The sequence below is a fragment of the Haliotis cracherodii genome, unplaced genomic scaffold (assembly GCF_022045235.1).
Source record: "Haliotis cracherodii isolate W230 unplaced genomic scaffold, xgHalCrac1.p SCAF_8, whole genome shotgun sequence".
NCBI classification, from domain to species: domain Eukaryota; kingdom Metazoa; phylum Mollusca; class Gastropoda; order Lepetellida; family Haliotidae; genus Haliotis; species Haliotis cracherodii.
Genome location: NW_027266341.1, coordinates 56,031,689 through 56,175,867, shown reverse-complemented (window position 1 = coordinate 56,175,867; position 144,179 = coordinate 56,031,689). Strand labels below are relative to the sequence as shown.

General features: G+C 39.6%; 1 protein-coding gene across 2 annotated transcripts; it reads left to right on the top strand.

Moving 5' to 3' along the window:
* The first annotated feature begins 50,236 nt into the window (after positions 1 to 50,236).
* On the top strand, positions 50,237 to 136,974 carry LOC139450492 (transmembrane protein 272-like). Of its 2 annotated transcripts, none has more exons than XM_071232207.1 (4): positions 50,237 to 50,439; positions 125,351 to 125,531; positions 129,654 to 129,713; positions 131,391 to 136,974. In XM_071232207.1, exons 1-4 carry the CDS (start codon positions 50,275 to 50,277, stop codon positions 131,837 to 131,839), a joined length of 855 nt encoding a protein of 284 aa, XP_071088308.1. In that variant the 5' UTR covers positions 50,237 to 50,274; the 3' UTR covers positions 131,840 to 136,974. The 2 variants fall into 2 exon arrangements, with proteins under 2 accessions (XP_071088308.1, XP_071088309.1); XM_071232208.1 differs by lacking the exon at positions 50,237 to 50,439 and adding an exon at positions 113,749 to 114,058.
* The last annotated feature ends 7,205 nt before the right edge of the window (positions 136,975 to 144,179 follow it).

Below are 144,179 nucleotides of genomic sequence, written 5' to 3'. Positions count from 1 at the left end.
TGTAATATACAAATTATGCCTGATGACCAGGTATCTTAAATCTGAGGTATCTGAAGTTTGAAATGAAAAACAGACTGAGACTATGATTGTCTACTGCTCAATCACTCTGAAAAATGAAATCTGAAATATAATATCTGTAGGTATATGCCTGAAAGCTGCTTTGGTAATGTTAAATGTCACGTATTGGAACTTTACGGTATAGGGTGACATGACCGGTAGAGATATAGCTATTTCTGTGATGCTGTATGAAGTTTTGTGGAACCAATGTTGGCTTTAGTCGTCAAACTGTCCGCCTTCTACCAGCCACCAGCGTTCTTATGATTGACTCATTAACGGAATTAATTTAATACGGGAGACGATATCCACTTATATACAGCGCACTGAATGAGTGGGTTGAGTTGGTAGGATGATGTCATCTGTAGTATTCATGGTGACCTATTGCCAGATGTACGTGTTGGTTTCGGTCCGACCATTTAACGTTATCGATGTGTGTGTGTGTGTGTGTGTGTGTGTGTGTGTGTGTGTGTGTGTGTGTGTGTGTGTGTGTGTGTGTGTGTGTGTCGTGTGTGTGTGTGCGTGTATGTCGTGTGTGTACCGTGTGTGTCTGTTTGTGTGCGTGTTTGTGTGTGTGTGTATGCGTGTGTGTGTGTGTATGCGTGTGTGTGTGCGTGCGTGCGTGCGTGTGTGTGTGTGTGTATGCGTGTGTGTGCGCTTGCGCGTACGTGCATTGTTAGTCTATTATGAATACTTGTTTGTGAGACCGGCAATCTGATGCAAACTACTGTAAGAACCTTGGAGGTCTTTAGTATTCAGTTCTTGCAGAGCCTGTCGGTATGCAGACTTGGCACCACCTACTGTGCAATCCAGATTTGTAACAGGGAGAACAGCACTGAAAATACTTGCATGATATGTCAATAACGTGACAATCGCATCTGTGCGTAGTGACGATACTGTATTACTTAATCTTGTATTGATTAAAGGGGCTGTATGTCAAATACCTGGTGTCACCACTATTGGATAGTGATTCACGAACGCATGCCGAGGTATGCATGCGACGAGAAAAGAGTTGTTAAATAGGGACTGCACATACCGTTGAAGATGTAGCCATGTGGTGTCTTCCTCTCATGGCGACATATTTTGCTCGTACATATAAGATAAGGTTTCTCCAAATGCTATGTATGTTCTGTCTGTGTACAAGTATGAGTGAGTGCGTGTGTGCGTGCGTGTTCGTGTGTGTGCGCGCGCGTGTGTGTGTGTGTGTGTGTGTGTTATGAGACGTTTCTGAATATTTGTTTCTGGCACCTGAATTCAAATGTATAGCCACATGTGGCCGACGAGGTCAGTCAACGTAAACGATCGTGGTTCAAACTTGAAATAGCCACAAGAGACACAAAAGAGCATCATAATCAGGATGTATTTCGGATTCGAACCCTATTTGTATCACACGATAGATATTTCAACCTAAACATTCGTTTTAAGGATGTAAACCAACATCTGCGCAACACACTGATGATACAAATCAATGTGATGGTCTTGCCATACAGAAACATCTTAACGTTTTCATTGCTCTCTTGAATTTGAGATGTTTCTTCTTATTGTGGAAATGTTGTCGCTTTTATTTAAAGAAACTTTAAATAGCATTGTAGATATGCACTGTTTATCCCCTACTCTAAAGTTAGGCGTTTGACCAAATGTCTATGTCTGGCTTGAGCAGGCAAACTGTAGAAAGACAAATTGCATGAGCATGTGTGTGTGTGTTTATTTTTGTTTTTTGCGTGCGTGTGTGTGTGCGTGCGTGTGTGTGTGTGTGTGTGTGTGTGTGTGTGTGTGTGTGTGTGTGTGTGTTGGGTGTGAGTGTGGGGGGGGGGGGGGGGGAGGGAGGGGGGCTGGAGTTGTTTAATATACATCTTAGACAAGGCGTCCAAGAATGTTGCGTTGTCGCAATGTTTCCCTTTAATTGGGATAAACGTATTATCGTGAGTTCGAATCCCAGATTCGCTTGATAATGTTTCTATTTTTGTATTTGTTGTTTAACGCCGCACTGTAAAACTATCGAATCTGGACCAAACAATCCAGTGAATGACATCATGAGCAACGATTTTCGCAAATGGGATTCGATGACATGCATCGAACAAACCACAGGATCCCGTTATTCGCCTTTTCCGACAAGCATAGACGCCTTTTACGGCAAGCAAGGGTTGCTGAAAACCTTTTCTAACCCGGATCTTCACGGGTCGGAAAATATATATGAATTGGTTGCTGAAAATCAGTGATGACATCAAGTGTTCGCAAAAAAGCATGTCCTGTCCAACCAGTGGCTATCGTCACAAAGAAATCTCATATTTTGTATTTCATATACCAACATGCCCTGGTATAATGTGAATGCTGGTGAACATTTTTAACGCAACGGTACTTTGGATACATTTTCACTGATATCTGGGTTTATGCATTATACTGATGCACACCTGGCCACATGGGTAAATTTCTTGAAAATGGGTAAAAAACCATTCATTGTTTACGATGTAATGTAAATAACACAAGGTTTTATTGTTGTTTTACGACAACGTCAGTAATGTTCAGTTTTCACTAAGTCTTTACCAAGACGGCCTGTTTTAAAAGTAATCCCATATATGATATACAACGGACAAATGTATCAGAGAAGATAATTTTTAATCATTAATGTCCAAAGAAGGATTTTAATTAACGGTGGTAACCATAATTTGTTCCAAGCACTTACGGTATTCGGTAATAACATCAACAGTTTAAATCATAAGTCCCAAGCACGAGAATATGATGGCACAAAAGTTCAGTAGCATGTATGGCCACATACAACTGCCACACAACGCCTCTGCTTGGGCCTTGTGTTGCTTGTGAACACATGATTGGGAAGACGACGCCATTGTTGCTGCAAAAATGGTGCCAAGATCTTGCAAATTCTGTGGTTGGTTCTGGAGAGTGTGTAGACTTCTGCCAAGAGCATCCCAGACGTGTTCGATGGGATTGAGGTCGGGAGACCTTGACGGCCAGTCCATGACGTTGACTCCCGGAAATTCCTTGTCAAAATTGCTGTGTGGGGGTCTGGCATTGTCGTGTTGGAAGATCAAACCGGGTCCATGTGCTGCCATAAAAGGCAGAAGTTCTGATGCCAGTACCTGGTCGCGGTAAGTAGCAGCGTTGAGGTTTGCCACGGATGACAAGAAGCCTGGAACGTGTATTGCCACAGATCAAGAGAGCACCCCACACCATGACACTTCCGCCTCGAAATCTGTCAACTTCCTGTACACAACACTGGGCGTAACGTTCATGACGCCGCCTCCACACCCTCGACCTACCATCAGCAACTCGAAGATTAAATCGGGATTCATCACTGAAGACGAGCCCATTTCTGGTGTCCCCCGCCGTGATATTGCTGGAATATTGCTTAAAGCGGCGTAAAACCATACTCACTCACTCACTCACTGAAGACGACGAGATTCCAATTCCTCGGAGTCCATCGTAAGTGTCGCTATGCCCACAATTGACGTTGACGTCTGTGTAATTGAATCAGAATCGGCCCGCAGTATGGCCGTCGTGCTTGAAGGTGAGCAGTTCTCAGACGGTTTCGAACAGTTTGCGCACTCAGTCTACCCCTAAACAGTTCATTTCTGGTTGATGTAGCCCGTCAAAAATCGGTTACGGAGGTGACGTAAGGCAATCTGACGATCCTCTGCATGTCACGTCACACGTGGTCGACCTGGCCGAGGGCGATCAGCGGTTGGTAGCCGTTTGCTGTAGACGCGTCTGTAAATCATAAACAGTCCGTCGACTACAACCCATCGTCCTTGCGACTTCAGCTACGGACGTTCCCATCTGCAACATGCCGATGGTACATTCATGTTGCACATTTGAAAGGCATGGCATGACAAATGGCCGTAAAAACTGTTGTTTTCTCGTGTTTTTCTTGTTTTGTTAATGACTGCTAACAAGTATGGCTGAAAACACGTGCGGTATTATGGCCACGTGATCAGTTGCACGTGAAAAAACACTTTTGCCACTATAGTGCTGTGCACATGATTTTGATCGATTCACCTGCACAAAAACGGGTGTTATCTGAAGACAATACGTGGTCATTACTGTTGAAATACACAATAAGGGCCCACAATGATAACTGGTCAAAATGTTAAAATTTTAGGATTGTGAGGTTTTTAATTTGGTTCAGTATACATAAGCGACAAAACGTTTCACCAAATCAAAATAATAAATAAAAGCGACAAAATCTCTCCATACTATCAAGAGTCAATAGTATGATCCCGACTATATAATAAGCACGTGTTGCATGAATCCCTATCAAATGGAGAGGATACCATGGCCAGATGTTCGCGATACGATATAAAGCATGACAGTGCATAAGTATGGATTCAAGCCGCTTTTAGCTATATTCATAGGATATAAATGGACTTCGCAGTATACCACTGTGGGGTATCGAACACAATCCTTCGGGATAACGAGCGAACGCTTTAACCCCTTAACTAGCGCTGAGCCCAAAACCATCAATAGAGAAAATGACACGAGGATATGTTACGATAGTAAACAATAGGTAGAATGGAACGCACTGTCTGTGAAATAAGCTTAGACTGAGCATCCATCTAGCGAAATATGTGACCGAGCGTACCTACAATGGATCAGGGTAGAACACGATTTTGTAATGAGCTTCTGTCTCAAGTGAAACAAAGAGCCTGTCTGAGGTTAAGGCCGGGTCCGTCTCTTCATAACTGGTCCTGTCGAAACCTCCGAGATCCACTGAAAATTACTCTACCTACAGGGGATACCAGAGAACAGTACTAATTATCTAATTCCTATTTCTTCACTTGAATTTGATTTTGTTGAAAGAAATGTAATTAGTCATTCTGTGATGGCAAGAAAGAACCACTCAGTAGCAAGCAAAGTGACGAGAAATATGCGTGTGAATCTTCTTCTTTGAATGAAAAAATAATGCAGTCTATAACAGCAAGAAATATAAACATAACATGTTCAAAATTGCTATCGAAACTGCACGCCTTGCCCATAATTTTCAAGAAATAAATTAAAGCTCGCAATGAAAAGAAAAACAGTTTCAATTCAGATCAATTCTACAATGGATTTTAATTATTTATCCGACTTAGGAGGTTAATGGGCATCCTACAGAGACCATGTGATACTGAGCTGGGGTTATGAGCATGATGACGATGAGTGAGTGAGTGAGTTGTGTTTAAAGCTGCATTTAACTGTATTACAGTTATATCACGGCGTGTGATGCAGGTTCAGACGTTTACCACTTCGGTGAAACCCACGAGCACGGGTATGATGCTGACAAACCTAGAAACATAATCGGGGCGAATCGAACCCACAATCATAGGTTTCTAGCTCGCCCAAGGGACGCAACCGCAAAGTGAATCGCGGCACCTGAAACAAAAATGTTTTGAGGCTTGCCTTGAAAAAACCCAGTGATGGGGCGGTTCTGATGGCAGTTGGAAGAGAATTCCATTTCATTGCGATTATAATTGTACATTAATGCATTTTCAACTGAATCATTTGCAGAGCTTGTATATCATATTTTAAATGTAGTTCTTTGTCAAAAAATCAAATACCTGTTCGACTGGTGTTAAATCATTGCCTAGTATGGATTTTGTTGTTAAGTCGTGCAGCCAAGCCCCGTGTGGATTCGGGTTTCGAACAGACCCCCTGCAAATTGTGCTTGTAAATGAACCGGTGGTAAGGTCGCTGCCAATGATGCTGAGTGTGGCGGATAATACAAAACTACTTGCTGCGCACGTTATAGCCGCAGTGGTCGGACACAAAACGAACCTACGACCATAGCATCCTTGTGGTGCTTAGAAGATGAAAAGGTCACATTACTTTGCTTCTCTGTCCATAGTTCGAGCGTTATAAAGATTCAAAATGTCCTCCCTTTGTATAGAGGTTGAACAGAGGAGGCTATTGTGTATACACCTTCATTCATTTAATATGCATTTTACCCTTGTTAAATGTGACTGATTTGTCTCCTTAATGTCATTTTCTAACCAAAAGCCTTGATACACCACCCCTTTCTTAAATTATTTAGATAAACGTCTAACAAACAGTTCTTAAATTACATCCCAAACTGTACATATTGTATGCTCCAAATACTTCCCATCAACAATGATTGTCCATGAATAAGGACAATGAACCAGACTACTTATGTGTAAATAGGGAGCATTAATTAATTGTAGGAGAAAATAATTAACACTCACTTTCTTACAATCGAGCATGCTCTCAATACGAAGATTTCAAAGAGCTTCAGGATACTTTTTTCAAGGCATTCAAGGTTTTAGTAAGCTTTTCAAAAACAGTTATGCAGACTTGTCGAGGACTTTGTCAAAGGTGTTTGTTCAGGTTAACAGTCCATATCTTGCATGTGGTATTGCCAGTGCCCCCAGCGGAGAAGGAAACACGCACCTTTTCACGAAAATCTGATATCATCACTACTTGACTTCATACACGCATGATATTGTCGGAATCGTACAAAGGTCTCTGCATTGAGCAGAGATTTCTTATTATCATGGAGGATTCTTTTCGCCCATTTACCCATTTACATCAACTTATTAGCACGCGTTCATTGGAGATGCCATTCAATTTCAGAGAAAAAACTATGACGACTCGATACACCGTACGGTTTCATGGAAAGAAAACTTTTAGAATGTTAACCCCCAGGTACATTTTTAAAATTAAAAATAAAATAAAAATTAAAGATTTTTATCCGTCATCGAATATTCGAACTGTTTCCTTAGTCCAATTTGTTTCAGGCTGTTTTACTTAATCCAATTATTTTTGTTTTAGGTTGTGATTTAGTGCTCCGTTTGTCATGTAGTGGGTGCATTGGTTTCCTCGAAAGTTGCTAAGGACATGCTGTAATTACATCTTTTCTAAGGAAATGGTTGTATCTGGGACTGACACGTCTCATACACCACTCAGCGCGTGTGAATATGTGATGAATGGTATTGTGTTGAAACGAGGCTTTTGCAACAGATATATGCTCTTCACTTCGCGGAATGTATTTCATTCACTCTTTGACATTTTCGAAAGAAACTCCACTGTCAGTATAAATGAAGACAAATTGATTGACAAATAATCTCATGCTGTCTGTGAATGGTACTGAACAGGTGGAAATAAACATCATGTTGATTGTAACAAATGTTATATTTGGGATAACACTTTCTTATTAAAGTACAGATTCTCGTTTTGTTTGGGTTGAGGCACCTAATCGCCAAGGGTCAGCGATCTAACCCACTCAGCCACCGAGGCGTCCACAAAAATGAAAGTCCGACATCTGGTAGTCTGGCAGTGTGGATTCGAATCCCTGACGGGACTCAACCCCAAACGTCGGAGAATCGGTACTTTACTGAGAAAGGCTTATCCAAATATGACATTTCTCGTATCACCACTTTCCAAATGGCATTGTGTTCATAGTTTTTGGCCATGGGAGCCTTGCAAATTTACTCTTGTCAGAGGGGTACACAAAGTACGTGATATAGACTACCAATCGTCGGACTTTCATTTTTTGAAGCATCAGTGACTGATTTTGGGATGTCAGCAGCATAAAAAAAATTAAAATTAAAAAATAATGTAAGGTTAAAAATGTATGAAAGGTCGCAGTGCTCCCAGAAACGAGTTGGTCAAACCAATGATATACTAAAAGGGAGAACAAATAACATTAAACTTTCTTTTTGAAAGGGTCGTATTTTTCTAGCTGTAGGAATATTAAACTGCCTTTTGGTATCTGATGTCATGTACACCTTGAACATTTTCAAAATTATCAGAATTATCTACTAAAAGTCCATTTTACATTTCCGACTATGTCATAAACATATGTTAAGGAATCACTATTATGACGATGTCAGGTGTTCGCAAAAAGGTAGGCGTATCCTCAGCCTCCCCGGTGGCATCCGTGACAAACACATGCAAAGGCAAGTCTATTGTTCACTTGAAAACTAAAGACAACCACAGGAATATATGGTACGTCAAAACAGGGAATTGCATTGGAGATCAGTTTTGTCACAGTGACTGGTGCGTTAAATTTGGAAATGTCCTCTAATGTCTACCACAAAGTTTGTTGAAAGCTTTACTGAGGCCTTGACTGTAACCCTGATCAAACAACTTTTAAGCAAGAGTCGTGTGAGTATGTTCCATTGTACCTCTTTGGTGTGCAATGTGGACATCAATGTCTGCAGCGCTGGAATATTGCTTGACATAAAAGAAAAGTTGAGGAATGAAAATGTGAAGTCATTCCTCTCCTCATACATCTGGAGAATATTTTGTCATTCCTAATCTTTTGACATAATGCGGTATCACTGGTCTTCTTATTATCTTGTTCCGGTAGGTAAATCAGTGGAAAGCTACTGGCTATTTGACCATTTTGGAACGATAGAGGATCACCAATAACCTTTAGCTAAAGTTAAACTCAGGCATGCCCAATTCCTGCCTAAATGGCTTCACTAGTAACATCATAAAGGAATAGAATGTAACCTTTTGTAATTGTATTTATGATACTATGCAAATATTAGAATTAATATGTTTTTGTTTCACCCATGGACCTGTAAAGAGTCTTACACGACAGCTCTTCCTTTATTGACGCAATCAACATGGAACTTCTTAGATCAGTCAAAGAATTTATTGTCAAAAGCAAAAGATTCGAAAAGTAGTATATTATTATCAGCCAATCTCAGATAAAATATTGAATTTATGATTCTATTTTCCATTACTTCTGACACAAATACCTCCAGCTTTCGGTTACAGATGGATTTTATGTATACTTGTAAATATATATATATATATATATATATATATATATATATATATAGCACGCCCTTGACCATCAAATGACGTCTATTCCTTCTTGTCTCATCACGTATTGAACGTTATATATAAATAATTGTTTCGTCAATATATCCATTTGTGTCTAGAAGTTCTTTTGTTGTACATGTTTCGGGAGAATCAGCTTAAAATTATCAATATTACCCGACATTACAATTTTAGAAGAGAATGATACAACTGGTTTCTTAAGTTGCCCTTTGGTTTAAATGTTGGTATCCTGTTATTTTCCGTTAATATATCCTCGCAAGCAACACAAGGCATTAATGTTTGATACTGTTTAGTACATGCGGGGGATGTCTAAATCAATTCATTCGGTGATAACTTACTTCATAATGCAATAAAAGCGATTATTTTTTCTGAGGTTTAGACCTCGGGTGCCTCAAAATATGACCATTGTGTGTAGATGTACTTTGGGGATAGATTGACAACGAATTTATCTCACCGACATTCATTTATTCAGACCTGAAATATAAATTTCACATAAGTAAAACGCTTTGACTCATCCACTTTAACAGATAGCAGACGATGCAAACGAACCGGGTTACTTCCCTTTACCCATACGGATTAACATCGGTTAATTTCAGCTCAACGATACTCATGCCAGGTTAGCAAGTCACCTAAGGTGTGTTCCGATCGAGTTCTCAGAATCTAGTAGTTTAATGTAAGGTGAGATAAAATTATATGTTGTTACATATGGCTGTCATTTGTGGTTGTATATCTTTCATCCATTACATCCATGACAATATGATGATGGGTCAATTATTAATTAGGAGGTTATTAAATTGAATAAGTTTGATATAAAGCTGCTTTGAATAGTATGTGCGTTCGATTATTAAAATTTGAGTGACCTGAGTCAACCGAGTTCACTGCAAGGGTTGACAAGATTCAACCCGAGTTTAACAGTGTCAACTAGGGATAACTTATAGCAGTACACGAAATAACACGCATAAAATGCAACCTTACATCTTATACAAAATTACTGCCAAAAGAAACACAACAGTCTTGTGTATTACTATGACACACAGTTAGAATAGATGTTTCATTATTTGACAAAGCAGTCAGAGATTCAAAATCATCATCAAAAGTGCATTATTTATTCTAATGTATTTGTATCAACAATCGAAAGTTACATTTCTATAAGACATATCGGAATACAAATATACAATCAATACTCAGTTAATTACCTTCATGAAAATTCTTTTATTTATGACTGAATCAATAAATGGAACAAACAAGCTCTAACGATGACGTCACATGGAGTTCCCATGCTAACCACCGTTCGGCACCCCGGGCAACGGAGTCCAACCGAAATATGACGTTAATCAGCTAACATGTGCTAACAATGGTCAACCAAGGATAACTTGGGTTATACCATGTTCAACTCAAGTTCATCTGTGTCGTCCAGGGTTTTGAGCAGTATAACATTCATATCAAAACTTTCCTACTTATTATAATGTTAAAAGAGGACCATTTTGACACAGCTCTTAGACGTTTACCACCGGTGGTGAGAGCTTTAGTCTTTAAGATGCCGACAGTGTAGAATGTTCAATAGAATTCTACTGTGATTCAAATTCTAACTATGTCATAATGTTAGGTTTCAAATGCGCACTTCATATGTACAATATTGCTAACTGTATTTGATCTTGTTTAATTCTAAGAGGTATGTTAATGTGATTTTATGCATCTTATTGCCCACACAAAAGTAGTAGAATATAAAGGTATTGAAAATTATTCACGCAATGTCTAACCTTAAACCATCACATTTCTCAAATTTGTTTTGAACACATTTCATTTTTATATAATCTGCAAACAGAGCGCTTGGCGCTGAACCAACGTCTAGATGTCTTTCCATCAGTATGTTTACGGTAGACTCAGGATGTATGTAGAGTGGCTGAGTATGGTTAGGTAGCCTGGAGCTACGTGATTAGCTGCAATTACATATTAAGAGAAAGTTTGAAATACAAGACAATAAAGCTTCTTAAGCGTCCTAAGCTACCTTATCTGCAATCTACAACATCCGAGAAAATTACGTCAATTTCTTTTTCCATTAGTGGTGTGTAAATACCTCAAACTGGTACTTGTACGCATTCACAGTACCCACCCTAAAATTCCTTCCGCCAAAACATCTACCCTACAAAAGTTTTAAAATATATTTTCAAATATTCCATGCTCAGTAGATTCTAAACGTATAATGTCCTGAATTTTAAAACAGACTACATGTGACTCCTTCGTTCTATAAAAACTGGATAAGCACAAAATGGTAGAAAAATCAACGGAAAAGGTCTCGTCAATTTGAAAGAATAAATTGAGAAAATACACAAGTCCACCTACTCGTGCGGAAACGAATAGTCATTACTGATGTACATGCCTCCATGTCTGCAACCACGACACCTATCAAATCCAACTTCACGTTTAGCTTGTCACTAAATTGCTGTTATGATAGACAGCATGTCGTGGGAGAAAAGCCATATGTTCTCATTAGGGTTCACAAAACCAGGGAATGTCTCACCAGAACATACCACCTTATTAACCAGAACAGAGTTAGAATTAAATACAGACATACTTTTCATTGAGATCCTTGATGCCCAAATCGACCATTGGGTGAGAGAAATTTTTGACAGTTACCATATTGAGATCATAGATTGTTAACGACCGAAGAATGTCTGGAGACCATGACATATCCTTGCCGTCCTGCAATTAGAATGGTATTGACGAAGCTTCAATCATTATGACAAACATTGAAGGGTTTAAGAACACTAAATGGCTGATATGTCAAAGGATGTCAGACATTATTGACAAACCAAGATTGTTCTACCTTGCTTTGAACTCTTTATTTCAATTACTAATTTGAGTTTTTGTTTCATGTTTGACTCATGCAATTAGTCTTTTGCGTGCTCAAGCCAGACATAGACATTTGGTCAAACGCCTAACTTTAGGGTAGAGGATAAACAGTGTATATGTACAATGCTCTTAAAGGTTTCCTTAAATAAAAGCGACAAAACCATTTCCTCAATCAGAAGAAAAATATGCTTAAAGCAGAGTGCATTGTACGATTCCGATCAAAATCATTTTTATATGAATCTCTATCAAATGGTGATGATACCAGGTGTTCCGCGAGAGATGAGGGTATCCTGCCTCTCTGGTGTGTATTCAGTTTAATATCCATGAGGCTCATAATTCATTTTAGGTTCAATTTTAAGAGAACAGCGGAATGTTAAGATGCTTCTGTATGGCAAGAACCACATATTGATATATCATCAGTGTGTTGCGCGTGTCCTTAAAATGATATATGATCTCGTATGTTTGGGTTGAAATATGTATCAAACTAAAGTTTCGAGTGATACATATAGAGTCTTAATTCGAAATACATCCTGAATATGACACATGACTTGCTTTTTGTATCACTGGTGGCTATTTCCAATTTGGACCACGATCGGTTTATGTCACTAAACCTCGTCGGCCACATTCGGCTGTAATTGGGTCCTGTGTTGGAACTGTGATAGTCAACTTATATTATCAGATTTCTGGTGTCACAAACAAGTATTCAGAAAAGCCTAAAAATACGTGCATGAACGCACACACGCATTTTTAACGGTATGTTCAGCCCCTATTTCTAGCGACTCGTATCGCATGCTTACTTTGTCATGCGTCTGTGAATCACCATCAAGTAGTGATGATACCATGTATTTGACGTATATCCCCTTTCAACAATACAAGATTAAGTAATACAATAATCAATACTGCGCACAGATGGGACTGTCACATTATTGACCCATCATGGAGCAAGTATTTTCAGTGGTGTTCTTCCTGTTACAAATCTGGATTGTGCAGTAGGTGACGCCACGTCTGTATACCGACAGGCGCTGCAAGATACCAACCAAGAACTGAATACTAACGACCTCCAAGGTTTAGAAATGTAGTTTGAATTAGGCAGAGATACGAAACTAATTTAAACCTGACATTGTCTGTTCTAAAACGCAAAGTTTAGTGATGAAGCAACCCCTTTGGGGGTTCAGCAAATCCAATACAGCAGATAGAGAAAACTCTGTTTATTCTTAGTGTTTTCGCTATATCAGTAGGCGGTGGTTTAATTAGTTTCAGTGTATGATAGCAACTGAAGCTTGACGAACTCTCTATACAATGAAGCTGAACTACGAGCCTCTCAGATCCATTTAGAACAAACAGATTGTAGTGTCAAACGCTTCCTTACATTTACATTTAAGGTAGGACTAAGAAATAGATAATATCATAGAGGCCGGCTTCATATTAATTTTGATTACAACATTTGTCTTGGCAACAAGTCAGAAAGAATACATTTTCTTCATGCAAATATAGCATTTATTTCGTCATTTACAGACACAAATAAAATTAAAATTACAGAATGTGGACGTCGGTGTTCGGGTATCTGGTTTGAACATAGATACAGAACATATAATGCAAACCGTCAACGCCAGATTTTAATCTGATTATCTGGTGAAAGTGATGACAAATACACAATAACATATTTAATTTGAAAGAAAAATTTAGTTGTTAAGGACACTCAAAGTGTATATTTGTCATGCTGAGTGTCCATTAGGGTCAGGATGAAAGCATTTCATTCTAATCAGTTGTATGCATTGCATACATAGAATAAGGGTTTTAATCATCTTTCGTCTTCGCATTGAAGCGGAAGATGTATTGATCACATTTGTCCTTTTGTGATCAAAGTTGATTGTCATTTGAATGGTTTTAATTAAATTTATGCTGCTATGAATACATTGTTGTTTTTCTTTTAAATTTTCCTTTTCTTTGCAAGTTTCATTAAACAAGATTAATTTGGGCTCCTTTGGAATAATTCTCTCGAATAACATTGGGGAAGGAAGCATATTTATCACATTGACATTTGTACTTTTGTATTCAAAGGTCATCTTTATTTTAGATGTATTCCTTAACACTTGAACTAGAAATATAAGAAACCGGTCTTACCGATTCATCTATTTCATAGATCTTTGCATATGTATTCAAAGAAACAAAAACAAACAAGACTTTTTGACAGGAGGTATGACTTCCCAAAGTCATTTTTTTCCATCAAGTCGTGGAATATTCAGCTTCAGCCTTTGGTGTCTACGTTACCAGCTTTTGAGGTACAATCGAGAATGCTCTTTCTACGACGTTCGTCACACGTCAAAAGTTGTGTAATCAAGATAACTACATTCAATGCCGTAATTGTACGTTTAAAACGTTTTATGGTAGACACATGGAGGACATTTGCAAGGTTTGATTCCAAATTTGAACAATATGATATCTGATAAAATTCCCCATATTGACTATGATATTACTACACATTCCCATGATTTTCAGATGAGCAGTTGATTTACTTTACCATGTGTTTCTGATGTGGTGGCTCCGGTCGGGCAGGATACGCTCAGCTTGTCGCGATGACCTGGTATCATCACTGTTTGATAGTCTTTTAAAATCACATCCTTGTGCAGTGGCGTGGATTTTAGGTTGTTTGGAGTCATGTAGGAATCGTGTCATTAAGATCATTTCTTCTCTGTCATCACTCTCGGTGTGATTGATCGTGGAATTAACATTAACATGACCAGCTCCTTGAACTGCTGATCCCTCTCTTCCATGCCTGTAATATGATTGTTTCTGAAGATCAGCAAATCATGTGTCGTGACCATTGTTCTCGGACTGTGGAGTCGGTCATACTTCTGTCTCTTCTGATGCAGGTGATGTCCTGCACATTAAATGTCAAGGGAGCTTTTGAATGTTATACTGTGCAGAGACAGTGCTGGCCTCAGATCTACAATGAAATGACAATAATTAAAATCATTGACTTACCTACCTCTTATCATTTACATGTAAACAGCTAAATATCTGCTCAAGTCCAAATCTACATTTCGCAGTAGCAATTGTCAACAATGGTCACTGGAAGTATTAACCGAAACACACCCATTAGCCTTTGGGTCAAATCATGGGAAGCGGGAGTAAATATCATGTACTAAATGCGAATTAAGAATATTTCTTCACAAATGACAATGTTGAATAATTCATTGTCATGGTATCAAAAGTCACTCAAACAAATCAATCGCACATTGAACAAGTATTTCAAACAAGGCACCTTGGCCATTGTCTCAGGTTTTTCTTCCAGGTCATGGCCAAACCTAGGGGAGGTAACTGTGGTCTGAAGCCGACCGATATTACCGACATATGTTGTATCTCTTGCAACGTGCGCTATGAGCTCACACCGAATGTGTTGTTGTTTATCCGTAGACAAGAAATGGAATATGTCATTCTGTAATGTCAAGAAAGAACCACTCGGTAGTATGTAAAGTGACGAGAAATATTATAGTGTGAATCTTCTTCTTTTAAGAAAACATAAAGCAATTTATTACAGCAAGATATCAAAACATAAAAACAAACGAAACTGCACGCCTTGTCTATAACTGTCAAGAAATAATGAAAACTCGCAATGAAAAACCGTTTCCAACAAACATTGGTTATGACGTGTTACAAGATCGCTACAAGGGATAGAAGAGAACTGTACTAATTATCATATTCGTATTTCTCCACTCGAATTTGATTTTGTTAAAAGAAATGGAATCCGAGATCCAATGAAAATTACTCTGCCCACACGGGATTCCAGAGAACAGTGCTAATTATTAAATTCCTATTTCTTCACTTGAATTTGATTTTGTTGTTCTCTGTCATTCTGCAATGACAAAAAAAGAACCACTCGGTAGCAGGTAGTTACGAGAAATATTTTTGTTTGTTTTGTTTTTTTAAGAAAAAGCTAATGCAGTCAGAGAGTGAACACTCGATATTCGACAGTGATTCATGTACGCATGATTATGATATACAGTAAACTACGGTTATAACGAACTCAAAGGGACCACGAATTCTAGTTCGTAATTATCGTAGTTCGTTATAGGCATATATACAGCATTTATACAACAAATGGTCGGGACTAAAAATTTAGTTCGTTATATAGGGCAGCTCGTTATAAGCGTGTTCGTTATAAACGTACTTTACTGTAGTCAGAATTGTGCAGTGGACTCCACATGTGGGATGAGATTTCTTATTATCATGGAAAGAGTTTTTTCGCACTTTTACTCATTTACATCAACTCATAAGTGTACCTTCTTTAGAGACTCAACACACCACACAGTTTCATGGAAAGAAAACTGTTAACCCTTGTTATATGTTGTTCTGTTTGCTTGCACCGGGTGCACTGGTTTTCCTAGCTGCTCAGGACATGCGGTAATTACATCCTTTCTAGGGAAATGGAACACATCTGTGACCAAAGGTATATCTGACGCAATTCCGTCTTTTGCCTTGTACTATATCTTCCCGTGTTTGCATGTGTTATGGCGGGTGCCCCCGGGTTTGGGCAGGATATCGATACGAGCACATTTTCACGAAAACCTGATATCATCACTATTTGACAGTGATTCATATACACATGATCATGATATGGTCGGAATCGTACTATGGACTCTGCTTTGAGATTTCTTAATATCATGGAAAGAGTTTTTTCGCTCATTTACTCATTTACATCAACTCGTTCGTGCATCTTTATTGGAGATGCCATTTAATTTCAGGGGAAATGACCCCACACACCATACAGTTTCATGGAAAGAAAATAAGATTTTTTTATCCTCATTGAACTGCTTCCTTAAACTATTTGTTGTGAGGTTGTTTTACTTAATCCAATTATTTTTGTTTACGGTTGTGGTTTAATGAGTTCTGTTTGTTGGCTGTTGGTGCATTGGTTTTCCAAATTACATCCTTTCTAAGTAAATGGTTGTATCTGGGACTGACACGTCTCATACACCACTCAGTGTGTTATGTGTTACAAACAGCATTGTGTCGAAAAGAAGCCTTTGCAAGAGATATGTGCTCTTTACCTATCACAGAACAAATATGCGGAATGTATATCATTCACTCTGACATTTTCGAAGGAAACTCCGCTGTCAATCTGTCAATGTTATTGAAGTGGTGATTTTTTTAATGTTCCATCTCAAATGCTGTTTGGAGATAAATGATTATATATGTAAGTGTTCTTTGGTGTTCTTCGGTGGAATTCAACGCTGATCAAAGAAAAGGGTTCATGTTTTGTAAAAGTGAGTGAATAAGATTTAACATTTTTATGAGCTGTATTTCAGTATTTCAGTTCAATCACGGCGTGTTTATTAGTTTCAACAAAATCAGTACATACACTATCGTGTCAGTGGCTATTCTGATCCGTCGATCACTGGATTGTCTTTGTATACAGGTCGCATGACAGGGTTACTGGTGTGTGGCGTCAACAAGCAATATTTACTTTTTATGCAAATTGTGTGAATGGAGGATGCTACCGGTAGGGCCGGACATGCTTATATTTTGCGAACACCTGATGTCATCACTAATTTTCAGTGGTCCAGTCATATGGCTTTCACAGGTATTTTGCCTTTTGTGCCATATGTTTCGGCTGATAATCAAGACTGGTTATTCTCTTGCATTGACGTTTTATATTTATATGGGAGGAAAGCCAGGTGTTAGACGTTCGCCATTTTGGGGAGTTAAACCCATAAAATAAAACCCCGCTGGTCCACACCCCGTTAATCCTGAACCCTGAACCTCTGTCCTTTACATGTCTATAATCTGAAGAAATGCGATTCGTTAATCAGGACAATTTGTTATGTTTCCACTGGAAACCTGTCAGTAGGCGTTTGGAAGAATGAACATGTGGAGGTTAATGCTTCTTCTGCAATCACTTCGTATACGTATCAGGATGGAACGTATTAATCAATCTGTTCAGACCACGGATAAAGCCCTTCCCTGACTAGAAACTGACGTCTATTCTTTCTTGTCTCATCACGTACTGAACGCATCTAAATCAATGTATTCAGTGATAAAAGTGACTGTTTGAAAACTCGGATGCCTTATCATACGACCACTGGTTTAGATGAACTTTTGTTATACATGTCTCAGGAGAATCAGCTTAAAATTATTAATATTACCCTACATTACAATTTCCGAAGAGAATATGAACTGGTTTCTTAAGTTGCCCTTTGGTTTGAATGTAGGTATCCTGTTATTATTTAACCGTCGTTGAACATGCATATGATAACAGGGTATCAATGCGTGGAAGACAAGATTGAACCTGAGTTTAACAGTGTTAATCACACAGTACACGAAATAACACACATAAAATGCAACCTTACATATAATATAAAATGGTTGCCAAAAGAAACACAACAGTCTTATGTATTTCTCTAACACACAGTAAGGAAAGGTGTTTTATTGTTTAACAAAGCTGTCATTGTACCGCGTAAAACATCAAACATGGATGCAAAATCATCATCAAAGTTGCATTTTTGATTCAAAAGTATTTATATCAACAATCGAAAGTTAATATATGTGAGACATATAAGAATACATATAAAAAATCAATACTTAGTTAATTACCTTCATGAAAATGCTTTTATTTATGACTGAATCAATAAATAAAAACATACAAGCTCTAACGATGACGTCACATGGAGGTCACATGCTAACTAGCGTACCGCACCCGGAGCAACTGAGGTCAACAGAAATATAACGTAAATCATCGAACATGTGCTAACAATGGTCAACCGAGGTCAGTTTGTGTTATACCATGTTCAACTTTGAGTTCATCTGGGTCGTCCAGGGTTTTGAGCAGTATTTCATTCATATCATAACTGTCCTACTTATATACTAGCCACATAAAGTAACTGTGCACGGAGAAAATATAGATATAAGGGCACACCGTCCATATATGAAAGATAGGTTTGAACACAGCAATTATTGGAGACATTCAAACGCTCATGCACGTGCCATGCGATATGACGTCATTGATGGGGGCCTATGGACGTGCAATGTGTTAATGCACGTGCATCCTGTGCAGCTGTACACAGCATGTGCAACTCAAAATTCGCTGTCACTTTGGAAAGCATGATCTGTGGTCATTCAAAAATTCAAAACTTCTCAGGCGCAGACACAAACATATCACAAGCAAATCATGGCTGCACAGCGTCATGAAGCCACTGGAATGATCTGAGCGGGAATGAGGCAACAACAGGTGGCAACACATTTCCAATGCCATCGTAACACGATGTCGGCATTGGTGAGGCGTTATCAGAACACAAATGACGTTGCCGACCACCCACGTTCAGGACGTCCCCGAGTAACGACGCCAAGACAGGACAGATGGATTCGAGTTACACATCTCCGACACAGGTTCCAAACGGCAGTAACGACATCCCAGACAATTCCTGGACTGCGCCGTATCCATCCCAACACTGTCAGGAATCGTTTATGTCAGTACGGGATTCGACCACGACGCCCTGCCATACGTCCCACCCTGACACACCGTCATCGAGTCAACCGTCTAAGATGGTGTCGAAAGCATGTTCGCCAACCTCGAATATGGTGGAGAAATGTTGTCTTTACAGATGAATCGAGATTCAACATTTTCCACAGAGACGGGCGCCAACGTGTCTACCGGCGTATGGGAGAACGTTATGCACGCAACTGTATTGTGGAGAGGAATCGTTTTGGAGGTGTCTCTGTGATGATTTGGGGTGGGATAACAGCACGGTACCAAACCCCTTTGGTGGTTCTTCAGGGCAATCTCATCGGTGTTGGTTACAGAGATCAGATTCTGAGGCCTGTGGTCATTCCTTTCCTGCAACGTCATGGCCCGGGATTGACATTTCAACAGGACAACGCTCGTCCTCACACGGCTAGGGTCGCAATGGATTTCCTTCACCATAACAATGTCATGTTACTGCCATGGCCTGCAATTTCTCCAGATCTCTCCCCAATAGAGCATGTGTGGGATGAAATGGAGCGCCGTCTGCGTCGTCTTCCACATCCTCCAGATAACGTCCGTGACTTGGCACAGGATTTGAGGAGAATATGGCAGGCCATTCCCCAGGCCTTCAATGCCCATTTGGTGGACTCCATGGGTTGCCGATGCACTGCTGTGATTCACGCACAGGGTGGTCATACCCGTTATTGACTTTGTGACTTTGTCGTTTGACCCCCTACTCCATTTTGATCTTCTGACGTCATCGTAACAGATGTTGTTCAGGTCCCGTTGACATTTTCTTATGGTCCGATCATTCAGCTGCTACAGCGTCTGCATCATTTTCTTCTTGCTGTGTTGTATTTCAATCCAGAATTTATTTTCTCCGTGCACATTTTCTTTATGTGGCTAGTATATTATTATAATGCTGGAAGACGACCATTTTAACACAGGTGATAGACGTTTACCACCGGTGCTGTAAGCCTTAGTCTTTAAGATGCTGGCAAATGCACGCATCACATGTGCAAAATGGCTACCTGTTGTTGATCGTGTTTAATACTAAGAGGTATGTTAATGTGATTCGATGCATCTAATTGCCCACATACGAGTAGAAAAATATAAATCTAAAGGTATTGAAAATTATTCACGCCTCAAACCATTACATTTCTCAGATTTGTTTTGAACAGATTTTATTTTCATATACTCTTCAACCAGAGCTCTTGGCACTGAACCAACCTATAGATGTCCTTCCATCATTATGCTTCCAATAGGCTCAGGGTGTATATGGCTGAGCATGGTTAGGTCGCCTAGAGCCATGTGATTAGCTACAATTACATATTAAAAGGTTTGAAATCCAAACATCCATACCATCATCCTAAGCTTCCTTACCAATAATCTACAACATCCGAGCAAATTATGTCAATTTTTGGTCCATTAGTGTTGTGTACATACCTCACACTGGTATGTCTACACTTTCACGGTACCGACCCTAAAATTCCTTCCTGCAAAAACACTATCCGACAGTGGTTTTCAAACATTACATTCGTAGTAGATTCCAAACGTATAATGTCCTGAGTTTTGGTCACGTGACTCATTCATTCTACAATGATATGGATAAACACATAGTGGGAAATGTATCTACGGAAATGGTCTCGTTAATTTGAAAGTATAAATTGAGAAAATACACACGTCTACCTACTCGTGCGGAGTAGTCATTACTTATGTACATGCCTCCATGTCTGCAACCACGACACCTATCAAACCCACCTTCACATTTAGCTTGTCACCAAATTGCTGTTGTGATAGACAGTATGTCGTGACGGAAAAGCCCTATGTTCTCATTAGGGTTCACAAAACCAGGGGATGTTTCAACATAACATACGACCTTATCAACCAGAACACAAATTATCTGTATCCAATATAGGATTGATATCGACAAAGGGATTGATTTGTTCAGTGAAGATAAAGATATAGTGGCTTGTGGAGGAAAAACATACGACCTTATCAATCAGAACAGAGTTAGAATTTCATACAGACATACTTTTCAATGAGATCATTGATGCCCAGATTGACCATTGGGTGAGAGAATTTTTTTACAGTTACCATATTGAGATCATAGATTGTTAACGACCGAAGAATGTCTGGAGACCATGACATATCCATGGTATCCTGCAATTAGAATGGTATTGACGAAGCTTCAATCATTATGACAAAGCTTGAAGGGTTTAAGAACACTAAATTGCTGATATGTCAAAGGATGTCAGACATTATTGACAAACCAAGATTGTTCTACCTTGCTTTGAACTCTTCACTTCAATCACCTGTTTAAACTTTTGTTCATGTTTGACTCATGCAATTAGTCTTTCTGTTTTTGCGTGCTCAAGCCAGACATAGACATGGTCAAACGCCTAACTTTAGGGTAGAGGATAAACAGTGTGTATGTACAATGCTCTTAAAGGTTTCCTTGAATAAAAGCGACAAAACCATTTCCTCAATCATGAGACAAATCTGCTTAAAGGAGAGTGCATTGTACGATTCCGACTATAAGCATATTTGTCTATGAATCTCTATCAAATGGTGATGACACCAGGTGTTCGACGAAAGATGAGGGTATCCCGCCTCTTCATGTGTACATTTAGTTTAATCTCCATAAGGCCCATAATTGTTTTAGGTTCAAATTCAAGTGAAAAAATATTAAGATGCTCCTGTATGGCAAGAACCACATATTGACATATCATCAGTGTGCTGCGCAGTTGTTGGTCCTTTAAACGATCTATCATCTCGCATGTTTAGGTTGAAATATGTATCAAACTAACGTTTCGGGTGATACATATAGAGTTTGAATCCCATTTACGTCCTGAATATGACACCTGACTTGCTTTTTGTGTCACTTGTGACTATTTCTAGTTTGACCCACGATCAGTTTATGTCAGTTAACCTCGTCGGCCACATTCGGCTGTAAAATTGTCCTGTGTTGGTACTGTGATAGTCAACTAATTAACATCGGATTTCTGGTGTCACAAACAAGTATTCAGATTAGCCTAAAAATACACGCACGCACGCACGCACGCACGCACGCACGCACACATACATTGTTAACGTTTCTCATCGCATGCATACTTCGGCATGATTCCATGAATCACCATCAAGTAGTGATGATACCATGTATTTGACGTATAACCCCTTTCAGCAATACAAGATTATGTTATACGATAATCAGTACTGCGCACATATGGGACTGTCACATTATTGACCCATCATGGAGCAAGTATTTTCAGTGGTGTTCTTCCTGTTACAAATCTGGATTACGCAAGAACCTTAAATAAGAACTGAATACAAAAGACCTCCAAGGCTCAGACATGTCGTTTGCATCAGGCAAGGATACGACACTAATTTAAACCTGACATTGTCTGTTCTAAAACGCAAAGTTCAGTGATAAAGCAACCCCTGTGGGGTTTCAGAAAATCCAATACAGCAGATAGAGAAAGCTCTTGACTCTGAGTGTTTATTCATACTGTTTTCGCTATATCAGTAGGCGGTGGTTTAATTAGTTTCAGTGTATGATAGCAACTGAAACTTGACGAACTCTCCACACGATGAAGCTGAAACACGAACTTCTCAGATCCATTTAGAACAATCAGATTGTCGTGTCAAACGCTTCCTTACATTAACATTTAAGGTAGGACAGAAGGAATAGATAACATCATAGAGGTTGGCTTCATATTCACTTTGATTACAACATTTGTCTTGGCAACAAGTCAGAAAGATTACAATTTCGTCATGCAATTATAGCATATATTTCGTCATTTACAGACACAAATAAAATTGTAATTATAGAATGTTGACGTCGGTGTTCGGGTATCTAGTTGGAACATCGATACAGAACATATAAATAGAAACCGCCAACGCCAGACTATAATCAGTCTCGATTATCCGGTGAAAGTGATGACAGATTACAAAATTACATATTTTCTTTGAAAGAGAACTTTAGTTCTTATGGACACTCAAAGTGTATTTTTGTCATGCTGAATGTTCATAAGGGTCAGGATGAAAATATGTCATTATTCTAATCATTTTTATGCAGACTTAGGGTCAGGGTTTTCATCATTTTCTCGTCTTTGCATGGAGGCGGAAGATATATTCATCACACTGATTGTTATTTGAATGGTTTTAAACAAATGCATGTTGCTACCAATACCTCTTTGTATTTCTTTTGAATGCTCCTTTTCTTTGCTGTTTTTTCATTGAATAAGATTAATTTGGGCGCCTGTTACATAATTCTCTCGAATTATGTTAGGGTAGGAACTCAAGCATATTGATCACTTTGGCATCTGTACTCTTGTTATCAAAGGTTATTTTCATTTTATCTGTTTTCCTTAACACCTGAACCAGAAATATAAGAAACCTATTAGAACGCCTCATATGTTTCAAAGATCTATGCATGTATATTCAGTCACAAAACAACTGTCCACAAGACTGTATGACAGGGGGGATGACGTCAACTTCCCAATGTCATTTTTCCATTTATGTCGAGCAATATTACAGCAGCTCCCGGATTTGGTGTTTGCATTGCACAACTTTTGAGGTGCAATCGAGCATGCTCTTACCGCGAAGTTTGCAAAGATCGTCACTCGACGCTTGCTCAAAAGTTGTTAATTAAGATAACTACATTCAAGGCCTTAGTCAAACGTTTAAAATGTGGAAATGTCCAAATTTGATTCCCTATTTTAACTTATACTTTATATTCCCACGATTTTCAGATGAACAATTGACTTGCTTTATCAAGTGATTGGGACGGGTGTTTTCGGTGGGACAGGATGCGCTAAGGTTGTCGAGATAACTTGGTATCATCACTATTTGATAGTCTTTCATAAACATATGTGCTTGTGGTGTGGCGTGGATTTTAGGTTGTTTGGAGTCGTGTAGGTATCGTGCCATGAAGATCCTTTCTTCTTTGTCATCACAGTCGGTGTGATTGATCGAGGATTCCAATACGTTCAGCATCAACACGATCAGTTCCTTGAACTGCTGACCCCTATCTTCCATGCCTGTAATATGACTGTTTCTAGTGATCAGCAAATCATATGTCATGAGCATTGATCGGTCGGTCATTTAGTAAATGTCAAGGGAGCTTTTGAATGTGATACGGTGAAGAGACTGCTGGCCTCAGACCACAGATCTACAATGAAATGACAAAAATTAAAATCATTGACTAACCTGTCACTTATCATTTACATGTAAACAGCAAAATATCTGCCTAAGTCCACATCTACATTTCGCAGTAGCAATTGTCAACAATGTTCACTCGAAGTATTCACAGAAAGACACCCACAAGCCTTTGGGTCAAGTCATGGGAAGCAGGGCTTAATATGTACAAAATGTGAATTAAAAATATTTCTTCTCAAATGACAATGTTTCATAATTCATTGTCGTTGTATCAAAAGTCACTCAAACAAATCACTCACAGATTGAACAACTAATTCAAACAAGGCACTATTGCTATTGACTCAGATATTTCTTCCAGGTCATGGTCCAACTTCGTGGAGGTTACCGTGGTCTGAAGCCGATTGATATGACCGACATATGTCTATTGCAACGTGCGCTATGAGCTCCTAACAGAGGTAGTATAATTACTGTTCTCGGAATGATACAGCTTGACATGTTGTAATATTTGAATTTATAGACGATACCAACTCACTTCTTTCGTGGCATAGTTTTGCTCTCACCTTTCTTTAGTTGATGTCAAACACCCCCTTCCGAAAGGAGACATAAAACACATCGGCTGCAAACAGTACGGTCGAAAATGGCATGTGATATTGGTTACTCTGAATGATGTACAATGCTGTCGTTTTATTGATACTGCCTCTTGTGATGCTATTGCAGAAATTGCTGTACCATTACATTTATATCTGTAATTAATTGATTAGGGGAGCAAATATGTTCGCTTTTGCTTATGTTTTATGCAACTATTCGTTATTAAGTTGGTTATGTAAACTTCCTTTTATTTTTTTCAATGCATTCAGATTTCTACAAATGCGTGTTGTAAAATCGCCCGAGATATTTGTTTTATATTTATAAGAAATTTATAAGAAATATTGTTTGCTTGTTTGTTTGTTGTTTACCGCCGCACTTATTCCAGATATATTTCGGCGGTTTGTAAATAATCGAGTTAGGATCAAACAAACATGTGCTTGACATCATGAGCATCGAACTACGCAAGTGGGATACGATGACATGCATTTACCAAGACAGCGAACCAGACCGTCTGATCTTCTTAATCCCCTATTACCACAAGAATGGGTTTTAGCCAAACTGAAGAGATAACGTTAGAGCAAGAAAACAATTAATCGACTTTAGTAGTGGGTAGGGTTAACATAGTAAGATTGCCTCTAATGACATGTGCAATCTAACAAAAAACTTAATGGTCTTGGCAGGTATTCATTTACAGTAAGTGACATTGCAGATAAAACTGTGAGGGCGTTTTCAATATATCCAGATAAATGTTGGTACGGTATATCCGTGTTCTTTATACACGTTGCACTGCAGTGTTATCAGAGACACAACTATTAGTTTCATAGAACGGTGTTGTGCCTCATAATCAGGATACTCATATCAAATATATGTACTCATTTACGATAGACGCAATATAGAGTATATTGAGTCAAGATCGTATGTGAAATAATTCTCTAATTCCATACCATTTGGTAATAGCTCTTATTCTAAGAGTGTGCACGACAGAGAGATGGAATGGCCTTTCTGTCATGTCACATTATTTGACACAAATGCTTATTCTTTTTAGCATATGATCATATTGTTTACATCCTTGAACAGGTGTGTTGCATTGTTCTGTTTTAGTCAGCATTCCAGCTAAAATAACATGCAAGAATCAGGAGGTCCTAAACCTATACTGAGTACAATTATCAGCTGCCTCTTAAGGACCGATATCAGGCGACGCTTTTGCAACGTATGTGGTATTGGGGACTGGTATGCCGACAATCAGCAACTTAGTCGATTCATACTGTTTCACATCGTGCTATCGTGTCACACGGTTGATGAACTTGGGCATTCAGTTTCAATTAAGTAGTTGGAGAATCCAGATAACATAACATTCATCGTCTCTATCTCTATTCTCTGTGTTTGACAAGTTTGACTGGGCATGGCAGTTTGGTCAGATAACGTTTCATTGTGTCATTCATATCAATCCGTGATACATATCTTTGTTCAGTGGGAAATTAATATTGCATCAAACTTTCGTACTTTTCCAACTGCCATTCGAATCCCGAATAACGGTAATTCCATCCAAATCATTCTGAACTGGTTATTTAGAGGTGAGACCTAGTGATATTGTGCGTCGACACTCACTGTGCCAGGATCCGCTTAAGCTTGCAGTGGATTCAAAATCCTGATTTGCTAAGTTTATGAACCTTGGTCCATCAGCACGAAACCCTTGCTCATGAGGTTCTGCTGACAAACTCCTAGACAGTTCAGTTATTTTACAAATTGAATACAAAATGAATAAAAAATCTTAAATTTCAAACTGTCATTCTGTCAAACAGAATGGATAAATGAAATATTGAATTAAGGGAATTTTTTATTTGCCTAAATGAATCACATTTTACACATTGACTGTAACATATATACCGCACGTAACTGAAATAGTTTATGTATATTTGTTTTGACTTAATATTAGTATAATATGTCATGATGTTTGATGTACATCACATTCCTGAAAAGATAATAAAGTGTTACTATTTCTACAAGCGACGTAAAACAGTTCGCATTTACATTATTAGGAGCCGCCTTGATAAGCTCGAAGATTACTGACAAACGTAAAGATTCAGCACGAAGGGCTAAACAGAAATATTGTTCAGAGTGACGTTAATTCAACTCACTTATCATACTACAGGGGAGATGTGTTCCATTGAGAGACACTACGCTGTCTGCTTGTGTGGTAATAGTATGATCTATGTCCACTTCACCTGAGCAGATCATTGGCGAATGGAGTCACATAGTCTGTAGGTCATCCAGCGGATTTACTGACCCTTATACACAATTGGTAGCGAACGTCTGAACAACTTGCTTTGTCTTATAACACAATCTGGAAGTGTCGTGATCTCTTATTAGCCGTAAAGGTGATTGATAATGAGGCTATCGTCATAATCAGCCCTTTACTGCCTATTGTGTCAGTCAGAGGCATTAGTGCATGAGAATGTTTGTCGTACTGTGTGTCGTGTGTTCTCACGAATGTTCAAGTGTCTGTATTATCAATACTATCTAAAATGGAGCCGTAAAGAAGATGTTGTTTCTTGTTCATTGAAACCTTGACCTGAAGCTGATGAGGTCAACAATAATACGCGCTGCACGAAATATCATCACGTTTCTTTTGATGAAAATATATTCTTTCAACCAAATATTATAACGTAAAGACATGACACTGATGTTCTTCCGACTTCTAAATGACTATCAAAGACTTTTTCCATAACACTATGATATGATACAATAAATAATATTATTACATTTTCACAAATCACCAAACATGATCATGACCGTGGGAAAGTCATCGGAATAACTTTCTGATCAATCAGAGGTTGCAATAAACGCTTCCGATTAAAACAGTCAGACGCCTTATCAATGAGTGAGTGAGGTTTTACGTCACTTTTAGCAAATGTTCCAGGAATGTCACGATGACACATGTATTATTTTCTTTTGATAGATGCTTGTTTTATTTATTGCTTGTTCTTTGACGTCAGTCAGCAATGCTCCAATAACTATTCATGTCTGGACCTGACATTCCAGTGGTTCAAATTGTATCGGGTCCTAGTCGACGATGTAAAACTGTTGACGGAGGGGATGCGGATGATATAAAACGGTTTATTTTCTGTAACAGATATAGATGGGTCATCAATATGAATTGATGACCAGACGAGGGAGGAAGAACGTCTCTCCTCGAATGTGGTGTGACAGAAGTCATAACACAAATATTTACCATATAACACTGATATATGAATATATTGCCAAAATACAATATTTTAACATTGTTACTTACAATAGAATGGCTAAATACAATATTCAAACGTTGTTATCTAATGTAAATTGGCTGCACCAAAGAATACTTTTGGCGCCATGCATCAGGTATGACGTAACAGCATTAAAAACAACATTTTTATTATATTTCTTTTACAATGATAAAATAAATCCATGTCAGACATAGACTTAATATTTGAATATTGAATTTCGTGCAAAGACGCACGCCATCAGGTACGATGACACGCCTTCAGCCAAGCCATGGACACAAGATCCAATTAAGTCGTCTCTTTCGACAAGCTACAGAGGGGGGATATATTACTATCCCGAAACTCCACAGGTATTCTTCAGAGAGACCAATCCCGAGACCCCACGGGGATTCTTCAAAGGCACCAATCCCGGGACCCCACGAGTATTCTCCAGAGAGACCAATCCCGAGACCCCACGGGTTTTCTTCAGAGATACCAATCCCGGGACCCCACAGGTATTCTTCAGAGAGACCAATCCCGAGACCCCATGGTGATTCTTCGGGGAGACCCTTCTTTGGTATCATTTAGGGGATGAGCACATGGTACTGTATCAGACTAAACATCGTAATGAAAATGCTTATGCCTTCGTTTTCCAGAGCAATATGTCTCCAAACGCCGGTGTTATTTATACAACTTCGAAATCCCAAAGACCCTACCCATTTATTTAGGTACGACGTGTCTTTACATATAGGAAAAATGTCATTGTGACTGGTCCCGACTCACTCACCTTCTGAGAAACTAATGCACAAATAACCAATTCATCGAGTCTGATCATCCAAACCATTTGAGGCCCGTCGTACAACAGGCGTGTTGAACGGGTCCTTGATACGAACAGGCATTTAAAGACAATGTTGGGGATAAGACGCTTATTCCCAAACACAACTTAACCAAAAGACGTCATACGACAAGCATGTTGAACGGGTCCTTGATTGGAAAAGGCATATACAGACAATGTTGGGGATAACACGTTCATTCCCAAACACAACTCAACCTGAGGACATCTTACGACAAGCATGTTGAACGGTTCCTTGATTGGAAAAGGCATATACAGACAATGTTGGGGATAACACGTTCATTCCCAAACACAACTCAACATGAGGACATCTTACGACAAGCATGTTGAACGGGTTCTTGATTGGAAAAGGCATATACAGACAACGTTGTAGATAACACGCTCATTCCCAAACACAACTTAACCAAAGGACGTCATACGACAAGCATGTTGAAGGGGTCCTTCATTGGAAAAGGCATATACAGACAATGTTCGAGACAATTCTCAAACACAACTCAACCAAAGGACCTACGAGTTTCTTCTAGTGTTACCAGGACCGATTCGGTTCCGGAATTCCTACAGGGTTTGATCATGAGAAATAATTAGAATGCATGTTGGAGAAATTCATCTAAATCATCTGAAAAATTGGTCGATGCTTGGACTGTCATTGCTCATCAGTATCCCATGGCTACTGGATGCGGCTGCTCCTGAACTGCGATGCTAGAGCTTCACTATATGTAGACTATTCATTACTTATTTGCGTGTCCAATGACGTGCAAACAATTTCAACACTGTAAAATGTAATACATAATGGACTCTTTCTTTCCACCTGCTGAGTGAAATCGGCCACTTTCTTATCTGAAGACTGCGTGAGTTGCGTTTAACGCCTTTTTGAACAATGTAACAGTATTCCAGTTACATCACGGCGTGTCAACTTGATGTGGGAGAAAAGCCGAAAGAGAACACCTGATTTTCAGTAATCCATTAATATACTTTTTATCACTATTTTACCTTTCAAGCCCAATGAAATCGATTTCGGCGGATAATCGAGTCTTGTTATTCTTGGCTGTTGACGTTAAATTTTACATGTGAACAACTTTAGCGAAATCATAGAGCAGGGATGTGGTTCTGACAAACCTAGAAATATAATCAGGACGCGTCGGGATTTAAACATACGATCATGTATCATGCAACTCTCCACAGCGAATGTCGGCGCCTAAGACGACTGGGTTACTTGAATCCCCTCCTCTCGGGAGGTGGGGTCAAATGGGGTTTCTCGTCGCGTCCAAGATTATTGCACTTATATAGCGACGTGCATGCATGTGTGTGGCTGCTTGTACTGGTCCGGACGGATGCTGATTTATAGTGCTAGCCCACTGAGATACCATGCCGCAGTTGAATATGAATATCCCACTCAGACACAGAGTACTGACTCCGAGTCGACCAGTCCTACTTTGAGCCCCTTAATGCCGAGCGCCAGACAGGGTAACAACAAGTACCATCTTTTAACGTCTTTTGTATGACGCGGCCGGGTATAGAACCCAGGACCTTCCGCTCTCCCGCCTGGACGCTCTACCTCTGGACCAAGGAAGCGGTGTCTCCTTTCGGGAGAAAACACATTGCGACTTATGAGAAGAATGTATGATTTGTTTGATAAGCGTACATGAATATACATATACAGTAAACTACGGTTATAACGAACTCAAAGGGACTACTAATTTTAGTTCGTTATAACCGTAATTCGTTATAAGCATATATACAGCTTAACTACAGCATATAGTCTGGACTAAAAAGTTAGTTTGTTATATTCGTTAGTTCGTTATAAGCGTGTTCGTTATAACCGTAGTTTACTGTAACGTCTCAGCAGTTGGTATGATTTCAGGAATTGAACATCCTGCTTGTCATTAGTTACATACCAGTGTTCTTCAATGTGGTTCAAAGATAATAAAGTCACGCGTACGTAAGAGTAGTATTTAGTGTGAGATTGGATAACTTCGGACTGGTCAGTAGACCGAACTTGATCCTATTACGTGATGACCCGAGCTACCTTATTTAAAAGCGACAAAGATATTTCCAAAATCAAGAAATGTTCATTGACCATTGTACGATTACGACCATATTAAATGTATGTGTTTATGAATCACTGTCAAATAGCTATATTGTGATGATACCACACCTTACTGTAAAAGTTCCTGGTTAGGTGATTTGAATTAATTTATACATTGGTAAGTCGATTTCAACTTATTAACGTTTTATCATGTAAACATATCCAAAATGTAACTGAAACCCTCAGAAAAAAATTCTTTCTGTATTGAAATCTAGCAGAATAATTTATGTGCAGAAAAACATTTTTATTCCAATGTTATCAAATCGGCAAATATAGACACAAATTAGTTCACATTTCCTTATCAATCATATCTTATAAGATTCACCTTTTCGAGAACACCTGGGATCATCACTATTTGATCGTGATAAACGTATAAACACATGCTTATGATATAGTCGGAATCGTAGAATGGGCTCTGCTTTTAGTAGAGAACTTTATGGTCATGGCTTTTTCGTGGCTTTTAAAAAGATACTGTTTCAGTTGTCTTGTGTGGTCAAGTTCAGACTGCTGACCATTCAGAATTTGTTCCGCTCTGCCTTCCATGCCAAGTTAAAGATCAACCGAGTATGTCTGCAGGCACTTAATTAAATCTAACGTGAAATCCGAGAGGTCAAGCACCCTCTAAAAGAGCACCAGGACATGGATGACAACTGTTTTCTGGTCAGAGAACGACAGAATAAGATGACGAGTGGTTATCGGACGTGTTCCAGACAAAAACACATATGTACTGACTTGAGGCCATAGCACGAAGGTCTGAAATTGATTGTGTTTGGATGCTGTGAATTATTTATGAACTTGTGGATGTCACTGTGGAGTGACGCCAAGAACTTGACATCTTCACAGTTAGGACAAGATACGCGTGCTGAGATTGCACTCATTGCCTGTCAGGCAACATTAAATACAACGCAACCCGAGGCCAACAGTTGAGGCGTTGTAATTGGAGAATAATTAACGAGCCACAAGCCATTAACGATTATCCGTCATGGGTCAGGAAATGGCACAAGACATAAGTTTTGTCACTGCTGACAGATAGTCCGTTTGGAGTAGTGAGTGTTTTGGGTTTGTTTTGTTTTTTGTTGTTGTTTAACGTCGCACTCAGCATTATTCCAGCTATATGTGACGTCGGTGTGCCTGGACCAGACAGTCCAGTGCTCGACATTATGAGCATCGATCCACGCATTTGGGATACGATGACATGCATCAACCAAGTCAGCGAACCTGACCACCCGATACCGTCAGTCGCCTCTTACGACAAGCATGGGTTGCTGAAGAGCTATTCTACCCCGGATCTTCACGGGTCCCGCGAAAGAAGTAAGTTGATATCGTCTATAAACTCAAATATTACAACACGCCAAGCTGAATATCTGCAATCTCTAATCCGGATGTGCACGGTTGGGGTGGGGAGTGAAAATGGTTTAAACAGTATTTCGAGAGTTCCTCACCGACAATTCGAACCATCAAAAGTTGGTCTTCGGCAGGAGGTGCGAACGTTTTAAGCACAAGCATCCTCTCCGATATGTTTGAAATGAATTACGTAGCATTATCAGTATAATTACTGATATACATTCACTGTCATTTCTGTTTAGCGAACTACACACAAAATCCTTTGATTAAATTTTCAAAACGATTTTATTTGACACAATTTAGTGAGGTTAATGCCTATGCGTATGAAATCGTCCAAACAAGAAGGCAATGTTAAACATCATTTACAGCTGTATTTATCTGTATTAAACATTTCTCGAATTGGTTCACATGTTCAGCGATTTAAAGACGGAAGTTTTTGTGAAACAGAGACGTGTAGGATACCCCAGAGTCCCCGTTTGTAGTAAATATTAAACATCAACGACATAGCATAATCAATGACACGATAGCGCACTTACTGTCCCTAAATCAAGTTAAGATCCGCTGAGCCTGAATCAAATGCCAGATTCGCCTTTGGTTTGTCACGACCAAAGCGGAAAACGTCAACGGCCCGCATCACCAGGGGACTTCACATTAAGCTGGGGAGGGGTAGCCTAGAGGTAAGAGCATTCGCTCGTCACGGCCCGAGTTCGATTCCCCAAACGGGTACAATGTGTGAAGCCCATATCTGGTGTCCCCCACCGTGATATTGCTGGAATATTGCTAAAATCGGTAACTAACTTACATTTAGATTAACGCAGTTAAAGTTGAAATACTATCCTGTCCGAATCCCAGTTCGCCCACTCAACGTCACATTAAGAACATGCAAATCAATATCAGTCTATACTGTACCTGCCATTATACAGCAATAACGAATGGCCAGTCACTTTAATGTAATACACGTTATTTCCTCGCTATCTCTGAGTAGAATGAGCAACTGTCTGACAACGTCTTGTACACAATAACCCGATACGACGAAGAACAATTACAGACTTAATGATCGAATTTGATAAAGCGACTTGCTGCCACTGGGTGACGCGATACTGTTTCTTATGGCAATCAAAGTCGTTTTATATATCACCGCTATTCCGGGACATGAACGCATTTTAGGACATGAGATACTAGCTTTTAAAAAAACATTGATATATATTGAAATGATGCTTTCGTGAAGGAAGTTATATTTTCTTACTTCCAGATTCGTTAGTTTCATGTTCAAGTATGTGAGTGAGTGAGTTGTGTTTAACGCCGCTTTGAACAGTGTTCCAGTTATATCAAGGCGTGTCATCTTGGCCTGGGGGAAAACCCGACGCGATACAGGCCTTAGGCCTTTATCAGTTTGGTGAAAGCCATGAGCACCTATATAATGATAACAAACCTAGAAACACAATCGGGGTGAACAGGGAATCGTAGATGTAATGCGTGCCGCGACGCAACTCTACACAGAGAATTGCGCCGCCTTAGACGACTGGTCCACTCGTGACCCCTTTTGTTCAACTATGTGACAAATAGAGTGAAATCATGTCGGCTGAGACCATATTAAATGAATAAATACAGTGAGTAGTTGAGATTAATAGATTATTTTTCCCTTCCGTACTAAGGGAGCTTCCAGTTTCTTTTAATTGAAACCGATCGAAAAGAAACCAGGAAAAAAGTGTTATGCTTAAACTCATGATCAGAGGCCTGGTGCTGGTTTCACAACGTGATCTTAACCACTACGAGTGCCGTAAACTAAACTGTCGGACAAAAGAAAGTATGCACTTGAAAATTATATTTGACCTGTAAATTACAAACGTCATCAAACGTTACTAGGCGGAAAACAGTCGCCGAAACACTGCAAACTTGAGGCCAAAAACATAAATATGATGCCCGTATTAAATACATCACAATAACCATCTCTTGTTTTTATTTTTAGCCACGATCAAACATCGGTGAAAGCTTTCTTTTGCAAGGCATATTTATCTCAATTGGTGTTTGTGGTGTAACGCCGCACTCAGAAATATTCCAGCTTCATGTTGGCGACCTGAAAATAATCGAGTCTGGACCAGACCATCCAGTGATCCATATTAAAGGCAACGATCCACACCTTCGGGTTACTATCACAAGCATTGAGCCCAGTCATCGAGCCTGACCACCCGATTCATTAAATCACCTCTTAGGATCACCATACATATGGGTTGCTGGGGATAAATTCTATCCTTGAATCCTTGAATCCCCACGGGAGTATGATAGGTGTGTCATCTTTGTATGAGTGAGTGAGTTGAGTTTGCCGCTTCGAAAAGTAGTTCAGTTATATCAGATTGATGTTCATGCCTTACTCGTTTACTGCTTTGCTGAAACTCACGAGCGAGGGTGTGGTGCTGACAAACCTAGAATCATAATCGGAGCGAACCGGAATTCGAACCCACATGCTACTGAGACGCAGCTGTGCTCGGCAAATTGCGGCGCCTTAGACGACTGCGGCGCCTGTGCCCATACAAGAACGCCCCTTCTTATCTGATATGATCTATATCCTCCACATCATTTTCTGTTGTTTGTTATAAAAAATATCACTATTGTACATGTGACATATTGACATATATTGTATACATCTGTCATTGTAAAAAAAGTATTTTCAAAGCCAGATTCTAAGCTTCCGGCCTTCTGTGAGATATGGCGCTACCCTGTGCAAAAAAATCCCAGCCTTGCATAAACAAAACGTCAAGGTCTCCAATGGAATTAAGATATTCACATTACTGCATTGCTCATGATTTCTGGGTTTCGAGGAAATTCAGTGTGACAGGCGAATAGTTGTCAGGGGAATATTACGAGCCAAGAAGAGAGATTCATACATGTAGCGCTAGCGTTGTTTTAAAGATCAGTAAATGATGCAGTGATTGTAATTCCAGATGAAGTAGCGTCGCCTGACAAGAAGGTCGCTTGGTTACAGGACGATATGGAACACGTGTAACTGTTTTGAATAGTGAGTGATTTTTCGAGCAGTGTTTTCAGAACTATCACTGTATGCACGGTTAATGTGGAAGGGATATGTCGTCATTTTTCGTCAGTTAATTGCTTATTTATTGTTCGTTATTTATGGTTCATCGTTCCTCATTTATCTTCATCGTTCATCATTTATCTTCATCTTGCATTATTTATCTTTCAACTTTCAGTATTTGTCTTTCAACGTCCATTATTGATCTTCATCGTTCGTTATTGATCTTTCACCGCTCGTTATTTATCTTTTAACGTTCCTTATTGATCTTCATCGTTCATTATTTATCTTTCAACGTTCATTATTTTTCTTTCAACTTTCATTATTTATCTTTATCGTTCATTATTTATCTTTCAACGTTCATTATTTATCTTTCGACGTTCATCATTTATCTTTCAATGTACATTATTTATCTTTCAGCGTTCATTATTTATCTTCAACGGTCATTATTTATCTTTAAACTATCATTATTTATCTTTCAACCTTCATTATCTACCTTTCAACGTTCATTTTTTATCTTTCAACGATCATTATTTATCTTCAACCTTCATTATTTATCTTCAACGTTCATTATTTATCTTTCAACATTAATTATTTATCTTCAACGTTCATTATTTATCTTCATCGTTCATCATTTGTCTTTCATCCTTCACTATTTATTTTCATCATTCATTAATTAATGTTATCGGTCATCATTTATCATTCATCGTTTATCGTTCATCATTTATCGTTCATCGTTTATTATTCATTGTAAGCGTGCATCCTTTGTCGTTCATAGTTCAAAATCTATCGGCAATCGTTTACAAACGTCACTATCAAGGGCTACTGACGGACCCGTTAAAAACTTTAAAGTCTATCAGTGTTCGTGTAGTAGTTCCACTGCACTTCTACATTGCTGATTGACTGTAAAGTATTTCCAAAATCTATATATCTATCACTCACTTTAATTACTCTAAAGACACATAATTTTGTCATCAAAAATAAACTTCGAATCTGGTTTCGAGTTTGAAAACAAACTGGTAATAAATTGTGTAACCAAAAGGAAAAACAACGATTTTCGTTTTTGAACTGGAATCCATGTTCAAAGTTCATTTGCCATGAAATAAAGTGATTATGAAGCGGATATGGCCTGCCCTGCGATATAATCCGTTGTGTCAGAAGTTCAAGGTCACTAGTTTGCTTTGGAAGTCAGTTGAAAGCTCAAAACATTATTCTCCCAGGAATTTGTGGATCACAACATTTTACAAAGTGTGGTATCCTGCGAATTATATTGGCAGCAGCATACCTGCTACTGTGAGAATAAGGAATAACAACATAATTGGCGCACTGCAGGTATCAATACAAAGTGAGCAAAACAGATTGAGTATGCTCATCTGATGAATGGGGGGAATCAGCGTTAATGGAATAGGTCAACATTTCCCCATAAAACACATTCTTGTTGGAAAAGCAGAATTTGACTAAATGTCTCCAGTGTCAAATATAATCAAATATAATTCCATCCAGCAGTCAAATTTCCTTTTACAAGCCTGTCAATTCTGGTGGTTGTAAGTGGTTGTTTCTAGAAAACATGTTGAACCTTTAAATGTGACGTGCCCCATAACAGACCTTTGATTGAATTATGTTGTACAGAGCACTAGTAATGCCGTATCTAGATTAGATCACACTATCCGTGTGAGCCTGTACATCTTGATGGACATGAATGTGGATGCTTTTTAAGACTGCTTTCAAAGTGTCATTTAGAGCCATTTTGACACAAACCTGCCAGTTTCATTCTGACCTCATAATAGATAGTTGTGTCCCTTAGACCTACCAGGATCTTCTGGTCCAGGGATCGATCCAAAATTTGAATTTACCTAGACGATGATCCTTAGTCAGGGTCGGCTGGGTAGAGCCTTGTCCCTTAGACGTGCTAGGATCTTCTGGTCAAGGGTTCGGATCATCAAAACGTCATGTCATGTCCACTTTGTTAAAACCCTAATTGACATTTAGGGTTTTACTTTATAGTAAGCTGGCACGCTGTAATGTAACGAGAATGTATACTGTGAACGGCGTTAAACCCAACTCATTAAACATGTAGTTCAATTATATGTGGAATTGAGCAATTCCGCATTGGGTGGATGGAGCAACAGCGTTAAATGACTTCCTGTAATGATCCTACGCTATTCTCCCATGTTACATTTGTCGTTTATGAGAAATAATCAACGAATCGTAAACCAGTAAATTTCGTATTGTGGAAACAAGCATACGACTTACTCAACTGATGTACGCGGAGTAGATTCTAAGGTTACAGTTTAATTGAATCAAATTCCCTGTGGTACAATTGCTGCCGCGAGGTAAAGCCGCAGCTGCCAATTTCCGTATCATGTCTGTATTTAGTGCCTGAACGCTGTTAAAGTGGCAGGGAGTGGTCAACAATATCAAATATTAAGCATACGGGGTTATATGCCACACTGTTCTGTAGTCAAACAACATGATTTAATTCCAGAACCTCCTAGCTGTGACCATTCCCAAACACGCCCATAGGAACATTATTTGGTCTAAAAGTGTGCGTTCACAAAAACCAAGTCCATGTATCCTTCCTCAGTGAAAGCCTATAACAAAACAGCAAAGAGTGGAATTTAAAAAACATGAAAAAATATGTTCTTAAAACTATTGAAAAAAGAGTAATACTTCTTCGTGTTTACAAAAAGAATAAACCCTTTCCCTGATCATTTTGTGGGTCAAACAGAAAAAAGTCAATCTTTTGAAACGCTGACTGAAAAGAATATTCAGTCTCCAAAATCCCCAGCCCACCCAAAATATTAAGGAGTCTGTCCCTTACAACGGAACGTGTTAGAGAGTGAATTAGTGTCAATTTGGCCAGGGTTACAACAATCAGGCCTCTACAAAGCTTTCAAAACGCTTTATGGTAGGCATGTGGACATCATTTCCAAATTTGACGCTTAATTGACAAAATTCTTTATTTTGACTTGTACCATACATGTGTATGTGCTCGTGGTTTTTCACTTGAACAGTTGACTTGCCTTTTCATGTGTTTGTGACGGGTGCCACCGGTGGGACAGGATACGCTCACCATTTCGTGAACACCTGGTATCATCACAATTTGATAGTGATTTGATCAGAATCGTACCATCGACTGCTTTTAGCAGATATATCTTATGATTGTGGAAATGTTGTTTGTCGCTTTTATTTTTTCCAGGTCATCACTTATTTCTCACTGAACACTGAGCTGGTGAGTTAGTTGGTTGTAACGCTGCTTAAAACAACTTTTCAGAAATCCCACAATGTGTCAGAAGAATATTGGAGGAAAGCCAAACTTTACATACTTTTACCACGATGTGTGCGGTGCTGAAAAACCACAGAATGAGACGTGTCTTGTCTTGTCGAAACCACGCCAGTCGGATCCATGGGACTGGGGGAAAACAATTTGCGCATTGACCATTGGGCTGCCTGTTCCCCTTGTGTTTAGATTATAAAACACCCCAACCTGTGTGCTGCATTATTTGGATCAGATTACCATCATTTCAGCCATACCCACGTGCCAAATAGGTTTACATTTAACAATTACCCCCATTGAATGCACAATTGCATTTATCTGATGATATAAAAGGTGCGTTATTATTACCTTGAGTGATAATGTCGGCCTATATCGTCATACTGAATGCTTACAACGACAGTAAGAAGCTTGTTCGGTGATTGGGAAATAAATTCATGGATTTCTCCAGTGTATTATATCTCTATTTTGCTATAATACATTCTTATGAACGAGTACATTCTTCATAGAAGTTACAAGAGCGATGTGACGCTTTGATGCACGTGGATCATTAGGAATTTATCACACTGAAATGTAGATAGAAACACTGGCAATCGAGGATGTGAGCAATTCTACCATAGATTTCGAAAATACTCGATTTTAAGTGGTCTTTCAGAGGTTTCAAATCAAATACCCCACTCATACACAGTATACTAACTCCAAGGCGACAAGCCCTTGTTTTAGCCCCTTAATGCCGGCAGGGTAACAACAACTATTATCAGGTCTTTGAAAGGCATTTAGAAGTGATACACATAAGGATGAGAATATATATGAACATAACGTTTCGGAGTATGTGCTAACCCCTTCGTCAGGTGAATGAATACCTTACTTGCTTACTTACTTAAATTGAGAGTTTGTGTGTTTTTATAGGTATATAACTTTAGGGTTTATTGGCAGCTTGTTTGTTGTACTTTTTTTAAATGCGGCCAAGTAGGCCTGTTTTGATTAGATATATCTCTGGTGTTTTAAAGGTTCGAAAGTCATTTAGGGGGTTTAGTGCCGTTGCTAGTATCATTTGATTGTTGCGATTTAGTGTGGAAAATGAATGCCATGTGGCAGAGAGCATATATATGTACATGTAAGGACAACAAAACTAATAAGATAACAAAAGGTGGAAAATAACAAAGGGTACAAGCTAACAAAGGAAGGTTATTAACAATAGGTGAGGTGAAATGGGGTTTAACGTCGCGTCCAAGATTATTCCACTTATATGGCGACGTGCATGCACGTGTATGTGTGTGTGTGGCTGCTTGTACTAGTCCGGACTGATGCCGATTTATCATGCTAGCACACTGAGATATCATGCCGCAGTTAAACATGAATACCCTACTCAGACACAGTATACTGACTCCGAGCCGACCAGTCCTTGTTTTAGCCCCTTAATGCCGAGCGCCAGACAGGGTAACAACAAGTACCATCTTTTAACGTCTTTTGGTATGACGCGGTCGGGGATCGAACCCCGGACCTTCCGCTCTCCGGGCGGACGCTCTACCACTAGACTAGACTACTGAATGGACATAGCAAGGGGCAACTTGAAGCCAGCTAGGCCATTAGCCCCGACAAAGATCAAAGCAATAAGTCCCAAGCATGCTACATATGTATGTTCTCTGCCTCATGGCATTCATTCACCTGGTGAAGGAGTAAGCATATACACCCAAACGTTGTGCTCATAATAAGGAAGTTGACATCCATGTATTCTCTTTCTCAACAAATGTTATCTTTTAACGTCCTTTGGGCCGAGGATGGAACCCAGGACCTTTCCCTCTCTGTGTGGACGCTCTACCACTAGACCACGGAGGCGGTCAGTTTTCAATTACAAAAATATAGGGAGCATGGCAAAGTGGCTTTAACATTCGACAAGCCTTTAATAAGTTGGACCCGTGAAGATCCGGGGTAGCATAGGTCTTCCGCAGCCCATGCTTGCCGTAAAAGGCGACTATGCTTGTCGTAAGAGGCGACTAACGGGATCGGGTGATCATTGATCTCTGACTTTGTTGATGCATGTCGTCGTATCCCCATTGCTTAGATCGATGCGCATGATGTCAATCAACGGATTGTCTGGTCCAGACTCGATTATTTACAGATCGCCGTCATAAGCCGGAATACTGCTGAGTTCGGCGTAAAACAAAAACAAAATTATTTTTTTAATAAGTTGACTGTCCATAGACTAATATTAATTTCTGTTGCTGATGTTTAGTAAGCTTTCATGACAAACTGAAGGTACGGATGAAAATACAGAACAACCCGATATTCTGAACACCCTTAATCCGGTACCGGGCTAAATTCCTTAATGCGGACATTTGTTAAACTGTATCTAGATGGTTAAGTTAATTCATCCACTATCGTATTTCATGATTCGTGCCTACACTAGAGTGAGTGAGTGAGTGAGTGAGTGAGTGAGTGAGTGAGTGAGTGAGTGAGTGAGTGAGTGAGTGAGTGAGTGAGTGAGTGAGTGAGTGAGTGAGTGAATGAGTGAGTGAGTGAGTGAGTTTAACACCGCTTTGAACAGTATTCCAGTTATATCAAGCGTGATTACACAAGTACATGTCAGAATCCGAAGAAAGAACAAAGTGGGGTTTGCAAAATGAGTAAGATATTAATATAATTAAAACATGTACAAAGAATGAAGATTTACTTTTTTTAACAACCACAGCGTGTCTTATAAGTCAACACAGAGCAATGATAAAGGTGGATGGAATACACCAAGAAGTCAATTTAGATTGGTGTCATGGAGAGAAATCCATTATCACCATGACGAAATTACATAATAGCTAACAACAGGCCCTTAGCTTCAGGCAGATACCCGACCCCGTCTTTGCAGATATTAATCATAATTAGTCGAATATTCAATTATTGTGTCTAGACCAGCGACTGTAGAGTCAGATTTCCATTTCCCGATACCGGGGATTGCAGTGTTGGAGTTACCAGCTGGCGGTGTGCTGTCGAGAACATGAGGTTGACGCTTCGACTTTCTCTGCCCGGGTCTCGGGTAGTCTTGACCAGCTAACGTCGCCATGATGTTGTTATGGCCGCGGATCTTAGAGGCGCAACGCGAAAACCAAAGCGGCAAAGCCACGAAGGCACTCGTTGTCATGAAAATGCACATTATTTATTGACTCCGGATAAAGCCACATCATAATCGTCCTAACTTAAAAAATTACAGTCGAACCTCGTTGTGTCGAACTTGGATGTGTCGAATACCTGGTTGTCTCGAACTCACATTCTTGTCTAGTAGTAGGAGTATCCCTCCTTTCTTGGAATATTTATAATTATTATTTAATAACGATAACGATAAACATACTTAGGTACCTAGCTAGCCTCAGGTATAATTAATGAACACTGAAAAATATTGAAATGTCAATGCTGACAAAATGACAAATCACACAGGTATATCAATATACACACCGTGTCATTTAAGCCGTTAATAGTACATCATTCACAATTAAATGAGTATCCACTGATTTGATTATTATGGCATTTGAAATATTAGTACAACATGGAACTCCCTTAGTTCAAATTCCATACGATATTAGCAATGTAACGTTTTCTGTGTCATGGATGTGATGTTTTACATAGACATCAAAAAGCTCAGACGTTGATTTGACCAGGAAGTACGACACAAACCCACAGATTTGAGGTATTCCTAATTAAGATACTGATCTCATGCTCCAAATGTTTCTCAGATTTCAACATGATGTATTGCTAAGCTGCCTTATTGCTTATATATTGATTTTACCTATTGCTCGGATATCGACATGACGCTTCTTGCAAGAACTAGCTTTAACGCACCGTTTTATCGATAATTCTTAACGTGATGCTAATACCATACCAGTTCTTTTCTTGACGAGCGAAAAGTAACGTACCGTAAAACTGACGCTCATTAACCTTTAAACGTCATATTTTGACGTTGAGATGTACTTTACATAGGTGTATGTTATAATGTATGATACAAATTATATGAACACTGTCGTATCTGTATTCTGCAGAAGGTAAACAGGGCGTATTTTAGCAAGATTCACTGTGAAAAAAGATTGCTGTTTGTTTGGTTGCTGTTTAACGCCGCACTCAGCACTCAATGATGAATGTTACCTTAACACGATATCCATACCAGTAAACAATTCGAAGACCCGTGAAACATCGTTGATATACGTCGAACGCTTGCAACAGGACTCATCGGTTCGACAATTTAACGTCACGGCAGAATCCGTATGAACAGTTTAATATCGACTCTCCGCTTGTCCCGAACAATTGGACAAATTTCTCACGGTCCTACGACTTCGATATAATGAGATGTCATTGAACTGCATTAACATACGATCGACGTTTGTCTGACTAATGTCATAAACGACATCTAAGCGTAACTTGGTTGAAAGCAGTCGACGAAACACTGCAAACAGAAGGTGCAAACACGGGTGGTCAAGCTCGGTGTCAGGGCTGTTGAGTGTCTTCGTACACCATTGGCGTCGATCATAGGCAAAATAACAATGTTGTTTGGGTTCGAATCAACTTCAGACCACCGTGAGAATTTTACATCCAAGCTGCTTCACGCCATGACCAATGATGATATGACCATACATTCATACATGACGTACTATGCATCATGTCGGCTATTTTGACACCATAACGTAAAATATGCATGCCACATGCTTTGATTCATTTTTTAACGGTATTTATTCCAGATAAAACTGGAAACATAAGATCTCTCTTCAGGTTTTGTTCAAAATATTTAAAAAATGATCGTTGGACATACTGGTTGTCCTGAAAAATACAATAGGCCATCCTTTTACAGAAAACAGTTGCGCTGGCCTTTCTTCCAATGAACTCCACATTGAGAGTGAGTGAGAGAGAGGGTGAATATGGTTTGACGTCGCTTTTAGCAATACTCCAGCAATATCACAGCGGGGGACACCAGAAATTGGCTTCACTCTTTGTACCCGTGTCGGGAATCGAACCCGGGTCTTCGGCCTAACGGGCGAAGGCTTTAAATATAAGGTGACCCCAGTGCCACCATCGCTGTGACAATGGGGATGTCACAGTTGACATTGGCGATACTGTCAACATAAAGTATTTACCCTTTAACATTCGCCTGGATGTGGGTTAAAGCATGAAGTGTGGAGGTTGTTGACGTTGAGGCATATGTGAGGTATCCGGTGCCGGATACCCGGATTCCAGGTGGCATGCTCTCCAGCGAGGTGTCCGATGCCGACATTTTTGCTGTGATGGTTGTGTGGGTTGTAGATATGGTGGTTGTGTGGTTATGTTGGTTGTAGGTATAGTTTATGGTGGTTGTGTAGGTAGTAGGTATGCTGGATGTGTGGGTATGGTGGTTGTGTGGGTTGAAGGTATGGTGGTTGTGTGGGTAGTAGGTATGGTGGTTGTGTGGGTAGTAGGTATGGTGGTTGTGTGGGTAGTAGGTTTGGTGGTTGTGTGGGTATGGAGGTTGTGTGAGTATGGTGGTTGTGTGGGTTGAAGGTATGGTGGTTTTGTGGGTTGTAGGTATGGTGTATGGTGGTTGTGTGAGTTGAAGGTATGGTGGTTGTGTGGGTTGTAGGTATGGTGTATGGTTGTGTGGGTTGTAGGTATGGCGGTTGTGTGGGTATTGTGGTTGTGTGGGTTGTAGGTATGGTGTATGGTGGTTGTGTGGGTTGTAGGTATGGTGTATAGCGGTTGTGTGGATATGGTGGTTATGTTGGTTGTAGGTATGGTGTATGGTTGTTGTGTGGGTTGTAGGTATGGCGGTTGTGTGGGTATTGTGGTTTTGATGGTTGTAGGTATGGTGGTTGTGTGGGTTGTAGTATGGTGAGTGGTGGTTATTTTAGTTGTAGGTATGGTGTATGGTGGTTGGGTGGATATGGTGGTTATGTTAGTTGTAGGTATGGTGTATGATGGCTGTGTGGGTTGTAGGTATGGTGTATGGTGGTTGGGTGGATATGGTGGTTATGTTGGTTGTAGGTATGGTGTATGATGGTTGTGTGGGTTGTAGGTATGGTGTATGGTGGTTGTGTGGGTTGTAGGTATGGTGTATGGTGGTTGTGTGGATATGGTGGTTATGTTAAATTGTTTGATAGGCATAGAGTGTCATCTATGGGTACGTTGGTGAAGAGGTCTACTACATCGTAACTATCAAAGAGCATAAAACCTCCACCATCAAATCCGACAGCAAATCAGCCATCTCGGACCATATCATCAACTGTCCCAATCACATCATCAACTGGGACAACGTCCAAATCCTCGCCAACAACCTCCATGACTTCACCAAAAGAAAAATAACAGAATCAGTCCATATTCGCCGCCACAAGCCATCAATCAACAGAGATCAAGGCTATTTCATCCCATCCGCCTACTATGAACTCATCAACCAATAATCACCTGTTTATTGGCTTCATGCCCCCATTGGCTTCTAGCTATGTGTTTTCTGTCCATCGTGTTGTGATAGCATAATCCCTTTGTTGTCACACCTACCTATGTTAACCCACTCATGTATGCCCTTGTTGTTACTGTTAATCCTCTACTGTTAATCCTCCACTTGCTATATATATTCTGCACTATGTCCCTCATTCATATAGACCAATATCCCTAACTTCAAACTTATGTAAAGTAATGGAATCAATGGCTAAAAATAGATTACAACATTACCTAACCCAAAATAAAATCATAAACCCAGATCAAAGCGGTTTCACTCCTGGCCGCTCAACCCTAGATAACCTCGCCCGACTAGAACAAGATATTAAGACAGAACAACTAAATAAACAATATACCACAGGCATCTTCTTAGACTTCTCTAAAGCTTTCGACATGGTATGGCACGATGGGCTAATACAAAAACTTAAAGAAATAGGACTCAAAGGTCAGATAATAAACTACATCCAGGACTTCTTAAACAATCGTAAAATAACCGTGGGTATAGACCAAACTCTATCGGACCAATGTCCCCTAGAAAATGGCACTCCACAGGGCAGTATCCTCAGCCCCACCCTCTTCAATATAATGATAAACGATCTATTCGAGGGTCTATCCCCTAAAGTAAACACATCAAAATTCGCGGATGATGGAGCCATCTGGATCCGCACTAAAAGCATGAAAATGGCCAAAAATCTACTCCAAAAATCTCTTAATAAAATACAACAATGGGCTGACAAATGGGGCTTCTCCCTTAACACAGAAAAAACAACAGGAATAGTATTCAAACATAAAAACATGAAACCCGCCTCCCCAATCCTCCAGCTAAACAATCAAACAATCAAATTTCAAAAACAAACCAAATTCTTAGGACTTATTTTCGATGAACATCTCACCTGGGATGCTCACATCCAAAACCTAACAACTAAATGCAGTAAAGACCTAAACACCCTAAGATGCCTAACTGGCTCTAACTGGGGAGCCTCCAAAGATACTCTCCTCTCTCTCTACATATCCCTAATTAGATCAAAACTAGACTACGGCTGCGCCATATACAACACCCTAAACAACTCTCTATCTAAAAAACTTGACTCAATACAATATCAGGCTCTCAAACTCATTACACGCACCCAACATGGCACCTCCTACACCTCACTTCAGGCCTTAACAGGAGAAATGCCACTAAGTCTACGCAGGGAACAGCTAAGCTTAAATTTCTGGGCCGCGTCCCAATCAAACCCTCTCATCCAAAACTTAATAAACCAAAACATCAGCCCTAAAAACCAAGCTCTAGCTCGTAAACACCCCTTACTTACCCCAATATCCCAAAGAATAACAAACTACCTAAATGAACACCAAATTAAAAATCTTAAACAAAACTGCAAACAATCAAATATCTTCACCCCTAAACTTAAAATACCCAAAATAGACACAACACTAGCTAGCCAAATAAATAAACAAACCGACCCAAACATAGCTAAAACTACCACACTAGCATACATACACAAAAATTGGCCAAATTGGTGTCACATTTACACGGACGGATCCTCAGATCCGACCTCCAAACACACGGGTTTCGGAGTCCATACCACACAACCAACTAAAACCACACAATCCTTCCGACTCCCAAATAACCAATCAATATTCACGGCCGAACTAATGGGCATGGCCTCAGCCCTCCACAATCAAGAATCCAAAAACAACCAAAAAATCCTAATACTTACTGACTCCCTAAGTGGACTACAAGCCCTCCAAAACAAAAATACCAAAAACCGACCTAAATTAATAAATCAAATACTTAAAAGCTCCAACGACCTAACAAAAGCAGGCAAACAAATAACCTTCTTGTGGATACCCGCCCACGTAGGAATATACGGTAATGAAAACGCCGATAAAGCAGCTAAACTATCACTCAAAATCCCAGAAATAAGCTTAAACTTACCTATTTCAAAATCAGAAATTAAAAGTGTAAACAAACAAAAAATCACAAAAAAATGGCATAACCTATATCTAAACTCAAATAGCCAAATCAAAAGAGTGCTCAGCAAACCACTAACCAAACCAAAAATTCTCCATCCATCAAAAAAAATCGACAGAGTAATCACTAAACTCCAAACAGGACACACCAACCTAAATAACCACCTAAAAAAACTTAAAAAACACACTACAGGTAACTGCCCACACTGCAAACAACCAGAAACCCCAGAACACGCACTCATCCACTGCACACACTACCTAACACATCGAACCGCATTACAAACCACCCTCAATCTAAACAAGGCTCTCACTCTAGAAGCAATACTAAACCCACAAAATAAACTAGAAAACTTCAAGGCCTTAGGCGTATTCTTAATAAAAACGGAACTAATAAAACGCATCTAAAACCATAATAACCTACCAAATCAAAATCACATAAACAAACCATACCCAGCTCCCTTAGTTCTCCTCCCCAACCCCATCAGCATCTATTCCAAATCTCAAAATTCCCAAATTATATATAAGCAACCCCTAAAGCCCCCTCTTGGGTTGCACAGACCACCCTCGCCCCTCTCGGAAACACATTAAATGGCCTGGCCGGGCCCGTGTGCGAAATACGCATCAGTCGGAAAGCGCACGTTAAATCTCCAAAGTAAGTAAGTAAGTAAGTCCCTCATTCAGTCTTGCTTGACAACGGTATAAGGATCTATACCGAAACGTCGCCTTTTACAGTATTAAAGAAGTTGTTATCCATAAAAATTGTGTCTATCTTGGTGGTTATGTTAGTTGTAGGTGTGGTGTATAGTTGTTGTGTGGGTTGTAGGTATGGCGGTTGTGTGGGTATGGTGGTTTTGTGTGGTGTAGGTATGGTGGTTGTGTGGGTTGTAGGTATGGTGTATGGCGGTTGTGTGAGTTTTAGGTATGGTGGTTGTGTGGATATCGTGGTTATGCCGGTTCTAGGTATGGTGTGTGGTTGTTTTGTGGGTTGTAGGTATGACGGTTGTGTTGGTTGTGTGGGCTTCGGTCTTTCCCAGCACTGAAGCCATGTGGGACATAAGTAGTGTCTCCCAAGGCAAGCGACTTTGCTCGAAATGTGCCTCTATTCACCCAACAGTGAACATTTGAACCCGTAGGGATGAGATGTCGGTTAACCATCTAGCGTCTAATAAGGCAGTTATATTCCCCACTGAGATGAGAATATAAAAACACTGGTTGTGAGTGCACTCTGATCCATACACCAGGATAATAATGTGCCGATCATGCACCGAGTGTTTGGAGGCAAGCGCAATATAAGTAGCATTAATATTATTATTATTACTTACAGATTGAAATGAAAAATGCAGGAAAGAGGGTTTGGATGATCCTGGCACAGTCAGGCTGGTTAGGCTCATCATCAGCTCAGGGCCCTTGTCCCCTTTACACGCAGCCCAGCGAATGGGACTTCTCCCAGGAAGCGCTGCCGAGTCAAACCCATCCAGAACGTTTCGAAGAATGTGAAGACTCTCCAACACTGCAGCCTTCTGCACTACCCATATTGTCATAAGGGCTGTATTCCTGGTAGCAAACCCGGGTACTCTCCCAATGTCAGTCAACAGATTGGGAGGTACCAAACCTAAGGCAGCGAGAACAATGGGAGTCGGACAACTTGGTTCTTGGGATGCAAGCGTAACATTTCGAAAGCGAGGTCCGCATATTTGCCATGTTTTTCACGAATCTTGTCATTCACATTGGTGTCAAAAGAGACAGAAAATTCAATAATATAAATGATTTCACTGGATTTATCAAAAAGGACAAGATCGGGTTTGTTTGCTGCCTGGATATGTCTGAGGCTGAATACGGGCCTATTCAAAACAATTTTGTATTTGTTATTTTCCTTGACGCCCTCGATATATTCTGGGTCGTCCCATGGATGGACCTCTGTGTCAAAACCACAAGCATGACGGTAATAAAAGGATCGAACCACACCTTCATGTCGCTTAAGATACCGTGTTTGCGCCAAAGCTGGGCATTCACTGACAATGTGTTGGACAGTCTCATTCAATTCATTACATAATCTACATTTCATATTTACATTTTGATGTAAAATCACACATTGACGGTTTCGAGTGGGATGTGACTGGTCCTGAGCAGCAAACAGAAAGCCTTCAGTTTCACTTTTCAGACCAGACGACTTCATCAAAGTGAAGGACTCTGCAGGATTGCTGATCTTCTGAACACACTACACATAAATTCGAGGCAGTGGTCGTCCAGAAAGTCTCTCCTTGAAAACCTGAGTCTGGGCCGACACAAATCACACATTCACGGTTTCAGATTGATGTACAGATTAAAATAGAAAATGCAGACATTATCATTATCATTATTATTATTATTATTATTATCATTATTATTGTTGTTGTTGTTGTTGTTGTTGTTATTGTTATTATTATAGTTTGCTGCTCATGCTTTCAATCACCTGTTTGTCGGAACGAAATTATAATACGAGACGCCGTAATATATGCATGTAGCTATAATACCTGTTAATAATATAAGGGGGTCAGAGCTTGCATTTGGTTTTAAGACAACATGATTTATCGCTAACACTTGAATTATTGTGTAAAAATTCAAATCTAAATCATCTTTATTCGTTCAATCAAGAGGCTATCCCATATTCCGTTTCATCATAACCCAAATGTTGAATTGTATTCTTCAATTGCACATATCAGAGTTATAAGAACTCGAAACAGCAAATCAAACAATGCAAAACGTTTCTTGAAGGAAATCGTTAGGTTTCCATCACTGAAGAAAATGCAAAAGAGAGTCACTCCATCTGAACACTCAGCATGATTCGCCGGATGCGGACAGCGTAGGCCGTACGCCGCCCTTTAACATCGTGGACTGTTCGAGTCGATACACTGTCACGACGCATCTTGTGAAGTGAGGGGTCTCCACATATAGTAGTACTGTCTGTGTTTGTCTTTCTGCTTCAAACGATGTAGCAGACAACAGTTCTAAGCGAGCGTGTAGAATAGCACCTGGCTAGGGAGAGCTAAGAGGTGGACTCGTTGTGTTGGATTGGTTCCAGTGTTACTCCGATTTTTATTTGTATAGTGTTGTGGAGTTACACCTGCTGTCCGACAATGTCGATGCTGGTCAGGAAGGGGACAATGGTGCGCAAGAAGAGGGGACAGTCATTAAGAAGGGCCGCAAGTCCCAAACCAGCTGACCCAGAAAACGGTAAATTTCGGGTGACGGACCAGAGTACGCTTAAAACCCCAACAAGGGCATATCAAGGGTCTTATTCGGTAGGTGAACATTTTTTTATCTGTTTACCATGTAGTTAGGCAAAGCATGTTATAAACCTATTTTGCATTGTAAACTGAAAGGTTTTGGAGAATATTTAGATTCTATTGATCTCACTTGTTTGCTAAATTGCAAAGAGACATTTTGCACTTATATGACATATTGAAAACATTTTATTACATGGTTTGCCTGTAAAACGCCTACATGATCGTATACGAAAGATGTAATGAGCTTGTGAGAACATAACATTATTCTTGTATAAAATTAGATGTGGTTTAAATGGAAATCAAAACAAAAACATTTTATAGCCAATGCATTTCCAAACAGAAGCGAAAGCGGATTTTGAGTCAAGACTGGAAGAATAATTATGTTTAATACAATCCTGAAAAACTGCAACCTCAGATTTGTTTAAACTGGTATATAAATAACATACGTGTTTATTCAGTCGCTAGATAACCATGCTGGACAATATCCTTTGTACATGTGTTTCAATTTTGGAATGATATAAAGCAAAACCTTGCTAATCCGGACCACATTATGGAGAAGGGTGTGTGTGGGTGTGTGTGTGTGTGGGGGGGGGAGGGGGGGGGGGGGGGGGGTGGGGTGGGGGGGGGGGAGCCTTTCCTTGCCTGAGACGATAACTCATATGGAAGTCGACATATATACAAAATACATTACACTACATACTATACATAAGTACAGTTATTCATAAATCAAAATATTTTTCGAGAACATCTGGTTTCATAACTTTTTTGTGACCGCTATTTTACCTTTAACGCCCAATGAAATCTGTTTCTGCAGATAATCTCTGATGTCTTGTATTAATCGTCTGGATAAACGGGGTTACACTGTACACATGAATCGTCTGGATAAACGGGGTTACACTGTACACATGGATCGTCTGGATAAACGGGGTTACACTGTACACATGGATCGTCTGGATAAACGGGGTTGTCTCTAAAGGGTTCCTGGAGAACGTAATCATTATTTCCACTGGAATATTACCATGAAGGCCAATTGTCTAAACTGCCACTGCCATTATAAACACATTATGGGGCTGTAGTGTTTACACGGCACGGGTTTTAGGTGTGCCTAGTGCTGAGGGGAAGATTATGCACAAATGTAAAGAGCCATGTATAGTTAACGTTCAGAGGAGGGTTAGATTTCGTACCGGTATTTTAGGCTCTTGTTGACAAATGGATGTTGCAATCAGCCTTACATTACAATGGTGCTATTGTACAGCCATTAGGCCAAGTGTTGACTTCTTTTATCCGAGGGGCGGTAGGTGGCCTAATGGCTAAAGCGTTCGCTCGTAACGCCGTAGTCTGGGTTCGATTCACCATATGGGTACAGTATGTACGAAAAGTACGCTGTTAATCGTGCCAATAGTTATACCGGACGAGTTCACAGAGTACTTTAGTGTCCGGAGTATCGAGGTCACACTGTGTTCACCTTTTCGCGAACAGCTGGAATCATTACTATTTGATAGTGATTCATAAACACATGTTCATGATATAGTCGGAATTGCACAATGTCCTCAGCTTTATGCAGAATTTTTTATTGGATATGGACAGGTTTTTGTCGCTTTATTTACCCTCATTTCACCGGGCACACATGCATACGAATAAGAAAAGAAATATTTGCTTGCTCGCCTGCCTATTCTATTTTAGACTGCAATCAGAATTCGATTCTACTTTTAGGGCTTTTGTAGTTAGCTTCTGTTGTGTTGTTCCAGGGTTTTATAGGGGCGGTCGGGTAGCCTAGTGGATAAAGCGTTCGCTCGTCACGCCGAAGACCCGGGTTCGATTCCCGACATGGGTATAATGTGTGAAGCCCATTTCTGGTACCCCCAGCAGTCCTATTACTGGATTATTGTTAAAGGCGGCGTAAAATCAAACTCACTCACTCACTCACTCACTCCAAGCTAGGGTTTTAGTTTATAACATCTTTTTTAACAGCCAAAGAGTTGCAGTTACATTACAGATACTCCTCGCTTTGCGCAAAACACTGTCAGGCATTGTTAAATCTGGTCAAAGGAATTTTTTCCATTACATTGATTCGTTAATAATCATCGGGTTCATTATATTTCATAATCAGTAAAATTTCTTCCATGTGAAGAGACTGTAATATCACATCGTTGTCTTTAAACAACGTCTCAATTACAATACTGCATGTGATATCTAACCCTTGTCTTCCTTTGACAATACAATTGCAATACATATAGAACCTTTCATCCATATTATCAATAACCTGTAAGATATCCTGCCTCTCTACCCGTCACATACTGGATCATTAAAGATGCAGGTCTCTATGAACTTATATAAACAGATCTATGTCTCTGTTCCAAACAGTTCCAAAATTTCATTCCTGTTTGAAATAACTCGGGCAATGTGTAAGAGGCTCAAGATCTCTCTATCCAGTGTTGATAATCAATACAATTCTCTGAACTTGCTGGTGGCAAAAATACTAAGAACATGACATCCTGTTTACCTCGTAGTTGACGTAAAAAGAAGTCTTTGCAGGAAGGAAGTGTTACCCAACATGGTCAAATGTTATTCGCTTGTTATTATCTAAATAACCATACGCCTCTTCCAGGAGTCCCATTAATTTTACACTGTAACCATCAAGGGAACTTATGCTGATTGAGAAAACTGAACTCGACTCGTTGTCTGTATAAAGTCTTCTTTAGTTTAATTCAAACAAGAAATTTCAAGATTTTTATAAATATGTTACTGAAAGTGTTGGCTTTCTCATTGCTTGTCATCGTTCAAGATAAACACAAATAACCAATCATGTTCATTCAAAAACTGTTTCAAACGATATGACGTCATTTGCTACTTTTTGAACATCTAATTTAATGGAATATTTCCCAAATAATCTGTTATTTATAAGCATTTATTAAAATGCAAAATTCAACAACACTACTAAATATGGTCAAAACATGTGATGTTTTAAATTAATTATTTTCAAGGTGCCTCAGGAAGGCAACTGTTGAAGTATTTCTCGTGATTCATTTTTTTCCTCAGTGTATGTATCCGCCTGTTTATGATATGGCATGGCCAGAATTGACTGTTGTAGATATATACTTCCCGTGCCAGTATGTCCGTATAAGACACTTCTGTTGATAAATGTTTATCTGTTGTTTCATGCATATATTTCCCATGCCATGATTTCCGTATAACACACTTCTGTTGATTAATGTTTATCTGTTGTTTCATGCAAATACTTCCCGTGCCAGGATGTCCGTTAACACACTTCTGTTGATAAATGTTTATCGGTTGTTTCATGCATATACTTCCTGTGCCAGGATGTCCGTATAACACACTTCTGTTGATAAATGTTTATCGGTTGTTTCATGCATATACTTCCCGTGCCAGGATGTCCGTTAACACACTTCTGTTGATAAATGTTTATCGGTTGTTTCATGCATATATTTCCCATGCCAGTATGTCCGTATAACACACTTCTGTTGATAAATGTTTATCTGTTGTTTCATGCATATACTTCCCATGCCAGGATGTCCGTATAACACACTTCTGTTGATAAATGTTTATCTGTTGTTTCATGCATATACTTCCCATGCCAGGATGTCCGTATAACAACTCACTTCTGTTGTTAAACGTTTAAATTTATCTGTTGTTTCATGCATATACTTCCCGTGCCATGATTTCCGTATAACACGTGTGTGTTAGATACGTGTCTTATCGATAAAGTTTTACCTGTTGTAAATGCATGTTTATACTTACCGTGCCAGGATGTTCGTATAACATGCATCAGTTGGATAAAAGTTAACACGTTGTATATGCATATACCCCCCGAGTCGAGATGTCCGTATTACAGATGTCTATTTTGTTTATCTGTTTTATTGGTATATGCTTCACATGCCAGGATGTCAGTATAACACGATTCTGTTAGATACAAGTTTATCTGTTGTGTCATGCATATACTTGCCAGGATTTCCGTGTAACAAAGGTTATCTATCTGGTATGTATAAATATACTTCCCGTGCCTGGATCTCCGTATGCCACGTGTCTGTTCGATAAAGGCTAACCTGTTGTAACTGCATATTTATACATACCCAGCCAGGATGTTCATATAACGTGCATCAGTTGGATAAATGTTAACATGTTGTATATGCATATACTTCCCTAGCCGAGATTTTGTATAACGCATGTCTATTTGATAAAAGTTTATCTGTTGTGTCATGCATATACTTCCCGTGCCAGAATTTCCGTATAACACACGTGTGTCGGATACGTGTCTGTTTGATAAAGGTTTGTCTGTTGTAAATGCATATTTATACTTACCGTACCAGGATGTTCGTGTAACATTCATCAGTTGGATAAAAGTTAACATGTTGTATATGCATATACTTCCCGAGCCGAGATGTCAGTATGTTTGATAAATGTTTACCTGTTATATAGGTATATGCTTCGTACGCCAGGATGTCAGTAAAACGTTCCTGTTAGATACAAGTTTATCTGTTGTGATTGCATATACTTACAATGCGAGGATGTTCACATGATATGCATCAGTTGAATAAAAGTTAACCTGTTGTATATGCTTATGCACCCAAAGCTTAGATCTCTGCATTACATGTGATGCTAGCTAATTTTGCATGTACATAAAGGGGCGGTCGGGTAGCCTAGTGGTTAAAGCTTTTGCTCATCACGCTGAAGACCCGGGTTCGATTCCCGACATGGGTACAATGTGTGAAGTCCATTTCTGGTGTCCCCGTCGTGATATTGATGGAATATTGCTAAAAGCGGCGTAAAACCATACTCACTCACTCACTCACTCACTCACTCATGTACATACATATTGCCGGTGTCTTCCTAGAATTGACTTTTTTGTTGTTCATATATTTGATGACCATGCGTTTTAGTTGTACATAAACACTAGTATCCGGATCTCTGTGCAACACGTGTCTACAGGCGTTACTGTAATCTGATGCTATGACAACCTCACTGGCACATTGTGGTTATCAGAAGTCAATGTGACCTTCAATTAGCAAGGGCATTTATCGACGGATCTGTGGATGGCGCACCACATTATTAAATGCGTATCGAGTTGGTAGGTGTCGGGTTCGGCTCGGAATATAAGCTATATTGGATTATTATTGGATTAATCCCAGTGTGCGTAGGGATATCCGATATATGCTGTTAGACTTACCTCAACTCCGACCATACACGCACCTAGACAGTATTATTATATACGCAAACACCTACACATAAACACACATTCAAATGTTCATTCAACTGTGAGTGAGTGAGTGAGTGAGTGAGTGAGTGAGTGAGTGAGTGAGTGAGTGAGTGAGTGAGTGAGTGAGGTTTTACACCGATTCGAAATATTCAAGTCATATCACATGGGATGTGTGAGTCGAACACGGTCCTTCGATTCAACCACTAGACTACCCCAAGGCCCACATGTTAAGTGCCACGGCTGGCACCGTGGTCTGAGGCGCCTATATGGGTAGGTTCACGCACCCTTGGGAGGATCCAGGGTTACACCGATCCCATGTCTACCAACAGCATACATGCACCACTCCTAATGGATTTCACTTAACACAAGTGGCGACTAAATTGAACCGGTTGGTCGGCTTCCGTGACTTGCGTGATTGCGTGTTTTGCGTGGGGTTTTGTGCTAAAGGTTAACCATTTGGTCCAGACTCGATTATTTGTAGGCGCCGTGATACAATTATGGTGACTCCGGTGTAAAACAACACACAAAGTTACGCACATGTACTTTCATGGTGACTTCAACCCATGGCCCATTTGGGTTGCGGTCGTCGAATCAATTGATTGCGTTAATTAGAGGCTTGTTATCCTCATTTGAAACCTTTAAATGACCAATAAAAATCGTGTCATCAAACACAATATAGTGTGCCCTGTGAGTACAGCTTGGCGGACATACTTATAAATTCTCAAACCCCTGGTGTTATCATTGGCAGTGTCTCTTCTAGGTTTCGTCAGTTCTGTGTCTGATGACTTCACAGTTACTAGCAGCACACGGATGTGACAGAGACAGGAGTTAGATGGTATTCATGGAATTGTCTTAACAGGAATAGCAAGTTGCATCTACGCCTGTACACATCTCCCTTGTAAACGCGTTTGGTAATGATATTCAGTTCCTTTTTCTTGTTCAAACACCTAGGGTCATCATTGTCAAACACCTGGTATCACCATTATCAAACACCTGGGGTCATCATTGTCAAACACCTGGGATCACCATTATCAAACACATGGGGTCATCATTGTCAAACACCTATGATCACCATTATCAAACACTTGGGGTCATCATTGTCAAACACCTGGGATCACCATTATCAAACACCTGGGGTCATCATTGTCAAACACCTATGATCACCATTATCAAACACTTGGGGTCATCATTGTCAAACACCTGGTATCACCATTATCAAACACCTGGGGTCATCATTGTCAAACACCTGGGATCACCATTATCAAACACATGGGGTCATCATTGTCAAACACCTGGGATCACCATTATCAAACACATGGGGTCATCATTGTCAAACACCTGGGATCACCATCATCAAACACCTGGGGTCAACATTGTCAAACACCTGGGATCACGATTATCAAACACCTGGGGTCATCATTGTCAAACACCTGGGATCACCATTATCAAACACCTGGGGTCATCATTGTCAAACACCTGGGATCACCATTACCAAACACCTGGTGTTATCATTGATTACTGTACACTATGTTATCATTGAATATATAAGTATGATGAACCGCCATCACCTTGATGGAAAATTTGTATTTTGGTATACTTTGTATACTTTGTATATTGGCCTGAGGCCTCAAGTACAAATAAACAGATTGATTGTAAGATAATCAAGTCATAGATAAACGTGTCTGAGTTTTGCCAGTTCTGAATTTGATACGTATAGTCAGTCTACTTAGTTGTAACATGAATATGGCTGAAACACAAGGCTGAGTCTATTTATCGAATTGACATTCACGGGAATAACTCGTTGAAGGTACACATTTACAACCTGAGCTCGCTCCATGTATCTGTGACCATTTATATGCTCATTTTATAATGATGCTTCGTATTTCTTGTTCCATTGAGAGGAGTCCATTTGGCTTTGTTTGTGCCCTGACTGTACAACATCACATGTCGCAAAAATAACAGGGCACTTGTTTAGACACGTAACGTGAGGTGCAGCTGTTTGATAATCTCTGTCATTTTGTTTACTCTCAATTTCTCAGTACAGGTAATATGATAACAACACATCAACTCTTTAGCTTAAATTCTCGTCAGCAGTCTAATAATACATAAATATACGTCTGAAGCGGACGAATTTAGCAAATTGATTACATTTGCTTCCTGGTTTTAAATTGCAAAGTTGAAAAGACAAGATCCGGGGCAGAATCTTCTGCTTGTCGTAAGAGGCGACTAACGGGATCGGGTGATCAGGCTCGCTGACTTGGTTGATGCATGTCATCGTATTCCGATTGCGTGGATGCTCATGATGTCAAGCACTGGATTGTCTGGTCCACAATCGATTACTCACAGGCCGCCGTCATATAGCTGGCGTGCAGGATTAAACAACAAACTCGCACACTCACTCTAGGTCTTCCATCCTGTAGCATTCCATCGATGGCTTCCTTTAAAAGTGGTCCCGTTACGATGGCCCCTTGTTCAGTGTCATTTCACCGCAACGGTCACAGACAAACTGACACGGTCAAACACCCAAGAGAGTTGCCCCTTCACTCCACAGCTAATGACCTTTGCCATTACAACGCAATCCATTCTAGAATCAGAACGCCTGTCACGCAGTATTGAAACCATTGGTGCGCCATCTGGCGGAAGAGCGCAACACGTGACCACCATGATGAGGGTATTTACAACTTAGATTAGAGTTATCGTTCTTAGCTAAACACTTTCCAGATGAAACCCGGCGGCAGTTTAGCACAGCGTTAGTTATGTTATGTTAAACTGGTAGAATAACGATAATCGAAACGCATCGGTAGTTTTCTGGAATGGATCCTAGCTTGGTAAGCAGAATAATAACTTTATTTAAATTAAAGTCTCCCGTGTGGTAATGTACTTGGAATCTGGCCTAGCTTGACAATTCTGATTATGCTGATTGTCCTCGAGGTGATTGATGCTGAAAAGAACATCTTTCCCCGGGTGAATGAGATTGGTTTTACTGTCTCTTTGAATTATATTTCAGTTATATCACGGCATGTTAAACTAGTTGGTGAGGAAAGCCCAAAGCGATGCCGGTACCGCGTTGATAAAAACCATCAGCACTAGGTTGATGATGTAGATACATGTACATAATCAGGGTGAATCTTTGATTCGAACCCACAATCATAGGTTCCTTGCCTACCTAAGGGACGCAACTCCCCACAGCGAATTGATGCGCTTTATACGAATGGGTCACCCGTGTCCACGCGTTTGTGAAGTTCCTGATAATTCCATTGTACATTGAAGCTATCTAATGATATAACAATATGTGTTTTGGAAGCCAAATGCATAACGAGGGAATGATTTTACACATCACTTCATTTCGAACACGTTATCAATACGATTTAAGGTCGGTGCCATATTGTTTCTAATTAAGCTTTAGTGTTATCTTTCCGTATTTAACACCCTTACTCTTGTCAGGATCCGCTAGATGTAAAATCGAGTCGGGACAGATAAAACAGTGAGTGATGTTATGAGCAACGATCAACGCTTCTATGGTAACCTTACACGTCGTATTATGACTGTCAGTGAGATATTGGTCTAAGAGTCCTCTAACCCGCCTTGCTCACAGCCTCATTCGGGGGCACGGGTGGATCATTCGTCTAAGGCGCCGCGATTCGCTGTGCAGAGTTGCGTCCCTTGGGCACGCCAGAAACCTGTGATTATGTTTCTAGGTTTGTCAGCACCATACCCCTGCTCGTGGGTTTCACCTAAGTGGTAAACGTCTTAGACCTGCATCACTTCGGGCTTTCCTCCCACATTAAGCTGACACGACTTGATATTATTGAAATAATGTTAAAAGCGGCGTTAAACCCAACTCACTCACTCACTCACTCACTCAGTGCTTATAGCCGTCTAACTGACACAATGAGTGAATGTGATTGTATGCCGCTTTACACGCAGCTATATCATGGGACACTAAGAAAGGGCTTCACACATTGTACCCATGTGAGGAATCGAACCCGGGCCTTCTAAACTCTTTTATCCCAAGGCTACACCACTATCCCCATATACTATCCAAAGTGTCACTCAACCCAACTCACTCGCTCATACAGTGCTAATATCCTTCAAGTAGTCACCCATTACACACAGAGAGGTACCGGTGGTGAGCATCAACTCACCTTCTAGTGATTAACGGGGGCACGGGTGGCCCAGTCGTCTAAGGCGCCGCGATTCGCTGTGCAGAGTTGCGTCCCTTGGGCACGTCAGAAACCCATGATTGTGGGTTCGAATCCCGGTTCGCCCCGATGATGTTTCTAGGTTTGTCAACATCATACCCGTGCTCGTGGGTTTCACCGAAGTGGTAAACGCCTGAGACCTGCATCACTTCGAACTTACCTCCCACATCATGCCGTGATATAACTGGAATACTGTTAAAAGCGGCGTTAAACCCAACTCACTCACTCACTCACTCACACAAGCAAGAAACCTTACATCTGTTGTAACACCATCCCCGTGCTTGCTACCTAAACGTACATGATCTGTTCCAGACAAATGACAACTTGGTCATGATGTACATTTCTCTGTGTATCACCAACTCACTCACTCACTCACACAAGCAAGAAACCTTACATCTGTTGTAACACCATCCCCGTGCTTGCTACCTAAACGTACATGATCTGTTCCAGACAAATGACAACTTGGTCATGATGTACATTTCTCTGTGTATCACCAACTCAACTCACTCACTCACTCTAGTGATTTACCTAAATAAATTCATTTTATCTATGAACAATCAAAGGGAAACCGTTTTACTGACATATGTTTCCGTTGGACGCAGGTAATTCCCAAACTCATCTTTATTCATAAGGATGAAAATATTAATCATGTCATATGAGGCTGAGTTTCCGGTGACGGTTGAAGGTTTGATATCCGTCTCTATTCCAGACTATCCGTAATACTATATCTAATCCCTTTGTGAAATATCAGCAGCTAATAAATTCGCTACGCTGATAATTTAACCAGGCCTCTTCATTTCCGTTTCCTTTACCTAGAGATAAGTGCTACATCTTCTCAAAACAATACGTTGTTACCATGGTAACACATTGTTTGGCTGATTGCGTCCACACACCTTCGGTCATATGTGCAGTGAGTCATGATCCAAGATTAGTTTGGATGTTTATGTAAGAAAGGTATTTTTCTTAGATAGAAGGTAATAATAAATTTGTTTGTTTGTTTGTTTGTTTGAGCACTCAGCAATATTCCAGCTACATGACGTCTGTCTATAATCGAGTCTGGTCCAAACAATCCAGTGACTGATATCATGATCATCGACCTACGCAATTGTTCAAGATTAGTTTCGATATTAATGTAAGAAAGATTTATTTTCTTGGACAAAACGAAATGATAATTGACGGGAATGTGTTTTTATTGTTGAATTCGTTCACTCGTCACGCCGAAGACCCGGGTTCGATTCCCGACATGGGTACAATGTGTGAAGCCCATTTCTGGTGTCCCCCTCCGTGATATTGCTGGAATATTGCTAAAAGCGGCGTAAAACCGTTATCACTCACTCACTAATGTTGAATTGCGTTTGTTGCTTTGTTTGTTTGTTTGTATCTGCAATATTCAAGCTATATGACGGCGGTCTGAACCAGACAATCCAGTGATTGATATTATGAGCATCGATCAACGCAATTGCGATACGATACGATGACATGAATAAACCATATAACCGAGCCCGACCTGATCTTACGGCAAGCATGGGTTACTGGAGACCAATTATAACCCGCATTTTCACGGATGCCTTCACGGTGTGAAGTGAAACAGCCAAACTAAATATGTAAATATGTAAATGCGACAAAACTCGATTGACCGCCTCCGTGGTCTAATGGTAGAGCGTCCGCCCGGAGAGCGGGTTCGATCCCCGGCCGCGTCATACCAAAAGACGTTAAAAGATGGTACTTGTTGTTACCCTGTCTGGCGCTCGGCATTAAGGGGCTAAAACAAGGACTGGTCGGCTCGGAGTCAGTATACTGTGTCTGAGTAGGGTATTCATGTTAAACTGCGGCATGGTATCTCCTGTGCTAGCACTATAAATCGGCACCTGTCCGGACTAGTACAAGCAGCCACACACACACACACACACATGCATGCACGTCGCATGTTAAACGCGACGTTAAACCTAATTTCACCTCACCTAAGAGTCGATTGTAGGATTGCGACAATATTCTGAGCATTTGTTTATAAATCACTTTCAAATAAGTGATGACACCAGATGTTCCCGGAAAGGTGAGAAGACGAAAATGAATAGTACTCTGGTCCATTTTAAAAGGTCATCGCCAATCACTGAATGTGTTTGTCCAGGAAGTACCATTGCGAGACTAATATTATTTTTAGGATTGTGTTCAAATTTATGTCATTATGCGTAAAAACAAACCCGAGAAAAGAATACAGAGGTTGCTGCGTGTCCTCCCACTGAAATATTTCGACTTTGAAGACATTAAAAGATTTTTTACGTCCGGATTTGCCAGTATGTCTTTTCATCTTTATAATTAAGCCCTTTGAAAATTACGATTCAATTGTTTACAGTTCGGAGATTAAGTTGTGATTTAATAATTTCCATTATGAATAAATCATTACTTGCTAAACGAAGTGTTTAATATTAGCCCCCAGCCCAGGAACTCCAGAGAAATGTCAATATATAATATCGATCTTGGTCTATTCAAATATAGTCAAAACACATAAGAAGACGTTACGTCGAAATGTACTGAAACACTACGGCAACGTAGTCTTGCTGTTTGTCTATATAGTAGCGTATTAGTCAAAGATAACTTGCTCCAAAACATATTGGCAAATAGAAGAGGTCAGAGGTTTAAAACACAAAAATACTTGTTCACAGGCTCAATGTCGGGGCTCAAGAAAAAGGGAGTGAAATGAAAACAACTTGAAGTAGGGACCAAAACTCTCTTGCAAATATCCCTAGGGGTTTGGGTATTCACGCCGTTTTGGTATTGTGTTTAGGACACATACTACTATTGCTAAGATGCAGAGTGGTGGCGTGTGGCCCAGTGTATAGTGCACAGTTCTTAACTCAGGTTACGTAAAGCAGCGTCGGTGGCGAAGAGTAGTTGGATGGGTGACCATGTTCGATCTATCTGATAGAATGGTGACGTGTGGCCCAGTGTAAAGTGCACAGGTTGCAACTCATGTTACGTAAAGCAGCGTGGGTGGCGGAGAGTAGTTGGATGGGTGACCATGTTCGATCTTTCTGATGGAATGGTGACGTGTGATCCTGTGTATAGTGCACAGTTCGCAACTCAGGTTACGTTAAGCAGCATCGGTGGTGGAGTGTAGTTGGATGGGTGACCATGTTCGATCTATTTGATAAAACGGTGACGTGTGGCCCTGTGTAAAGTGCACAGGTCGCAATTCAGGTGACGTAAAGCAGCGTCGGTGGCGGAGAGTAGTGGGATGGGTGACCATGTTCGATCTAATTGATAGAATGGTGACGTGTGGCCCTGTGTACAGCATACAGGTCGCAACTCAGGTGACGTAGAGCAGCGTCGGTGGCGGAGTGTAGTTGGATGGGTGACCATGTTCGATCTATTTGATAGAACGGTGACGTGTGGCCCTGTGCAAAGCGCACAGGTCACAACTCAGGTGACGTTAAGCGGAGAGTAGATGGATGGGTGAACATGTTCGGTCCATCTGATATGGTGGTGGTGTGTGGTCCTGTGTGCACAAGTCACAACTCAGCTTGACTCCTGAGAGTTCCTAGGGCTTATAATTATTAGATATGATATGATATGATAGATTGTTGTACTTCTGTAGGGCAGGATCCAACGATCGAAGGTTCGATTCTAGTGTTGTGATTCTTGTGGGTTTTTTATCACCACACCCATGCTCTTCACAAACATCTAAGACCTGCATCGCTTTCCACTCAAGTTAAACCTAACCTCCGCTATGTTACCGAAAAACTGTTCTAAACGGCGTTAACACAACTCAATTCACTATCATTCATACATAGACTCCCAATACAATATATACTGTGTACTGGTATCTCAAACAACATCACGCTACAAATTAGCAATAATTCATGGCATAATTATCATAGAATCATAATTAATCTTATGTAATTGCAAATACGGTTTCAGCACATCATAGCAACGCGTGTTGCCTGTTTCGGTTTTCAATCTGTTATAATTTCTCATTTCTCGATCGATCCGTGCCGTAGCATCAACAAAATTAATAATCTTCTTGACTGATTGGTCTGTCTGTCTTTTTGTCTACGTTAATCTTTTTAAGCGTTTCTTTTTTTCGTGTATGTTTTACTCCATTAAGATAATAACTATTTATTTTTTGTATCATTAAGTCACCCTTTGAGGCAATCCATTAATTTACTAATCGTTTCCAATTATAATTGATTTTCGAGGACGTCTATCAACACTTAGCTCTGATTATGTCAATAGCCCTGTCATGAACGCCACAGTCAACTACAGCCATACAACATCACCTACAACGATCATAGCGATTTCCGTCCTTAATATTGAAACTGGCCATGCTATGGATATATATAGGTTCTGGTTTCTGACTTAAGTGAACTTCATTGAATCACATTGAATTCTGTTCAGTGTGAGTATACATCATTGCCATTTTTTAAGGTGATAATGAGGTAGTGCTTACGTCATCCAGTTCCTGGTATTAATGGTTTGGTTTAAGGCCGTGTCTGGAATATCAGTAGCGGTAGGGATGTGTTGGGATATTGGCGTATATATAATTGAAATTGTCGCTCAAATGCGTGGGTTCACATGTGAGTTTGAACATTGCTAGGATATTTGTAGAGAGAGGGTCAAATTGTATGGACGTTCGCTTACGAGGGTTGGGGAGGGGGTAGGGGGCATTCCTCTTAAGCGCAGAAATGTGATTATGCCAGGCTAATAATCCGCATTATTGTCATACTGCTTACCGATGTCTTATTGTTAAAATAAATGAAAATAAATGTGTGACGTTGATCTTCCCTAAATAGAATGGGAAGTTCATTGTGTTGCCTTGCACACGATCGTGTCGCTATGAGGAATGGAGTAATACGTAGACATTTGTATACTTCAGCTTCATAATTTTCCTCACTCTTGTTTCAAAATATCTTTCCTACGTATTCAAGCCACAGTGCACTCCGACAATTTCCCCTTTCACCAAACCCTTGGGTATTCCGGGTAGGGATATACAAGTCCCCATGTACCCTTGCTTCTCGACCGCCTCCGTGGTCTAGTGGAAGAGCGTTCGCCTGGAGAGCGGAAAGTCCGGGGTTCGATTCCCGGCCGAGTCATACCTTAAGACGTCAAAAGATGGTACTTGTTGTTACCCTGCCTGGCGTCCGGCGTTACGGGCTAAAACAAGGACTGGTCGGCTCGGAGTCAGTATACTGTGTCTGAGTGGGGTATTCATGTTAAACTGCGGCATGGTATCTCAGTGTGCTAGCACTATAAATCGGCATCAGTCCAGACTAGTACAAGCAGCCACACAAACACACACACGTACATGCACGTACAATGTAGCTATATAAGTGCAATAATCTTGGATGCAACCCCATTTCACCTCACCCGATACTTGTTTGTGCTTATCTGTGGTGTGTAAGCCATCTTTTTCATAGACAGGATGGCCGAATCTCAGTGTGCTGGCAGTATAAAATCGGCATCAGTCCGGACTAGTACAAGCAGCCACACACAGACAAACAAACACACACACACACACACACACACACACACACACTTGTCGTAAGGGGCGACTAACGGGATCGGGTGGTTGGTTGATATGTCATCGTATTCATGAATCTAATGACGTCAATCACTGGACTTGACTTGATTACTTACAAACCGCAGTCATTCAGCTGCAATATACGACTGCTCATAATTATTATCACCCTTACACTAACACGCATATATGTAAGGGATGACAATAATCATGAACATGGGCATATTTCTGATTGCGGAGTTAAACAATCACGTTGTTATTCCTTGGTCTTGACACGGTTTCCTAATGGAAATGTGTTCGACTGGGACATAGCTGGGTTACTGCGACCTGCCAGGATCCGTGCGTTGGTTCCAATCTCACATAACCCGATTATGATCCATGGTGAGTTAGCACTGCACCGTGCTCTTTCTTTTCATCAAAGTGAAATCTGTGACATTGGTCTTTCTGAAGTCGTGAGGCATCCTACTGGTGATAGCGTTCTAACGTTACGCCGAAGAACCATGACATGTTCAATTCCACGCATGGGTACAGCTATCTGGTTTCTCCCGCAGGGATGTTGCTAAAAGTACTTAAAGCGGCATTAAACCATACACACACACACAGTGCGGTTTACACTCAACTAACCCACCCACTCACTCACTCACACAGACCTTAGGAACCCTTAGAGTACATGACGATATCGAGTACAGCTATTGTGAAAGATTCACTGACTGAGCGGCAAATTAGAACCACGCTACAGTCTTCAAGTTTCTCAATATCAGAAAAGCAATGATCCTATAAGTCGGATTTCTTTCTGTAGGTGTTTGCGGAGCGACACTCAAGTGCAGCGTATACAACAATGCCATCGTTTCATTATTTCAACATCGCCACATGACCTATATAAATGACACGTAGAGGAATGGCATAAAGACATTGTTGTATTTAATTCACTCCAGGAAGTTTATTTTGTAGCCACATAAAATATAAAAAGATTCATTTTTAAGGATTTGAGCATGTACTATCGCATATTTCATGTGAAAAAAGGATTATTTTGTTAATTATAATTCTATAACTTTAAAATAGCTATAAAAGCAAAATATGGTTTCTCTTGGTATGATCTATCATGTATCACCTCAGTATGTTTTCTTAACAATTTATGCGCTTATAATGACATTCAACGATAGGCGATGCATGAACATAATTTCTTAATTGACATCACATGCATTTTTACTCTCCTCTAACCAAATATTTTCATGATAATTCATGTACGTCTTATATTAACGTCTTTATATCATACAGTTGACCCCACCTTTGACAAATGTCACCCAGTCATCATGTCCCTTATCTTTTATCTGATGTCACCGTCCCTATATCACGCATAACGTCACACGAATGACGTCCCCCGTCTTGTGAATTCTACTAACTTAATTAGTAACAGCGGCCAGAAGGTCAGTAAACAGCGAATTTACTATCCTGTCTAGTAGATTGCACAAAGATGCTGAAGATTATTAAACATCACTGATTAAATCAGTATAATTTATTACTTAAACCACACTGTGAAAATGTGTTGGGAATGTAAAAACATACAAGACATGAACACACTATGCCATTTAGAAAATGGTAAAATCTTACAAATGTTATGTTTGGGATAAAACTTTGTCCCTGTTAAGAATTTAAACATGTTTAATAAAATGCATATCATAAGGCTGTAAGTCAAATATGGATGAGATGTACAGTATTTATTGACATTAGATGTGAAAATCAGATTCACAGGCACTTGCACAACAGACATACCACCAGGACTTGGTATAATAGTAAAATAAAATGTACAAATAAACAAGCTTATAGTATCTAGGAAAATGACACTTGAGACGACAACAGTCCCCGTAGCACAGGTGATAGCGTGACGGACTAGATAATCGAATCCTGCCGTATGAACAATCTTTGTGTTCATCAATGTGTTGTTGCTGTAAGCCTGATTGTATTTCTCTCATACAGGAAGCTGACAATGAAAGTATCTCATTACTGCTAATAACATTTTTTAGTTAATCACAACAGGTCACCTTGTAAAAGTAGTAGCCGATCAGTAAATTCAACTAAAATGTTAGATTATGAGTTGACAGCGAAATTCACAAACAAAGTTAGTAAACTTTAACAAACTGCTAACGTAATCTATCTCTGACGTCCGATATCCCCTCCAAACCACCCCAAACGTCCCTGGACCCCCTCCACCCCATGAAGCATCATATATCATCTTTGAAGTCACCCATACCTTCATTATGGATAGTATTACTAATTGTTTATGGAACGGGTGTCCAAGAGCGCTGAGACTCCCCAAAAAGATGTGCGCAATTTAGAGATGCTTCCCTTATCTGCCAGGATCGTGGCTTTGAATCTCAGATTTATAATGATTTTCCTTGGCTTATTAACACAGGCGTCCGATAGACCAACCAAAAGATCAACGACCTCATCACTTAGAGATTGCCTCCCACATAAAGCCGGTGTGTCGTGTGAACAAACTGAAGTGACATTTCAAGCGACATATAATTAACTATCGGACAACAGAATATAAACTTTTATAGCACATACGTCATGGGATACAAGTAATCGCCCTTTAATGCTGATTCCTCCTTGCCACATCAAACAGAGTTGGTGTGTGGGTTACAGTACGTCTATGTATATATTTAGCATGTCTGGCGCATTTATGCTGTTTTATAGCAAAAAAAGGACTGGTTCATCTTGTTAAGAGGCAAAACGCAGAACACATTTAGTTTTACAAAATTAGTTCAAACACATTAATGGATCACTGTAGCCATTAAGGTTCTGTGGTCAGTTTTCGTGTTCTTCTTCAGTGAGCATCCAAACTGACGACAACAGATTGCTCGCTATATTAACGCCCACGACACCTATATCACATTACCTGGACCACAATGGCCCACAACGGACAAGCTAATGGTGTCTAGGAAAATTGATTAAAGTCGACAACAGTCTCCGTAGCACAGGTGATAGCGTGACGGACTATGTACAGATGAAGAGGTTGCAGGTTCGACTAAAATTCTTTGTGTTCATCAAATTGTTGTTGCTGTATGCCTAATAGTATTTCTCTCATACAGGAAGCTGTCAATGAAAGTGTCTCATTACTACTTAACATTTAAACATTTGTTAGTTAGTCACGATAGGCCACCTAATTAAAGTACTTACTGATCAGTGAGTTAGTTTATGATTGGAGTATATATTTAGCATGTCTGGCGCATTAATACTGTTTTGTGGCAAAGAAAGGACTGGTCAGTCTTGTTAAGAGGCAAAACGCAGAACACATTTAGTTTTACAAAATTAGTTCAAACACATTAATGGATCACTGTAGCCATTAAGGTTCTGTGGTCAGTTTTCGTGTTCTTCTTCAGTGAGCATCCAAACTGACGACAGCAGATTGCTCGCTATATTAACGCTAACGACACCTATATCACATTACCTTGACCACAATGGCCCACAACGGACAAGCTAATGGTGTCTAGGAAAATTGATTATAGTTAACAACAGTCTCCGTAGCACAGGTGATAGCGTGACGGACTATGTACGGATGAAGAGGTTGCAGGTTCGAATTCCTCCGAGGACTAAAATTCTTTGTGTACATCAAATTGTTGTTGCTGTATGCCTAATAGTATTTCTCTCATACAGGAAGCTGGCAATGAAAGTGTCTCTTTACTACTTAACATTTTAACATTTGTTAGTTAGTCACGATAGGCCACCTAATTAAAGTACTAACTGATCAGTAAAGTCGACGAACATGTCAGTTTATGAGTGGAGTATATATTTAGCATGTCTGGCGCATTAATACTGTTTTATGACAAAGAAAGGACTGGTCAATCTTGTTAAGAGGCAAAACGCAGAACACATTTAATTTTACAAAATAAGTTCAAACACATTAATGGATCACTGCAGCCATTGAGGTTCTGTGGTCAGTTTTCGTGTTCTTCTTCAGTGAGTATCCAAACTGACGACAGCAGATTGCTCGCTATATTAACGCCCACGACACCTATATCCCATTACCTGGAACACAACAAAGGACAATTCCATTTGTCCTGAAGGTTCATCTCGTGGTCAGTCACATTACCTAAGCGGCAGATCACCTGAGATCAGGGTTCAAGGTCAGCAGTGTCTGTAACATCATTATCAGGACCTGTTTTGAAATCCTGGAGCGGACTCTTTGTTTGAAGACCCAGGCTATATGAATAGTCACAAAAGATCCATTCTTACGAACATCATTAAAATATCTGTACAAAGCTAATCACAAAGACATGTTATGTTGATGTAGAAACGACAAGAGGTATATGACATTTGATATTGAGAAATTACCTGGTCTCAGATTGTCACAACGAGACAGCTCAGTGTGTGATGATTCGACCGATTAATCCTGTACTAATATCGAGAGTGCAGGGGAGCTAGAGAGTACGACAGCCCTCATGTTCATAAACAGAGAGCATGACAGCTACACGTAGCCGATATAGCAGTATGGCAACTGTCTGATCTAGATGGACTGATGTCGCGGGTATGACAGCTAGCAGACTTATGCAGATGGACTCATATATCGGCTATGACAGCTAGCAGACGGATGCAGATGGAATGCTCGAGAGGGTATAACAGTTGGAGACTGATGCAGCTTGACTTGTGTAGTGCGCATGACAGCTAGAAGACTGATGCAGATGGACTGATATAGCGGGTATGGCAGCTAGAAGACTGATGCAGGTGGACTGATACAGCGGGTACGACAGCTAGCGACTGATGCAGATGGACTGGTATAGCGGGTACGACAGCTAGCGACTGATGCAGATGTACTGATATAGCGGCTATGACAGCTAGCGACTGATGCAGATGGACTGGAATAGCGGCTATGAGAGCTAGACACTGATGCAGAAGGACTGGTATAGCGGGTATGACAGCTAGACACTGATGCAGATGGACTGATATAGCGGCTATGAAAGCTAGACACTGATGCAGAAGAACTGGTATAGCGGGTATGACAGCTAGACACTGATGCAGATGGACTGAAATAGCGGGTATGACAGCTAGACACTGATGCAGATGGACTGGTATAGCGGCTATGACAGCTAGCAAACTGATGCAGATGGACTTATATAGCGGCTATGACAGCTAGCAAACTGATGCAGATGTACTGATATAGCGGCTATGAGAGCTAGAGACTAATGCAGAAGGACTGGTATAGCGGGTATGACAGCTAGAAGACTGATGCAGATGTACTGATATAGCGGCTATGACAGCTAGCAAACTGATGCAGATGTACTGATATAGCTGCTATGACAGCTAGCAAACTGATGCAGATGTACTGATATAGCGGCTATGAGAGCTAGAAGACTGATGCAGAAGGACTGGTATAGCGGGTATGACAGCTAGAAGACTGATGCAGATGGACTGATATAGCGGGTATGACAGCTAGCGACTGATGCAGATGGACTGATATAGCGGCTATGACAGCTAGCAAACTGATGCAGATGTACTGATATAGCGGCTATGACAGCTAGCAAACTGATGCAGATGTACTGATATAGCGGCTATGAGAGCTAGAGACTGATGCAGATGGACTGATATAGCGGCTATGACAGCTAGAAGACTGATGCAGATGGACTGATATAGCGGCTATGAGAGCTAGACACTGATGCAGAAGGACTGGTATAGCGGGTATGACAGCTAGAAGACTGATGCAGATGGACTGGTATAGCGGGTATGACAGCTAGCGACTGATGCAGATGTACTGATATAGCGGCTATGACAGCTAGCAAACTGATGCAGATGGACTGATATAGCGGCTATGAGAGCTAGAGACTGATGCAGAAGAATTGGTATAGCAGCTATGACAGCTAGCAAACTGATGCAGAAGAATTGGTATAGCGGCTATGACAGCTAGCAAACTGATGCAGATGGACTTATATAGCGGCTATGACAGCTAGCAAACTGATGCAGATGGACTGATATAGCGGCTATGACAGCTAGAAGACTGATGCAGATGGACTGATATAGCCGGTATGACAGCTAGCAAACTGATGCAGAAGAATTGGTATAGCGGGTATGACAGCTAGCAAACTGATGCAGATGGGCTGATATAGCGGCTATGAGAGCTAGAGACTGATGCAGAAGAACTGGTATAGCGGCTATGACAGCTAGCAAACTGATGCAGATGGACTGGTATAGCGGCTATGACAGCTAGCAAACTGATGCAGATGTACTGATATAGCGGCTATGACAGCTAGAGACTGATGCAGAAGGACTGGTATAGCGGCTATGACAGCTAGCAAACTGATGCAGATGGACTGATATAGCGGCTATGACAGCTAGCAAACTGATGCAGATGGGCTGATATAGCGGCTATGAGAGCTAGAGACTGTTGCAGAAGAATTGGTATAGCGGCTATGACAGCTAGCAAACTGATGCAGAAGAATTGGTATAGCGGCTATGACAGCTAGCAAACTGATGCAGAAGAATTGGTATAGCGGCTATGACAGCTAGCAAACTGATGCAGATCGACTGATATAGCGGGTATGACAGCTAGCAAACTGATGCAGATGGACTGATATAGCGGCTATGACAGCTAGAAGACTGATGCAGATGGACTGATATAGCAGGTACGACAGCTAGCAAACAGATGCAGATTGACTGATATAGCGGCTATGACAGCTAGCAAACTGATGCAGATGTACTGATATAGCTGCTATGACAGCTAGCAAACTGATGCAGATGTACTGATATAGCGGCTATGAGAGCTAGAGACTGATGCAGAAGAACTGGTATAGCGGCTATGACAGCTAGATACTGATGCAGATGTACTGATATAGCGGGTATGAGAGCTAGACACTGATGCAGATGTACTGATATAGCGGGTATGACAGCTAGACACTGATGCAGATGTACTGATATAGTGGGTACGACAGCTAAAAGATTGATGCAGATCCTAATTTTATAAAATGATTTTGACAAATACGAACAAAAACATACATTAGTTATATGGTGTATACCTGTATTGTGGTTCAAATCTCCCATGTCGCAAGTGCAGGTTTGTCACGGGTTCTCCTCCTCTCATTAAATGAGAGTAAATCCCTATCTCCGTTTTAGCAAAGGAGCACTTTTTCCACCTACCATCTGCTGAGTGGAAGGAGAATAAGTAGCCGTCCTCTGTTCTCGAAAGTTTGGTAAATTCTAATTGCCAAATGCGAACGTTCATCTTGTGATGTGCACTGGAAGTTTAATGCATTTTAACAACCTATTACCGAATATCATAAAGCATATTTGGTCTAACAAAGTTTTATGATACTCCAACCCCCCCCCCCCCCCCCCCCCCCCCCACACACACACACACACACACACACCTTAAGTTAAGCAGGATTATCATTCAGACAAAATATCTTTCACAACTTGAAGAAGCAAGTTTCACTTTACAACCTTTTATGAGCGCTGCATTTACTTTCGTCAGTCCATACATCTTCTTGCAGTAAAACGTGAATTCATTTCCTTTAGCACAGGTAAGTAGGTGTAACAGCGATATAGGGAAGCCTAGTAATTGTGGTTTTGTTTGTTTGTTGTTAAATAACGGCGGTCTGTAAATATTTGAGTCTGGGTCAGACAATCCAGGGATTGATGTCACGATCATCGATCCACGCAATTGAGATACGGTGACATCAACCATGTCAGCTAGCCTGACCACCCGATTCCGTTAGTCGCCTCTTATGACAAGTAAAGTCACCTTTTACGGCAAGCATGGGTTGCTGAAGACCTCTTCTACCCCGGATCTTCACAGGTCGCCAAGTAATTGAGGTAGTAGGGATCAAGTAGAGCGGGAAAACTGGCATCTATTAGAATGTTAAAGAGAGTGAGACTTGCCCTCAAGTATTTGTCAACTAAGCGTTAGTTTTTACGTTAGTCTTTAGCGTTAGACAACATTACAGGATCAATATCTGGAATAATCCCGCTCTCGCTGACATATCATATTATACGGCCGCATCGAAATTACATCCTGCTTTCACGATCATAATTTGTGAGGTAAAGGGAAGTAACTCGTGAAGACACGTTTGGAATTGTAACAACTTGTCGTCATAAAATATTTCGCCGTTTTGTGTTTCAGTCAATTTACTCTGTTTTTATCTTGTTTTAAAAACGAAAGTAATTGTTTGATGCTTTAACAAATATCATTTTTTGGGATACCAGAGTTTTCTTGTATTTTGCCATTTCCTTAACTTTCTCCACTCTCCAGATCACTCTCAACAATTGTAAATGCTTCAGCATGGTCGTTTGCAAGATTTACAAGAGTTTCTTAGTTGTTTATTGTTTAACGTCGTCTCACGTCGCACACTGCAATATTCAAGCTATATGCAGCAGTCTGTGAATAGTCCAGTCTGGACCGGACAATCCAGTGATTGACATCATGAGCAACGATCCACACAACTGGGATACGATAACGGTCAATCTCAGTAAATATATTACTGATATATTGATTTATACATAAATTACTGTTATATAGTAGTGTGTTATAGTAGTGTGAATTTTATGTTATAAGTATAATGAGTTTGCTGCCGAAACATAATGATTTAACGCATAGTTACTTTGGATATATTTCCATTGATTTATAAAAGCTGAATCAATGTACGATTCCATATATCATAAGTATGTGTGTATGAATTCCTTTCAGATAGTGAACTTGAGCGCATCCTGTTCCACTTGTGGTACTAGACACAAACACATGCAAAAGCAAGTAAAGTTTTCACTTGAAAAAACACGAGAACATAGGGTACACGATAAAATAGGGAACATGGAAATCTTCGCTTAAAGAGCATGCTTGACTATATATATACATGAACAGTTGTGAAATGTAGACGACAAAGGTTGGAGCCGTTGAAATATTGCTCGAAAAAGGAAGAGTTGACTATTGGAAAGTTGAAGTCATCCCTCTTGTCGTGCAGACTTAGCGTGGTGTTAATGAAACTTATACATATAAACATGAAACAGTTGAGCCGGTTACACTTTGATTTATGTTATTTCGAGATCAGGTAAATAAATCAGCGTTAGGGAATCAGCTTTTGGACAATTATTTAGCCTTATTAGATCACCAATATACCAGAAAGTTAACGTAAACTTTTGGGCCATATTACCTTGTTTTGGATTTGACAAACTGCGCTGAAAATCTGAATAGAGAAACAGATCAACAAGAAGGAGAATTGGTGCCCATGGTGATGCCTACTTCCGGCCTAAATGTCCTATTACCAAATGTCACATATATGTTATCAATGAGGAAGAACAGCAGTTCTCATGGTGTTTTCTCGACAGTTTGCATTCATTTTGACAAAATGTCCTTAAGGTTTGAAGATAGAGATAAAACTATAATATCGTCATGTTTAGTGACAAATGCTAAATTGATCAGTCAATGACGTTTTTCTTTATGTTCTTTATGTTGGATAGTTGTGTATAACATGGAAGAGTTAACTGTTTTGAGACAACTGTTTTTATAGTTATACACTAATATATGAACAATCTTTGAGTTTTCACCATCAACATTGCGTTAATGCCATTTGTCTCAAGTACGTTCTATGACAATAACGAAGGTCCTTACTTGATTGATATTTATGGACTATGGAATCCGGTGCAAAGGAGAATGGACATATCTGATATTAGCCAATTTCTTCCTCTGTTTACAAACTGGCCTTATATGTGGATATGCAACTTATGCCAGTTCTTTGATCAAACAGTTCATGTTCATACACGTGTAAGGCTTATGTCATTTGAGGCCTTGTCAGTGGGACCAACTACAAACGTTTAATGTAGGGCAGCCAGACTTTGAATGGCATTTGGTTAGGAAAGAATGGATTTGTTCCAATTCAGTTTCCACTGTTTCAGTTTGTGCTATCTAGCAAATGACTCCGTAAAACATGCCATCTTCATCTATTTTGGCCACTTTAGTGGAATATGATCTTAATGTGATCTTAAATTTGTGATCCCAATTGATAGCATGGTGTTCATTGGGTAGGTCATGTTTCAAGGTCTGTACTGTCAATAGAGATGCCACATGGGTATATGATCAACAGGTTGGTAGCAGTATGATGAGTCTTGGTAGTCACAAGTAGTGGAGGTTACAACATGAGCAACTATGATCATCTTTGGGATACCGAAACCAGACTGAAAACATGACACTGGCAGTTTGTTGGTTTGAGAGGTAGCAAACGTCTTTTGTTTTAATCATTACATCCATATGTCATTGCTGTATACAAATCAAATAATGTTCTCTGAACATTCTAAAGGTTTCACTTTATATAAGGCTATAAGATGGATTTTTTATTTTACTCTAATATCTTAACAAAGGATTAAGTGATTTTCAAAATTGTAATGATATTAGACACAACTGGAAATAGTTTTCTGGCTCGTGTCTATGATTTCTATTTTGTTTCTCCAATATAACTTATATCAGTCCTCAAAAGGTTCTGTGCAGTATGTTCTGGCTGTAAAGCTTTTATTTCGGGATCAGTTATGAAAATAAGACAAGTTCAGCAATGTTTGTGCCAAATAAATATATGTTGCTTAGAGAAACATGTCCTCCAACTTACTGATCATTTTGTGATGTGATCAAATCAATCATTTTTTTTCTCCAAAAAGTAGTTCCTTTCAATGATAATTAACTTGATGTAGTACAGTTTGGACTACGTGTAAAACCATGTCCCGTGGATTGGAGCAACCTGTGGTTAGAGGAAAATAAGAATATGTCAATTTGTCTGACACTGAAGAAGCACTGTGGATCCTTGAAACGTTCATAAAATATATAACAGCTTGAAATTCATCTGATCAATCCACGTTGTGAAGACTTCAAGCTTCTAATACTGTCAGAACATGTTTTAATTCGTAAACATGTAAATGTGTTCGCATTGCTTTCGAAACAGGTGTAAAAATCTATAATGGGGAAGGGGGATAGCCTAGTGGCTAAAGCGTTGCCTCGTCACGCCGAAGACCCGATTTCGATTCCCTCACATGGGTACAATGTGTGAAGCCAATTTCCGGTGTCCCCTCCCGTGATGCTGCTGAGACATTGCTAAAAGCGGTGTAAAACAATACTCACTCACTCAATGACTCACAAACTTCCTGTATGAATAAGACGCTTGCAAGCCTAATTCAAAGATACTAGGTTCTATAACAGACACCTATCAAACTTTGATTCGTAATAGAATTTTCAAAATAATTCATTCCTTGCAAGAGTCACTAATATCCATTGAAGTCATTGCATGCAAACGGATTCACATGTCAGTGCTCATTGCTACAGCTGAATCTTTCTCTTTCATCTCATACTTGCATAACAGTTAATACCTATCATATTTCAACCTGCTATTCCCACAAAGCAAATGCTGGCGTATAGTGTCATGTTATGTAAAATTACACAAAACCTATAATGCATCTACAATTACAGTTTGTATAATGGTATTTCTCTTTGTGCCCGTACACATCACCTCACACAAATCGATAGTGAAACAAGGGTTATTAAAGACGACTGTGTGGTCCCTAGGCAGTGAAACAGGATACTGATTCTGATTAGATCTACCGTGGAGGAGTGATTGCAGTTTGTAATTACTCCATGCGAAGCACATTTCCGTGTGAGTCGCTGAATCCAGCCCTGACCTTTCCATCACGACAGCGTCCTCCCCATCCTGGTGTTACAACATCTCTATATGCAAATGAAGTTCACACGTAGCCTCAAGAAAATATTATTTTTAAATGTTCGAAATTATTGGTTTATTTTTTGAGGACCTTAGAGACTTTTTCCAATTACACTTGTGGACTTTTGTTTTTAACAATGTTCCAGCTGGCAAAGACTCAAATACGTCGTAACCTCGTCCCTTTTTATGTTTGTGTAAGGAAAATGTAAGTGTTTTTTGGGTTTTTTTTGGGTTTTTTATTATTCCATTCCATATATATTGTTACAAGTGTAGGTATTAACATGTACATATAAGACAGAATTAACACAAGTTATAGTTTTCATAGGTGAGGACAGGCAGGTTGTGTTGGATGTATCGTTTTCTCAAACTGAGAGGGAGATTATAAATATTTGTTTACAAGAAATAAATGATTACTAATTAACAGGAAGTATGATTCAACTGCTTCGTTAGATTATGAATTGTAAGTTTTGCCATTTCTGAGCATACTGGTTAAATTGATTATTTTTTTTAGCGATAAAACTTTCCAAACAAATTGTGTCTTTTAGTAGTGAAAGAAATTGCTCGAAAGATAAATCTTGTTGTTTTATGTTTGATATGTAGATGAATCTTTTTGCTAATATAATAATATGATTTGTTACATGGTTATGAGTGGAAACACCAAAAAAGATATTAACTTTCGAAAGGATAAAATTTGTTTGCAGGTTGTTATCTAGGAAGTTTTCAACTTTAAGCCAAAATTGTTGAACAGATTGGCAATCAAAATATACATGAGACATATCTTCAGAAGCAGTTTTACAGAAAGTACAAATATCTTCATCGACAAGTTTCATCTTGAATAATTCTTTCTTAGTGTAAATTATTCTGTTTATAAATCAATATTGAAAATCTAAAAGTTTACAGTCGCGCGTGCATTTTCTATAACATAGAAGTATATTTTTCCAATCCAAACCTTGAGGAAAAACCATATTCCAGTATTCTAATGATTTCGGTATGGTATCCTTCCTAATCAGTTCATCATAAAAAGTCCTTGATTTTTTAACGTTATTAAAGAAGTGTTTACATACATTGTTCAGCTGAACTACATTAACATCAAGGGTTTTGTCTAGAATAATGTAAGTGTTGGTGATGGGTGTTGTTTAACGCCGCATATTATCATTATTCTACCCTTATCAATAAATAAAAATGACAAGCCCTTTCCATGATCAACATAAATCTCCGTTGTCCATTGTACGACTCCGACTGTGTTAAGGAATTACTACCAAATATTAATACCAGGTTTTCGGGAAAAGACGAGCGTATCATGCCCCAACGGTGGCACCGGTCACAAACACATTCAAAGGCAAAGCAAGTGTTGACCGGAAAACAACAACGGTAATATATGGTACAAGTGAAAAAGGTGAAATACATCGGACATTATTTTGGTCACTGATGCGTCAAATTTAGAAATGTCCTCCACATGTTTACCATAAAACGTTTTGAAAGCTTTCCTGAATGTTGTAATCCTAGTCAAATAACTTCTGAGCAAGACTCGTATGACGCTGTTTGAAATCTCTTAGAAAGAGCATGCTCGATTGTATCTCAAGGGTTGTGAAATGTGAATACCAAAGGTTGGAGCTGATGGGGATATTGCTCGAATTGAGGGAAAGATGACTATTGAAAGTCATTCTTCTTATATATATTTATATGTCACACTGAATCTTCATGCATCGATCTAAGCATAAAACAGACGAGGCAGTTCCACTGGTCTCTTTGACTTCTGGCTCATGTGGGTAGATCAGTAGGAGGGAACTGGCCTTTCAACCGTTATTGAACGATATCAGGTCATGGATATACTTAAAGCTTAAAGACCTTGGCCAAATTCTCTTGTTTAGATTTTGCCAGTCCAAGCAAACCTACAGTTCATATGCATAAGGAAACAGATCAGCACAATTGGTAACAATCAGGATGACTACTTGACCTATCCCCAAATTTCACATAAATGTTATCTACGAGGAAGTTCAACATTTTACAAATTGTTTTCCCCGTAAACTTCAGATGACATTTGCTTTCATTTTGACAAATTGTTCCGAATCTTCAAATTTGGAGATTTAATTATAGTAATTGTCAAAATATCGAGGCTACCTGTAAATAATGGAGTCTGGAACAGACAGACCAGTTTGTTTGTTTGTTTATTTGCATGTTGTTTAACGCCACACTAAACAATATTCCAGCTATATGACGGCGGCCTGTAAATAATCGAAACTGGACCAGACAATCCAGTGATTGACATCATGAGCATCGATTCACGCAATCGGGATCGATGACATGCATCAACCAAGTCAGCGTGTCTGACCACCAGATCCCGTTAGTCGTCTCTTACGACAAGCATAGTCGCCTTTAACAGCAAGCATGAGTTGCTGAAGACCTATTCTACCCCGGATCTTCACGGGTCAGACAGACCAGTGACAGAAAACATGAGCAATGATTCAAGTTGGCGGGTTATATAGACGCGCAATCTGACAATTGCAATTACAGACCCTGACCACCCGATCCAGTCAAGACCAAAAATAGAGCGCTGGGTTTAACGCCGCTTTGAACATTATTCCAGTTATATTTTTGTCAGCTTGATGTGGAGGGAAGTCTATAGTGATGGAAAATGATGTTTCATGGTTCGTATTCGAGAAACAGGAACAGAAATTAGAAATAGTTTGAATGTTTCGCTCACTCATATCGAGAATTTGGATGCCCTGACGCTGATTGTCTGATGAGAAAGTTCACCTGACGCGACAGTCTTTTGATCTTCACGCAAAAGGATCGTGTAAAGATCGGGAGTAAAATATCTGATATTTAATGAGATTTTGTCTGTCGATGCTCAATACTATTTAACATATGTCTCTAATGTTGTGAAATATTTGAATGTATCTGCAATAAATATATGCATTCATTCATTCATTCTTTGTTGGGATTCAAAGAAATACATCAATGATTTTAATGTAATATGTCATCTTAAGGTCTTCTTTATAATGCATACAGATAATAACTTTTTAAGTATGTCGAAGACTTAAAGCAGTATTTATGTTTGCGGAATAACTGCGGTACCACTGCGTACCGGTTTGGTGTCGCAAAACAGTAAGCACTTCTGATATATCGTGTATGTACCAACGGAAAAAACAGATGGAAGAAGGTGTTTATATTTACAACATTGATTGATAGATTGTTGTTTAACGCCGCACTCTGCAATATTCCAGCTTTATGGCGATGGTCTGTAAATAATCGAGTCGGGACCAGACAATCCAGTGACTGACATCATGAGCATCGATCCAAGCAGTTGGGATACGATGACATGCTTCAACCAAGTCAGCGAGCCTGATCACCCGATCCCGTTTGTCGCCTCATACGACAAGCACAGTCGCCTTTTACGGCAAGCATGGGTTGCTGAAGATATTTTCTACCCCGGGTCTTCACGGGTCTTGCAACAAAACAAATTACAGCAAGAATGCATATCACTCATATTTAAACCTAAACATAGGTTGCTAGATCTAGATGTAATTTTTTGCACAAAGAAACACAATCCACAGGTGCAGAGTTGAAGAGCCGTATTGCATTCCTCTACTTTGTCAATTATTATTTTAATTTGGAGACAATCGATGAGCAGATCAATATCAAATATGAAAATGCATGGTCTTCAGCTCAGTTTGCGTTGTATTTTGTTTATCTGCGTATCAGTGACATATATGATGTGTCATTTTCAAAGTATTTTATATGGAATCAATAAATGTAACCAAGCATAGCGTTTGTGGAAGGAGGCTAGAGGCTAGAGGCTCTTGTTTGTATGCTTTATGCGACGACGCTAACCCCTGAACAGAGGTTTGCCCCCCGATCGTCCGAATCGAAATGTCCTTAAGTCGGCACGTTGCGTGTGTAAAGGTTCTGCAGATCGCGAATCACGGTATTGCAATTTTCCCTAGGCACAAGCCTTGATCTCCCATATCTGCCTTGAGGAGGGTGCTAGCTGAAACACAACAGTGTGGATATTTTCAGTGACCATATTTCTCTATTCTCTATTCCTGAATGAATCACTGAAGCTATCTTCCGTTGTAAATTTGAAACTAAGACAAGTTCGCACGCTCAGGCCCATACGTTGTAAGATTCTGGTTTCCAAGGAAGTCCTAGGTACAAAAAAATAGAAATGGTGTATACACAAGTCATTTTCTGTGTGTTTGCGTGTCCTTAAATATGTCCCCTGTAAGGCAGGATTATGTACACAGCTATGCTGCGTCCCAACTTAAAGGACGTCGTCGAACGACACCCTTAAGCTGCTGGATGCCTAAAGAATCAATACCCTTTACGCACACGACACCAGAATTACTTTCAATTCCGATTTCCGTGTAGAAGACCCCGATAAACAAATACCACGATGACGCAAGCCTCGTCAAATATGCACTTTGTTGTGAATGGACGATCGATTACTTCGTTTAAGCCACCCTACAATGGGACTGTCTGACTGCTTAGAATACGGTTTTGCATTTAAACGAGTATGTTGGAGTTACATGCAAAGTAGTTGCATGGATTAATCACTGTCATTGTCTCTGAGTTTTACTTGTGTGGTTTAAGGTTAAAGAAACATTTACAGTTACGTGACGAATATTTAGGGTATATTTATGGCATCGAAATTCGCGATGCACAGTAGGCATGTCAGAATCCAGTGATCCTGGGTTACACCAAGGTGGTTAACGTTAACTTATAAGGCCTTCGAACAGTAGGGTTTTTCTCCCATATCAAGCTGGTAACCGTGATATGTCTTCAGCAACCAAGGCTTGCCGTAAAAGGCGACTATACTTGTCGTAAGAGGCGACTAACGGGATCGGGTGGTCAGGCTCGCTGACTTGGTTGCTGCATGTCATCGTATCTCAATTGCGTAGATCGATGCTCGTGATGTCAATCCCTGGACTGTATGATCCAGAAATGATTATTTACAGATCGTCGTCATATAGCTGAATATTGCTGAGTGAGGCATTAAACGACAAACAAAAAACCCAAAACAAACACTCATTCACACATTAAATTAGTGTTCTTGGAGAACTAAAGCATTCCATCTGATAGGTCATCATTCCTGTAAGTGATGTGTACATTGCAATCGAGTTAGTCTCCTTCATGTCAACATCCAAGTTAATTATTTGTCTGACGTGAAGTTCATCTCTCCATCTTCCTCTTGTATCTCACTCTGAGCTGAAGAGACAAGCAAAGCCACTCTTGTAGCGTGCGGAGCTCGTCACAGCGCCCTCGAGCCAGATTCACCAATGCATTCCGAGGAAGTAATGCTTTTTGAAGTGACCAAACCACTTACCATAATCGTCCCGGTATAGTCCTGGTCGAGTTTAGGCGATGAGTCATAAGACATGACTCACGCGACATGTTAATCGTGCTGGCTGATCTGGACGACGTTACGCTGTGAGTTGGAAGCTGTAACACTAGCGTTAGCCATTGACAATGCCATGCAAGTGTACAATGCTTGGCAGTGCTATATAGTATCAACTGGGGGTTAGCACTATAGAATCGGCATAAGTCCCGTGTAGTGCAAGAACACAGGAAATACTAAAATTCCCAAATAGCTAGACAATCAAGTGAAGGTTGGATATCCACGGATTACTAGAAAAACGGAGTATTGAAAACACTACTTACTAAGTAGTTAGACAATCACGGGAAGGTTGGTGACCCGCGGATTACCAGAAAAAAATGAGTATGACAAACCCGAGCTTCTACGTTTAGTTCAGTACAACCAGACTCAAGTCAGGACCTAGATCGAACAGTGCCTCGAAACCACTCACGAACAAAAGCTATATATACGAACAAACATATATTCTGACATTTAATTCATTACACACGCGCGCACACACACACACACACACACACACACACACACACACACACACACACACACACACACACACACACACACACACATACACACACACACACACACACACACACATACACACACACACACACGTCGCCATATAAGATGGAACAATTTTGAACGCGACGTTAAACCCCATTTCACCTCACCTCGCCTCTTTCGACTCAAGGGACGATAGGTTAGCGCGGTGGTCGTCCGGGGACGACGCTGGTTCAGTTCCCCACATGGGTGTAATATGAAGCCCACTTCTGGGCTGAATATACATCTTGCTAAAAGCATCCTAACACAAAAGTCACACACCAATGGTTTAGCTCGATACGTACTGGGATCAAGTGGATTCCTGCTGCCGTTATATTACTGGCGTAAAACAATAACTACAAACAAAACCATGAAGCCAATCGAAACACAAAGTCTAAGATGACTATTATTTACTAGTATCCAAACAAGTATTACTTACCAAACAACGAATGCACACGGAGAGTATCACAAATTTGCGCTATCTACCAAAAGTTTTCCCATAGGCGTCTATAGTAACGTTATATTTTTTTTAAATAACTAAGCATTACACAGCTATTACCTGTACGTCTGGGCACAGTTTGGCCTTAGAGCAGCAATTAAAACATAAAAAATGACTAGCTCAGCAGCTCCTTTTCCAAGTTCAGGAAGCTAAACACACCATCCCCAGTTTAGCACCAAATGTCACCTAATAGCTGTGGTCACATTCAGCATAAGTCATCATGTTGAAAAAGACAGTACTAAATATAGAAAAACATGGTCAGTTTTAATACCTGGATGGATGTACATTTGAAAGACATAAAAATCTTACAGAATATCCTCCAATTACAGCCTGCAGATATCTCTCGATCTGCACTGAAGGCTGAAGGCCCTACGAAAACCGCACTGTCCAAACTGGTTCTGATTTGGTGTAGTAGAACCTGTATGCACTTGATATAATACTGAAGTATTTTACAGTTTAAGCATAGCTGAATGTCAGGGTTCTGCCCAAAAGAGAACATTCGATCTACAATTTACTTTTGTCACTAGGGACATGATGGTCTAAGCACTCAAAACATTTGCCCACTCATACATGTTTTGTTCAATTGATCATGTCAATCCCTCTACCAGATGCGAATATGTCTTATTGCATTAAGGCACTGTCACTGTTTCACCCATGGAGCAAATTACAAATAACAGGCACCAAAAGGGCACCAGAACGCGAAGTATGGTTTCACTCCGCGAAACAGTCAGTCATTACTCTGCTTCCTAAGCCTATAACATATCACTGTTGGAATTCTAAATGACAGAAGCACAACGTATTAAGTCCTACAGACTGAATAGATATGTTTATAAAATAGATTTGTCATTTTTTCTTCATCATTGTCCAAATGGAGAAACTTCGATCAAACAAATTTAATATCATGTGAAAGCCTTTTGCTATTTCTGCCTAAACTACAGTTTGCAAGAAGAATGTGTTTGTGAAATTCTATCATAACGATTCCCCAATGCTGGGATTCTTCATGCAATAGGCGGAAGCCAATAACATGACAAATTGTATAAAAGCAAAGCGTCCTAGGACGTGCCGATGCTATGGTTTCTGAATCTGAATCATCAACAGCGCCATGATCGCCATATCCACAAAGGGCGCAATATCCATGCACCGTCTGTTCAAATATCCGATCTTTGTCAATCAACGTCGATAAGAGTTTAATCATCTGCTTTCTTTGCTAGTGGTAACCATGAACAACGCTGAAATGGATACGTGAGTTATTCCGCAAGTAGAGAATTGACTAGTTTTCCATGACAATGTGTACACTGGTTTTGAGGCCCCCTTCAGACCATATGTCGCTGGACTGAGTTTCTACCACTGATGTGTAGCAAGATGGCTTCACAAAAAGCGAGAATCTGTATTTGTGATGTTTTCTTAGATTTCATCATGAAATCTAGATACTATGCTACTGATGTTTGCTCGTCTTAAAGGGGTTTCAGATTCCATGTGGCCTTATTTACCATTGAGTGAGTGAGTTGGGTTTAACACCGATTTTAACAGTATTACAGTTATATCGCGGCGCGTCAGCTTAATGTGGGAGGAAAGCCCGACGTGATGCAAGTCTCAGACGTTTACCACTTCGGTGAAACCAACGATCACGGGCATGGTGCTGACAAACCTAGAAATATAATAGGGGCGAATCGGGATTCGAACCAAGAATCATAGGTTTCTGGCGCGCCAAAGGAACGAAGTTTGGCAAAGCGAATCGCGGCGCCTCAGACGACTGGGCCATACGTGCCCCCATATACCATTGAGATTGTTTGTGGTTGTTGTAGTAATAGCAGTAGTAGTAGCAGTGGTGGTGGTTATTAAAGACAATGTGGCATTTTATTGTAAATTTTACCATGACACTGAAGGAATCTTGATTCTGATTGGTGAAAATATTATTTAAAATCAGGTATTTCCATTCCATACTTCAGTACTGACGTGCCCTTCCACACAAAAACCTTGCGTATGAAAACATATATACGTGTTTATGGCTGCCGATGACCCATTCGAATTGGGTATGTTCGTTATCAGAACAGCTTATCAAATATGGTGAAATCTACTCCAGAACAGTCACAGTCAAATAATTCACAAACCCAATAACTGTGTCAGAGCCACACAATCATGGTCACAAATGGGCAGTCTCACAAAGTCCCATAAGTCATACAATGCCGACTCGTCTTCAGCAGAAAACGGCGGTATTCAGTTATACTGCAGGGTGGTTCCGTTGGCCATGAGGAGTCTCATTTCACCCAGTAAATCATTGTGGAATAGCACTCTCGCTGCCAACAACTTTTTGGACAGTAAAGAGTAACGGAAGTAGGTCATGTTCAGCCTTGTAGAAGTTACTTCTTCTTCACTTTATTCAGTACTTGTAGGGCACGGACTTTTTTGTACAGACGAAATACAATTAAGGTGCAAACAGTATAAGATATAATACACATTTTTTTGTTTTTCAACAAAGGCAGTTTTAACATAATTGCACATTATACATGTTGGAGTATGTGTGTTCTTACAACAATGGCATAACACAAGTACTTTGCTGTATTCATATTGATAATAGGGTCTTGCGATGGCAGTAGTGTATTAAACTTCAGAATATTTGGAAAGATGTAAAACTTAGATTTTATGTAACTTTGCCTAAGATGGCTATAAGCTGGACAAATTAACAAAAAGTGATATTTATTTTCAATATGGTTCAAGTAACAAACTTTACATTTTCTAAATTCACGAGGAATATCATAATTTCGTCCACGTTCAATTTCTAAATAGTGAGAACTACATGTAAGCCGAAAACGAGTCAATGCGGTTCTGAATTTATTTACTGTAATAACACTCAAATAGTTCTCACATAAAATGGATGTTTTAAACTGTGCATAATAAGCCATTTGGGGGCTTTCAGATAAATCACTATGCCAAACCTGAGAAAAGTTGTCTTTTAACCGTTGACGTAGAAGTTATAAAGAAGCGATAAAGAGGTAGTCATTGTGATTATCTATCACTATTACTGTGGGGCTATTTCAAACCAACTGGTACATAAGTATTACTTCAAAATAACAAAAACACTTTGATTTGGTGAGTAATTCGAGAAATTAATGTGTTCAGTTCTTGTCACTATTTCTATAACCGACACCCTACAAGATAACATGTCATGTTGGTTCTAAAACATGTTTTGGTTTAGTGCTAAAAATTAAATATATATCAATGGAACGTTATTTCATCAATTCTGTTTGATTTAAATGAATTGTGTTGCCATATTTTGAACTATTCAAGAATATAAGTAATGCATCTTGAACTTTAATATTATTTATTACGTTCGTCACTACCTGTAACCCCGGCAAGTCTATTTGCCCACGTGAAAGCAAGAGAGTCCCATTTTCAAAGCGCACTTGGTAGAATGGAAATAAACCGACTTCACTGTCATTTTTAATTTGTGATAGTCTACCTGTACTTTAGATACCTATTATTTATAGAGTTGAAATATCGCGCTACAACGCTCGGTTCCAAATTAAGATAAGAGATATTTTATCTACAGGTAGACTACCTCAAATTTCCAAACACAGTGAAGTGTGTTTTTCTGTAATTAACAAATCTCTGAAACACCCGGTATTATGATTTTTACATTGAGATTCGTTTTCGTGATATTTAATAAGTTATTTTACACAGAAGTAGCTTTAATTTGATATAAATTTATAGTAAACATACTTACACGTTATACTATCTCTGTCTGATATCAACTTATGGAACTTGTATAATTATTATGGTATACAAATTGGATGATCTGTTACTGATTACCAATTTGCCTGGTGTCAATTTCGTTATGGGAAAGACTCGGATACTCGGGGCGGAGTGGTCAAGCGGTCAAAAACGCCGGGCTAGCAAGCGCCAGGTGGTGAGATCGTATTCCGCTGGTGACCGGGTTGTCATTCAGCCTTGGGACCAACAATGTTTACAGGTCCTTACAGTGTACAGCACGAACACAAAAGAACCCACTCGTCCGATGGTAGATGACCAGATGGTGGAAACACGAATACGTACATGCACACGAAACCCATGTGTCAAAACGTGTGGTGTCTCAAATGTTCAAATGTGCCTCTGTTCACCCAGCACAGCGCCCGTAGGCAACTTGGGTTGTATACTCCCAAGGGAATGATAACTGGAATGCAAACGGATCCACTCATCGGGAAACAAAAATAACCGCATTATATAGGTGCCTCGCAGGGGAGGGTGCCTGGACTTGTTTATAGTTCTCAACTTCCGGAAAACTACATTGTTCTAGGTAGAAGTGCTTCGAAGGATCGCTGTATCTATATAGAAGAGAGACCTTCCTTCTACGACCTGACGAGCGTATACCTATTTCACCTATCGGAAAACATCGACTTTTCTACGTGTTTCCAACACAGATTAAAGGATTAAAGAACGGAACCCATGCCTTATACAAGACATTCAACTTGAGAAATTATGGACATTCGTGAGAGCACTGGCTTCTGTAGTCCTGCACCATCAATGTGGAATATATGTATTTTATGAAAACAAAACCAATCTAGATAGGTCCTATTATTTATTGCTGCTGCAACATATTTTGACCTTTTGTATATCCTCTTATGAAGCCTTATTCTGTGTATTTCAGTATAACTTGTTATTTACTCATTGATTTTGTGTGGCTGTTTACATAATTTACAATTAAGTTCTGTACATGCCGATGTCAAGGTTAACCTCATCTTCCCGAGGCGAGGGAGTTACCTGACTGTAAAAGTCCAGTTTCCACCCTTGCCGAACAAGGCTGGAATCTCTAAGCTCGATCGTAGCCCCACTAGTGGCTATTACGAGTTATGTCGCTTCTATGTCCTTCCTATTGACCAATCAGATTCCAGCTCTCATATCACTTGCATTTGCTTCAAGCAAAATAGCGGCGCTAAGTCAAGACGATCTGATCGATGATCAAGATATATATTGTAATAAAAAGGATCTGACTTCGCGAAGTGCATCAAATCATGTGATCACCTTGATTATAATCATGAACATATTTGGAAAATATTTGACGGTACACATCCTTTCCAAATCCTGCAGTCGATCGAAATCCGCACGTTGAAATCCATTTGTACATACAGGGTGTCGGTTTTGATTGGACTCTGCATAGACTCGTGAGTACAGCCAAAACTCCACAATTGGTGCATAGTTCGGCAAGGGTGGAAACTGGACTTTTTATAGTCAGTTCACTCCCTTGCCCCGGGAAGATGGGATAACCTTCGCGTTTGAATTTAGAAATCGACAGTATGGCATAGCTGTACGAGCTTAACGTTCAATGTATTCCGCCATGCTTCACATCATTCATCTGTTTCTTGTTTCTTCTTATGTGATGTTTTATATAAATAGAGAGGAAATTTGGCTTTGAAGCCAAATAACATGTTTATCTTTTCCAAACACTTGACACGTTGATAGTTGAGTAGTGAAACCACTTTCTATAAATATCAGTTTATATAATTTATCGCGAGATTAGACAAACATGTTTTTTGTACGAGAAGAAAATGGATATTAAAAATTTATATAATCTTCACCCCCGATTTGTTTTTATAGCCCAATGGAGCCGAACTGAATTTATATCTTCAGTTTCTTAATATATCCTGAAAGTTATAGAAGGACAATATTTCACTCGAGTTAAATAACGATTCAAGTTTTGAAATAAATACTTAGAAAACACACGTATTCGAGATTTTTGTAATATTTGGCAAAATGGACACAAAAATCAAATTAGGTTGTTCTGTGTGTTAGGAGTGAGATACTCAAACACAACAATATCGGTGTATGGTTTCGAATCTCATTCGATGCGTTTGTAGATGGACTTTAGCACAAAGACACACCTTTTTCTGAATTCGACTTAATGTTTTCAAAATGTTTTAGTATATTGGTCTTTCAACACTTGATATATAATAATTGATTTTTCTTCAAGAACGTGATCAACAGCACGGTATGTAATGGTGGGCGCCACATGTTTGGTTTTAATAAACATGATCGTCATCTTTCGTGAAATGCGTATTGTCATTGCACTCATGATCATACTTGTAGGTTGAGCGTTTTGCCATGAGTTCTATTTTTGAAGCTTTCGTTCGTTTGGATTCTGAGAAAGATATCACATCTATTTCATTCCGAATCTCTTTATAGTGTTGACATTTAAGTCCGCAAGTTATTCTGACATTTAATAGCAATACTTAACAACATTACTCATAAATTTTATGAGTTACTCGAATTACATTTCGAAATATTACATTTTTTTGTAATTTGCGGATTTTGTATGGAGATGTGAATGTTTTCAGGTACAGCTGCAGAAATAGATATTTTTCTCCTTGATACTATGAGCCTGAATATTTTTGGAGAAAAACATCAGACAACAATTTACTCTTTGTGGCATATAATTTCTTTTTTTTCAACAGGTTGACTGTTCCAAAGACATCATTCTTTATTTGATCGTAATATACATTGTAGAGAGAAAGGATTTGTTTTATATTGATCTGTACAGACAGTGTACGTCAATAATAAGAACATATTTAGAACATACATGTGTTCAATACCTTCTGTTAAATATACCAACTACCAAATATAACATGACTTTTACGAATAAATTATATTTCAAGTGGGTTGGTTATGTTGTCTACATATGGTGCGACACTTTGTTTCACATTCAGGAGACACAGTCAAAGAATGTGGAAATCGTAGAAACATAATTATAACCAGAGCAATTCGGATCTATAATTATACTGAAAATTCAACGGCTTTTGTAAGAACATTATATTTTAGTTGTTCCTTGACAACCTTTATATTGATTTTCTATACTTTCACCACCTGCTTTAACAAATGATCTTCGATTTTGTAACGTGATCTGAAGAAATAAGAACCCTTACCACAATGACCATGTGCATCAATGGTTACAAAAGCTATTTTCGTTTTTCAGTACTAACTTGAAGCAAAACCATTATCACTTAAAAACAATATGGCATGTTTAGAAATCATGACATAATTTCTTCAATGAGGCTCGTTTTTCAAACAATTTTATCCCACCACTACACTGCAAGCAGGTTTTTCTAATAAAGTGACTAATATTACCCAAGGGAGTCTATTATAAATCTTATAAGATCACGCGCATCTCTTAACAAACTAATTGCGATCGGGAAAGGATAGCTCCGGTAAGTCTCCTTCTCACATCAAACACACTGACGATATTCAGAACTTCTGGATCCTGTCTTTTAGTAATTGGTATGTGCTCCATTGATTACAAATAGACCTCACCCGTGGTCTCGTGGCAGAGCGTCTGCCCGGAGTGGAAGGTCGGTGGTTCGATCCCCAGCTGTGTCATACCAAACGACGTTAAAAGATGGTACACACGATGTGAAACCCCTTTTCACGTAACCTTGATTACAAAAGACATTATACGTATAGACCATTACGACCACAGTACAAGGGTAAATGTGGCTTCACATTAGAAAAAGGGCGATGGGGTAGCCCACTGGCTGAAGCGTTCTCGAAGACCCGGGTTCGATTCCCCACATGGGTCCAATGTGTGAAGCCCATTTCTGGTGTTCCCTGTCGTGATATTGTTGGAATATTGCTAAAAGCGGCGTAAAACCATACTCACTCACTCATTACAAAATCATGATGCAGTCCATAAAAAGTAAATTGGTCACAAAGAGAGCTACCTTCCTAAAACATACAGGATGTTCACGAGCGTATCAATTTAGACGAGTGGTAAATTCATTTTAAAACCTGAAATGAAATTTTATCCCGGTTAAACCTTACACAGGCGACGTATTTATGTAACGGTACAGTCTTATCGAATCTGGTGATTCGTAGTGACCTTTGAAATAAGCTTTGATTTGATTCAAACAATTTTCTTTCACAGTGAACACTTCACAGATGGCCTTCTTTTTCATTTTATAAAATGTTGTTGTTGCTAGACAACGTTATAAGGATATATGCCGAAACGTCGCCCTTACAATAATAAAGAAGTTGTTATCCATAAATTGTCTCTTCTTCGCCATTAAAAAATTGTTTAATGATGTACGAATTTGCGAGTTTTCCCCTGGTGCAACTTCGACAGAAATCCAGTTTCATGCAATATCTCAATTGATGGAACTATATATAGATGATCTATTAATTATTTGCAATGGTGCCAACCATTTCCAATTATAACTTATAAAACAATATTATTGACAAAATGTCATATGCCTACGTTACGTCGACATCTTGTTGTCATTTTTCCATTAACTGTGACGAGAATAATATCCGGCCAGTTTACTTCAAGTGGTGCTATGTACAAAAAGTCTATCACGAAAGATTCTCACATGAAAAAGTCCAAAGCCAATCAATGACGTAAGGTTTCAATTAGGCTTCTAGTATTTACTGAGGGAATGAAGCAAACACCATCATTATAGGATTGTTAAGAGGCATCAACGTTATCACCATGAGGATGACAGAGTGTGCTTGTACAGTGTCCGCTTGTTCCAACAATTAAGTGAATAAACTGTAGGTGTGTTACGTGGTGTAAGTGATGGCAATGTTACATCACAATAGGAGCTAAACACATAACGCAAATCTGGGATTATCTTATTATCTTAGGCATTCTATAACCATGGAAATTAATCAATATCAAGACTAGATACCACTTGCGTACTTAGTGTTTCTCTAATTGTCAAATAACAAACCGTGTTTCCTTATGTATTTGGCCATGCAACATTGATTTTTAGTTTTGATAACGATCAGTCGAACTGGATGCAGCTTTAGCTGCAGTAAACACACATTGAACCTCAGAACATGGTAATCTGACTGAATCGTGAATATCTATTTCCTTACTGCCGTATATGGCATAGCCTGGAGTCATCTGGAGACACCCACAGCGTACAGATTGGCGGCGTGTGTTGACATCAATGTCGTGTGGGATTTACGTCAGGTGTTGGTCATCATTGTTCACACGTACGCTCCTATCTCATACAGTGTTCCTTCTATGTCCCATCTGACATTATCTGTTCACAGTTCTAGGTGAATGGACAATGGAACGCGGAGCGTATATGTAACACTAATGAAACACTGTTTATGAGAGTAATTTAATCTCGAACTGAATGTGGTAACAATTTGGAGAAGATTATTGTTGCGAAGTGTTTAATTTGTATGTTGATGCCCCGTCAGTGAATGGATTGATATTCACTGGAGCTCATGGTGTAGATGGTCATCCAACGCAAATGTTACATTAACTGCTTATGGCCTACGTGTAATGGGAGTATGTCAACATTGATGCCAAGTGACATTGCAGCTGTAATGAACCCAGCATTGCACGTTCGATCTTCTAGTCATGATGCTCCACAACACACAACGACAGCAAATGAACAGTGTTGGTAATAAGCTTTGGGTGCGCTGAAAACATTCAAAAGAGACTTTATACATCGACTGCCATGTTGAACGCTATAGGAACACGGACGTCCTTCCTGCGACCATATAACCACCAGGAGACTCTTGGGACCTCCCAGTTGTCTTTGTTGGACAGGAGGCCAAGTACGGCATCCACAGCCACGAGTAGACAGGTAGGATAACCAATATAACGAATCTCTTGTGCTTACAGCAGAATCCATTTAATTCATAGTTTTATTCTAATAGATTGAGATCGGTGGACTAAACAAGGTATTAATTTAACGGTTATTTGAGGCTTAACAAAAAAGGTTATTTATTTGCTGTTCAGCTCGATAAAACATAATTTTAACGCCACATGTCCGATAAAAAATTCTCAAATTTATCAATTTACCTACCTCTACGTTTATAATTATAAATGAGGTTAGTATGATCATCATGTTATTTGTTTCCGAAGTGAAAAGTAATACAAAGTGTTTAAACATTTCTATACGCCTCCCTTCTGGTGGCATCTGCAGAATGCTGATTGAATTGTTATGCCTTTATCTGGAGACACCGAGTCGAAGCACGAAGCCATGGAAACCGTTATTGAATTTATTCCCCATGACATTCACTGAAACCAACATCGACATATTCCCAACTGTCAAGATATCGCCAATTAGTATATACATGATATCATATTATACATATATATCTTTCTGCCCATTAGAATCAAATAAATGCAATAGTGACAAAGATGTAGGAAATCGTTTACACTTACCATCGTTTAAATAAAATGGCTACAATGTATGGTGACAAACTACTAATTATGATGCTGATGCTGATGACGATGTTAAATAAGACCTATTTGACATTTGACATCTTGATGTTTAAGACAAAGGATAATTTTCGTAACATTTATAGTCGATGAAGACATTTACAAACTTGTGTAAAGAAGGAAATTCTAAAAGGTTAAAAAAAAAAAAAGAAGAGTTTTTAATGATATTCAGTAGTATTCATTAATGCATGGTATGGTATGTTAAAAACGACTTCTAATTATGCATAAAATATTTCATTTTTAATCATTTAGATCAAGGAACACAATGCAACAGGAAATCATTGAAATACGTCAATTCCAAAGAGACTCCTTTGAATGTCGACTATTTTGTTTATTTCGGCATTGTAATAATTCGTTAAGTTATAAGTTATCTTTATATGCCTGTCGCTCTTCATACTCACATATTCCTCCGATACGTAAATATAATTAATGACAGGCAATATTTATATTTAAAGTTTGAATGCGTTTCTACTCTTATACTCAAATGACTGTTGTATCACATTTTATAAATATTACTTTGTGTTGTCTTTATGCTTACAATGTAACACATTTGCATGTTGTGAAAGTTGATAGTTCCATATTCGCATATTTAATGCAAGTGTTTCGATCATACATGTATTATGCATTTAGTACTTCCTCCAGATACAAATATAAAAAGGGTGCGGTGAAATGTGGTTTAACGTCGCGTCCAAGATGATTGCACTCATATAGCAACGTGCATGCTCGTGTGTGTGTGTGTGTGTGTGTGTGTGTGTGTGTGTGTGTGTGTGTGTGTGTGTGTGTGTCTGCTTGTACTAGTCCGGACTGATGCCGCAGTTGAACATGAACACTCAGACACAGTATACTGACTCCGAGCCGACAAGTCCTTCTTTTAGTCCCTTAATGCCGATCACCAGACAGGGTAACAACAAGTACTATCTTTAAACGTATTTTGATGTGACGCGGCCGGGATCGAACCCCGGACCTGCTGCTCTCCGGGCGGACGCTCCACCACTAGACCACAGAGGTGGTAGAAATATAAGATCTACATGTAGATAACGTTTTCTACAGCTAAATTGCCCCTGATGCTTACGACGATGATTGCAATAATTGTAATAACACTCCTTATTATTCAATATATTTTAGACGCCGCATAATGTCAGTAACACTAGAATAAGTTAATGTGCCGAAAGTTTGTGACTTGCTCAGACCTTTTGTGTCCATGTACGTGGTTTTAAAATTGACCTGCCTGCATGTATTTGTGACGGGTTCCATCAGTGGCCCAGGATACGCTCACCTTTTCCCGAACACTTGGAATCATGATACCATGCTAGTGATCCATACTTACAAGCTCATGATACAGTCGGCATAGTTCAATCGACTCTGCTTTAAGCAGTGACTCTTTGCTGTTATTGAAATGGTTGTGTAGCTTAAATTAAAATGCCATTGCTCTTTATTTCGATGTACTCGAATTACGAATGACAGAACGCGTTTCATTTGCACTTATTAAAATATGTTCCGCTCTTGTGCATGCAATATCCTCGATGTAACACACTGCGTGACCTGCATACATACACCAAGGCTGACCACCCGATGCATGAAGTCGCCTCTAACGACCAATTCTAACAAGGAATGTCCTCGTGTGACGAGTGACGGGGGTGTAATACGAGTATATGAAGGAGTAGTTGTTTACACTGCTCAGCGCCACAGTCTTCCAGCTATTTGGCGACGGCCTCTAAATGAGATGACAATGTGACCATAACCTTCTAGTGGATAAGCAGCTAGGGTTCCTGTATCTCGATAAGATCCAGGGTAGAATAGGTCTTCAGCAACCCATGCTTGACGTAAAAGGTGATTGCTTGTCGTAAGAGGCAACTAACGGGATCGGGTGGTCAGGTTCGCTGACATGGTTAATGCATGCCATCGTATCCCAATTGCGTGGATCGATGCATATGATGACTATCATTGGATTTTCTGGTCCTGACTCGTTTATTTACAGACCGTCATATAGCTGGAATATTGCTGAGTTAAACAACAAACAAACAAACATAAAATATGAATTAGCGAAATAAAGCTACTGTGAAATGTCACTTTGTATACATATTTGTGTTCCCAGCAGTGAATGGCGTACAAGATGGTTACTCGCTTTTGTGTGGTCCGGACTGATGACGTCCCACTATAAACTGATTGGAGCCTTACATATGGGCGACGTAGTCACGTTCCATTAGTAATGCCCTTTATTTCCCAAACCCCTTCAAGCAAGAAACCTTACATCTGTTGTAACATCATCCCCATGCTTGGCACCTAAACGTACATGATCTGTTCCAGACAAATGACAAGTTGGTCATGATGTACATCTCTCTGTGTATCACTCAATAATTGATATACACAACATTACTGTCATTTATCATCAAAGGATTATTATTCAAAGTTTGAAATGTGAGATATAAAATTGTCTGAAAGTAAAGCAGAAACCACTGAATCAATTACAATTATTATGTTTTTAATTTACAGAAATTTGATATACCAGTCTAATTATAATTTCCAGTTTCAATATTTTCAATCTGTTTGATTAGAACACAACTTGTCTCTCAATAACTTTGCGTAATTAATTATTTTGTTCAGTGTCATTTTAATTTCATGGTTTTAAAACATTGTGATCAGGTGCTGTTTCACTGGTTGGTTGGTTGTTTGTTGTTTAAGGCCGCACTCAGCAATATTCCAGCTGTATGACGGCGATCTGTAAAGATTCGAGTCTAGAACAGACAATCCAGTGATTGACATCATGAGCATCGATATACGCAATTGGGATACGTATACGATGACATGCATCAACCAAGCCATCGAGCCTGAACTCTCGGTCCCGTTAGTCGCCTCTTTCGACAAGCATGGTCGCCTTTTACGTCAAGAATGGGTTGCTGAAGACCTATTCTATCCCGGATCTTCATGGGTCTGTTTCACTGGTAGCATGCAGAATTGGGAATCATGGCCCTGACGTCGTATTTACTTAACGACAAACGTGGACGTGCTAATGGAAGATTATTAATCACGTTACTATTTTTAGAATCAATTAATTCAAAATTCCTGTATTTGCTTTCAAGATTTCTTGTACACCGGTGTTTAAATCGCCTGCAGATGGACCTATGAGCTTTAATTTGATAGTTATAGATTTTATGACAATTAACATTAAAACAAATTTCGTTATGTCCCCAAGGCGTACCAGACCGTTATAACTGTTGCTTCGATTCAGAGATTCGCCCTGATTATGCTCTGATAGTCTGCACCACACCCCAGCACCATAAAAAAGTGATAACACCTGCATCACTTTGGGCTCTCCTCCCAGCTGACACGCCGAGATATAACTGAAATACTGTTCCAAGCGCCGTTAAATAACTCAATCACTCACTTTAAAAGATGTTCTATAAGTTCACTCTAGACAGTTTAGGTATTTCAATTTTTACTCTATGCGAGGTTTGAACAGGATTGATTCAATTTTCAACATTTCTAGTAATGTAATTAACTTCTAAATACAGCTTGTCTGTTACAAATATTAAATATGAATATACCAATCTCACTAAACTACAAACAGCCAGTCAACACACAAAAACAAGTGTGTAAATTTGGAACAAGTACTATTCACATCGTTGACGATCGACTCGAAATTCAAGATCAAAGAAAAATTAATTTCCGTAAATATTTAACCAGCTACTAATAAGGCAGGGATAACCATCAGTGTCAATCTTTTCTCTAATTATTGACTGATCGTTAATACCAGACGCGAGTTTCTCTCTACCATGTGTTCCTGTAAAGAACTGATTAAAAAAATACACTCGTTAACCATGCTAAATCGATGTTTAACGTCACATCACGAGTCTGAAGATCTCGTCATGACGCCACCTGTCTGAAACTAGATTTAGAATTACCAATAACCGTACTTTTATAGCTACATTTATCATGCTTAAGTGCTCATGAGTGATACGATTCGTGTTATATATACTCTATTGTGTTATATTTGTATATCATCTGACGTACATGCATGTATTCTATGTTATTTTACGACATGTTTCTTTTCTCTGTCCCTGAGGGCGCGATACCGAGCAATACTTGCGAAATTGTAGATCTGCGAACGCCCATGTGTGTTAGTATTTCTATGGAACAGATTCCCAATTTTCAGGTTATAAGATTAGCCGATTCCTGTCATATTACTTAAATGTCATGTTCTGCGTCTTTCAAATTAATTCGTATTAGGCTCCAGATCCAAACTAAACGCCTTTATTGTTGCAATCATATACAATACAAGCGACACAATCCACATTCCATATTCATAAAAAAGTCGATTGTACGATTCCGACTATATCATGAACATTTGTTTATGAATCACTATCAAAAGTAATGATACCAGGTGTTCGCGAAAAAATGAGTGTATCCTGCCCCACCGGTGGCACCTGTCGCAAACACATTCAATGGCAAGTCAATTGTTCACCTGCCAACAAAGGCTGATTTTCCATTATTAGTCGATACCTTCTTTTTCAAAGGTGATACAGTTTTACTGTAATCATCCAAACTCTCGTCCCAAAAAGGCTTCATCTGTATCAGTACTAAGCTTTTTTTACTTATGATAGTGTTTTTTTGTCGTTTCTATTTTTAAAAAAAATACTTGATTCGGAGTTGAGCAAATCAGAGGTGTCAAATAATAAAAAATAAATGCATATGCAACATTGACAACTGACTTAAATTTGTCTCTTTGCTGAAGTTTTGTTCTGTGTTTGCCGACGAAGCAGTACCATTAAGTGTATATGGTACAGGAAAGCACGTCTTTACCCCTGTGCTCTACCTTACTGTGAAATTTAATCGAATGTATTATTACGTGTTCGCATAATAGCTTTGATTATTTATTTAATCAATCGCATGGTTACACATTAATGACATTAAAGATTATTAAAATTGACTGATGAGTTTTATTACAAGTGTAGCGATATGGAGGTTGCTTCTATCAGTCATGCATGGGACGTCACAAACCAAAACGCTTGATTGCATTGTTTAATTCGGTCAGGGTAGAATGGAGATACTTTTAGAGCTTAGTTATTACAGTTTGATAACTGTAATTTGTGAACTTAAATCTTCGATGTAAAACAGTCGGTTAAATAAGAAATCCATGTCTTAAATCATTTAAGGATTGACTGTGTATTTTTTTCGATTCATTGAGGTATGAATCGAAAAACCGATGTGCAAACTGTATGAATCCGCGTAGAACTGCAACAGTCAGACTGTAACGAACCGGAAGAAATATGTCCAGGAGAAGGCGGCTGTTTCAAATAACATGGTTACCGCCAGATTCAAACATTACTTCCCTGATTACGGTAAAACTAGTTAGAAATTAAACCCGAAGATTCCTTCATTCTCGGCTTTCGGTTGCAAAGGGTAGATTGAACAATTAATATGCATGAAAGTCGCTAAATGTACCCTGCATGACGATACACGTGAGCAGAAAGGGACTTCACGCGACTGTGATATTGGGATTCCCCGACATTCCGCAGTAATAAAAGTAGTCCACCTCGGAGGGCGTGGCTTACGTTTTTGCATTCATTTGGATATGAATGCAATAACACGTGACCAATTCAGCTAATGAGAATGCAGGAATTTCAACGAACACAACGAAAATTTAATTATTGATAATTAAACATATATTGCTACAGCCGTGCTCCAGATTCAATCCTGGGAGGTGCCATCTGTCATAAATACATGTGTGCCGAAATACTTTTGAAGTTTCTTTCACCGTGGTAAACTCTATGTATCGAAGGAACATCATATAATACTATAAGGAGTCACAGTTCAATGGATTGGGGGTAATCTGGTGGTTCAAGCGTTCGCACGTCACGCAGAGGACCAGATTCGATTACGAATATGGGTTCAATGTGTGAAACCCATTTCTGGTGCCCCCGCTCCCAGCCTTGATATGCCAGAAATATTGCTAAAATCAGCATAAAACCCAACATACTCATTTACTCCATCAATATAAACAAAGAAAAGGCCTTGCACATGAGAGCCAGTGAAGTTTTTTAAAGTAATCTTTTCGAAAGAATGCTGTTCAACAGAATAGAAAAATGGACATGCGACGAGGCAGCCTTCCCCCACCACCTATAGTTTGGATTTAGGAAACATACTGGTGCTGAAACGGTGGCTCTCACTCTTCCAGAAAGTATTTCATACTTTAAGAAAAGAAATTCACCAGTTTATTGTGCCTTCCTCGATAACGAGAAAGCCTTCGATCGTGTATGGTTTGACGGTCTCTTTTATGAATTACATAAATTTGGTATCAATGGTAAATTATGAAAAAGTCTTCGTCCATCGTATAACACTATGTACTGAAGTGTTAGCTTTGCTGGCTTCACGTCTGATGTTTCCCTGTTAAACAGGGTGTAGGTCAGGGTCGTGTCATATCAGCATGGCTCTTTACTTTGAACGATTTACTTTATCAAGTAAGCAATTCCGGTTGTGGACTTTGTCTCCCATGGGGACGATGCCCAGGAATACTGTTAGCAGACACGACCTGATCAGCTGTAACACTAGAGATCTTCAAATGTTCCAACGTTGCAGAAAATGATGCTAACAAGTGGCAGTTTAAATACAATGTGATCAAAGGTGCTTTCCTAACTTTTGGATGTACATCTGTACACAAGTAATATAAATTTACCTGTTCAAAAGGCAATTGTCTATGCTGGAGTGTACATAAGTCCTATTAAACCTTCTGTAGACAGAACGACGTTAGTATTTGAAAAACTGAGAAAATAGACAAATGAAAACCATGATTCTGGCCTGTACTTTGGTGGCCTTGGCCAAAGCCGCTGTGCGCGGCAACGAGTGATGTTACCCTGTGGCTTACATAGATGTAATGTGTGGGCAAAACTATCCTGAAAGGAATATGAAATGCTCGAAATCATTCAACGCTATTGCTGTAAGAAAATCCAGGGTCTTAATAAGCGTATACCCAAAGAAATAGAGACAGGCACAATTGGTGCAATATCCATACAAGAATACCCAAAAGCTTTTGCTCCTTTGTAAGCCATGTAATTCAAACCTAATGTATATTTTCAAGCAAATGTTTCTTGTCCGACTTGGACAGTTTAGATATAAAGCAACACCAGTTAATAAGAACAAGTGGGCCACGAAATCACCTGGTGTTAGCATGCTACGTCTTGTCTCCAAATATAATTTGTCTGACGAGGGTCATGATTTCATAATATGTTCACATTTCATCAAGGAACGATTGTGGTCAGAACTGGTGAAAGAAAAGATTAAGCTAGACGAAATGCTTGCCGTAAGAGGCGACTACCGGGGTAGGGTGGTCAGGCTCGCTGACTTGGTTGATGCGTGTCATCGTATCCCAATTGCGTGGATCGATGCTCATGATGTCAATCAATAGAATGTCTGGTCCAGACTCGATTATTAACGGACCGCCGCCATATAGCCGGAATATTGCTGAGTGCGGCGATAAACAACAACTAACAAAAAAAAAATCCTATCATCACGATAGTTACGAGAAAAGGTTAGTCAAACTTCGTAAGACGATCCTTTTTAAGGATTCTTAGCGCTACGAACGTTTCGAAAATAGATACCCAGGGCCCTTTTTCACAAAGCTATCGTAATGCTACGGTGGTCGTAACTAACTTAGTTTACCATAGACTTACGACAGTCGTAGCGTTAAGATTGCTACGGGAAATAAGACCCTGACTGATACATCAGTTTTTCACATGTACTGGCTTGCCTTCCATTCATATCGATCTCTCCTGAAGTCATCTTGACTTATCATAAAAGGCCCAGTCGATCAAAAAATTGTGTCTCCCGTGTTAAGTGCTCTACATGCAATGCAACCGTTACTTCAATGTAGTTCTTGCAAAGCCTACAATGTCAACACGCTTTGACAGCAGAGCTATTTCCCCTATCCGTGAGTTACAAAGACGGTGAGCTGGACGAGTGAATAATTACACGACTTCTTCGGATACTGGATGGGAAGTCGGGACCAGTCGTGTTTGAAGTGCAGTCAGTGTTATTGATCAGGTGATTTATGTCACGAGGTTATATTTACCTGCAAATAATACTATCAGTTATCAACACACATCAAACAGATGACTGTTTTCTATCTGCAAAATGCAATTGACCAGCCGTGATTGCACAGTGAAATTAACCCGCGGTTATTGCAATGTACATTTCTGTCAGACAATTTGTTACAATGTGATTTTCTTTCATTTCATGATAAGTCATGTAAACCTTCGCAGGATTAATGACAATTGCCATTGTTTTCATTAATCCCGAAATTATTTCGGGAATTGAACGCTAGATCAGAGTCGGGTATAACCAAACAAGCAATTATTACCCAAAACAGTTATATTTCCGCATTTTTTCTTACATCACCGACCCGTGAAGATTCCGGGGTAGAATAGGTCTCCAGAAAACCCATGCTTGCCGTAAAAGGCGACTATGCTTGTCGTAAAAGGCGACTAACGGGATCGGGTGGTCAGGCCCGCTGGCTTGGTTGATACATGTCATCGGTCCCAATTGCGTGGATCGATGTTCATGATATTAATCACTGGATTGCCTGGTCTAGACTCGATTATTTACAGATCGCCGTCATGTAGCTGGAATATTGCTGAGTGCGGCGTTAAACAACAAACCAACCAACTTACATCACCGGTCGTAACCTCTTTTGTTAAGGGCATGCTATTAAAAAACAATTTCTCCTCCGGCAGATATATTGCGCAACACACTAAATACACAATACATTCACACAGAATATATATTTGTACATACATTCTTTATTCGTACGACAAGTATAGTCGCCTTTTACGTGAAGCATGGGTTGTTGATGATTTATTCTACCCGGATGTTCACCGGTCGCATGTCGTAAGAGGCGACTGACGGGATCGGGTGGTCAGGCTCACTGACTTATATGATGCATGCCATCGTATCTCAGTTGCGAAGATTGATGCGCATAATATCAATCACTGGATTGTCGGGTCCAGACGCGACTATTTACAGGCCGCCATCATATAGCTGGAATATTGCTGATTGGCGTGATTGCTCTACATCTACATGCCGTCTAATAACTGTTAAATAATAACAAACAATTATGTTCTATATTCGCATCATAATGTGCAAAGTCTAAAATATAAACTAAATGCACAAATCATTTTTACAGAATAAATATATACATTCTTTAATCTAGAAGCAGCTATATAAATCAATGAAAATGAACAAGAAAAATCTATCAGGATAATCTAGCTGCAGTTCTATAATACCCGTGTCTTTGTGATACCTTTACTGTAAAATATGGCAAGGCAGAATCGGTATGCGTGTTTGGAGTGGAAGAATGCCAATAAATTGATCATCGAATGCAACTTGTATTTCTCAGGATCATATGGAAACGGACAGCGGCAGATTACTTCCTGATTAGATTCCAGCCGCTGACATTTACAGAACACAACTCATAAAGAAATTAAATCGGTAACTTGCATTTGTGATCACGTATGTCATAGGCAAACACGCTGATATGGATTTCAACGTCAGTATTGTTGAAACTCTTTTTCGAGGTTATGTCTTGACATTACATCACATGAACGTTCAGAAATAGGCTCTAATTGGTTCGGCATGACAAAAAGGAGGTTCGTGTTTTTCTCAGTCGACATTTATCTCGCGATTTTATGCTGGATGTAGGTATTTTGTCAATTTTAAACGTATTGATCTGTACCTTCCTCTCTTCAGTGCCCAATAGGTGCTGATGATGTTCTGACCCCACATCGTTCTGGAGGAAATTACGATGTTCTGGTAAATAGGCCCAAAGGAGCGTGTGGTTTACCATGTAAGCACGCATCGGACCTCTGGTCTTTGCAATTATCATTCTTAGCTGTATTGTTCACTCTCAGTCGTGATTGATGCGTTCGGTACACACATAAAATGGTCAGTAAACTTGCATCCCATTGTGAGATAAAACGACTTCTTACGAAAGACCATCCCGCACTTTCCCCAATCAGACTTTAGTCACTACACATTATTATTAACATGGATGGTTTCAGTCCTCATATTCTGTTTTCCCACCACATCTAAACCGCTTGACAGTAAATAATCTGTCTGTACGACCGACTGTCTATTTATTTATCTCTCTGCATATGGACAGAGGGAATGTACGCTCAAATTGAACTGGCGCCGTGATTTGGTGCACATTTAGGGTGACTGAGTTGGGTTTAACGCTGTTTTGAACAGTATTCAGTTATACAACGGCCTGTCAGCTTGTTAGAGTAAACCCGAAGTTATGTAGGCCTCAACGTTTACCACTTTGGTAAAAAATAAAGCGACGAAACCTTTTCTATAGCCAAATAGAGATCTCTGCATAAAGCAGAATCGATTGTACGATTCCGACTATATCATTAGCATGTGTTTATGAATCACTATCAAATAGTAATGATAACAAATGTTCGCGAAAAGGTGAACGTATCCTGCCCCACCGGTGGCACACATCACAAACACTTTCAAAGGAAAGTTAATTTTAAAACAACGTGCATGGACACAATAGGTCTGAGCATATTAATAAACGAACATTAGACGCATTGTCTTCTTCTAGTGTTATTATGCTGCGTCTAAAATATATTGAGTAATATGGAGTCGGTTCCAGAGTGAGTGAATGAGTTTTGTTTTACGCTGCTTTTAGCAATATTTCAGCAATATCACGGCGGGGGACACCAGAAATGGGCTTCACACAATGTACCCATGTCGGGATTCGAACCCGGGTCTTCGGCGTGACGAGCGAACGCTTTAACCACTAGGCTACCCGACCGCCCGAGTCGGTTCCAGAGGCTGTACAGGTCTAGATACTACAATGTGTGCCTTGTTCGGAATTGAGACATTGTTTCCATGTAAAGAGGGTAAAGTTCACTATTCAAATAATGGTAGAGAGGGTGGGATTATAATCTTAAGCTGGAAGACGGATAAAGTGATGTTTGAATGATACAAAACTGAGCCTGCAGTCCCTTTTAAGATCCCCTGCTTTGTTCCATACAACCAAGATGTTCCATAAGAAGTAGTGTCAATAACCTGCTTCAAAATTGCAAGAACTGTTTACATTTCATTACTTTGATGTAAATCTCATTTCATGAAAAAAAACATGCTTATGGTAAAGTCTGAATCGTACAATGGACCCAGTTTTTAGAAGAGAATCCTTTGATTGCGGGAAGAGTTGTATAGCACAACATGATGCACACGGGAACTATCCTTGTCTTTCTCCTCTGCGAGTTGGTACAGTGGAGCAGCCTAGTGGTTAAACCGGTCGTTAGTCACGCCGAAGACCCGGGTTCGATTCCCCACATGGGTACAAAATGTGAAGCCCATTTCTGGTGTCTCCCGCCATGATATTGCTGGAATATTGCTAAAAGCGCCGTAAAACCACATTCACTCACCCAGTCTGCGCGTAAAGTACTGTACATGCTACTGTCATTTCATGTTGGACGTTGGCACAAGTGTTTAAACACAGAAATTGATTTTCCAGGGGAAAATTCCAGATTTTCCGGGTTTGATGTATATGTATAAATGTCGTATAGCCTGGACTGATTTTCGGATAAAGTCTTATTACAAACAATAATACACAGCGGGTTCCGTTAATCCGATCGGTGTCGTTTCCATAAAATTAATAAAATTATTCATTAATAATCATGGGCACCAATGCGTTCTTTTTATAATACAAAAGCCGTTCCCAAATGTTCTTGCTGCATGTTACTTGAATGTGTATTACACACGTCCTACAAGGACCAAAGGTAATCTACACTACCAAATTATCCTTCATTTTATTGACTGCGATCACATCCATAAGTATTTAACCCAAGTCCTTCAATAGTACATACGGGTTTACCTCCCTTGAAATGAAATTATTTTATCAATGCTTCACAAATTAGAGGTGAGGTGAAATGGGGTTTAACTCGCGTCCAATATTATTGCACTTACATGTGGCTGCTTGTACTGTGTACTGTGCTGTGTGGCTGCTTGTACTAGTCCGGACTGATGCCGATGTTATAGTGCTAGCCCGCTGAGATACCATGCCGCAGTTGAACATGAATACCCCACTCAGACGCAGTGTACTGAACCCCGAACCTTCCGCTCTCCGGGCGGACGCTCTACCACTAGACCACGGAGGCGGTCTTCACAAATCAGAACACATAATGGGACTTGGCCATGATTCATGCGTTTAAATCTTCAGGATAAACGGGGTTTCACTATATCTGACGTCCGCATGTGTGGGGTTTTGCTACATAAAAGTCAGTATTTTAATGCTTGTTTTATGTGTGTGTGTGTGTGTGTGTGTGTGTGTGTGTGTGTGTGTGTGTGTGTGTGTGTGTGTGTGTGCGTGCGTACGCGTCCGAACCGATTTAATGGTGCTAGCACACTGAGATAGCATGCCGCAGTTTAACATTGGTACTGTACTCAGACACATGAACCGACCCCGACCCCAAGATAATGATCTTGAATTACAAGATTATAACTTGAAATTTTAAGATTACTACTTGAAATTTCAACTTAGTATCTTGCAATTTCACCTTAGTATCTTGAAATTTCAACTTGGTATCTGGTTTCAAGATACTATGTTGAAACTTTCAAGATGCTATGTTGAAACTTCAAGATGCTAAGTTGAAATTTATGTTAAGTTGAAATTGCAGATCCTTTGTTGAAATTTCAAGATATGTACAAAGTTAAAATTTCAAGATAATAAGTTGAAATTTTAAGACTTTAACTTGTAAGTAGTAGTAGTAACAGATCATAGAAAGTCACTAATTAGGGCAATAACAATGCCCCGACAATCAGAAAGGACAAGTTGACTTTTGGATTTGAACTTTTTTTATTCTTTCAATGCGACTTCTCGGTACAGATGCTATATATCTGTATCATGTGCTAGCATATGTAAAGAAAGGTCGCATTGGAAAAATAAAGACAAATCAATAAAAAAAAGTGGCCAAAAACAATAAAAATAAATTCTTTTAAAGGATATTTTTGCAAAGAAGTGTCCATCCATAAATTCTCTTCCTTAAGTGCATCAATTCTAAACCCCATTCAAAGACTTGAAAACAGAAGTTGCTTGGAATATACACTGAGTTTGCCACCTCCATGTCACCACGTGTCAGCCTCGCTGGTTTTGAATGTTCCAGTCACTCGAACAAGAGAATCGCCAAATAGGATAATATGTTAGCTGAACATCGAACAATATTCAATGTCGTGCGTGTTGGTTGTTGTGATACAAGATCCAAGCATATTACACCTAAAGCTATCCCGTACTCAGTGACGTTCTCTATTACAGTATATTTAATACCTATCAACCCTGGAATTCTATGGACTAGGCCGCTCATGCATATTCATCTGGGTCAACAGCAAGATTAGGAATTTCACCAGTTCACCAGTAGCAAAATCCTCCTATGGTTTGAGTAACAGCTGTATAGGATAGACTGAAGCGGTGATAAAAGTTTCAAATTTGATCATATGTGGGATCGAATTTCTGCTCCAGTATGCTGTCAAATATATTTCTCACTTGTATGAGGCATTAAGAACAATAATATTGTAATGTCTTGGACATTATACCAGGATTGATGTTCCGGTCAGAATTCATTATATTTTATGCTACACGCCAGTTTTGCAATGGGGGAATGAGTGTGAACAGTATTTATTATGGGCTAAATGGGTGAGGAAATCTAAAAGTGACACAGGTCGACTTGTACCATGTTGGTGAAGCTCACTAGGAAGGGTACGGTCTTTCAAGACTGGGACGAATTTGAGACTCGAACCCAAAATCTGCGGATCTTGCAAACAGATCAAGCAAACTGCACAGTGAGTTTCGGCGCCTGGGGCCCCTCGGCTACGAAGGGTTATTCCATCCTGCATTAACATCAATTATTGTTTGCACAGTTGTTTTCCTAAATTATGTTTACAATATGTTAATCGGTACGCACTCACCCATTCCGCAGCCGCGTCATTAAAAACGACGTTAAACGATGGTACTTGTTGATACCCTGCCCGGCGCTCGGCATTAAGGTACTAAAACAAGGATTGGTTATAGGTCAGTCATTGGTCAGTATACTGTGTTTGAGTGGGGTATTCATGTTCATGCGGCATATACATTTTATTTCAGTAAGGCTGACACTATAAAATCGGTATTAGTCCGGATAAGTACAAGTCGCCACACACGCACACGCACACACACACACACGTCGCTATGTAAGTGCAATAATCTTCGACGCGACGTTAAACCCAATGTCACCTTACTCACGCTGTGTCTGGGCGATGCAGTAACACTGGAGGATCATTCGTCGTTGGTAATCCACGTAGGATTCATTTTGTCTGCACAATGTGTGGATGTCAGTGTGTGTCAGCCCGGGTAATTGCATTGAATCACATTACATTCCGTTACATCAAGATAAGGCTCTTCCATCTTACTTTTTTAATCTAATCATGAAAGTGCTGTTGCCAATAGCTTCTTTCAGAACAATAACACGAGATGATTCCTCACCCTAATAATAAACCCATTTATATCAGGTGTTTACAGTTTTAAGAAGAGGACAAACAGACTCATAATTGGTAAATGCCATAACAACAGCATATGTTTAGACTCATAAGACTTGGCGTCAATAAGCAAAGACGTTAATACTGACATTTACCTTATTTGTTAATGTCAAGGAGGAATATGTCTAGACACAAATACGACATTTGACTATAAGACTTTATGTGTTAAACTCACCGTAGTTATATACATTTGTACACTCGGCGTGTTTATCCTGAATGCAACGGATGTTTAGGGCGGTGTGTCAAGTTAAACGTTGATAATTATGTTAATTAATGAATACATCCGTGTTGGTCATATGTCCTGGTGAGGTGGGACCAGTTCCATAGGATCAGGTCAAAAGGTTTAGATTGTATAGAAATGGCAAATCACTGCACAAATGGTTGAATCACATTTTTGCAATGGATATTGTGTCCCAGTTATCAAAGGCGCCGCAATTTGCTTTGCAGAGTTGCTTCCCTTAGGCGTGCCGTAAATATGCGACTTCGAAGAGGGTCCGAATCTTATTCGCCGTGATTATATCTCTTGGCTTGTAAAAGGCTTGTAAAAAAAGTAGTACTCGTGGGTTTCCAAAGCGGTAAGCAACTCAGACCTGCATCGGGCTTTCTTCTCACATTAATCCGACGCGTGTGATATAACTGTAAACTAAACACTTACACCGTGTTTCGTTGTCTAGATTCACTTATTTTATTATGATGTTTACATTTAATTTGTTTAATTACTGATTAATTTTGGAAGACGGGGGATGTTTCTCAGTTGAAAATGTTGATTGTAGGCTCACCACGTCCTCAAGTCTTCCCGCCCGTGAAGTTCCGGGTCAGAATAGGTCTTCAACAACCCATGTTTGCCGTAAAAGGCGACTATGCTTGTCGTGAGAGGCGACTAACGGGATCGGGTGGTCAAGGTCGCTGACTTGGTTGATGCATGTCATCGTATTCCAATTGTGTAGATCGATGCTCATGTTGGCAATCACTGGATTGTCTGGTCTAGACTCGATTATTTACAAACCGCCGTCACATAGCTGGAATACTGTTGAGTTTGGTATTAAACAACAAACCAACATGACGTCTTACCAGTTTCACTGGAGGTCGGTTTGTGTCGGTCTGTCCATGTTACATCCTGTTTATGATCATTGGTTGGGCTGCACCACACAGTCCATGATGCTCTCACTCACTCACTCACTCACTCACTCACTCCACCGACCCACCAACTCACTCACTCACTCCACCGACCCTCCAACTCACTCATTCACTCACCCACTCACACATACACACACTAAACTTACCCACCCACCAACTCACTCACTCACTCACTGCACCGACCCACCAACTCATTCACCCACTCACCCACTAAACTCACCAACCCACCCACTCACTCACTCGCTCACCCACTCACTAGACTGACCCACCCACCAACTCACTGCACCGACCCACCAACTCACTCATTCACTCACCCACTCACACATACACACACTAAACTTACCCACCCACCAACTCACTCACTCACTCCACCGACCCTCCAACTCAGTCACTCATTCACTCACCCACTCACACACCCACCCACTAAACTGACCCACCCACCAACTCACTCACTCACTCACTGCACCGACCGACCCACCAACTCACTCACTCACCCACTCACCTACCCACTTAACTCACCAACCCACCAACCCACTCACTCACTTCACCAACCCACCAACTCACTCAACCACTCACCCACCCACTAAACATACCCTACCACAAACTCACTCCCTCACTCCACCGACCCACCAACTCACTCAACCACTCAACCACCCACTAAACTTACCCAACCACAAACTCACTCACTCACTCAACCACTCCACCGATCCACCAACTCACTCAATCACTTACCCACCCGATAAACTTACCCATCAACTCATTCACTCACTCCCTCACTCCCTCACTCCACCGACCCACCAACTCACTCAACCACTCACCCACCCGATAAACTTAACCATCAAATCACCCACTCATTCACTCACTCACTCACTCACTCACTCGTCCTAGTCACAAGTCCTTTTTTATTATACTGTTTTCACATTCATTTGAGTAACATTTATTCCATGAGCTGCAAATAATCAATTATTCACCTTCACATCCCATCCCGCATGAAGCTGAAACGTCGTGATTTAACTGAAATATTGTTAAAACCGCGTTGTATTAAACTCACTCACTCTGCCATTCCTACAAGGTTGAAGGGGAGCTGTACAGTGTCACTTCTGAACTGTTTCCGAAAGTAAACGAGTTTTGCCGAACTGGTCGAGTCAACCATATTGGGTATGAGTCATTCCCCAGTTACATGGAAAATGGTATGCACCGTCATATCTGGTAATGTGGTCACACGCGTGTGCTTTCTGGGAATAATAAAACATTGATCACTTATCAACAGGATGCATACTGTCAAGTAAATCGTTTGTGGTTTCAATCCAATGTGTTTTTTTACATATAATTTTTGGAAAATAAAGGAAGCAGCCTGAACTAAAAGACTATCCTGATTGAAGAGACGTGTGCTGATGTGTTTATAATTGGGTACTGGTTATTGGTTATTGATTTCCTTCACACATTGTGTGGATAGTTGTAGATCTCTTCAATTCTGCAAGGTCAAGGTCAACGTGACCAGTCTTTCATTTGAAATCGTGATAACTTGGCAAGATCGTTACATCCTAACAATAAGAGTAGCATTAACCACAAAACTAATTATATGGTTCTGTGGTTTATTAAATAATCAAATAACATTCTCAAGTAGAAATTAATAGAAAAAAACATCCTTTTACGAATATTACCGACGCAGAACATATTATTTCATTCAATTATTTTTGTGATTATATAATCAATATTGTTATGTCAACTTTGGGTTGTTTGAGCGTTGTTTAGGGAGTATTCAGAAAATACGTTGCATACTTGAGTGATAAGAAGGGGGCGGGTGGATAGAGGGGGGTGGAGTGAGTGAGTGATTTTGTGGTTGGGTGGGTGGGTGGATAGGAGAGTGGTTTGTTTGGGTTGATGGGGTTGATGGGGTTGGAGTGAGTGAGTTGTTTTATACGTTGCTGTTTCTGTACATAAGCTGATATATTCACAACAGTAGAGTGAGAGCGCTTATAAATCTAACTTACAGTTGGGTCTAGAAGTTGGTTGAGGGTGCTAAGTGGAGCAAAAGGGCGAGGTATCTCTGTTTGTTTGCTGGTTATCGCCGCACTCAGCAATATGCCAGCTGTGTGACAGCGGTCTGTAAATAATCGAGTCTGGACAGGAAAATCCAGTGATTAACATCGTGAGCATCGATACACGCAATTGTGATACGATGACATGCATCAACCAAGTCAGCGAGCCTGACCAACCGATTACCGTTAGTCGCCTCTAACAACAACCATAGTCGCCTTTTACGGCACGCATAAGTTGCTGAAGACCTACTCTACCCCGAATCTTCACCGGTCCAATGAAAGTATATACTAAATATTGCAACCGATCTACAGGCTTGGTATTGACATCGTGAGCTCGAGCATCGATACATGCAATTGTGATACGATGACATGCATCAACCAAGTCAGCGTGCCTGTCCACCCGATCCCGTTAGTCGCCTCTTTCGACAAGCATGGTCGCCTTTTACAGCAAGCATGGGTTGCTGAAGACCTATTGTCTACCCTGATCTTCACATGGAGTCGATCATTTGTCGTGCTCCCTAGCCCACACGGAGTTTGATGTTATGCGGCTGAATGCTTTCGTTGAATGCAGGTGTTTCCAACTTGGTGATGTTTGTGTTTATACTATTATTAATGTGTTTTAGAAGCTTTTCATGCCATTGATCTCGGAGAAAACTGCGCACTGGTTGCCAGGTTGCAGATTGAGAGCAGTCCATTATCTAACCATCAGCATCGAATATTTAGTTCATACGCAACCTTTATACCAGCGACGTCTTTTTGAAACTTCGACATTAAGTTAATGTGCAAAGTTTAAGTGAGTAATAAATAAATTACTATACTCGTTCCCATTAGAAACCGTTCTATGACAACGAGTGCAACGTACAGTAAACTACGGTTATAACGAACTCGAAGGGACCACTAATTTTAGTTCGCTATAACCGTAGTTCGTCATAAGCATATAAACAGCATATATACAAAAAATAAGTTCGTTATATCGGTCAGTTCGTTATAAGCGTGTTCGTTATAACCGTAGTTTACTGTATCTCACTCGCTTTAGTTCGATAGATACGTTTTTAAATACACAAATAATATAATAACGGAATAATAACGGGTTGCTTATATATATTACTTATTATTTATCATATATTATCATGCACATAATCGAAATTCTATGGTATTTATCTCATTTTCTTATGTAATTTAATATGCTGCCTGTTTGTGTCCGACCCCATGGCAATCCGCTGTATGAGAACTCCATGCGAGTCTGATGTGAGACTGAACTGAACTGAGGTGGAGGGATGTTGTCTGTCACACAAATTACATTGTTGTAAGATGGGTTGTTTTTGTAAAGAAATATCTGGCGCTGCAGGAAAAATATGATCTCGTCTCCATACAACCCCCATCCCAGAATATTAAATGATAGGTCCCTTCCCTGTTTGTACATATGTGTCATAGTTACGTCATATATCGTGCTTTTGGTCACGTGTTTGTCTGGTCCAGATTGTTTACAGTTTATTGTGTTACAGCTGCCACAATGCTGACTGTGCATAAAATAGCATTCGTCAAATCAATACGTTTGCGAGTTAATGCAGGCAGGAATTGGCCCTTTGACCTTGGCCCATTTGCACAAAACCATCTTAGCGATCAGATAATTGTAAGTCCTATCAGAGACCATATGATAGATGGTCTCTGGTCCTATATTTTAACATATGAAATATATGCGCGTAGTTTACTTTGTGCAAATGGGCCCTTTCAGTAGAGTGCGGCAGCAGCCTATGATCTTAATCGGAAATACAAACTAAACTTATGTATTCAATTAACTGTTCCACATACAGAGGCAAAAAGATCATCGCTTATATATTGTTCTGTGTATCAGAACATCTATCACCGATCTGTCTTTGACATTTGTCTAATCGTAAATGTATGCAGCTTTACTCTTCAATGAACAGAACAAACTGTTAATGTATACTTCTAACGCTCCAGGGCTGACAGCTGTTGGTTTGCAATCCATTAAATCCCAAAGTGTAAGCTCGGGGAAACAACCAGCATTACACGTCTTGCATGTCGATCCTGTCTCATCCCGTAATCTCTAAGCTTAAGCATCAGTTTTATCCACCGCGCCATTCTTCCTTTGTCTGAAGCATGATGACATAATCGATTCCTACGCATTTTGCTCTCATTTATCCATTCCGCCTCTCACAGCCGCTTGAATCCAGGACAAAGCATTCGTAATCTGATCACAAGTTATTGAAATACATTGTGCTCCCCAAACGTCAATTTTGTTAGGAAATAAGATATAGGTTATGTGCCGGAAATACAAATAATGTATAGCGCATATGTTACTCCAGTAGCGCTGGTTAACTAAGATCAATTCCAAGCAGCCTTTAGCCAAGTCGCCAACAGGTGGGACAGCAGTGTGATATATCTCTACGCTCGGTGTTCATGGGGACATAAATTCGAAGTGACGTTCCATTACTAGGGACCAGCTTTGTCATACGAAAGCTATGATGGACGTGGTGTGATGCTGTGTTTGGTAAAGGTGCTTTGCAAGCTTGGCACGGCTTCTTCTTCTAGTACCGACCGTGCATCCCAGCCTCGGAAGATAAGGGATCATTTTATTTGTTCCGCAATCAATGATCTATGACGACATGGGCAAGAAGGTAGGCCCCTCTCTTGTATGATAATGTTATTATGTGTTATTGTATATAATAATAATGCCAAAATGAAAACACCCATTTAATGATATTTGTATGAATTAACTACCTAACTTTATGTTTCCAAGTAGTATATTCAAGATATAGCATATAAAACAAGATCCACACTCTTACGAAGTGTGATGTTAGCAGTCTATGTCTTTGTGGTGATTGCAGTGAAATGAATGTAGTCACACACAAGCTGTCCTGGCCGGCTCAAATCCCCTGTTGGCCCACTGAAATCTGTCTTGGCCGGCTAAACCCATATTGGCCCTCCGGTGTTACCTTGAGATGCTGGCCGATTTGAACGGACAGTCAATTAAGAAAGACTGGTATTATATCCTATTCTGCTATTATCAGCGCAGCTGGATAACCTAGTGGTTAAATTGTCGGTTCATCACCTCAAAACTGCTCTGATTCCCCATGTAGGTACGATATGTGACTTTTTCTGGTTTCAGCGACCTTGTCATACTTTGAACAATGCTACATTGGCGCAAATCCCCCAAAAATTCCCATGCATTTGTTTTTATTGTGAGAAGGGTGCATTTGTATTCTTAGGAAACCGGTGTCTTGATTAAGTACTGTCAAGAAGTTTCTGACTCACTCCAGTTCAGATTTTCAACTTTTCAACAAAATGGTGTCTCCTTAATGCTATAGAAAGGATACGCCATCCCGGCGTTCGTATGTTTATGGTTTCATGCAAGTTATATCCTATTCGACACTCCGAAATGTAATTTATAATTGATATCACTTCCTGGGATGATAGTATTACCCATTCTTCTGAGCGCTATTTCAGGAATAAGAATAAAAAGTGGGTTTATGTGATGACTGGTGTCGTTATTGTTTTTTGATTATTTGGCAACATGTGGTTCTAACAATTGCTTCCTAGCCAGGCGTGAAGAGCAGGGCTGGCATCTCGCCGTGAGTGTGATCCCGTCCTACATAGACCACAGGTGATAGTAATAACTGGAACGGCTTTCAGATTGTTATAGATATGAAATTGAATTTCCCTCTGTGTACACCATGCGTTCAAGAAACGCGTTCGTTTGTACACGCGTGTAATGTCTGTTGGAAAATATTCCTAGCTCTAATTATTGTTGTCGCATATGTATTGTCAGAGATGTCGATACGGATTTAAATATTTCGGGTAATTACATTAAAACACATTTGTACTTTTGGGAAACAAATTAAGAAGTGATGATTTAATGACAGTGACTACTAGTAGTAACAACCTTGGACAATATGAAATACAGAGCTATAACCAAAATCTGTGAAAATGGTGGGTTTTCTTAAATTTCAAAGAAATGTTCACTGTGAGGAAGTCACAAATAATTATACCACCTTCTGACAACAATGAATGAACATCGAAAAGCCGTGTTGACATATTTTTTAAAACAATCAGTATAATATTTATTTTAGTCATACCACTTATGTTGTTGTACGTGCAAAACTGTAAACTGTCAAAAAGCTGCCAGTCATGTTTGAATGATTTTTAAAATCGTATTTCAATTCTTTCCAAAATCTATTAATTTGTTGTTTTTACTTGTGGTTTTAAAATGACCTTTAGTGTAGCTTGTAGGTTAATCAGGGCACAGATTTCATACATCCTAAATATTAATATATAACTACCTATAACAAGAGGGTTGTGATATTCATTTACAATTACCACATATAGCCATATATATGTATCTATCAAATGTATGTGCATATGAATAGATGTTAATTTTATCAGCAAATATCGCATGACGGCACGAATATAAAAGGGTAGCATTTAAGACTGTTATAAGCCTCAGGTACCTTGATCGTGGGCATGTTAATACGATCCAGTAGTAATATACGGAACTTAGGAAGTATTGCAGATATCTGAAGCATGGAGGTCTGACTTTATTCAATTACAAGCGAATGGTTTAATTATGGGTTCTCCGACAGTAGCGCGAATTTACGACATGTTAACTGACAAGAGACTGTTATTGGGAAACCCACGCATCTTATATATGCGAACACCGGAAGGAATTATGATATTTACTTCTTTGTAGTTTGTAAACTATTATGTTTACTTCATAATCTGCCAACGTTCCTAAATGTGCATGGATGTACGAACTGTAAGCTCTTAGACATTATAATAATTTATAAATTGGAAACGTTATAATTTAGACATTAGGTCATATTTACAAACAGTTTCGGAGCGATGGGGTACCCTAATGGTTGAAGCGTCCGCTCGCCAAGCCGAAGGCCCGGGTTCGATTCCCCACATGGGTACAATGTGTGAAGCCCATTTCTGGTGTCCCCCGCTGTGATATTGCTGGAATATTGCTAAAAGCGGCGTAAACCATACTCACTCACTCACTCACTTACTCACTCAACTGGGTAACAGGGTAGGGATGACGATGGCTTTGGCTTGGCTGGGATATGGGATGGCGGTCTTTAGATTAGCCATTAGGGAAATGATTGGGTGACATGATCGACAATGTATTTGGAGCAACTTGATACATGGAACATTTGAACAAATATACATATAATTGCAAAAGAGCACCTCCCAAATGATAGTATTCATTACACATGGACGTATCAACTGCAGTCGGAAATGGAACTTATCGATGTAGCATGCAATATGTATCATTGAAATGACAGAGGCTATGGTTGGAAGGTGTCAGGTATAAGCTGTGTTAACACATAATACTTAGTCTCATTCGCTTCGATACCTGTTCAGAAAACGAGATCACGTGCACTCGTAGTAGAAACATGAGGTGTGAGGTGAGGTGAAATGGGGTTTAACGTCGCGTCCAAGATTATTGCACTCATATGGCGACGTGCGTGCACGTTTGTGTGTGTGTGAGGCTGCTTGTACTAGTCCAGACTGATGCCGATTTATAGTGCTAGCCCACTGAGATACCATGCCCCAGTTTAACATGAATACCCACTCAGACACAGTATACTGACTCCGAGCCGACCAATCCTTGTTTTAGCCCCTTAATGCCGAGCGCCAGACAGGGTAAGAACAAGTACCATCTTTTAACGTCTTTTTGGTATGACGTGGCCCGGAATTGAACCCCGAACCTTCCGCTCTCCGGGCGGACGCTCTACCAGTAGTCCACGTAGGCGGTCAGTAAAAATATAAAAATCTGATTGAAAAGGGATTCAAACACACGATGAGACGTGTACGCATAAAGACTTCTGTACAACCAACTGGAGCATCTTAGATGCCTCGGAGTCCCCATTTTCAAAATGACTAATACCCCATGTTCTTCTTGTAAACTGCAAACTAGTTAACAGAAACCATAGCGTCATGACTTTTACCGAACGTCAAAAACAACGATTGTAGTCGTGAAAATATATTGGTCGCACGTCATGTTTAAATGACACCCACGATTAGGAGAATCGTTTTGATAACTTTTCGTGGTCCAATTGTTATGCTAAAACGCAGACCTTACTCATTATAATGTACGTTGTCCTGTGGATAATCGTGACGGTAAACCCAATGTAGGATCTTGTATCAAACAACCCTTGCATCAACATGTATGGGTTATACTATCTGCCAGACTAAAACGCTTTCTACTGATTCATGCAGAAACAGTCTTAACGCCTTGTCGTGTTTTCCCTTTGAAACCCTCCATCAAGATCTGTGATCTCGTTTTCTGAACAAGTATGAAAGCGAATGAGATTGAGTATTAAGTGTTAACACAGCTTTCCCATTATACACAGCAGATTAAAGCAGATAATGACGGACATGAAATACCTAACACCTTCCACCCATTAGCCTCTGTCATTTCATTGATAAATATTGCATGCTACCTCGATAAGTTCCATTATATGAAAACAAATTTGTGTCCGAATGTAATTGATACGACCATGTAAAATGAAGACTATCATTTGGGAGGTGCTCTTTTGCAATTTATTATATTTATATTTTTTTAAATGTTCCAGATATCCAGTTGCTCCAAATACAGTGTCGATCATGTCACCCTCATCAGTACCCCATGGCTAATCCAAACACCGCCATCCCATATTCCATACCCCAGCCTAGCCAAAGCCATCCACCCGTGAAGATCCATAAATCTTTAGAACCCCATCTTTGCCGTAAAAGGCGACTATGCTTGTCGTAAGAGGCGTCTAACAGGATCGGGAGGTCAGGCTCGCTTAATTGGTTGATGCAAGTCATCGTATCCCAATTACCTGGGTTGATGCTCATGATGTCAATCACTGGATTGTCTGGTCCAGACTCGATTATTTTTCAGACCGCCGTCATATAGCTTGAATATTGCTGAGTGCGGCGTTAAACAACAAACGAACAAACAAAGTCAGCCTCATTCCTGCCCCCTTCCCCAGTTGACATCACATCACATCCGACTGAACGTATTCTATCCCCATCCCTACTCTCATCGCCATTCCCAATTCGCATTTCATCAGTTCACTCATCAAATCACCTTGTATCCGACCAAAAACTAATCCCAACCTCCCAACCTCCACCTCATCCCCAATTCACATCACATCACACTCTTATATTATCCAATCTCAAAGTAATCCTGATCCGAGCTCCCACCCACATCCCACCCACTTCCCCACCCATCAGTTCACATCACAATCTTAACCAATCCCAAATTTATCACCATCACCATCTAATCACAATCAACATCTCACTTCTCTACCTTTGCAGTATACGTATCATGAAATATCAGTATGCTTCACGCAGCCAATCCTTCAGCTAAAACGCAACTGGTTGTGATAAAGTATCGCATGTTATCTCATCGATCACTGTTGACGCTAAGGACAAATGGCGTATTAAACATTTACAATGTCAAAACTCACGTCTCGCTGTATCTGGTAAACTTCATAGGTTTCTGAAGCTGTGCAGTGTGTTATGTGTCATATAAAATGGTTTACAACATTTTGGTGTAGTTTCCCTTTGGAATGCTCAAGGTACAATATCTATTCCATAATTCATTTTCGGCATCGAAGTGGATGATATGAGGTATTAACACAACACAAATTCTCAATAACATCTCGTGTCTCATGTACTGACTGCTAACGTGGCATACATAACACTATCCACGCAGTTGCCTTTGAGTACTCTCTCTGGATGTTGCATGACAATAAAACGAATTCAACCGCATGGTAATATGGCCACGTGAGCTGAACACTTTCATTTGGGAATTTCTCTTTTGAAATTACACTTCTGTTTGATCAATGGTTTCAGATGTGGTCGGACATGCCATCCACATCTAGTGTTAAACTGCGTTGCCGATTTCCGTCTGTTTGCATACCACAGCTGTCCTCATCACCATAGTATTACCCACCAAAATGTACCCCCTGCCCTATTCAATCTACGTCCACATCCACATCCACGTCCATGTCCGCATCCACATCCACGTATACGTCCGCATCCACATCCAAGTCATCATCCACGTCCACGTATACGTCCACGCCCGCATCCATATCTATATCCGGATCCACATCCAAGTCCACATCCACATAACATCCATGTCAACATCCACGTCCACGTCAACATCCACGTCCACATCCATGTCCACATCCACATAACATCAACATCAACATCCACATCAACGTCCACGTCCATGTCCACATCCGCATGCACATCCACGTATACGTCCGCATCCACATCCAAGTCATCATCCACGTCCACGTATACGTCCAGGCCCGCATCCACATCCATATCCACGTCCACGTCCACGTCCATGTCCACATCTACATAACATCAACATCAACATCCACATCAACGTCCACGTCCATGTCCACATCCGCATGCACATCCACGTATACGTCCGCATCCACATCCAAGTCATCATCCACGTCCACGTATACGTCCAGGCCCGCATCCACATCCATATCCACGTCCACGTCCACGTCCACGTCCACGTCCATGTCCACATCTACATAACATCCACGTCAACATCTACGTTCACGTCAACATCCACGTCCGCAGCCACTTCCACGTCCACACCCGCATCCACATCAACATCAACGTCCACATCCGCGGCCACATCCACGTCCGCGTCCTTATCCTGACCCTTAGCGCGTCTCTATTTCATCATCCGCATCCGCATCCACATCCACTAGAAAGTCCACGTCCATGTCCACAACCACGTCCACATCCATATCAACGTCCACGTCTACATTCACATCCACATCCACGTCCACATCCACGTATACGTCCGAATCAACATCCAAGTCAACATCCACGTCCACGTCCACGTCCACGTCCACGTCCACGTCAACGCCCGCATCCACATCGACATCCACGTCCACATACACATCCACGTCCACGTCCTTTACTCATCCACATCCACATTGTTTTCCTCACAAAGTAGAAACATACATCAATATGAATGAGAAATAAAATTTGAGAGGTCTTATTTTGTACCCTAGTGCATCGTGCATCTGTCTTGACAAGTGGCTTGCTTTCTACACACTGTGTCAGTAAGATACATGTAATACTATATATTTTGAGTATATATGCCAAGTTATCACTAACGAGACTGCTTTCATGATTATTTTCTATCTGCATTGACTTGTAAAAGAAAGAGCCGTCGCTTCGTGTACTCAAACCGTGTACTTTACCGTGTCAGGTTAAAGTCTACAATACAGAGGAAACTCACCTTTCTTCGTCATCGGCAGGCGGGGTTACCATATAATATGCATTGTGTTAAAGTTATTTAGTTTAATCGACACATGGGGTTAAAGGCGTCAGATGTAGATTGTGCATTTCATAAAGCACTTTTTCTGAATAACGTCTCACTTGCATTAGATCAATCGATAAGACATTTGTCATTTAATGACATGTCACAAGAGGGCACTCTGTGTAATACTTATCGAATTATATTCACCGTAAGTACTGACGGCCATAACTTTGTGAAAGATTGTTAGTCGCAGGTGGCTGAACCGATGTAACGCAGTCAGGGTTGCTTTATATTTTGTTTTACACATTAAAGTACTTTTCTTACTGAAGCATAAACGCATTTTGTTTAAGTCATAAATGATGTATATTTGCATTATCTTTAAGTGTTACCACAACTGATGTAACTCTGTCAGGGCTGTTTCAGATCTTGTTTTACACATAAAAGTAACTTTCTTACTGAAGCATAGACGCATTTTTTGTCATCTTTAAGTGTTACCACATGTTATCTCATCAGGAAGCAGATGTGTCCCAGAAGCTTTGCGATCGATCGTTTGGTAGTTTAGGGGAAGGGTCTCGGATGATTTGCCTTCTAAACATACTGAACAAACACTATTTTACACCAGGGCCTTTAATAATTTGTGTTCAAGAAAATAAATAATACTTTACCTCAAGGTTTTCAAACCACAAAACAATTGTTCCCTGAGGATTGTCCTGAAATTAATGAGTTGTGAATTTCGGCTCCTCCTTTGAGACAACAAAATTCCATGTTTTGAAGCACAGACTGAACAAAATGTCTGACAAAAATCACAGGCTTGTGGTCTATGTCAAAAGTCTAACACTTACAAGCATGAGAAAGAAAAAGACTAGCTTTCAACTCTGTACATATGTATATACAGCTGATAATTTTCATACCAACATTTCAAAGGACTCCGGAACTCCCAAATGTGAATTTACCAATGGGTCCAGATGAGCCTGTATGCTAACTCGTCCTTGACCATTAAGGATTATGTTTAGGCTGCATTGTCTATGAAGACCGTTTTCTTCAGTATTAACTAGATTATGTTGTCAAATGGTGGGGTCTACATGTATGCTCCACGTACATACCTAGGTATTATCTCTGACTAATTAGGGTGATCTTTATCTCTGTCTAACAAGGATGATAATTAAATCCTAGATGGATAAGCACAATTTAATTTGAGTTCAGAGACAAACATGGAGGGATTTTTATGTCTTCAATCAAACTTCAAGGACTGCCCTTTGATCTGGACCCAGCTTCCCTTTAAAAAAGAGACAGATAGAGGACGCACTCTTACTAACATTACGACTGTATCTATACCTATACACATGGATGTTGGAGTATGAAATGATTAACAATGTTCTGTCATTACTAGAACCCAACACTATATTGTTTGTCGTAATAGACGATTACCACATTTGGTCGCCAGATGCGGTGACTTGTGTGTTTTTATATCCCGACGATCTTGGATGATGCTCAGAATATTAACCACTGGTTTGCATAGGCAAGGACAGTCAGCCGTGAAATAGAACCATTGATGTTGCGTGTGACGTAAAAACAACAAACAAAGAAAACAAAACAAACTCAATGATTAAGGTCATTGAAACACAACTTTTATCCAATAAATTTTTTAATAGTCATTCATCACTTGAGTTTCTCTTGTGGTTTTAGCCTTCAAATAGCTGACAGACTGTAATTCATAACACCATAGGGAAACCTAAGGTACCTGGGACCACACGTTTTCATTCAAATGTCAGATCAAAGACGCCATTACCACGTATAAGTCTGCATCGCATTACGCCACCAAAGGAAACAATTTTATTTGCCTCATTTTTCATCCCGATAATCATCTGTAAGACAACATATCGGCTCAACCCCGAGACGCAGCTGGCGACAGGCGCTGCTGATGCCAATTATTATATCAAAAGCCGTTGAATGCCCGGATCAATGAAAGAGGCATAGGTATTCTCTACTTCAGCATCCCGTCCACGTCCTTACGTTTAATATTTAAAGCCCACAGAGAAATTGGTTGGATAATTCATTAATCAATTTTCAATTTGAGATTATATGGTCTTTGTCAATGTTTATGCTCAGTTCATTGAATCAAAAGTCAAGAGGTTTGAAAACACGTATCTCTGTCACATTAAAAATGCAACAGTGTACCCAAACGGAAGTGACAGTCATCACAAAGTTATGGTAGTAAATTCATGATGAGTTTAGAGTGGTATGTATGTTATTTCAGAGCGAAGCATTATGAACGAATACAAACCCGGTGTTACAAGCAGGATCTATAAGGTTGATCGGACGGATGAGTCGGTTGTCTGCGCAACGGTGTAAAGATCATGTTACCTTTCCTTTGCTTCAGCAGCCAAGACAAACATGCGCTATGATTCTAGACACATGAATAACGATATGATTTGGATGCCGTTGTTACAGCACTTACTTACGCAAATGCTGACAGTTGCTGTCACATTATGGGCATCAAATATCGAAAATAATATTTGTTCAAAAATTATACAAAGGTCGGCTCCCTGTGCACGATATTTACATGTACAAATTAGCCTTAAAAACCCTTGCTGAAATATAGTAATCCATTCTTTTAAACTCAAATTCCACTGTTCATTCCAAAATTGTCTGAAGTAGCTATTCATGCTTGATCTTTATCTCGGCGACCAGCGAAGTCTAGGTATGTCACGTGACAACATGAGGTTTCCAAGGTGATTACTTATACACGGATGTCTTCATGTAACAAACCATTTGAGCAGATTACACAGAATAGGGTCTGGTCCCCACGGAAGCTAAACTTACTTCGTTGAAACTCGAGTTTAGACATGTCTGACCTTTCACTTCGTGTGGTCTGAAACAAGATATCTGAATCTATCAATGTCTTAGTTCTTTAGCAAATCAGCGATGGGTTAGCATACAAATAAAAGCCACGAAACCCTTTCTATATATTTTTACGAAATGTCTGCTCAAAGCAGAGTCGATTGTACGATTCCTACTATAGCATAAACATGTGTGCATGAATCACCATCGAATAGTGATGATGACAGGTGTTCGCGAAAAGATGAGCATTTCGTGCCCCAACCTTGACACCCGTCACAAATACATGCAAAGGCAAGTCAACTGTTCAAAACAGGGAATTGCTTCGGACATACTTTTGTCACTGAGGTGTCACATTTTGAAATGTTCTCCACCTATCTACCATAAACCATTTTGAAAGCTTTGCTAAAGACTTGAATGTTGTAACCTTGATCAAACAACTTTGAACAAGAGTTGCATGACGCTCTTTGAAACATTTGATAAAAGAGCATGTTCGATTGTACCTGAAAGAGTTCTTAGATTTCATTGATTTCACTCTTTGAGACAGGGATTTGGTGATACATTTGCTGGACCCAGCAAAAGATCCCTCTTTGTACGGCATTTTATGGAGTTTTGGAATCAGTACAAAAGAGAAATGAACATGTCTTCATGTTTGCCCATGAATACCCCCAAGACCCGGGCTCGACTCCCTTTGTGGTTGTAATATTTTGAATTTGATTCATCCATCAGCAATATTCAAAGACAACATTGCTCACATTATTTCATTTTGACACAAAAAAAGTGGACGTTAAAAATCGAATATTGCACACACTCGCTCACTCGCACAAGACATTTGAAGCGACAAATTCACACAAAGCTAGACCCACGAACCATTTGGAAATTATTATTGAATCAGTGACTTGAATTCATGTATTTGTAAATTGTACAAGATGCATATATAGAAGTAAAGCAAGTTTGGGGAAGCTCTGAACGCAAGAGGCTCAGCAAAGTATGTGCCTATGAGACAGATTAGGATGAGTGAGTGAGTCGGGTTTAACGCCGCTTTTAACAGTATTCCAGTTATATCACGGCGTGTCAGCTTAACGTGGGAGGAAAGCCCGAAGTGATGCAGGTCTCAGACGTTTACCACTTCGGTGAAATCCACGAGCACGGGTATGGTGCTGACAAACCTAGAAACATAATCGGAGCGAACCAGTATTCGAACCAACAATCATAGGTTTCTGGCGTGCCTAATGGACACCAACTTTGCACAGCGAATCGCGGCGCCTTAGACGACTGGGCCACCTGTGCCCCCTTATTAGGATGAAAATCTATAACGTAATATGTTCAGCACAGTTTTATGAATATATTTATTTATACACAAATTAGCATTGTATTTCGCTTCTTGAAGAGGTATGAGTGACCGCAATGCGATGTGCAGAGTTGTGAACCTGTCTTGCCAGGATCCAAAGACCATCGTCATCCTGGGTCCCGAGCAACCTATGCTGATCGTAAGGGGCGACGAAATGAATCAGGTGATCATACATGCTTGATGGCGTGTCAACGTAGCCAGAAACAGTGGATGGTTGCTAAAATATCAATCACTGGGTTGTCAGGTCCTGACTCGATAATATACAGGCTACCGTCATATAGCTGAAATACTTGTTGAGTGCGACGTTAAACAGGCAAATAAACAAACACGCGCACACACACAAACACACTCACACAGCCGAAATATACCTGAAATTTTGAATGAAAACGGCGTGAAGCCCAACCCACTCATTCACTCTCTCTTTGAAATCTGCAGACACTCGACGACGAAAAGAGTCTATGTAGAAGCACCAGTGATTTCTCCGACGGGGATCAGTACGGCAACGGTGGCAGTGGCTCCTATGGCTCCATCTTCCATCAGCTCCAAGAAGTGAATGAGGAGTGCGAGGACCCCTGTGAGTTCCTTGGTCGGGCATTCGACATCATCTGGAATTCATGTAAGTTGACAGTTTTTTTGCACACAATAGGTTCAACTGCAAGATAATATGTTTCGATAACATATACTGCAAGATAATCTATTGCAATAGCTTAAGCTGCAAGATACATGACAATGTAATATTGACAATATGTTAAACCGCAAGATGATATATTACCATTACTTAACTCCAAGATAATATATTACAAAAGCTTAACTGCGAGATACTATATTACAATACCTTAAGCTGCAAGATACATGACAATGTAATATTGACAATATTGGTTAAACTCCAAGATAATATATTACAAGAGGTTAAACTGTAAGGTAATATACTACAATAGCTTAAGCTGCAAGAAGATATATTACAGTAGCTTAACCTGCAGGATAATATTGTATTACAATAGGTTAAAATGCAATATGATAGATTAGAATAAGTTACACTGCAAGATAATATTGACAATAGATTAAACTGCAACATAATAGATTACAAAATGTTAAGGGTGAGGTAAGGTGAAATTGGGTTTAACGTCGCGTCCAAGATTATTGCACTTATATAGCGACGTGCATGCACGCGTGTGTGTGTGTGGCTGCTTGTACTAGTCCGGGCTGATGCCGATTTATAGTGCTAGCCCAATGAGATACCATGCCCCAGTTTAACATGAATACCCCACTCAGACACAGTATACTGACTCCGAGACGACCAGTCCTTGTTTTAGCCCCTTAATGCCGAGCGCCAGACAGGGTAACAACAAGTACCATCTTTTAACGTCTTTTGGTATGACGCGGCCGGGGATCGAACCCCGGACCTTCCGCTCTCCGGGCGAACGCTCTTCCACTAGACCACGGAGGCGGTCACAAAATGTTAAGACGTGGTGACATGTACAGATATCTGTTTGGAGAATCAAACAAATCCTAAAATATGTTTCATTATCCTCACCTGTATAATAAAGATTTTGTCGTACAAGAATCCGCGAACAAAGAAATCAAAACACAACACTCGTTGGATATATTATTTATTCGTTTATTATTTATGCCAATGCATCTTCTGTCTGCCCTAGTCACGAATGATTGTGATTGTGCATCAAAAAATGATATTTTATCAGTAAAGTCTTATTTAACCGGAACATATACATCATTTTGAATGATATTGATTATCTTTTGTGTCTTTGTCAGAAACAAATCAATAGCATTGCCATTAGCGTCAGATGTGTCTTAGAAAAACATTCATCTCTGTTTTACTGAAGACAGAGGGACGGGTTCTTCATAATTCATTCATAGATAACAATTTGCGCTTCATATGAGCTTGGAAAAAATAGTTTGTTTTTGGCTATGTATATGTGCTGATTGTGATTCGTCTCTCTCTGATTGCGATGATAATGCGGAGTTGCTGTTACTACAATATCAAGTATTCACCATCGGTTCCACGTTCAGTTAGCCCAGTTAAATATACAAGGAACCTATCTCTACATAATGTTTATTTCCTAATTAATTCTATTTCTTAAAGGGGCGAAGTACAGTGGTTATTTGATAGGCCAAGTGTGTTTATTACAATGATTAATCTTGATATATCGCTTTCTCCAATTTGTGCTACCTAACAATATCAACAAATAAACGAAAATGAAAACTCATTTATAAACAAACACTTTGTGGTTTCATATCTAACTCAATGTTACATTTCTTACTCAGAGTTTCCAGATCGTATTGTAAACTATTTCGTTCCAACGTATGTAATCTGTAGCACGAGAGTATTGATTTATTTATGCCGAATCTCAGCATACACAGGGCATACATCACCACGCTATTATGTCGTTAAAATGTCTACTTAACTAGATGATCGTAGCCCGTCCGGTTTGTATATTACCAAACGCAGTTTTCCCTTAGCTTCTACATCCTTTTTGACGACCACACAATGCCTTTCAGAAAGTGGTCAAATGTAACAAAGGTTATTTTTGCGATAACACTTTCGTAGAAAAGTACAGATTCTCGTACCTTTTTAGGTTGTGTCCCATCCAGAGTGAGGCACATAATCGCCGGCACACAAACCCCAACATCTTGACGAGGCTGAGAACAATTAAACCTCAATGTCAATTAACCGACGGTATGTCATTATAGTGAAACTAAATCCGTTATACAATGTCTTTTAATAATGAAAAATACAAGTACTTACAGCAAAGTCCCAGTGACATTGATACAACGTGTCTCAATAGCAAAACCACAATGCACTTTATGCATCCACATGCCGTCATCATGCAATTATCCTGTCCTTCGCGCAACGGAATGTCTATACAGCAAAACAAAATCTTCATACAGCAACTTTACAGCAAACCCCAAATGTTCTTCGTACAACAATTTGTCTTTATAGATAGAACCCAAGTTATCTATGAAGAACAACCTGTCTTTATAGCCTTCCCGCAAATGCCCTTCGCACAACAACAAATCTTTATTGCAAATCCCCAATCCTCTTCGTACAGCAACCTGTCTTTATAGCAAACCCCGAAATGCCCTTCATACAACAACTTGTCTTTATAGCAAACCCCGAAATGCCCTTCATACAACAACTTGTCTTTATAGCAAACCCCGAAATGCCCTTCATACAACAACTTGTCTTTATAGCAAACCCCGAAATGTCCTTCATACAACAACTTGTCTTTATAGCAAACCCCGAAATGTCATTCATACAACAACTTGTCTTTATAGCAAACCCCGAAATGCCCTTCATACAACAACTTGTCTTTATAGCAAACCCCGAAATGCCCTTCATACAACAACTTGTCTTTATAGCAAACCCCGAAATGCCCTTCATACAACAACTTGTCTTTATAGCAAACCCCGAAATGTCCTTCATACAACAACTTGTCTTTATAGCAAACCCCGAAATGTCCTTCATACAACAACTTGTCTTTATAGCAAACCCCGAAATGTCCTTCATACAACAACTTGTCTTTATAGCAAACCCTGAAATGCCCTTTATACAACAACTTGTCTTTATAGCAAACCCCAAATGCCCTTCATACAACAGCTTGTCTTAAAAGCAAACCGCACAATGCTCTCCGTACAACAATTCGTCATTAATAAGAAAACCCAGTGAAAACCCCAAACCTTTATTCAAGTGTTATATGAAACATCAAAAACAGATATATCTGCATCAATTAACCCTAAATATAAGTTGTTTTATGGGATTTATTATTATTAATTGTTTCACACACGTTTGGATATACATATCATATTACAAACACCGTTTACAAATACATGACTGTGATGGAAAGAAATGGTGAGAAAGGTGTTTTACAATTGTTAAATATGAATCATGAAAAAACCCTTATTTTTACCTTGTAGTTAAGGTGCATCTGACGCCAATGATACTATTATTGATCTGCTTCGCGTTCTGACAATCACATGTGAGATAATCAATATGCATCATAATAATTTATGTGCTGTGTCCCGGTTGAGAGTCGTGTTCTGAAAGCAATAACAAAAATATAGGTTAATGTAACTAATTATCTTTTTTTTCAAACGACTACAATTGATCAAATGTGTAGTTCAAAAATATATTTTGACACGTTTTGCTATACGATCAGGTAACAGCTGACAGGACAGCCATGCATCATATCGAATATTGCTGCATGTGACATCTATAATAGGCTACCGTTAGAATTGCTGATTCAGCGATTTCAAGTACTTGTTATGTTTCTCTATCTTTGTATCAGCAACACATGTTGATAATTACTATGTGCTTCTCTTTGGGCATGACATGTTTAATGTACATTGATTAAGGTATTATAGTTAATTGAAATAGATTAATACATATGTTTATCTTGAAAATTTGTGTATTAATTTACAACGCGGTATAAATCTACGACGCATGTACTGTTATGATATATATAGGTTATCACGCGAATGTGTTTGGGGATGGTAAATGTCCTGCATAAGGAATAAACATTGTATTTAGCGAGCCTTGGCCGAAGTACAAAATGTTTTCATTTTGTTGTGTTGCATACTTAACGCAAAAGAGATTCTTTGAAGTTGCTGAATTGGGTATTACGCATTTTCTTTTCCTGTGCTTAGATGTTTTGTGATTCGTTCTGTTAGATTGATGCTAAATGATAAGCAAATATATTAATCTAGAATCTGTCTGTTTCAGGGTTGATGACAACCTTCTTGGTGTCGCTTACTGGCCTGCCCATCGCCATGATTGTCATTGGTGAGTAAAGTGAATTGTATCCATGTCACGTGTCTTTCTTATAGAAGAGTATATAAGAGATACGTAGAGGGTATATGGTATATGGTCGTTAGAGAACATACAATGAGTGTTTATCAACATTATACTGTGACATCCATATGGTCGTTATGGGTGATTGGTACATTATAACTAGCTTCATGTATATATATATATACTCGTAAATCTTCGATATAGAGGGGCTGCCGGGTAGCCTAGCAGTTAAAGCGTTCGCTCGTCACGCCGAAGACCCGGGTTCGTTTTCCGACATGGTACAATGTGTTCAGCTCATTTCTGGTGTCCCCCGGCGTGCTGGAATATTGCTAAACGCGGCGTAAATCCATACTCGTACACTCACCCACTCACTTCGATATAGAGAATATACTATTGTTATTGTTATTATGCACATGTTTGCACAGTCGTTACAGTCAAATGCCTTTTATGCGAGTGCTAAATTCGTGTTATATTTATACCTGCATTATGATATTCACACTGCCTGAATGAATTCCAGGCCCACCCCACCCCTACAAAGTTAAATGGTCGGTTTCTGAAGGTACATAACCTGTGACATTTTGACAAGAACACGGATGTAGCGCACATATATATATATATATATATATATATATATATATATATATATATATATATTACACATTCATTACACCTGAAGAGCCGTTGAATGGCGAAAGATCTTGTGTGGAAAAAGGAGTTTTGACAAGCACGAATATCTGGACTTTTTGTATATTTGATACTTACACACCTGATGAAATCACTTGTTTATATATATATGTATAATGAATATTGGGCGAGGCGTGAGCCAAGCTCAATATTTTCCTGCTAACCTAATATGACACCGTATACGGCAACTAAAGACACCATAACGAATTTATTATGCCGAAAGGTTTACACTATTTGGTATCTTTGTCGCACCTGTCATGTCAAAATGAAAACTTGATACTTACAACCGGTATAGACGACAGGACCAGTACTTATGTTTCCGATACAACGCTCTAATGTAAACGTTAACAATGGAATATATATTGCACTGAATGTGAACGTTTAAAGTACTATGGCTAAAATAGATAGAATTATCATAAAAATGCCCGCATGTTAACAGAAATCTGCGGGCCACTGTAACGTGATAGCAGTCAGCTTTCCCCCAACGACGGGCTGCTATCTATTGTATTGCTATGTGACGTCATTGGCGTCACGTTTCTTTTTTGTGACGTCATTCTACAGTATGTTCTATGGCGTTGCTATTTGTAACTCCGTTGTAAGCTTTTTTTCTCCATATTTATTTATAAACAAAGTCACGAACGTGGTTTCTTTCATAAATTATTTACTTGCTCATCACAATTAAAGATATTAAAACATAAAAAAGTGTCGAATAACGAATTTCTGTACCCGAATTTCCCTGTGAAATATGTGAGGTGGGTGTTGGAAAATTCAAAATGGCAGTTACTGACGGTATACGGTCTCATATCAGGTCAGTAACAACCATCTTGGATTTTTACTGACGGTATACGGGCTCATGTGGGGTCAGTAGTTCTGCTCTCTGATTGGTCAATCTCACTTTGAGGCATAATACCCAGCTATGTATGTTATATGGAGCTTATGAAGAACAAATGAACGTATTTCCATCCAATCCTTCCTCTGCTGCAGGTGGTTCTCATAGAGTAGACTGTCCTCGGGAACCCAAAGTCCCCATCTACCTTCTGGTCGGAGGAGGATTCGGTCTCCTCAAGATGTTGCTGCTGCTTTGGAGACAGAAGAAGTCACGTGACTACGAGCGTCTTGACGACTGTGTTGATGATGACGCCGACGATATTGTGATGTCACGTAGCACGCGCTTCAGCGGATATATTCTAACCATATTCCTGCTCTCGTGGTTCATTCTTGGCAACGTTTGGATCTTCCAGGTGTGGAAACCTAACTTCGTCCAGCCCTTACACGAGCCCATGAACTGGTGCAACGAGACGGTCTACATGTTTTCTGTGTATCAAATATTTGCTTGCTATGGCCTGATGGGATTCTGTGTATTGGAACTCCTTATACTCCTCATCGCATACGCGGTGCTGAAATTGAGGGTGAAACCCTCTCAGCAGAAGTAATCGGAGAGAAATAGCTATTTTTGCTTTGAAACTCTATTTTTGTAAATTACAAATACTCCATGATAGCAATGACAGTTACTTAAGGAATGGCTATTCAGCGTATCTTGAGATACTTGTATGAACTGAAGCAAGTGTTTATTGGCATGAGGAATGCATTATTGCTTTTGGATCATCCTTTTATTCTTCAGTCATTTTAAGTTGTACAACCTTTACCAGTGTAAGAAAACGGCGAGGCAGAGAACCAAATGAAGCAAGTGTTTATAGGCTCATCCATCGTATCTTCAGTCACTGTATTGTTAACAACCTTTTCAGGAGCAAGAAAGGGGCCAAGCAGAGATACCAATTGAAGCATGTGTTTATTGGCATAACGATATACGTTTTGCTGATGGATCATCAGTCGACTCTTTAGTCATATGAAGTTTACCCTTTCAAGTGGTAGAAGGTGGATAGACAGAGATACCAACTCAAGCATTGGCATAACGAAATACGTATTGCTGATGGAACATCAGTCGACTCTTCAGTCATAGGAAGTTTACCATTTCAAGTGGTAGAAGATGGCTAGGCAGAGATACCAACTAAAGCATGTGTTTCTTGGCATCATTAATGAAGTTTTACCTATGGAATTAACCATCGTATCTTCAGTCATTGTAACTTTTACAACCCTTTCACGTTTAAGCACAGTTTGTAAAGTTGTGGATTTATGGTTTATATCTTCATTGCACTTCTCGGAACATTTGCTCACTGATTCAATGGTGCCGTTTTAACTTGGTTTGTTCTCAAGAACAACCTTATTATTGTGTGACATGTGACTATCTGACATATTGACCACAACGCCCCACCCAATGTTGTATCAGTAAAATTGCATGATATTCACATTACAAAATTGTTGAGCCGGGACATCGTCACTAATCGTGAGTTGTTCCCCTTAGCTTCCAGCTGCCGCGGTTTGAGGTTCGTGCTTACTATGATCCTTTGTCTGTCAGCAGCAATCTCGCTCTGTGTATACATCTATGACCGATGACACGTTCTAACGATCGATATAACTCATCTGAATCGGCATCACACATTAACATCACACTTCAAACATTTTTGACGTTCTAACAACTAGAACAGCTGTATCATAGTCTACAATGACGCTTTGTAGTATAAAAATATCTTATATTAGCAGCAAAGAATAGGCAGAAAAGCACATTCTTATCCCCGAAATATAACAGTGGATCGTCTTCGTCCAGTGAATATCACCGTTTTGGGATATGCTGAAAGTAATTAACATATACCTTGTCGTTTAATTAGAAGATAATATCTATGTTTTCTAAATTCTAGTCACATACATATTATGCTATTGCACATTTTCATAATGTACAAAGTTAAAATTATTTACTAATTTAATTAGTTTGTAAATATTAATATAATCACGTATTATATTAAGAGTTGTGTCAGACTAGTTATGCTGGTACGACATTGGTGTTCCGGTACATCAACTTACTGGCTCGTTGTTATCATCTGTTATCCCTTAGAGTAAAGTATGCCTGACAATATTTTACTATAATGAATGATTACATCCGACGGATTCAAGTGCCTGTTCAATGTTTGTTTTATGGTTGTTTTTTAAGGGCAAGAGACTTGGCATAACAGCACTTGCTGAAACGTGATGAAGGAGACCATTTCCATTGTTGGACCTTATCGATTCCAGATGTGTGTTTATCTGGACTGGTATGTCGTTCAGAAACGCAATAGTTCGCTGAATATATACAATTAAGAGATACCAATTAGTCCATGTATTAAGATATTTTGTTGAAACACAATGAACTGGGTCCAGAGAGTACTTGGCATACTGGTACCTAAATGTTTATGTCTTCGGTGCTCTCTTGCAAGTGAACAAAACTAGTATATATACTGAACAAAGAAGTAAGGCATAATGATTGTATATTTTGGGGGATTGTTATTGAAATTGCGTTCACAGTCTCTACTACAATAATTCAAAACATTTCCCCTAAAATATTCATGTTCCCTGAGCTATTTTGTTCAGGGCATGTTTCTTTCTATTTACCGAACATGTATGTCATCAATGTCAGAGAGCCAGACTCGGGATTATGGTATATGTTTATCAATAATTGAAAATAAGCTGTACTAAGGGCGGACATGATATAAGGTCGTACATGATGAAACAAATTTAAGCTTGAATATATATAGTAAATACGTTTAAGATTTGCCCTTACTAATAAAGTCCTTTTTTTAGGAATATACTCTAAGAAAAACACGACATAGAAAACAACATATTCCATGCAGAGTGACTGTGATAGCTAATCAATCAAATTATTTCGTATCTTTTCCACCAGAAACTGTTACCGATGTAAAATAAAAGTAAAATACTAGTGACGGGATATCTGGGTTAAAGTCGTATGAATCAGATGTGCTATTGTTAAGGTGAGAGTACCAAAAATTGTTTAACCATTGTACTTATGGCATCATTAAGCCAGACTTAAGCTGTGGTGACGCCATCGGATATTTCCCGTCAGCCAATTAAGATGACGCTCGTTTATAAATTGTGATGTTTGCGAACATTGAATTTAGTATTTGCTCTTCAGTTTGTTTTTGTTATACTAAGCATATGCTTTTATACCTAAGAATTGTGTGACAAGGTAGGTACTTTAAATATTAAGTATGCTAACATGTGCATGACCAAAAGCATCAATTTGGATGAACGATGAAGGAGAAAAATTCCTTAATTTAGTGTTGCTTAATGTAATTGAATAGAACACAGTATTTTGGTCCTCATACTGTTTATGATAATCCTGACATTTCACTCGCTTGAGTAATATTAGATTACAATTTTGCGGCGTCCTATATATCTAAGTTTGTCCATACGTTGTCATATAAAATATTGGTATGTCCATACGTTGCCATGTAAAGCGATGAAATACATGCAAGTTCGTCGTCCAGTTCACCTATTTCATGTCATGTGGGTGTCAGCGATGATATAAAATCAATGTGTTTAAGCACCTACTGGGGACGTACAACACTTGATGCTGTTGAACTAAAGGTCATATAGGCCATCTTATTGAGACAGCTGGGAAAGGGATTATCTTCCTCCAGGATGAAAACTGAAAGTTAAGTTTATGGATTTCAAATACAGATAGATGCGATAGGTGCCTTGGCTTGCCATGTATAGGTCCAGGGTTAAAAGGACAGAATTATGAGTAGGTGGACACACGAGGTATTGTCGGCCTAGCTAATGCTCAAGTTCAGGGATGTAAGGACAGGTTGATGAGATAGTTGTCGTGAAATGATGTTGTAGGATTGACACCTAAGTTAGGTACAGGGGATGGAAGAACAGATAGGTATGGAAAAAAGAATCCCACTGAAATTAAGGCTCAGGCGATCTAAAGACAGGGAAACTTGGAATGATAGCTCTGGCACAATGGTTAAAATTCAGGGTATTTAAGCTTCTGTGGTTGTTTTCATAAGAATCATTGGTTCAAGAAAAGAAATAGAAAAACATATTGTTTTATCATGTTTTGCAATAATTAATGTATAATGCTGGACATGCTTGAAATCCTGAGAAAAATGTGTTCTGAAAAATAATTGTTCGGCTTCTTTCCGCGTTTTGAAGAAGTTATATATAGACCCATAACGAATACGAAATGGTGGGTCCCTAAGGACATAGGCTGGGATAGGAGTCGCACTAGATAGAGAGCTGACACTAAAGTTAAAAACAACTTGTATCTCGTTACACTTGATATTAAGCTCTGTATGTCTTTAGTTTTGGTGCATTGTCTTACCCTTGAACAAGACGTGCTAGTCTTCCGAATATTTGACGTGTCCCTGATTAGTTCATCCTGACATGCGTTAAGTAGATATTACTTTCAATGATACAGAATAACACACAGTGGTAGGACCCATTTAAAGAAGACTGAACACAATGAAACGGTCATAATGTAACACGAGGTCGTACTTTTTATACACCTGGAAAAAGGTCAAGCACTGCTCCTTTATTTCCTACATCCTGATCTTCCCTGCTTTTTTAAATATCCATAAACTGTTTTCACCTTGATCTCATTTTCAGAAATGACTCGGATACTAACGATAACTGCTGATGTTTTATACAACAACGTATGCTTATTCATATGTTTGATAGTTTTCAGTCATAAACTGCCAGGAAAAAAGTATATACTTGAATATTGGATTTCATCAAATAATAACAAACGTTACTCAGCTGAAAACAGTCGCCGAAATACTGCACACTTAAGGTCCAAAACACAACTAAGATACCCGTGTCAAATACATCAGTGAATAACCATGCCTTGTTTTTTACATTATTGGCCACCATCAAGCATGGGTGTATACTTTCTTTTGCACGGTAGTTTATGATGCTAGAACTCAGAGAATGCAGTTAAAAGTGTAGTTAAATAAGAATGCAAGGCGTGTCATTAAATATTTATTTCATTGTCTGTATTCTCTTATTAATATATTTCTTTGTAAACAAACAAAAATGTATCAAACGTTTCGTCAGAGAATTAATTAGCATATGGTATGATTTTAATACAATGCTATTTTATATGGAAATATGTAGAAAACGGTGCTTAACTTTTTTCCTGGTGTATAAGTCTCAGCATTCTACTATATGTGTTGTATTGTGTTGCCCAATAAAAAAAACATATATTTTTCTATTACAAGCCTTTACACAGTTCTCCTGAATTCAATTCTGTTTATATTCTACGTTTATTAACACATGTTTTTGATACCTGTTGTTCGTCATCACATATTCCAGTAGCTTGGTGACGTCCATTGCTAGTGGAGCCCGCCCCCACTTCAACCCCACCCGCCACCACATTGCTGCAATATTGCTAAAAGCGGAGTCATACCATACTCACTCATTCACACTCCACTACGCTGCCATGGATGTGATTGTTGACACATAGAGTAATGCACCGTGCTTAATGTTGGACAAATATTTTCACTGAAGTATTCATCACATCATCCGGACATCATCTGTTTTAAATCTGATATGTTATGTACATTAATTTGTATATTGTGTTATTGTTGTTTTGTATGTTAAGTTGTTGTATCGTTGTTCTGTTATTGCTCTATACAAGTGTGTGGTTTCCCTGGCAGTATAATAACGTTCACTGCACATGTGCAACATACTACTATGAATCAATAAATCATTGCAAAGTGATCGGTTGTTTCCTGTTCTCGACATGTAACCCAGGTGTTCGACACAATATATAGAAAAGGCAATGCTTGAGACTGATCAGTCTCGGTTCTCCAACTCAACAGATACCATAGAGCGTATAAGACAAAATAGCGGTGAAAATGACATAACTGGATCACTAGAAAACAGTGATGACACCGTGTTCCTGGGAAAGGTAACCATGCCACGCCTACCGATAGCACCCGTCACTTACACAAAATATGTGGGGGCACGGGTGGCCCAGTTGTCTAAGGCTCCGCGATTCGCTGTGCAGAGTTGCGTCCCTTGGACACGCCAGAAACCCATAATTGTGGGTTCGAATCCCGGTTCGCCCCAATTATGTTTCTAGCTTTGTCAGCACCAAACCCGTGCTCGTGGGTTTCACCGAACTGGTAAACGTCTGAGACCTGCATCACTCCGGGCTTTCCTTCTACAATGAGCTGACACGCCATGATATAACTGGAACACTGTTAAAAGCGGCGTTAAACCCAACTCACTCAATCACTACAAAATGTGTGTTTGAAAAGAAATGCAATTTATGTCACCTCGATGAATAATATGTGTGTTCTATCATGTTCTATAAACTTATTCAATTATGTTGTAATCATGCAGAGAGTAGTGTTCATCAAGTTACCTTGCCTGACACCGCACAGCAGTACTCGTGCCATGAAACGGCGGCATGTGATCAAACCAGACAATCAAGTGATAGGCCAGAAATAAAAAAACATCTCATGGAGACAGCTCTCTGGGATGGAGTTGATGTAGCAATGCCAATTTAGGTCTGTGGACGTAAACATCGACGGCATCGTGTTCCTTTAAACTTGGAGATTGAGAATGTTGATAGTGTCTACAAATTTTAAAGGTATTAATTTGGTGGGAGTCGGTTGGAATTAACACCCATTATTATATCCGTGCTGTCACATCCCATGAGAAAATAGTTGGTAAGGTTGGTATGATTTTACACCGTTTTTAGCAATATATATCGTCGGGGGAAATAGCTTCAGAAATGGGCTTCACACGTTGTACCCATAGTGGAATTCGAACCCGGGACTTAATCTAAAGTCTACCACCTAGAGACACTTTTAGAGTGAGTGAGTTGGGTTTAACGCCGCTTTTAACAGTATTCCAGTTATATCACGGCGTGTCAGCTTAATGTGGGAGGAAAGCCCGAAGTGACGCAGGTCTAAGACGTTTACTACTTCTGTGAAACCCACGAGCACGGGTATGGTGCTGACAAACCTAGAAACATAATTGGGGCGAACCGGGATTCGAACCCACAATCATAGGTTTCTGGCGTGCCCAAGGGACGCAACTCTGCACAGCGAATCGCGGCGCCTTAGACGACTGGGCCACCCGTGCCCCCGACACTTTTAGAAGAAATTCTAGGATAACAATACAATTGATATACACGAAAACAACTTATCTTTCTGCCCAGGTCCCTATGTGGATGTTATGCCTTCTTCGACTTCAACATTTCTAAATATGCAAGAAATTAATTACAAACGCTACCATGCACAAACGTGTATCTCTTTTAAAATGTCAGTGTGTTTTTAATACTGCGTCTGTATGTGTACATGTTTAACTATATTTGGTATTATAGATTTTAATTAATATATGTAATGCTCAAAAATCAGAGCTTGCCGTAAAAGAACATTAAATCATTGAAATCAAATGTTGTGTTATATGATTGGCTCATAAAATACCTTGTTGTATGGAGGAGGGCGGCTATAATATTGATAATTACATGTCAATCATGAACAATAAAATAGTATATTAGTGTGTTATATTTGATAATGGCAAGTAGTTATCTAAATATCTAAAACAAAAACATTATATTAAAAGCGTTTTAAACATTTCTCTGCAATACAATAACTACTGAATCCAGTTTGAGCTTCTCCAAGAATACCCAAATCGTCAAATAATCAACAACATAAAACCCAATGCAATTGGACTAACTGTGAGGTACACGGACATTTTTATTAACATGCCCAACATGAAACAATACCAACACATCAGAAAGTGCAAACAGAGATAGTACACTCTACGAGTGAGTGAGTGAGTGAGTTGGGTTTAACGCCGCTTTTAATAGTATTCCAGTGATATCACGGCGTGCCAGCTTAATGTGGGAGGAAAGTCCGAAGTGATGCAGGTCTCAGACGTTTACCACTTCGGTGAAACCCACGATACACTCTACGAAAAAGAGACAATGTCATGCCAAAATTGATAAGGATGAACGTATTAAAACGGTCAGAAAGTAGCTGAGCCTAGGCGAGACAGTTACACTATTTTATTGATAATGATAGGAATTATCCCAGTAGATTCTCCAGATTCCCGATGGTTAATTCTGACTCAAACGCCGAATGGCAAAGGCGACGCCAAGTATGTTTGTAAAGCATTGAAAGTAGTCCCTACTTGGCCTTTGATATCTGCATCTCTATCCGCATATGCCCCAACGGATACCGTCTTTATCCGTTGGCTTTATCCTGCCGAGACATCTACACATTATATGATAAATATATATATATTTGTTCTATCCAACAATGTTTGGTTAAGGCTACTTCAGCCAAAGCAATCTGCAGATAGTCATCAAACCAGTTATTCACCCAATGTTGTTTAACGCCGCACTCAGCAATATTCCAGCTACATGCTTATGACGGCGGTCTGTACAAAAGCGAGTCTGGACCAGACAATCCAGTGATTGACATCATGAGCATCGATCAACGCAATTGGGGTCCGATGACATGCATCAACCAGTCAGCGAGCCTGACCAACCGATCCCGTTAGTCGCCTCTTACGACAAGTATAGTCGCCTTTTACGGCAAGCATAAGTTGCTGAAGACCTACTCTACCCCGAATCTTCACGGGTCCAATGAAAGTATATACTAAGTATTGCAACCGATCTCCAGGCAATGGTATGAACGCATGCAACAACTCATTCACCATAGACCATCTATCCCCCAATGCTATCAATATATATTAGCAGGAAGGACATTGGATAACACACCATAAAACACCCCAAGAAAAGTCCAACTTCTCTCCATGCCATCAATTCACCTGAAACACACAGAAAAAATATACAACACAGACCATAAAGCATATACATGTAAGTACAGTCATTATCTATCCTGAACGTAAACAAGTTAGTGGATGAAGCCTAATGTATATTCATTGCATCCAAAATAAGACTCCATCGGCTGTTTGGATAGACGTTGATCGAAGATAGTGTCTTATTCTGCACCCACGGTTGCATCTGGACCCATGATGGACACCGCCGAAAAAGACGAAATCGCAACCCTTAAAAACGCCTCCCAGCAGAACTTAACGCCCTTGATTATAACTCTCTTCCGCTAGGAGAAAGCAATTTCCTTCTAAGTCATACTTCAGCCGAAGAAGATATCTCCGAAGATTACAGTGGATAAATCTCAACAGACCTTAGCCTTTTTTTGGTTTCCATATTCGAAAATGATGATTTTACCGACGTAGACTTAACTCCAAATTGTGATTAATTTTTATACATTGTACTTGGCATTTTTCATTTAACTAATAATATGTAAAATTATCATGTTTTATTGAAAAAAAAGTACATTTATCGTTTGGCCATGATGTATAGAAATTCCTGGAAGTATGTCCAGAGAAGGCACCGTGGTAATCTATTTTGATTTTAAACTAATTTATTTCACGAAATATACACAACTAAACACTCGGTAGTGATTCATATTGCAGATCTCAGTGGTGCAAATCGCAGGCCTTTTCCACTTTGGTGAAACCACGAGCACGGGTATGGTGCTGACAAACGTAGAAACATAGACGGCATGGACACCCGTGTTCAAAATAAGTATTACACCTAAACACAAAGACGCATGATTGGCCCAGTCTCCAATGGTATGCTTCAACACGGCGATAAGCTCTACTGTTGTGATGAGTCTCGACCTGAACACCGTTCCACAAAGCGATCTTAGCTCTACAACTATCGTAAGTCAGTGCTAAAGTATGGGAACTACGATCACCTTAGCGCTAAGATGGCTTTGTGGAACGGGGCCCTGGTCAGCGGTATACAGTGTATCGTGATGGTATGAAATCATTTTACGGCCGCTTTCGTCATCGTGTACGCGTGTACATTGTTATTCCTGATGGCTCTCAACTTTCTTACCTGGTATGTACGTGGGATGCTTTACAGCACAGACCAGATCTGTGCGTCAATCCCTAATGATATAGAAGTATTAGCTACACAAGAACATTGGCTTCACAAAACTCGTAAGGATTGTCTTGATGTATTGTAATCCATTGAGCTAATTCTGAAAATATTATAAACTACATAACAATCCGGTGGAATTGCTTTTTTAGCCAACAAACACTCAAAATTGAAAATACACGAAATTAATATCAAAACTTACAATGCCAATAAAAGCCAAACCGTTATATTCAGTAGATTGAATTTCCATCATCATCCCTATAATTTTCGTATGGGTAGTGTTCCTATTGAAACATCAGATAGGGTAATTTATATATGGGGGCGGGGGTCATACTAAACACAGGTACAAGTATGATAGTGCGATGCTGCCAAAATTCAGACGCACAGTAAGCTCACTCAAGTATGTAGGATTAAATTGTTATGATCTCCACCCTATCGTATGTGTTTAAATATGGCACCGAATGGTTCTCTCTACTATCTTCTATGCGTGTAAGCTGCTACGTAGCATACTCGGTAAAGATGCTTTTCAGATAGAGAATACTTAGTGGCACTTTGCCAGAGTCATTCAAGGTCTAGACCAAAAATCATCAACTTATTCAACCACAGCGAATCTAGGAATGTTGATACTAACAGGATACAAAGACAAACACAGGCTACCACTCCTCGGAAGACTGTGTACAAACGTATGATTCTCTGCTAAGAAACATCTTATATGTGCATTCTAAGCCTCAGTCAGTGTTCATAATATCAAAACTATCACTATCATAAGTGACACAATGATATCAACTACTTGTAAAGATAACCTTTAAAATGTCAATTTGAACTTGATCAGTACTGGAATATTTCCTTACAAAATTAGACCCGTGAAGATTCCGGGGTCAGGATTGCTGACTTGGTTGATGCATGTCATCGATTCCAATTAGGTGGATCGATGCTCATGATATTAATCACTGGATTGACTGGTCCAGACTCGATTATTTAAAGACCGCCGTCATATAGCTGGAATATTGCTGAGTGCGTCGTTAAACAACAAACCAACAACATTACAGAATTGAATTGAGAAGAAGTGTATGTGTATCCTTATATGACGAAGATCGGTGGAAACCCAGACCGTCACTAGGGCAGGCTGTGGTCAGCTATTGGTCAATTCACTCAAAACTTGAACTACTGTGCATGTATTATTGTAACTAGCACTAACTTATCCTCATCTTAGACATTGCACCCAATACTATCTTAAGGTAGCTTCCAGACCCATTGCATCAAGAGAATGTTCTAAATGGGACAGACATGCCTTTAATTATAACAGACATGTACTTTTACACTGTGAATATTATATAAAGGATCAAAATGAATTCTTCTCCCCCCTCATTGACAACCTGGATGGTGAGAGTTATGTTCAAATTGAACTTCTGGAAAAAAATGATATGCTCTCACTATTCTGGGGCTCAGTAAAATTAAATCTGGAATTATGAACTAGCGTACTTTGGAAAGCATATCAGTAATACTTTGTGAATATATCTTAAATTTGACAAATGTATTAGATTATCCCCAATTTAGATTTCTTGTATCACAATAGTTCTCAGTTGTGTACATAGTTGATGATGAATAATATATTTTTATATCCTGTGTTAATGATGCACCTATTTATGTAATAACTTGCACCATGCATTTGTCCTGAGAATATCAGAGATATTGTAAATCTTCGGCTGTAAATTCTGGAGGAAATAAAGAAATTAATTAATTAATTCATTCATTCATTCATTCATTCATTCTTTCACGACTCTCCAAATATACCAGCTTAGGGATGATTTATGCATAATCCGGCATAAAACTCTCCGTCCAAAGACCATCTTTCTCCCAACGCATATGCATTTGAGCAGGAAGGACATTGTTCAATGCACCATAAAACTTTCGAGAAAAAGTCCAACTGCTCTCCCAATGTCATCAATGCACCTGAAACACACAGAACAAATATTAGCAAAGACCATAAAGCATAATGTACAGTCGTGTATAATTATATCTATCCTGAAAGCAAACAAGTTAATGGATGAAGCCAAATATATATTCATTATATCCAGAAATAGATTCTAGCTCCTGGCGATAAACCTAATTGTTGTGATGAGTATCGACCTACATGTAGTCAGCGGTATATTGTGTATTATTTAGAGTGTTATGAAACATTTTACGGCCGCGTTCATGGATTATTGGCGTTCATGCCAGAGTGCAGTTTTTTATATTATGTTACGTATTAGTCTCGACAGGAGCATGTCCGGTCTTTTGTCTCGCTTCAAAACGCTGACACTGAATTAAATCTACGGGGGAGGTAGAGTTGGCGTAAGAGATGATAACATTCAAGGCCATTGGAAATCTGACGCATTAGTGACCAACATTATGTCGATGCAATTCAAATGTTGTACCATATGTTCCTTTTTTTAGGCGAACAATTTACTTGACTTTCAATGTATTGTAACGGATGCTATTTGGAGAGGCAGAGTACGCTCATTTGTTTGCCAACACCTGGTATCATTAATACTGGACACTGATTCATAACGTCATGCATTATTTCATATATATGTGACGTCATCAATGGAATGTCGCTGAACTTGAGAAATTTGAGGGAAATACGAAAATGCGAACTTTTTTTCACTTACGACTTATTGGTTTGCTAATCGATGTGATATTTTTATATTTCCTTTTTGAACACATTTCTTCACCATAAGACTTTATTCTCTCTAGGTTTTCACTCTGATTCATCAGTTTTATGTCATAATATGGATATTTATGCTGTCTGTCTCATTCAACTTGTTTCACACACAACTACGTTCTAATGCGATTGTTTGTATTGAAAGAATCGCACATAAAATTACCGCGCGTGTTGCTCTGAGAACTACAGTTCTTCTCTATGACGCCTATGATTGTTTGCTTGTTGTTAAACGCCGCACTCAGCAGTATCC

What these genes read in the sequence shown, in the direction of transcription:
- LOC139450492 (XM_071232207.1), top strand. Translation starts at nt 50,275, where the DNA reads ATGTCGATGCTGGTCAGGAAGGGGACAATGGTGCGCAAGAAGAGGGGA. An exon ending in CGACATCATCTGGAATTCAT is followed by an intron (nt 125,532 to 129,653) that starts GTAAGTTGACAG and finishes TGTCTGTTTCAG; the next exon opens with GGTTGATGACAACCTTCTTG. An exon ending in CATCGCCATGATTGTCATTG is followed by an intron (nt 129,714 to 131,390) that starts GTGAGTAAAGTG and finishes CCTCTGCTGCAG; the next exon opens with GTGGTTCTCATAGAGTAGAC.